Source organism: Pan troglodytes, chromosome 21 (genome assembly GCF_028858775.2).
Source record: "Pan troglodytes isolate AG18354 chromosome 21, NHGRI_mPanTro3-v2.0_pri, whole genome shotgun sequence".
Classification (NCBI taxonomy): domain Eukaryota; kingdom Metazoa; phylum Chordata; class Mammalia; order Primates; family Hominidae; genus Pan; species Pan troglodytes.
Window position 1 is genome coordinate 32,522,954 of NC_072419.2, and position 144,179 is coordinate 32,667,132.

A 144,179-nucleotide genomic window follows, 5' to 3' on the forward strand; every position below is an offset into this window, starting at 1 on the left:
AATAATGCAACTGCCCAAATTTTTGCCAAACAAATAATTTCTCTACTCTACTTCTACATTCACCCTATAAAAGCCTTCCCAACAAACGCCTCCAGTAGATCCTCCAACCACTTTCAGTTTGGAGCTGGCTGATCCATGAATCTCTGTTTGCTTAAGAAACTCTTTAAAATGTTAATATGCTTAAGTTTATCTATTTTTTTCTCATTTTTAAAAATTGAGATGAGATCTTCCTATGTTGTCCAGGCTGATCTTAAACTCCTGAACTCAAGGGATCCTCCTGCCTCAGCCTCCTGAGTAGCTGGAACTACAGACGTGTGCCTCCACAGCCAGCTTACATTTATCTTTAAACAAGGGTTTGACCCCTTTCTGAAATGTATTTGTGTTAAGACCTGTACCCTAAGTGATATGGCAGGCTCATTTTAGACCATTGGACACTTTTGTCTCTGGACCACAATTTGCCCTTTGTGACCTGTTCTCCTAAGAAATTCAAGTGTAATTCAAGTTAGTTTACCCTCTGCTGATCAGGGGAGATTGCTCTGGGTGCAAATTCAAGACAGGCACTCACACCTTCATTCATACCCCAAATCTCAGCATCACATAATACACCGATGTAATAAACTTGCACAGGTACCCTCCAGAATCTAAAATGAAAGTTGAAATTTCCTAAAATTTTAATCTCATCTTACTAAAAAAAAAGATAAATTTACTTCTTTCCAATGTTGATATACATTATACTGACATACACACTATATTCTATGGTGAATAATATTGATTGAATTTCACATTTTAAACTAACACTGAGGTACTGTGAACAACCCTATTGTGTGATAATGTATTATGTTTTTAATATATTTTAATACAATTTGCAAATATTCTGTTTTAAAATTACATCTTTGTTCCATAAATAAACATGTAGAAAATAAGAAATGTTTATATTATTCAAGTGAAGATTATAGTGATCTTTTTGAATATCTACTTAACCTCAGCTAGCTTTAAATTCAGAAATAGCAACTCCATAAAAATTCAACTTATTTCTACCTTATTACTCATACTTGTCTCCTTGAAGAAACTTTATTGCTATCATCCAGTTTAGACTGGGAAGTCACAGATCTCTAGACTGAGTAGTATAATACTCACTATTCAAATAAAATCAAATTATTATAATGTTATGACACCTCCAAATACAAAAACGAAGCCCATGGATGTTAGGTTAAGGTATAGAGACAAGTATTCCTACTTACTATCTTTTAGGGCAGACATATATCCCAGCTAAGGTGATTGCAAAATGAAATGGATACCATATTGTGGAAGGGGACTTGAGACTCAGATTGGATTTTCTTTTTTGTTCTTTTTTTTATTATTATACTTTAAGTTTTAGGGTACATGTTCACAATGTGCAGGTTAGTTACATAAGTAGACATGTGCCATGCTGGTGCACTGCACCCACTAACTCGTCATCTAGCATTAGGTATATCTCCCAAAGCTATCCCACCCCCCTCCCCCCACACCACAACAGTCCCCAGAGTGTGATGTTCCCCTTCCTGTGTCCACATATTCTCATTGTTCAATTCCCACCTATGAGTGAAAATATGCGGTGTTTGGTTTTTTGTTCTTGCGATAGTTTACTGTATTCTCAGATTGGATTTTCATTCCAACTCTTACATACACAAGCTGCATGACTCTGGGTAAATTGCATATTCTCTTAGAGTTTCAATTTCTTCATCTGTACAATGGAGGTTAATGCCTATGGGCTATGGCTGATGTAGGGATAAAAGAACCAACATGGATGCATGGGCAGGGCCTGGTCCACAGAGCAGCTGGCATCAACAAATGGAAGCCCCCTTCCCATCTTGTCTTTGCGTGCACCACAAAATCCAGAATATGTGGGTATAGAAAGTACTCTTACAAGAGACAGAATTGGAAACTTTTGCAAAAAGAGATTGGAAAGGTGTCACATCTTGTGGCATGAGGAGTTGTGGGCATACACTTGAACTTTGTGCTGTGAGATATCCACAGAACTTCAGTAGCTTAAGAGAACAGTTTAGATGTCATCTTATTCATCTAACATAGAACGTCCTCTTCTTTTCTGAGATTTCTAGACAGTAACTTTTACAGCTCTAATAATGCAGTTCTCTCCCAATTGTTTCGACTATTCTAATAGACACAAAGCAGTATTTCACCAGCAGATGCTACTGCAGTTCATATGGTGATTTCAAACTAAGAATCCCTTTAAAGTTATGCAATACATGTTTTTTGGAAATAGGGTGAAAGTACTTTAAGATTAAAATCCTATGAAATAAGTTTACAGTAAATAATTATTTGTTGCAATGTCTATCCTAATATCTTATATTCACACATGTATCGGTGTCCTAATAAATATATGTGGTGAGTGAAAGTTACTTGAGGGCAGAGACTGTGCCATATGTTCCCTGCACCACTGATGCCTATCTCAGCACGTGATATACTGTAGATGCTCAGTAAATACTTTAACATAAAAAATGCACTAAGAATAAATCTTAGAAGACATCAAAATACATATGAGTACAATCTGGGGACATGGTCAGGGGCTCAAAATTCACTTATTTATTTATTTATTTATTTATTTATTTAGAGACAGAGTCTCACTCTGTCACCCAGGTTGGAGTGGGGTGGCATGATCTCGGCTTACTGCAACCTTCCTCTCCTGGGTTCAAGCGATTCTCCTGCCTCAGCCTCCAGAGTAGCTGGGATTACAGGTGCACAATAACACGCCCAGCTATTTTTTTTTTTTTTTTGTATTTTTAGTAGACACAGGGTTTCACCATGTTGGCCAGGCTGGTCTCAAACTCCTGAGCTCAGGCAATCTGCCCACTTTGGTCTCCCAAAATGCTGGGATTATAGGCATCAGCCACCGCGCACAACCACAGAATATTTTAATGTAGCTTCAAAACCCCTTTGCAAATAAGTGTATTCATAACAAGATTCAAACAAGAAAACATTGAGCTTCATATAATAGAGGGGTTCTGCCTGGATTTGCATGTGGCCCCATCATTTGTTTGCTGTTGGGCCACGGTCAGGTTACTTAGCTGCTCTCTGCCTCCACATAGGCTTTATGCCTGTGCATCCCTCATCTACAAAATGGGAATAATAAGAATATCTAACAGTTAGAAGTGGAGAAATATATGTAAAGTCCTTTGAAAAGAGGTTGTAAAAGCTCAATTGTCCTCAATAATTGCTCTCAATAATTGTCAGCTATTATTCAATAACAATCATAATCATGAAAATGTATGACTCAAAGAAAGATTCCTACTTCATATCCAGCTTGCCAAAAGAATATCAGACATTGGACCTGTGAAAGGAATGACATTGAGATTTATTTTCACATCGCTAAGTTGGTTTTTTCTTTGCCATTCAATTTCTGCAGTCCCTACTCTAAGTCCAGGGTCCACCATTTTATTTTTCCTCCTAAGATGTCTTCCCTTCTTGTAATGTTTTCTTTGCATTAAGAAGGGCCCTTTTCATCCACCCACTCTTTTACCCTTCCCAGAGGTTGGTTAATGGGCACAAAAATACAGTTAGATGGAAGGAACAGAAGAAGTTCTAGTGTTCAATAGTACAGTAGGGTGATGATCATTAACAATAACTTATTATACATTTCAAAATGGCTAGAGGAAAGATGTGGAATTTTCCTAACACAAATAAATGATAATTTTTTGAGGTGATGGAAATGCAAATTATCTTGATTTGATCAGTACACATTTTATGCATGTATCAGAATATCACATGTACCCTAGAAATAATTATAATTGTCATGTATCAATAAAAACAAAAAGGGCTTATTTCTCTTTCCTTCCTCCCAGCATTCCCTCCTATCCCAGATACGTGTTGCTCCTGGGGCTCTCCTGCCCCATGTTCAGTCAGCACTGAGCCAGCAGGAAGGATCTCTCAGGTCATAACCTGAGATCAACTCTCCACTCCTTCAGGTAATGATCCTCCTGCTCTTAGTCATTTATGTCCTTTGGTTCATAGATATTTTGAGTCAAGTGCCATCTAACCGCTGAGCTACATAATATCCCTTGGTTTTTAAAGATAATACAAAGTGGATTTTAGTAACAATCTTGAGTCATCATAGAAGCTAATGAAGTTGGGGATTCCATGAAGCCATCCAACACATAAAGCCCATTTCCTGGGTCCCTTTTCCTTAGCTCAAGGCCACAAAAATCAGAACATGAATTCCAGCCCACATTTGCATTATGTCTAAATAATTATGAATTATAAATGAAGCTAAAAAATAGCTAAATACGTTCTATTCTTCTACTTCAATAAATATACTGCCATAATAACCCACAAGGTGGAAGTCCAGTGTAGAATTCTCTGATTTCTTGGTGCTCTGCACGGGAATGTGGTAGTAAAGGGAGAGCTGATCCTCAACCCCAGGCTAAGCTTTTTTCTTTCATCATAGCTATCCCTTTCCTTACTTGAGAAGCCTTGCATACCCCTGTGTGGGGAACTCCCTAGGCCTCATGCAAGCTCCATACACAATTCTCACCCCTTCAGACAGCAGAGCCTTGGGCACCGTTTGGACAAACACAGTTTGCACTTTGAAATGGACCCAGGAAAGAGGCCATGCAGGGTCAGGCACATTTGGCCAGGGGCCTGAGTGCCCAGCCAGAGAGGCACCTTCTCAAGCGCAGGATTCAGGGCGGTGGTCCTCTTGCCAAGATTGATGGCTACGATTCCTCCGTGCAATGACGACTGCGTCATGTCTTCTCAGCACACCTTTCATTGAGTCTCAGCCACCGTGGGGAGTTCCACTGAAGCACAGGCTTCCTTTGTGCTGCCAGCAAACTCAAGCTACACTTTCCACCCCGGGACGTCTCCACTATTGTAGGATTTTGCCTGAGCACAAATACAGCCCAGAAACACTTGCAGGTTAACAGCCTCAGGGGAAGACCTCAACCAGTGTGGGACAGGTGGGCAAATGCTCGAGGCTCATGTTTCAGGTGGACAGTCCTGGATAACTTTCCAGAGCCTCTCGGAAAGTCCTGCAGAAAAAAAGTGCATGAGAGCAGCCTCAGTAGCATGCCATTATTTTGGCTTTATTTTCTTGCCTGGTTCACTCTTCCCACATCTCACTCTTGCTTCTTGGAATCACTTCCCAAATAAACTATCCACACCCAAATCTTTTCTCCAGCTCTGCTTTCAGGGGTACAGGTACACCTTGGAGATATTGGAGGTTTGGTTCTAGGTCACCACAATAAGGTGAATATCACAATAGAGCAAGTCACATGAAATTTTTTGCAAGTCACAAGAAATTCTTTGCTTTCTGGTGCATATAAAAGTTATGTTGCCAGGCATGGTGGCTCACACCTGTAATCCCAGCACATTGAGAGGCTGAGGCGGGTGGATCACCAGAGGTCAGAAGTTCGAGACCATCCTGGTCAACATGGGAAAACCCTGTGAAAATACAAAAATGGTGGTAAGCACCTGTATTCCTAGCTACTCAAGAGGGTGAGGCAGGAGAATTGTTTGAACCTGGGGGGCAGAGTTGGCAGTGAGACAAGATCACACCACTGCACTCCAACCTGGGCAACAGAGTGAGACTCCATCTCAAACAAAAAGTTATGTTTAAACTACTGTAGTCAATTAAGTGTGCAATAGCATTATGTCTGAAATATAATGTATATACCTTATTTTGAAAATACTTGATTGCCAAAAAATGCTAACCATCATCTGGGCCTTCAGCAAGTCATCATCATTTTGCTGGTGGATGGTCTTGACTCAGTGTTGATAGCTACCGACTGATCAGGGTGATGGTTGCTGAGGGCTGGAGAGGGTGTGGGAATATCTTAAAATAACATGACAATGCAGCTTGCGGCATTGACTGACTCTTGCTTTCACAAAAGATTTCACGGTAGCATGCTGTACAGTTTGGTAGCATTTTACCCACAGTAGAATTTATAACAAAACTGGAACCAATCCTCTCAAACCCTGCCACTCCTCTGTCAACTAAGTATATGGGATATTCTAAGTCCTTTGTTGTTCTTTCCACAATGTTCACGGCATCTTCTCCAGGAGTAGATTCCATCCCAAGAAACCACTTTCTTTGCTCATTCATAATAAGCAACTCTTCATCCATTAAGATTGCAGGAATTTGGCCAGGTGCGGTGGCTCATGCCTGTAATCCCACCACTTTTGTAGGCTGAGGTGAGTAGATCATCTGACGTTGGGAGTTCGAGACCAGCCTGACCAACATGGTGAAACTCCGTCTCTACTAAAAATACAAAATTAGCCAGGTGTTGTGGCACATGCCTACAATACTAGCTACTCGGGAGGCTGAGGCAGGAGAATCACTTGAAACCAGGAGGTGGAGGTTGCAGTGAGCTGAGATTGCACCATTGCACTCCAGCCTGGGCAACAAGAGCAAAAATCCATCTCAAAAAAAAATATATATATATATTGCTGCAGTTCACTCACATCTTCAGGCTCCACTTGTAATACTAGTTCTCTTGCTATCTTCACCACATCTGTGGTTACTTCCTCTGCTAAAGTCTTGAACCCCTCAAAGTCATTTATGAGGGTTGGAATGAACTTCTTCCAAACTCCTATTAATGCTGTTATTTTTACCTCCTCTGGTGAATCATGAATGTTCTTAGTGGCATCTACAATAGTGAATCCATTTATAGAGCACAGGTAGAGTAGATTTGGCATAATTCTTACAAGGTGCCCTAGGATTTATGGAATGGCAAATGAGCATTGGCTTGTAATAAGAGATTCAGTCTGTCCTATAAATCTTTTTTTTCTCTTGAGATAAGGTCTCACTCTGTTGCCCAGGCTGGATTGCAGTGGCGTGATCTTGGCCCACTTCAGACTTGACCTCCTTGACTCAAGCAATCCTCCCACCTCAGCCTCCTGAGTAGCTGGACTAGTAGCATGCACCACCATACATGGCTTATTTTTTTTTTTATTCATTTATTTTTGGTTAGAGACAGGGTTTCACCATGTTGCCCAGGCTGGTCTCAAACTCCTAAGCTCAATCCATTCTCCCACTTCAACCTCCCAGAGTGCTGGGATTACAGACATGGGCCAACCTGCCTGGCCTCTAAATTCATGTTATGTAGACTGATTTTCATGGTTAAAATGTCCTGAATTGACTGTGGCCTGTTGGGAGGTGGGATGGAGAAAACTACTTACGGAAAATGAAGAAGAAAGGGAAGCACACCAGAAGCAAGAAAGTGTCATCGATTTTTATATCAAGGACTCCATGATAAAGAGAAAGAACAGGTAGCCTGTTTTTGTGGCTGACCACTGGACTGCAGACTGCACCTGCATCTACCATGTTCTTCTGGATAGTCCCAGTATTAAATTTTTGACCTGATATTCATGAACACAGTGCTACTGGTCAGACCCTTGTCCAGGTTTAAGCTTCAGAAAATAAGGTCTTCATGCAGTGGGAGGCCTGGTTAGGGTTATGATTCTTTCCTGGGGCATCTGCCCCTTCTGACCTGGAGGTAAACTTGGCACCTACAATTTACCTCCACACTTGAACAGCCAAGGATGGGCTGAGCACAAAGGCTCACATCTGTAACTCTAACACTTTGGGAGGCCAAGGAAGGAGGATCGCTTAAGGCCTGGAGTTCAAGACCAGCCTGGGCAATATAGTGAGACCTTGTCCTGTAAAAACAAACAAATGAATAAACAAAACCAAGGATGGATGGGTGGCAGGGAGCAGTTCATCATGGGAAACCATTAATCTGAGAGCTGGAAGGACCCTTAGACCAGCCCCCTATTAACAGATGAGACTCTGCCCTGGGATTATAGCTTAAGGTAATGCATTGAACTTTTCTAGACATATGAAAATAATCAATTCTAAAACCCCCAAGCATACTGCTACTGTTTGCCATTGAATAATGTTTTCCAGTCCAGGTGTGGTGGTTCATGCCTGTAATCCCAACACTTTAGAAGGTTGAGGCAAGTGGATCACCTGAGGTCAGGAGTTCGAGACCAACCTGGCCAACATGGTGAAACCCTGTCTCTACTAAAAATACAAAAAATTAGCAGGCCATCATGGTGCATGCCTGTAATCCCAGCTGCTTGGGAGGCTGAGGCAGGAGAATACTTTGATCCTGGGAGGCAGAGGTTGCACTCCAGCCTGGGCTACAAGACTCAAATTCTGTCTCGAAAATACTAATGATAATAATAATGTTTTCTACAAGCAAGGGGTTACTTTGTACTGGGAACTGGTGTGAAGGGATCCACCATGTGTCAGTTTTTGGATTGATGACAGTTATTTCCAGATCATGGAGGTGGGAATGCTTGTTGATCATCTTCTATGTTCTTTGTTATATTGATTGATTTTCTTAAAAAGCTAGCATTTTTATCACAATAAAGTCATAAAAATAAGTAACTAAAATAAAGTAAAATAATCTAAAAAGGCCAAGCATGGTGGCTCACACCTGTAATCCCAGCACTTTGGGAGGCCGAGGTGGGTGGATCACGTGAGGTCAGGAGTTCAAGACCAGCCTGGCCAACATGGTGAAACCCCATCTCTACTGAAAATACAAAAATTAGCCAGGCATGGTGGCAGGCACCTGTAATCCCAGCTACTCAGGAGGTTGAGGCAAGAGAATTTCTTGAACCCGGGAGAAGGTGGTTGCAGTGAGCTGAGATTGTGCCATTGCATTCCAGCCTGGGTGACAAGAGCTAAACTCCATCTCAAAACAAAACAAAACAAAAATCTAAATGTAATTGAGTTGAATATTTAAACTTTTAATTCACATTTCAAATTAGATTCCAATTCCATTTAAAAGAGCATATCATAGAAGCAAACGTACTCATTTATGTTAAATCTGTGGTTTCATTTAAGCAATTTGTTTTGTGAAGGGACACAAATCCAATCAGATTTTAACAGTATATAAATATATATTTATTAATTTAATTACAATGACAATACTCTCAACTCCTCATTTGAATAAAGGAGAGCATCGAATCTGTGTTCTGGGACAGTGTGTACTGTAGGTGTGTGGAAATGCCGATGCCCTCAGCTGTGTGGCAGGCTCAGTGGGACCTGGAGTGCAGGAGCCCCTGGGCCATTCACCTCTGGCCACAAAAGTCATTGCTCATTTACCCCCAACTGCTATAGAAATATTATTTTCAGTGGTTCTTATGATGCAAAAGAAAAGGAGCAGGGAGATTTATTAAAACTTTACATATAAGTTATGTTAGTAAATAAAGTCTACTTTCTTCTGGCTTAACTAAAAATCTATACTAGTATTTATGCCTTTTGGAAATTAGAGGTGCCAATTTAAATATTATGAAGCAAAGCAACTGAGTATTAGGTAAGACAGCCAAGTACAACTGCAGAATTGTAGAGGTTATGTGTTACATGTATAAGAATATTTCATAGCAATAATCTTTTAAGACTCTGTGAAGACACTCCACAGTGAAGCAGAAATTAGAACAGAATTAATAATACTGTGTATGCTCTCAGTTCACCAATTTATCAAAACTAGCTTTATGATTCAGGAGGGTTTCTGCTCTTTTGCAATTTGAAGAAAAGAAAGAATATTTTACTTTTTGACTCTTTAGATTTTCTTCACTAACAGTATTTCCAAGGCTAAGTAAGGGGGTTGAAAGTATCACCAAGAGAAAAAAGCAGTCTTGAGTAGCTTTTTAAAAATGGTCTTAAAATATGGAAAATGAAGTCAGGTGTGGTGGCTCACTCTTGTGATCCCAGCAGTTTGGGAGCCTGAGGTGGGAGGATTGCTTGAGGTCAAAAGTTTGAGACCAGCCTGGGCAGCATAGCAAGATCCCCATCATTGCAAAATATAATAATTTTTTAAAAAATTAGCTGGATGTGGTGGTGCATGCCTTAGAGTCCCAGTTACTTGGGAAGCTGAGGTAGGAGGAGCTCTTGAGTCCAGGAATTCAAGTCTGAAGTGAGCTGTGATTGCACCACTGTCCTCAAGCCTGGGCAACAAAGTGATACCTCTCTCTCTCTCTCTAATTATATATATATATATATATATATGGAAAAAATGTATATATATGGAAAAGGGAAGGGCCAAGAATATCAAAGACATTGAGGAAGAGGAAAGATTTGTGCTGGCAAATATCAGAACGTTTATAAAGCTACAGCAATTAAGACAGTGTGGTCCTCACTGATAAACTGACTAATGAAACAGAATAGAGAGCTCCCAAGCAAATCTCCACAAATTTAATCTTTGATATGTGATGTAGGTGACATGGCAGATCAGCAAGCAAAGAAAGGACTTTTCAATAAATAGAATAGAAAAATAATGGTTATTGATATAAGAAACAAAATGAAATTATATTCCTGCCTCACTCTATATACAAACATTAAATTCCAGATGGACAAAGACTTACATGTCAGAAACAAAACTTTAAAACTTTTAGTAGAAAATGTAAGTGAATGAGCCACAAAAAGCCATTTAACCATTAAAAAAGATTAGACATTTTGACTATCACAAAATTAAGAACTTTTTACATCAAAAAGTGGAAAGATAGGCTGGGCACAGTGTCTCAAGCCTGTAATCCCAATAGTACATCACCTGAGGTCAGGAGTTTGAGACCAGGCTGGCCAACATGGTGAAACCCCATCTCTATTAAATACAAGAAATTAGCCAGGCATTAGTGGCAGACACCTGTAATCCCAGCTACTTGGGAAGCTGAGGCACAAGAATGGTCTGAACCCGGGAGGTGGAGGTTGCAGTGAGCCACTGCACTCCAGCCTGAATGACAGAGCCAGACTCTGTCTCAAAAACAAAAAAAAAAAGAAATTAAAAAATAAAAGTAAAAAGTCAAAATATAAACTATAAATTAGAGAAGATATTTGCAGTATCTAAAACCTACGAAAGATTAATATCATATCAAATAAGTATAAGGAGCTCCTATGAATTAATTTTAAAAATAGCAACCCAACAGAAAATTGGGAAAAGACATTAATAGGGATTTCACAAAAGGGAAAGCCTGCAAAACATAAAAATTTTCTCAACCTCATTACTAATCAGGGAAATGCACAAGATACTACACATCTATTCTCTCCACAAATATTAAGAAGTTTGACAATACGAAGTGTATTAGTCTATATTCACACTGCTGATAAAGACATACCCGAGACAGGGAAGAAAAAGTGGCTTAATTGGATTAAGATTCCACATGGCTGAGGAGGCCTCAGAGTTATGGCGGTGGATGAACAGCACTTCTTACATGGCAGTGGCAAGAGAATATGAGAAGGAGGCAAAAGAAGCCAAAGATGAAACCACTAACCCATCAGATCTTGTGAGATTTATTCACTATCACAAGAATAGCATGGGAAAGACCAGCCCCAAAGATTCAACTACCTCCCCCTGGTTCCCTCCCCGAACACATGGGAATCCTGAGCAATACAATTCAAGTTGAGATGTGGGTAGGGACATAGACAAACCATATTATTCTGCTCCTGGCCCCTCCAAATCTCATGTCCTCACACTTCAAATATGATAATGCCTTCCCAACAGTCCCCCAAAATCTTAACTCATTTCAGCATTAACCCAAATATCCACTGTCCAAAGTCTCATCTGAGACAAGGCAAGTCTCTTCTGCCTATGACCCTGTAAAATCCAAGTCAAGCTAGTTACTTCCTAGATACAATGGGGGTACAGATAATTGAGTAAACACAGCTGTTCCAAATGGGAGCAATTGGCCAAAAGAAAGGGGTTACAGACCCCATGCAAGTCCAAAATCCAGCAAGATAGTCAAATTTTAAAGCTCCAAAATGATCTCCTTTGACTCCATGTTTCACATCAAGGTCATGCTGATGCAAGAGGTCGGCTCCCACAGCCTTGGGTAGTTCTGCCCCTGTGGCTTTGCAGGGTATAGCCCACCTCGTGGCTGTTTACATGGGCTGATGTCAAGTGCCCACAGCTTTTCCAGGCTCATGGTGCAAGCTGTCAGTGAATCTACCATTCTGGGGTCTGGAGGAGAGTGGCCCTCTCCTCACAGCTCCACTAGGAAGTGCCCCAGTAGGGACTCTGTGTAGGGGCTCCGACCCCACATTTCCCTACTGCACAGCCCTAGCAGAGGTTTTCCATCAGAGCACCACCCCTGCAGCAAACTTCTGCTTGGATATCCAGGTGTTTTCAATCATCCTCTGAAATGTAGGTGGAGGTTTCCAAACCTCAATTCTTGACTTCTATGCATGTGCAGGCTGAAAACAATGTGGAAGCTGCCAAGGCTTGCACTCTCAAGGCCATGGCCTGAGTTCTATGTTGTCCCCTTTCAGCCATGGCTGGAGGGGCTGAAATGCAGAGAAACAAGGCCCTAGGCTTCGCACAGCACAGTGAACCTTGCCCAGCCCAGAAATCCATTTTATCCTCCTAGGCCCTGGGTTTGTGATGGGAGGGGCTGCTGTGATGACCTATGACATGTCCTGTAGACATTTTTCCCCATTGTTTTTGGGATTAACATTCAGCTTCTTGTTACTTATGCAAATTTCTGCAAACACCTTGAATTTATCCTCAGAAAATGGGATTTTCTTCTCTATCACATTGTCAGGCTGCAAATTTTCCAAAACGGTATGCTCTGCTTCCTTTATAAAACCAAAGGCCTTTAACATCACCCAAGTCACCTCTTGAATGCTTTACTGCTTCGAAATTTCTTCCAGCAGATAACCTAAATCATCTCTCTCAAGTTCAAAGTTCCACAAATCTCTAGGACAGGGGCAAAATGCTGCCATTCTCTTTGCTAAAACATAACGAGAGTTACCTTTGCTCCAGTTCACAACAAGTTCCTCATCTCCATCTGAGACCACCTCAGCCTGGACCTTATTGTTCAAAACACTATCAGCATTTTTGTCAAAGCCATTCAACAAGTCTCTAGGAGGTTCCAAATTTTCCCACATTTCCCAGTGTTCTACTGAGCCCTCCAAGCTGTTCCAACCTCTGCCTGTTACCAAGTTTCAAAGTCACTTGCACATTTTTGGGTATCTTTTCTGCAGCACCCCACACCACGGGTATCAATTTACTGTATTAGTCTGTTTTCACACTGCTGAAAAAGACATACTCAAGTCTGAGAAGAAAAAGAGATGTAAAGAAAAAGAATTGTAATTGGATTTACAGTGCCACATGGTAGGGGAGGCCTCAGAGTCATGGCAGGAGGTAAAAGGCACTTCTTACATGGCAGCAGCAAGAGAAAATGAGGAGGAAGACAAAGCAGAAACTCCTGATAAACCCATCAGATCTCATGAGACTTATTCACTATCATGAGAATAGCACAGGGAAGACTGGCCTCTGTGATTCAATTACCTCACCCTGGGTCCCTCCCATAACATGTGGGAATTCTGGGAGATAGAATTCAAGCTGGGATTTGGGTGTGGACACAGCCAAACCATATCACCAAATATGGAGAGACTGTGGATCAACAAGATCATCTCAAACTAATACAGGAGGTGAGAGTTTAAATTAGAACAACTGCTTTGGAAAGCAATTTGGATTATCTTATAAGTTTGAGCATTCTCATATGTTATGGAAAAGTAATACCTCTACAATAGGCCCTGAAGAAACTCTTGCCCATATGTACCAGAGGTAGTAAAAAAAAAAAAAAAATGCTCATGTAATGCCATTCATAATAGCAAAAATCTGGAAATAAGCCAAATGTTCATTAATAGGAGAATGGGTAAATTAATAGGAGAATGGGTAAATAAATTATATCCTTAAAAACTAAATAATATGTCATTTAGGGTAATCATATGTATGCCATAAAACAAGTTTTTTTTTTAAAGGAAGAGAATCCTAAACATAAATTCAGGGTAGTAGTTACCCTCGGGCTGAAGGGTGAAAATCAGGAAAAAGGACAGAGGAAGAGCAGATATTAGGGTCAGAACCCTAGTTCTTTGGTTGTGTTGTAAGTTCACAAGTGATTACCATATTATTCAAATACATTTACACAGACGTCCACGCACAAACAAGGATGAAATAGGAGCCAAGGTATGCTATGAGCCAAGGATTATGATTAATCCAATTTTGTGCACTTTAAGCCATTTGAAAAACACAAAAGCAAAACAACAAAATAATTTTTAAGAAATTGAATATAGGGTGCTATGTTCTGAATGTGCCCCCCTAAAATTAATCACTAATGTCATAGGATTAGGAAGAAGGGCTTTTAGGTAGTGATTCAGTCATGAAGGGAGAGTCTTCACGAAAGAGTTTAGGTCCTTACACAAGGACTGGAGGGAGTGGGCTTCCCCTGTTTTGCCCTTCTGCCTTCTGCCATGTGAGGACACTGCATCTCTTCCTGAAGACACAGTGCACAAGATACCATCTTGGAGGCAGAGACCAGGCCCTCACCAGACACCAATCCTGCTGGCACCTTGATCTTGGACTTCTGCCCTGTGGAACTGTGAGAAATACATTTCTGTTCTTCAGAAATTACCCAGCCTAGTGTATTTTCTTATATAGTAGGACAAACTCATTAAGGCACAATGCCTGTTGTCATTTACTTCTACAATTTTCTTTGTTGCCTCTTTAGCACTGGGTCATTTCGTATTTGATCCTTCATAATATCTCTTACTTTCGGTTTTTCATATTTCTGTTCCAAGTGTATTCTTAGATACACATTTTCCACTATTTGTTAGCCTCAGGGGTTGCCTGGGAGTGTGTGTTTCTGTGCCACCGCTGTAGGACTGTGTGTGTGTGTGTCTCCCATTCTCTCTTCTCTGTCTCTCACCCTCTGTGTGTTTCTTTCCCTCTCTCTGTCGGTCTCTGTGTGTGTGTGTGTGTTTCTGTGTGTATGCCCATGTGCGCGTGTGTCTTTGGACGACTGTGCTCTGTTCGCCAAAATGCGATTTTTTGAACGTCGGCCAGTCTTTGGTGAGCCTCTTTCTGCATCTCTGCCTGGGTCCTGTGGCCGGTTGTCCATCGTTTTCAAGGCGGTTCCACTTTGGGTTTGCGAAGGCCTCGATCACGTGAGGAGATGCGTCGATCCCGGAGCAATCGACGTCTCATCTGCATCCTGAGCGGCCTCTTTTCTAGGATCAAGGGGACCACACTCCAGCCCAGGACAAAATGCCACAGTAGCTCATTGTCCAGGAGGAGAGGAGAAGACCCACCTCCAAGAAGATGGTTGTACCCTTGCACGGCTCTTCTCTGAGCAATGAAGCCACACCACGATACAATTCTGAAGAGGAAGCCGGGAATTGGAGATGGCGACAATCACTGTCCCTGGAAGACTGGCCTCTCTGGATAAGTCATGCGTTTTGCACCCCTCACCTTATGCCCGTGGCGGTGGCAAGGTTCTGTAACCTGCCTGGGCTCTGGCCTCTGCTCTGTCCTCCCTCTTGCCCTGTCTTCCCTGTTTCTGAGGGGCCCAGTTGCCTCTTGGTCTGGCTGAATAACTTCTACGAAGATCACTTCCAAGTCCATCAGGGAGAAACTTCCTGGAGATCCTTGTCATAACTCTTTCTCTCTCCAAACCTGTTTCTGCTGGATTGGGCAGGTCTGATGAGCCTGGAACACTTGGCTTCCATACTTGTCTCAGACAGGGAAGCTTCCTTGGCCTCCTTGTTTCACCTCGTGGGTGGGTGGATTGCCTAGAATGAGCGCTAGGCGATCATGACTGGCCTTGTCTTCCAGGACAGATGGTGTCCCCTTACCTCTGCACGTCCTGTCTCACAAATGAGGGACGTCCTCTCCTCTGCACATAGGTAGACTGACTTCCTTAATCTTTTGGCTGTAATGAATGTCGGGAAACCAAGGGAACTGCACTGGGCCTGGATGGGGTTGGGGCTGGGTGCAGGGGAGGTTGCATCAGGGCTACCTGGGCGGTGGAGGCTTTGGGGTGGAGTGAATGTTGTAGAAATCTCTTTGCTCCTCTGGTAGGCATTTCAAAATGTGGCTTGCACTGAGGCACAGGACTCCTCCTTGTTCCCAGGTGTTCTTTGATTTTCCTTGGCACTAAGGGAAAGGCCACTTGTTCCGCCTTTCCACCGGGCACATGCCTGGAACCATTGTTGGTTTCACCATCGCAAAATATCCCTCCGGTGACACAAATTCACACCGTCTACTGAGGGATACGCCAGTGCCACGCGTGATCGCATTGTCTCCACCTCGGATTCGCACCGACCCTGTTTGCACCTGTCCTGGAAAGCGGTGTCCTCTTGCAGGAGCCCCAGGGCTTTTAGAAGCGGGGCACGCCACTGCTCTTTCAACGGAGGAGGGAGGCAGAGGGCTCACGGATAAGTGAACTTTCAGCTGACGTCACTCCTTGAGGGCCATGGGATCATTCTGTGCTGCAGCGAGGCCCTACCTGCGTCACCAGATGTGCTGAGCCCATCCTTTCTCACCCGGAGGGGTCCAAACTCAGATCTGAAGAGGAGCCTGAGAACCCAGCAGTCGTTCTGAAGCTCCCCCTCCCTCAGTGGAAGTCGGGTAAAGGACTTCCTGAAGACTGGACTCCTGCAGGTTTGGCCTTCGGACAGTATAGTTAAGGCCCCCTCTCCCATGCCGCCCCAAACTGGACCACGGATCCAGCCGCCGCCGCAGCTGCAGCAGGAGCCCCGCCGTCACTGAGCAGCCGTGGCATTATTTAAAGGGGACGCAGCCTGACTACCAGGAGCAGAGCGCGAGTAGGCCCAGCCAATGCGCATGCGCGAGGCGCGAGCTTCTTCTCCCATCACAGTGGTTCCCACCGTTGTCTTAGAAACCAGTCCCCGAGGCTTGGCAAAGCAGGAGCCCTCCTTGGCAGTGCTTGGGTGTCAGGGCTCTGAGGCTCCGGCCTGACCTCTTCACGGGGTCGACGGGATCGTCTCCGGATGCCAGGAGTCCCAAAGGGCCGACCAGGATGAGGAAACCCCAGGCGGAGTCCGGGGGAAGCAGCACGGCATCCCAGCCTCAGGGCTGCCCGGACGGTGTTGGTTGGGGTGAGTCTCGCCAAAAGTCGTGCCGCCGTGATCTCGAGGACAGGTCGGCCTGCGTGTCCCTGGGCTGCTCTCTCACCCGAGGGTCGTTCTCGTCGAGAGCAGAACCCCGAAGCCTCAGGGGTTGCGTGGGGGTGTGTGTTTCAATGCCTCTGCTGTATGACTCTGTGTGTGTCTCCCATTCTGTCTTCTCTCTCTACCTCTCAGTCTCTGTGTGTTTCTTTCCCTCTCTCTGTGGGTTTGTGTGTGTGTGACCGAGTGCGTGTGTGTCTTTAGCCGAATGTGCCCTGTGCACCACAAAGCGGTTTCTCGCATGGCGGCCTGTCTTTGGTGAGCCTCTTTCTGCATCTCTGCCTGGGTCATGAGGCCGGTTGTCAATCGTTTTCGCGGCCGCGGATCCGCTTTGGGTGTGTGAAGGCCTGGCCCACGTGAGGAGAAGCGTCGGTCCCGGAGCAATTGAAATCTCATCCCCATCCTGAGCGGCCTCTTTCCTAGGACCAAGATGATCACACTGCAGCCGAGGACAAAGCCCCACAGGAGCTCTTTGTCCCGCAGGAGAGCAGAGGTCCCACGTCAGAGAAGATGCTTGTATCTTTTCACGGCTCTTCTCTGAGAAATGAAGCCACACCACGCTACGGTCTGCAAGAGGAAGCCGGGAATGGGAGATGACAACAATCCCTGTCACTGGAACGCTGGCCTCTCTGGACAAGCCACGCTTTTGGAACCCCTCCCCTTATGCCCGTGGAGGTGGCACGGTGCTGTACCCTGCCTGGGCTCCGGCCTCTGCTCTCTCCTCCCTCTCGCTCTGCCTCCCCTGTTTCTCAGGGGCCTGGATGCCTCTCGCTCTTGCCAAACGTATTCAGCAAAGATGACTTCCCAGTACGTCAGGGAGACACTACCTGGAGATCCGTGTCATGACTGTTTCTCTCTCCAAACGTGTTTCTGCTGGATTGGGCAGGTCTCATGACCCTGGAGCTCTTGACTTCCATACGTGTCTCAGGCAGGGAAGCTTCCTTCTTCTCCACGTTTCCCCTCATAGGTGGGTGGATTGCCTAGAAAGAGCGCTAGGCGACTGTGACTGGCCTTGTCTTCCACGACAGGTGGTGTCGCATTTCCTCTGCGCTTCCTGTCTCATTCTTGAGGGGCATCCTCTTCTCTGCTCCTGGGTGGACTGACTCCCATGACCTTCTGTCCGAAACGAATGTCAGGGAACCAAAGGGACTGGGCTGGGGCTGGGGCTGGGGCTGGGTGTAGCCCAAGTTCCGTCAGGGCTACCAGGGCGGTGGAGGGTTAGAGGTTGGGCGAATTTTGCAGAAACCTCTTTGCTCCTCTGCTAGGCATTTGAAAACGTGGCTTGGGTCAGGCACACGCCCCCTGCCACCCCCCAGGTCCCAGGTGTTCTTCGATTTTCTTTGGCATTGTGGGAAAGTTCACTCGTTGCACCCTTCCACCGGCACATGCCTGGACACCACCGTTTCTTTCGCTGTCGCTCCGTATGCCTCCGGTGACACACATTCACACCATCTGCTGTGGGATACGCCAGTGCCACGCGTGGTCACATGGTCTCCACATCAGATTTGCCCTGGTTCCTGCCTGCAGGTGTCCTGTAAAGCGCGGTGGGCTTTCCGGAGCACCAGGGCTTTTAGAAGCGGGGCAGGTCACTGCTCTTTCAAAGGAGGAGGTAGGCAGAGGGCTGATGGATCAGTGAATTTGCAGCTGACACTAGGCCTTGAGACCTATGGGATCATTCTGTGCTGCAGCGAGGCCCTGCCTGCCTCACCAGATGTGGCGAGCCCATCCTATCTCACTCGGAGTGGGCCAAAATGGGATCTGAAGGGGAGTCCCAAGAACACAGCAGGCGTCCTGAAGCTTCCCCTTCCTCCCAAGGTGGAAGTCAGCTCAAGGAGGTCCTGAGGACAGGACTCCTGGGGGTTGGCCCTGGGACAGGACAAGACACCCGCGGTCGCCTCTCCCACTCCGCCCCAAACTGGAGCCCGGATCCAGCCGCCGCGCAGCGGAGGCATTATTTAAAGAGGACGCAGCCTGCCTGCCAGGAGCGGAGAGCGAGTTGGCCGAGCCAATGCGCATGCGTGAGGCACAAGCGGCTTCTCCCATCACAGTGCTTCCCACAGCTGTCTTAGAAACCAGTCTCTGAGGCTCGGCTAAGCAGGAGCCCTCCGTGCCAGTGCTTGTGTGTCGGAGCTCTGAGGCTCCGGCCTGACCTCTCCACGGGGTCGACGGGAAGGTTTCCGGATGCCAGGAGTCGCAAAGGGCCGACCAGGATGAGGAAACCCCAGGCGGAGTCTGGGGGAAGCAGCACGGCATCCCAGCCTCAGGCCTGCCGGGACGGTGTTGGTTGGGGTGAGTCTCCCCAAAAGTCGTGCCGCCATCAGAGATCTCGAAGACAGGTCGGAATGCGTGCCCCTGGGGTGCTCTCTCACCAGAGGGTCGACAGCAGAACCCCACAGCCTCAGGGGTTGCCTGGGGGTGTGTGTTTTCATGCCTCTGCTGCATGACTCTGTGTGTGTGTCTGTGTGTGTGTGTGTGTCTCTGTGTGTCTGTGTGTGTGTCTCCCATTCTCTCTTCTCTCTCTGTCTCTCAATCTCTGTGAGTTTCTTTCCCTCTCTCTGTGGGTTTGTGTGTGTGTGCCCGTGTCCATGTGTGTCTTTGGCCGAATGTGCCCTGTGCACCACAAAGCGGTTTCTCGCATGGCGGCCTGTCTTTGGTGAGCCTCTTTCTGCATCTCTGCCTGGGTCATGAGGCCGGTTGTCAATCGTTTTCGCCGCCGCGGATCCGCTTTGGGTGTGTGAAGTCCTGGCCCACGTGAGGAGATGCATCGGTCCTGGAGCAATTGAAATCTCATCCTCATCCTGAGCAGGCTTTTTTCTAGCAGGAAGATGAAAACACTGCAGCAGAGGACAAGAGCCCCACAGGAGCTCTTTGTCCCACAGGAGAGCAGCGGACCCACGTCAGAGAAGATGCTTGTATCTTTTCACGGCTCTTCTCTGAGAAATGAAGCCATAGCATGATACAGTCTGCAAGAGGAAGCCGGGAATGGGAGATGGCAACAATCCCTGTCACTGGATCGCTGGTTTCTCTGGACGAGCCACCCTTTTGGATCCCCTCCCCTTATGCCCGTGGCGGTGGCACCGTGCTGTTTCCTGCGTGGGCTCCGGCCTCTGCTCTCTCCTTCTTCTTGCTCTGTCCTCCCTCTACTCTGTCCTCCCTCTTGCTCCTTCTGCTCTGTCCTCCCTCTTGCTCTGTCTCCCCTCTCCCAGATGCCTCTCTCTCTGGCCACATGTCTTCCCTGTCCATCAGGGATTTCCCAGTCCGTGACTTCCCAGTCTGTCAGGGAGACATTTCCTGGAGATCCCTGTTATGATTGTTTCTCTCTCCAAACCTGTTTCTGCTTGATTGGGCAGATCTCGTGACCGTGGAGCTCTTTGCTCCCATAAGTGTCTCAGACAGGAAAGCTTGCTTGTTCTCCATGTTTCCCTTCATGGGTGCGTGGATTACCTAGAAGGAGTGCTAGGCGACCGTGACTGGCCTTGTCTTCAAGAACAGGTAGTGTCCCATTTCCGCTGCAATTCCTGTCTCCTTGTTGAGGGACACCTCTCCTCTGCTTCTGGGTGGACTGTCTCCCTGGATCTTTTGCCCGTAACGAAAGTCAGGGAACCAAGGTGACTGGGCTGGGTCTGGGGCTGGGACTGGGGCTGTTGCTGGTGCTGGGGCTGGGGCTTGGTGCAGGGGAGGTAGCGTGAGGGCTACCTGGGCGGTGGAGCTTTGGCCTTGGGGTGAATTTTGCAGAAACCTATTTGTTGCTCTGGCAGGAATTTCAAATTTTGGATCCGGTCAGTCACAAGCTGCCTCGTGTTTCCCAAGTGTTCTTTAATCTTTCATTGCTGTGATGGAAATGTCACTTGACCCTCCCTTCCACCGGGGACATGCCTAGACAGCATCGTTTGTTTTGCCGTCGCCCCACATTCCTCTGGTTACACACATTCAAGCCATCTGCAGTGGGATTGGTCAGTGACACATGTCAACGCATGGTCTCCACCTGGGATTCGCCCCTGTTCCTGTTTGCACGTGTCCTGTAAACTGTGATTGGCTTCCAGAGCCCCAGGTCTTTTAGAAGCCGGGCAGGCCAGTGTTCTTTCAAAGGAGAAGGGAGGCAGAGGGCTGATGGATCTTTGAAATTTCAGCTGACAGCATGCCTTGAGACCCATGGGATCATTGTGTGCTGCAGCGAGGCCCTGCCTGCCTCACCAGATGTGGCGAGCCCATGCTATCTCACTCGGTGGGGGTCAAAATCAGACCTGAAGGGGAGTCCTGAGACCACAGCAGGCATCCTGAAGCTCACCCTACTTCCCTCGGTGGAAGTCGGCTCAAGGAGGTCATGAGGACAGGACTCCTGGGGGTTTGGCCCTGGGTCAGGACAAGACACCCGCGGTCCCCTATACAACGACGCCCCAAACTGGAGCCCGGATCCAGCCGCCGCCGTGGCTGCAGCAGGAGCCTCGCTACCGCCTCGCTGGAGTGGCGTAATTTAAAGGGGACCCAGCCTGACTGCCAGGAGCAGACCGCGAGTCAGGCCAGCCAATGCGCATGTCCGAGGCGCCAGCGAGTTCTTCCGTCACAGTGGTTCCCACGGTTGTCTTAGAAACCAGTCGCCGAAGCTTGGCAAAGCAGGAGCCCTCCGTGGCAGTGCTTGTGTGTCGGGGCTCTGAGGCTCCGGCCTGACCTCTCCTCGGGGTCGACGGGAACGTCTCCGGATGGTAGGAGTCGCAAAGGGCCGACCAGAATGAGGAAATCCCAGGCGGAGTCGCGGGGAGGCAGCACGGCATCCCAGCCTCAGGGCTGCCCGGACGGTGTTGCTTGGGGTGAGTCTCGCCAAAAGTCGTGCCGCCGTGATCTCGAGGACAGGTCGGCCTGAGTACCCCGGCGGTGCTCCCTCACTCGGGGGTCGATCTCATCAAGAGCAGAACCCCGAAGCCTCAGGGGATGCCTAGGGGTGTGTTTCAATGCCTCTGCTCAAGGACTCTGTGTGTGTGTCTGTGTGTGTGCTTGTGTGTCTGTCTGTGAGTGTGTGAGTGTGTGTGTCCCCGTCTCTCTTCTCTCTATGTCTCTCAGTCTCTGCGTGCTTCTTTCCTCTCTGTCGGTTTGTGTGTGAGTGCCCGGGTGCGTGTGTGTCTTTGGCGGAATGTGCCCTGTGCGCCACAAAGCGGTTTCTGGCACGGCGGCCTGTCTCCTTCTTGAGGGACATCCTCTCCTCTGCTCCTGGGTAGAAAGACTCCCTTGATGTTCTGTCCCAAACGAATGTCAGGGTCCCACAGGGACTGGGCTGGGGCTGGGGCTCTGGCTGGGCCTGGGGCTGGGTGCAGCCGAAGTTGCCTCAGGGCTACCAGCACGGTGGAGGGTTGGGGTTGGGGAGAATTTTGCAGAAAGCTCTTTGCTCCTCTGGTAGGCATTTGAAAATGTGGCTTGGTCAGGCACAGGCGCCCTCACCCGCCGGGTCCCAGGTGTTCTTCGATTTTCCTTGGCATTGATGGATAGGGCAGTCATACCCCCTTGCACCGGCACATGCCTGGACACCACCGTTTCTTTCGCCGTCGCCCCGTATGCCTCCGGTGACACACGTTCACACCATCTGCTGTGGGATACGCCAGTGCCATTCGGGTTCACATGGTCTCCACCTCGAATTCGCCCATGTTCTTGTTTGCACGAGTCCTGTAAAGCCCGGTCGGCTTTCCAGAGCCCCAGGGCTTTTAGAAGCAGGGTAGGCCACTACTCTTTCAAAGGAGGAGGGAGGCAGACGGTTGAAGGATCAGTGAATTTGCAGCTGACACTTGGCCTCGAGACCTATGGGATCATTCTTGGCTGCAGCGAGGCCCTGACTGCCTCAGCACATGTGGCGAGCCCATCCTATCTCACTCGGTGGGGGCCGAAATGGGATCTGAAGGGGTGACCTGAGAACACAGCAGGCGTCCTGAAGCTCCCCCTCCCTCCCTCAGTGGAAGTCAGCTCAAGGAGTTCCTGAGGACAGGACTCCTGGGGGTTGGCCCTGGGACAGGACAAGACACCCGCGGTCCCGTCTCCCACGCCGCCACAAACTGGAGCACGGATCCAGCCGCCGCCGCGGCTGCAGCAGGAGCCTCGCTGCCACCGCGCTGCGGTGGCGTTATTTAAAAGGGATGCAGCCTGACTGCCAGGAGCGGAGCGCGAGTCGGGCGGGCCAGTGCGCATGCGCGAGGCGCCAGCGCCTTCTCCCGTCACAGTGGTTCCCACGGTTGTCTTAGAAACCAGTCCCCGAGGCTTGGCAAAGCAGGAGCCCTCCGTGGCAGTGCTTGTGTGTCGGGGCTCTGAGGCTCCGGCCTGACCTCTCCTCGGGGTCGACGGGAACGTCTCCGGATGGCAGGAGTCTCAAAGGGCCGACCAGAATGAGGAAATCCCAGGCCGAGTCCGGGGGAGGCAGCACGGCATCCCAGCCTCAGGGCTGCCCGGACGGTGTTGCTTGGGGTGAGTCTCGCCAAAAGTCGTGCCGCCGTGATCTCGAGGACAGGTCGGCCTGAGTACCCCTGCGGTGCTCCCTCACCCGAGGGTCGATCTCGTCAAGAGCAGAACCCGGAAGCCTCAGGGGTTGCCTAGGGGTGTGTGTTTCAATGCCTCTGCTCAAGGACTCTGTGTGTCTGTGTGTGTGTGTGTTTGTGTGTGCGTCTGTGAGTGTGTGTGTGTCTCCCATTCTCCCTTCTCTCTCTGTCTCTCAGTCTCTGTGTGTTTCTTTCCCCTCTGTCGGTTTGTGTGTGAGTGCCCGTGTGCGTGTGTGTCTTTGGCCCAATGAGCCCTGTGTGCCACAAAGCGGTTTCTCGCTCGGCGGCCTGTCTCCTTCTTGAGGGTCATCCTCTCCTCTGCTCCTGGGTGGAAAGACTCCCTTGATCTTCTGTCTCAAACGAATGTCAGGGACCCAAAGGGACTGGGCTGGGGCTGGGGCTGGGGCTGGGGCTGGGGCTGGGTGCAGCCGAAGTTGCCTCGGGGCTACCAGCGCGGTGGAGTGTTGGGGGTGGGGAGAATGCAGAAACCTCTTTGCTCCTCTGGTAGGCATTTGGAAACGTGGCTTGGGTCAGGCACAGGTGCCCCAACCCGCCGGGTCCCAGGTGTTCTTCGATTTTCCTTGGCATTGATGGATAGGTCACTCGATCCCCCCTTGCACCGGCACATGCCTGGACACCACCGTTTCTTTCGCCGTCGCCCCGTTTGCCTCCGGTGACACAAGTTCACACCATCTGCTGTGGGATACGCCAGTGCCGTTCGTGATCACATGGTCTCCACCTCGCATTCGCCCCTGTTCTTGTTTGCACGAGTCCTGTAAAGCGCGGTCGGCTTTCCTGAGCCCCAGGGCTTTTAGAAGAGGGGTAGGCCACTGCTCTTTCAAAGGATGAGGGAGGCAGAGGGTTGAAGGATCAGTGAATTTGCAGCTGACACTTGGCCTCGAGACCTATGGGATCATTCTTGGCTGCAGCGAGGCCCTGCCTGCCTCAGCACATGTGGCAAGCCCATCCTATCTCCCTCGGTGGGGGCCGAAATGGGATCTGAAGGGGTGTCCTGAGAACACAGCAGGCGTCCTGAAGCTCTCCCTCCCTCCCTCGGTGGACGTCAGCTCAAGGAGTTCCGGAGGACAGGACTCCTGGGGGTTGGCCCTGGGACAGGACAAGACACCCGCGGTCCCGTCTCCCACGCCGCCACAAACTGGAGCACGGATCCAGCTGCCGCCGCAGCTGCAGCAGGAGCCTTGCTGCCGCCGCGCTGCGGTGGCGTTATTTAAAGGGGACACAGCCTGACTGCCAGGAGCGGAGCGCGAGCCGGGCGGGCCAGTGCGCATGCGCGAGGCACCAGCGCCTTCTCCCGTCACAGTGGTTCCCACGGTTGTCTTAGAAACCAGTCCCCGAGGTTTGGCAAAGCAGGAGCCCTCCGTGGCAGTGCTTGTCCGGCCTGACCTCTCCTCGGGGTCGACGGGAACGTCCCCGGATGCCAGGAGTCGCAAAGGGCCCACCAGAGTGAGGAAATCCCAGGCGGAGTCCGGGAGAGGCAGCACGGCATCCCAGCCTCAGGGCTGCCCGGACGGTGTTGCTTGGGGTGAGTCTCGTCAAAAGTCGTGCCGCCGTGATGTCGAGGACAGGTCGGCCTGAGTACCCCTGCGGTGCTCCCTCAGCCGAGGGTCGATCTCGTCAAGAGCAGAACCCCGAAGCCTCAGGGGTTGCCTAGGGGTGTGTGTTTCAATGCCTCTGCTCAAGGACTCTGTGTGTGTGTCTGTGTGTGAGTGTGTGTGTGTGTGTTTGTGTGTCCGTCTGTGAGGGTGTGTGTGTGTGTCTCCCATTCTCCCTTCTCTCTCTGTCTCTCTGTCTCTGTGTGTTTCTTTCCCCTCTGTCGGTTTGTGTGTGAGTGCCCATGTGCGTGTGTGTCTTTGGCCCAATGTGCCCTGTGCGCCACAAAGCGGTTACTCGCTCGGCGGCCTGTCTCCTTCTTGAGGGTCATCCTCTCCTCTGCTCCTGGGTGGAAAGACTCCCTTGATCTTCTGTCTCAAACGAATGTCAGGGACCCAAAGGGACTGGGCTGGGGCTGGGGCTGGGGCTGGGGCTGGGGCTGGGTGCCTCAGGGATACCAGCGCAGTGGAGGGTTGGGGGTGGGGAGAATTTTGCAGAAACCTCTTTGCTCCTCTGGTAGGCATTTGAAAACGTGGCTTGGGTCAGGCACAGGCGCCCTCACCCGCCGGTTCCCAGGTGTTCTTCGATTTTCCTTGGCATTGATGGATAGGTCTCTCGATCCCCCCTTGCACCGGCACATGCCTGGACACCACCGTTTCTTTTGCCGTTGCCCCGTTTGCCTCCGGTGACACACGTTCACACCATCTGCTGTGGGATACGCCAGTGCCGTTCGTGTTCACATGGTCTCCACCTCGCATTCGCCCCTGTTCTTGTTTGCACGAGTCCTGTAAAGCGTGGTCGGCTTTCCTGAGCCCCAGGGCTTTTAGAAGAGGGGTAGGCCACTGCTCTTTCAAAGGATGAGGGAGGCAGAGGGTTGAAGGTTCAGTGAATTTGCAGCTGACACTTGGCCTCGAGACCTATGGCCTCGAGACCCTGGCTGCAGCGAGGCCCTGCCTGCCTCAGCACATGTGGCGAGCCCATCCTATCTACCTCGGTGGGGGCCGAAATGGGATCTGAAGGGGTGTCCTGAGAACACAGCAGGCGTCCTGAAGCTCCCCTCCCTCCCTCGGTGGAAGTCAGCTCAAGGAGTTCCCGAGGACAGGACTCCTGGGGGTTGGCCCGGGGACAGGACAAGACACGCGCCGTCCCGTCTCCCACGCCGCCACAAACTGGAGCAGGGATCCAGCCGCCGCCACATACTGGAGCAGGGATCAAGCCGCCGCCGCGGCTGCAGCAGGAGCCTCGCTGCCGCCGCTCTGTGGTGGCGTTATTTAAAGGGGACGCAGCCTGACTGCCAGGAGCGGAGCGCGAGCCGGGCGGGCCAGTGCGCATGCGTGAGGCGCCAGCGCCTTCTCCCGTCACAGTGGTTCCCACTGTTGTCTTAGAAACCAGTCCCCGAGGCTTGGCAAAGCAGGAGCCCTCCGTGGCAGTGCTTGTGTGTCGGGGCTCTGAGGCTCCGGCCTGACCTCTCCTCAGGGTCGACGGAAACGTCTCCGGATGGTAGGAGTCGCAAAGGGCCGACCAGAATGAGGAAATCCCAGGCGGAGTCGCGGGGAGGCAGCACGGCATCCCAGCCTCAGGGCTGCCCGGACGGTGTTGCTTGGGGTGAGTCTCACCAAAAGTCGTGCCGCCGTGATCTCGAGGACAGGTCGGCCTGAGTACCCCTGCGGTGCACCCTCACCCGAGGGTCGATCTCGTCAAGAGCAGAACCCCGAAGCCTCAGGGGTTGCCTAGGGGTGTGTGTTTCAATGCCTGTGCTCAAGGACACTGTGTGTGTGTCTGTGTGTGTGTGTGTGTTTGTGTGTGCGTCTGTGTGTGTGTGTGTCTCCCATTCTCCCTTCTCTCTCTGTCTCTCAGTCTCTGTGTGTTTCTTTCCCCTCTGTCGGTTTGTGTGTGAGTGCCCGTGTGCGTGTGTGTCTTTGGCCCAATGAGCCCTGTGTGCCACAAAGCGGTTTCTCGCTTGGCGGCCTGTCTCCTTCTTGAGGTACATCCTCTCCTCTGCTCCTGGGTGGAAAGACTCCCTTGATCTTCTGTCTCAAACGAATGTCAGGGACCCAGAGGGACTGGGCTGGGGCTGGGGCTGGGGCTGGGTGCAGCCGAAGTTGCCTCGGGGCTACCAGCGCGGTGGAGTGTTGGGGGTGGGGAGAATTTTGCAGAAACCTCTTTGCTCCTCTGGTAGGCATTTGGAAACGTGGCTTGGGTCAGGCACAGGCGCCCCACCCGCTGGGTCCCAGGTGTTCTTCGATTTTCCTTGGCATTGATGGATAGGTCACTCGATCCCCCCTTGCACCGGCACATGCCTGGACACCACCGTTTCTTTCGCCCTCGCCCCGTTTGCCTCCGGTGACACAAGTTCACACCATCTGCTGTGGGATACGCCAGTGCCGTTCGTGTTCACATGGTCTCCACCTCGCATTCGCCCCTGTTCTTGTTTGCACGAGTCCTGTAAAGCGCGGTCGGCTTTCCTGAGCCCCAGGGCTTTTAGAAGAGGGGTAGGCCACTGCTCTTTCAAAGGATGAGGGAGGCAGAGGGTTGAAGGATCAGTGAATTTGCAGCTGACACTTGGCCTGGAGACCTATGGGATCATTCTTGGCTGCAGCGAGGCCCTGCCTGCCTCAGCACATGTGGCGAGCCCATCCTATCTACCTCGGTGGGGGCCGAAATGGGATCTGAAGGGGTGTCCTGAGAACACAGCAGGCGTCCTGAAGCTCCCCTCCCTCCCTCGGTGGAAGTCAGCTCAAGGAGTTCCCGAGGACAGGACTCCTGGGGGTTGGCCCTGGGACAGGACAAGACACCCGCGGTCCCGTCTCCCACGCCGCCACAAACTGGAGCACGGATCCAGCCGCCGCCGCGGCTTCAGCAGGAGCCTCGCTGCCACCGCGCTGCGGTGGTGTTATTTAAAGGGGACGCAGCCTGACTGCCAGGAGCGGAGCGCGAGCCGGGCGGGCCAGTGCGCATGCGCGAGGCGCCAGCGCCTTCTCCGGTCACAGTGGTTCCCACCGTTGTCTTAGAAACCAGTCCCTGAGGCTTGGCAAAGCAGGAGCCCTCCGTGGCAGTGCTTGTGTGTCGGGGCTCTGAGGCTCCGGCCTGACCTCTCCTCGGGGTCGACGGGAACGTCTCCGGATGGCAGGAGTCTCAAAGGGCCGACCAGAATGAGGAAATCCCAGGCGGAGTCGCGGGGAGGCAGGATGGCATCCCAGCCTCAGGGCTGCCCGGACGGTGTTGCTTGGGGTGAGTCTCGTCAAAAGTCGTGCCGCCGTGATGTCGAGGACAGGTCGGCCTGAGTACCCTTGCGGTGCTCCCTCACCCGAGGGTCGATCTCGTCAAGAGCAGAACCCCGAAGCCTCAGGGGTTGCCTAGGGGTGTGTGTTTCAATGCCTCTTCTCAAGGACTCTGTGTGTGTGTCTGTGTGTGTGTCTGTGTGTGTGTTTGTGTGTCCGTCTGTGAGTGTGTGTGTGTGTGTCTCCTATTCTCCCTTCTCTCTCTGTCTCTCAGTCTCTGTGTGTTTCTTTCCCCTCTGTCGGTTTGTGTGTGAGTGCCCGTGTGCGTGAGTGTCTTTGGCCCAATGTGCCGTGTGCCAGAAAGGGGTTTCTCGCTTGGCGGCCTGTCTCCTTCTTGAGGGACATCCTCTCCTCTGCTCCTGGGTGGAAAGACTCCCTTGATCTTCTGTCTCAAACGAATGTCAGGGACCCAGAGGGCCTGGGCTGTGGCTGGGGCAGTGGCTGGGGCTGGGGCTGGGCTGGGTGCAGCCGAAGTTGCCTGAGGGCTACCAGCGCGGTGGAGTGTTGGGGGTGGGGAGAATTTTGCAGAAACCTCTTTGCTCCTCTGGTAGGCATTTGAAAACGTGGCTTGGGTCAGGCACAGGCGCCCCCACCCGCCGGCTCCCAGGTGTTCTTCGATTTTCCTTGGCATTGATGCAGGGCTCACTCCTTCCCCCCTTCCGCTGGCACATGCCTGGATACCACCATTTGTTTTGCCGTCGCCCCGTATGTCTCCGGTGACACACATTCTCACCTTCTGCTGTGGGATACGCCAGTGCCACGCTTGGTCGCATTGTCTACACCTCAGATTCGCCCTTGTTCCTGTTTTCAGGTGTCCTGTAAAGGGCGGTCGGCTTTCCGGATCCCCAGGTCTTTTAGAAGCAGGTCAGGCCCCTGCTCTTTCAAAGGAGGAGGGGGGCAGAGGCCTGAGGTATCAATGAATTTGCAGCTGACACTAGGTCTTGAGACCTATGCGATCATTCTGTGCTGCAGCGAGGCGCTGCTTGCCTCACCAGATGTGGTGAGCCCATCCTATCTCACTCCGAGGGGGCCAAAATCGGATCTGAAGGAGAGTCCTGAGAACACAGCAGGCGTCCTGATGTCCCCCTCCCTGGGTGGAATTCAGCTCAAGGTGGTCCTGAGGACAGGATTCCTCAGGGTTTGGCCCTGGGACAGGACAAGACACCCGCGGCCCTCTCTCTCACGCCGCCCAAACTGGACCCCGGATCCAGCCACCGCGGAGGATGCAGCAGGAGCCTCGCTGCCCTGGCGCAGCGGCGGCGTTATTTAAAGGGGACGCAGCCTGCCTGTGAGGAGCATAGCGCGAGTCGGCCCAGACAATGCGCATACTTATTTAAAGGGGACGCAGCCTGCCTGTGAGGAGCGTAGCGCGAGTCGGCCCAGACAATGCGCATGCGCGATGCCCAAGCTTCTTTTCCCCTCGCAGTGGTTCCCACGGTTTTCTTAGAAACCACTCCCTGAGGCTTGACAGAGCAGGAGCCCTCCGTGGCAGTACTTGTGTGTTGGGGCTCTGAAGCTCTGGCCTGACCTCTCCACGGGGTCGACGGGAACGTCTCCAGATGCCAGGAGTCTCAAAGGGCCGACCAGGATGAGGAAACCCCAGGCGGAGTCCGGAGATAGCAGCACTGCATCCCAGCGTCAGGCCTGCCATGACGGTGTGGGTTGTGGTGAGTCTCCCCAAAAGTCGTGCCGCCCTCCGTGATCTCGACGACAGGTCGGCCTGCCTGCCCCTGGGGTGCTCTCTCACACTAGGGTCGTTCTCGTCGAGAGCCGATCCCCGCAGACTCAGGGTTTGCCTGGGTGTGTGCGTTTCAATGCCTCTCCTGAATGATACTTTTTGTGTGTCTGTGTCTGTGTGTGTGTGTGTGTCTGTGTGTGTTTGTGTGTGTTTCTCCCATTCTCTCTTCTCTCTCTGTCTCTCAGTCTCTGTGTGTTTCTTTCCCTCTCTCAGTGGGTTGTGTGTGTGTGCCTGTGTGCGTGTGTGTCTTTGGCAGAATGTGCCCTTTGTGCCACAAAGCGGTTTCTCGCATGGCGGCCTGTCTTTGGTGACCCTCTTTCTGTGTCTCTGCCTTGGTCATGAGGCCGGTTGTCAATCGTTTTCGCCGCCCCGGATCCGCTTTGGGTGTGTGAAGTCCTGGCCTACGTGAAGAGATGCATAGGTCCCGGAGCAATTGAAATCTCATCCCTATCCTGAGCGGCCTCTCTCCTAAGATCAAAATGATCACACTGCAGCCGAGGACAAGAGCCCCACAGGAGCTCTTTGTCCCGCAGGAGAGCAGCGGACCCACGTCAGAGAAGATGCTTGTATCTTTTCGTGGCTCTTCTCTGAGAAATGAAGCCATACCATGATACAGTCTGCAAGAGGAAGCCGGGAATGAGAGATGGCAACAATCCCTGTCACTGGAATGTTGACCTCGCTGGACAAGCCACCCTTTTGGAACCCCTCCCCTTATGCCTGTGGCGGTGGCATGGTGCTGTATCCGGCCTGGGCTCCGGCCTCTGCTCTCTCCTCCCTCTTGCTCTGTCCTCCCTCTGCTCTGTTCTCCCTCTTGCTCCTTCTGCTCTGTCCTCCCTCTTGCTCCTTCTGCTCTGTCCTCCCTCTTGCTCTGCCTCCCCTGTCCTAGATGCCTCTCGCTCTGGCCACATGTCTTCCCTGTCTGTTAGGGACTTCCCAGTCCTTGACTTCCCAGTCTGTCAGGGAGACATTTCCTGGAGATCCCTGTTATGATTGTTTCTCTCTCCAAACCTCTTTCTGCTTGATTGGGCAGATCTCGTGACCATGGAGCTCTTTGCTCCCATAAGTGTCTCAGACAGGAAAGCTTGCTTGTTCTCCATGTTTCCCTTCATGGGTGGGTGGATTGCCTAGAATGAGCGCTAGGAGACCGGGACTGGCCTTGTCTTCTAGCACAGGTGGTGTCGCATTTCCTCTGCACTTCCTGTCTCATTCTTGAGGGACATCCTCTCCTCTTCTCCTGGGTGGACTGTCTCCCTGGATCTTTTGGCCTTAACGAATGTCAGGGAACCAAGGGGACTGGACTGGGTCTTGGGCTGGGGCTGGGGCTGGTGTTGGGGCTGGGGCTTGGTGCACGGCTACATGGGCGATGGAGCTTTGGCATTGGGGTGAAATTTGCAGAACCCTCTTTGCTCCTCTGGCAGGAATTTCAAATTTTGTATCCGGTCAGTCACAAGCCCCCTGCTGGTTCCCGGGTGTTCTTTAATTTTTCATTGCTGTGATGGAAATGTCACTTGTCCCCCCCTTCCACCGGGCACATGCTTAGACACCACCGTTTGTTTTGCCGTCGCCACACATTCCTCTGGTTACACACATCCACACCATCTGCTGTGGGATGGGCCAGTGCCACACGTCATTGCATGGTCTCCACCTGGGATTCGCCCTTGTTCCTGTTTGCACGTGTCCTGTAAATTGCAGTTGGCTTCCGGAGCCCCATGGCTTTTAGAAGCCGGGCAGGCCAGTGTTCTTTCAAAGGAGAAGGGAGGCAGAGGGCTGATGGATCAGTGAATTTTCAGCTGACACCACGCCTTGAGACCCATGGGATCATTCTGTGCTGCAGCGATGCCCTGCCTGCCTCAAAAGATGTGGTGAGCCCATCCTATCTCACTCGGAGGGGGCCAAAATCGGATCTGAAGGGGAGTCCCGAGAACCCAGCAGGCATCCTGTAGCTCTCCCTCCCTTGGTGGGAGTCGGCTCAAGGACGTACTGAGGACAGGACTTCTGGGGGTTTCGCCCTGGGACAGGACACCGGCCACACCCTCTACCAGGCCGCTGCAAACTTTACCCCGGATCCAGTCGCTGCCGAGGCTGCAACAGGAGCCCATCTGCTACTGCGCAGTAGCCATTGTTTAAAGGGGCAGCTGCCTGCCTTCCAGCACCAGAGCTTTAGTCGGCCCAGCCAGTGTGCCTCCGCGTGGCTCTAGCTGATTGTCTCGTCACAGTGATTTCCACTGTTGTCTTCGTATCCAGTCCCTGAATTTTGGCATAGCAGGAGTTCTCCATGGCTGTGCTTCGGTGAAGGGGCTGCGTGCCTCCGGCCTGTCTTGCAGGAGTTTTAATATCCTTCCCATCCTGTGCTGCCTCCTTGCTAGGATCAAGACGACTGCACCCCAGCCAAGGACAAAGGCCTCAGAGGTGCTCATTGTCCACCTGCAGGAGTGTGCCCACAGAGCTTCAAGAAGATGGTTCTCACTCCTCTCGCCCTTTGCCCTCATTGAGAAATCTACCCACAGCTATACACTGGGACGGAGAAGGAAGCTGGCTACAAGATGGGGCAAGCATCTCTGTCACTCAAACGCTGGCCTTCCTGGCCAAGTCACCCATTTGGCACATTCTCCCGGATGCCCGTGATAGTGGCATTGTGCTGTGGCATTGGCCTCTGCTCTGTCCTCCCTCTTGTTCTGTCTGCCCAGTTCCTGTGAAGCCTAGAGGCTTCTTAGTCTGGCTCAATGTCTTCAACAAAGAACACTTCCCAGTCCATTAGGAAGAAATTTCGTTGGGGTCCCTTTTATGATTGCTTCCCTCTCCAAACCTATTTCTGGATGATAGGGTGTCATGATCCTGGAGTTCTGGGCTTCCATACCTGTCTTGGACAGGGAAGCTCCCTTTGTCTGCATGTCCCAAGTGATGGCTTAGTGGTCCATCCAGGAAGAGCGGGAGGCAACCCCACTGTGGCTGACCTTTGCCTTCTAGAAAAGTTAGTGTTGAATCCCACCTGCCCTTCCTCTCTCATTCCTGAGGGCCATCCCGTTCCTCTGCTCCTGGGGAAAGTGCCTCTAAGCACTGAATCTTTTGGCTGCCATGGATGTCAGGGAGCCAAAGGGACTGGGTTTTGCTGGGTGCAGGGGAGGTGGCGTCAGGGGTACCTACCGGTGGCGGGATGTCGGTGTGGTGTCGTTTGTCAAAACCTCTTGGCACCTCTGGCAGCCATCCCTGAATGTGGCTTGGACTCAGGCACAGGCCCTGTCTCACAGGTTTTCTAGTGTGCTTGGCTTTTCCTTGGCTTTGTGTGGGAGGTCCCAGTGACCCACCTGCGCACATCTGGACGTCACTATCCGTCTCAGCATCACCCCATATGGCCTCAAAGACCCACCCTGACTCCATCTGCTCTTGGGGAACATTAGTGCCACGTGTGGTCACATTGGCTCCATCTCGGACTCACCTCTGTCTCTCCTTGCACATGCTGCGGAAAGCAGTGTCGGGATGCCAGAGCCCCGAACCTTGGAGATGAAGTCAGGCCACTGCTCCACCTAGGAAGGAGGGAGGCAGTGGGCTCATGGGTCAGTGCATTTTCAGCTGACAGTTCGCTTTGCAGCCCTTAGGATCTTTCTGTGCCCCAGCGAGACCCTTCCCGCCTCACTGCATTGTAACCCCATTCCTGATCACCCCGTGGGATCCATAGTCAGGTCGAAGAGGAGTCCAGAGAGCCCAGACGCACCCTGAAGCTCGTCCTCCACCGGTAACCGAAGCAGAAGACCGATCAAGAAGGTCCTGATGACAGGTTGTACTCTATGGGTACAACCCTTGGGTCTCCCGCAGGACCCTATCGTAGTCCTCTTTCCACCCGCCGCCCCGGACTGCGCTGCCGCCGCCACCGCTGCCCCAGTCCCCTCAGCCGCACGTCGGCGCCATTTTTTAAAGGATCCGCCGCCGGACTCTGCGGAGCAAGCGGGGAGTCGGTCTCGCCAGTGCGCATGCGCAAGGCCTGAGCCTCCCCTTTGGTCATACTGATTGCCACTGTTGCCCGTGAATGGGTCCCTGAGACTTTGCGAAGTAGGAGCCCTGTGTGATAGTGAATCAGAGTCGGGTCTGAGAGCAGTCCTGGCCAGGGCATTAACAGGATGGTCTCCGGAACCTGGGATTCTCGGAGGGTTGACCACCAGGAAGAAACCTCAGAAGGAAGAAACCTCAGAAGGTAGAAACCTCAGGCGGATCGCCGGGGCGGCAGCGCGAGATCCCAGCCTCAGGCCCGGATTCGGGGAGGGTCGACGAAGCCCTTTTCCCAATCTTCACTTCACCCGCCGCCACCCCAGTCCCCGCAGCCGCCGCTCCGTGGTCATTTTTCTTTTCTATCTTTTTTTTTTTTTTTTTAATAGTCGGAATCTCACTCTGTCACTCAGTCGAGTGCAGTGGCGGGATCTCAGCTGACTGCAAACTCTGCCGCCCAGGTTCAAGTGATTCTCTTGCCTCCGCCTCCCGAGTACCTGGTACTAGAGGGATTAGTCAGTGTCGGGGCTAAGACCAGTCCTGCCCAGGGCATCAACAGGATAGTCTCTGGAGGCCGGGATTCACGGAGGGTCGTCCAGGAGGAAGAAACTGCAGGTGGAGGGCCGGGCAAGCAGCGCGGGATCCCAGGTTCAGGCCTGCACGGACGGTGTGCCAGTGAGTCTCTTCAAAAAAGGAGAGGTTTGCTTGTGTGCCCGTGGGCTGCTCTCTCACTAGTGGGTTGTAGTCGTGGAGAGCAGAACCCTGAAAATTCAGGGGCTGCCTGGGTGTAGGTGTTACCGTGCCACTGCTGTATGTCTGTGCGTTTGTGTGTGTGCGTATGTCTCTCTCTTGTTTCTCTCTCTCCCTTTTCTCACTCTTTTGCTCTGTGTCCCTGTGTGCGTGTGAGTGTGTGTGTTGGGACATATGTGCCCTGTGCGCCAGAGGACGGTATCTTCTACGTCCGCCTTTCTTGTGGTCAGCCTCTCCCCGCGTCTCTGCCTGGCTTGTGTGGCCCGTTGTCAGTCATTTTTCTGGCGGTTCCAGTTTAGGTTTGTGAAGGTCCAGATGAGGTGGGGAGCTGCGTCTCTCTCATAAGAATTTAAATCACCTCCCCACCCTGAGAGGCCTCTTTTCCAGGATAAAGGCCTCCACCCCCAAGCCAAGGATAATAGCCTCACTGGAGAGGTCATTGTCTACCTGCAGGAGCAGTGCAGAGCGACCTGAAAGAAGGTGGTTCTCATTCGTCTCTCTCTTTCATCTCCTTGAGAAATCTAGCCACAGGGTAACACAGGTTTTGAAGGATGGGAACGGGACGTGGCAAGGATCTGTGAGCGTGCAGGCTGTGTTTCACATATCATTAAACATAGTCTAGTGAGGGTTCTGCAGATAACTGGCGTTTAAGTTTGTTTTATTGAATCAAGGAAAAAGAAAAAATACTGAGAAAAAAATGACGCAACTTGCCTGCCAACCCATCTGACTGTTACAAATTTAATAGTAATTTTAATTTATCATCTCATGTAAAGGTCCTTGGCAGTGATACCTAATTTCCTAAGATAGCCTTGCTTTATATTGTGTGATTAAGATGTCATGCATATCAGAGTATCTGGAAATTCTTCCCAACGTCCTTTACATACGTGATTAATCACATTTCCAAAATAACATACCAAAACGAATAACAGAAAATCATTTTAAGTTGTGGTTCCTTCATGCACAAAACATTTCATGTGAGTCTGGCCCTCTTCCGGCCACAGATTTCATCTTAACCTAAGTATTGAAATGCTTGTGCCCTTTGATTAATTTTTCTGTGTAAATACTTTGATAATAAGCTACATTGAGGCCGGGTGCAGTGGCTCACACCTCTAATCCCAGTTCTTTGGGAGGCTGAGGCCAGCGGATCACAAAGTCAGGAGATCAAGACCATCCTGTCCAACACAGTGAAACCCTGTCTCTTCAAATATACAAAGAATTAGCCAGGTGAGGCCAGGCTCTGGCTCATGCCTGTAATTCCACACTTTGGGAGGCTGAGGAGGGTGGATCACCTAAGGTCAGGAGTTCGAGACCAGTCTGCCCAACATGGTGAAACCCTGTTTCTACTAAAAATACAAAAAATTAGCTGGGTGTGGTGTCAGGCGACTGTAATCCCAGCTACTCGGGAGGTTGAGGCAGAAGAATCACTTGAACCCAGGAGGCGGAGGTTACATTGAGCTGAGATCATGCCACTGCACCATCTGGCCTGGGGGACAAGAGTGAAACTCTGTCAAAAAAAAAAAAAAAAAAAAACCTGATCTATACTAAAAATACAAAAATTAGACCCTGAAGGTCACGTCCAAATGAGAAAGACATTGTTTGGCTCAAATTGTCTGACACTAAGGAATAGTGCAGACTGGACAAGTGAGGTGGCTGACACCTGGAATCCCAGCACTTTGGGAGGCCGAGGCTGGTAGATCACCTGAGGTCAAGAGTTGGAGACCAGCCTGACCAACATCATGAAACTCCATCTCTACTAAAAAAAAGTACATGAAAATTAGCTGGCTATGGTGGTGCATGCCTGTAAATCCCAGCTACTCAGGAGTCTGAGGCAGGAGATTTACTTGAAACTGGGTGGCGGAGGTTGTGGGGAGTGGAGATCACACCACTGCACTCCAGCCTGGGCAACAAGAGTGGAACTCTGTCTCAGAAAACAGAATAGTGCAGAGTAAGAGCAGATTTATATATGTATGTATGTACGTATGTATGTATGTATGTATTTTCAGAGAAGCAGGGAATCTGGAATTTTGGGTGAAATGTCTGTTTCCAGAAGCTGAAAATGCTCTCAAATGGAAAATTCAGGTTAGCCTATATCAAGCTTCTCCTTGTTCTATGTGTGAAGACCATGGGACAGAGGGAGCAGCTTGAGCCAAGTCAGGATGGTAGGATGGGACAGGTGGCCAGGGCTGCTGCACTGGGGACCCTGGTGGAGGATTTCACTGGAAACACAGGTGGGACCAAACCATGAAGAGTCTCAAACACAGACCTGAGGACTCTGACCTTTATCCTGGGGGCAGCAAGAAGCCATGTTAGGTGAAGGAACAAGGCTGTTTCTCCCTCAGCACTAGTGCAAGGAAAGGCCAGGGAGGCCCTCAGTGGAAGCTTGCTGCTGGATTTGTTGATGTGCCTTTTCTCCTGCCTGCACTAGGGTCAGAATGGCCTGGGGTACTGCACACTTCCTACCAGGAACAGAAGGCCCCACAGCTATAGCACCTCTCTTCCCTTTAGTTCTTTGGAAGGATGAGCAAATTATTCACCCTCTCTGAGCCTTAGTTTTCTCATCCATAAAATGATGACAGTTCACCAACCTGGCAGGTCACAAGGATGTTATGAAATCAGGTGAGCACAGCATAGCAGGTGTATTTTTGGGTCCTATTATTACATGTGAACTAACTTGCCGTGTAGAAAAGGCACAGGCTCAGGGGACCTGTGTTTCAATCCCACTATGCCCCTGTAATGCCCACCTCTCAGGGATGATGGAAAGATTAAGTTCACGGAGATGATGCTTGTGCAGCATCTGATACCCAGCAGATACCTAAGAACCTAACCTACCACCCACCTGAGCAAGCACAACAGTCCTGCTCCTCCTGCAAGCACTGGGGATGCTGCCTCCCAACTGCCTTAGAACACTGCTCCTCCTCCCTCTCTGCAGGGGGCATTTTGTAGGCCTCAGTCGCTGGGCTTGCTGTCCTCTCACCTGCCTCTCAGCACGGGGCTCAGAGCACACATTCTTCACCTTTGCAAGAAGCTTCTCTACGCATCCTTGCCCCCAGGCTTGCTGAGTGCATTCACCTATTGTCTTATTTATAATCAGGACAGAGTTTCTCCCTACTGTGTAGATGAGGAAATGGAGACCTAGAAAGGGAAGGAACGACCAACACTTTGAGCACCTGCAATGTGCCTGAGGCAATGTACGCATTAGCTCTGCTTCACAGCAGCCCAAGAGGGAGGTATTATTCTCCCCCTGTGTAAATGTGGGTGTTGAGGCTCAGAGAAGGGCAGTGACTTGTCCAAGGTCACATAGCAAGCAACCGTCAGTGGCTGACGGCTAACCCAGGTCTTTCTGACTTCAGAGTGTGGGATTTAGAACAAACATTTGCAACATGAGATTGACAGATCCATCCCCCAGTGCTATTCCAAAGACCAGATGGGGTCATAAGTGTGTGAGTACCTGTCATGGTGCCCAAGGACTGGGAGTAGAAGCAGAATCCCATCCACCTCCACCTAATCATACAGAGAAAGGAGACAGGAGCTGAGGGAGGGCAGTGCTATGCCCAAGCTCTCAGGAAGCAGTAGGCAGAGCCCAGGCCCCTGCTTTCCCATGCCCACCCCTTCCCAGTTCAGGGCAAGGCCACCTCTCCAGGGCCTTTCCCTCCCCTAGAGAGGAAACTCCCCAAGTTCCTCTGACCAGACAGGAGAGTGAACGAGAGAAGAAAATTCCACTTCAGCACACACACCTGGATCCTGAGGCTGAAAGCTGGAATCCCAGACTTTGACACTCAAGAAGGCATCTCCACACTTTCTCAGCACCTCCACCTGGGACATTCATGAGCACCTTGCTTCCCTCCCAGGGGAGAGGGGTGTCCCAGAGACACTGGGGCCCTTAGAAGGCACTATGAGTTGGCAGTGACTGCAGCAGCGTGGTGGGATTGTGGATGGTGTAGGAAGCAGGGGAAGCAGATCACAGCACTCAGGATGGCCAGAGCTGAAGGCATCAGAGTCCCCTGTCCTTGTTCTGCAAAAAAAAAAAAAAAAAAACCCACGGCATATTCCCCTCCCACTCCACACCTCCCACGGTCAGCAGTAGGCCCCAGAGGAGGAGCAGTGAGGCCTCAGGAGGACGGCAGCCACTGCTGGCAAGACGTTGGTGTTCTCCTGTTGAACTGCACAGGTTGTCAGCATCAGACACGGTCGCTCTGTGACCATGATGGGTCAAGACAAAGCAAGGTCACTTGGTAGCTATCATGGCTCAGCTCATGCAAAACATGGACAAAAATGACCTCACACCCCCTCCCCTGTGTCTATGTCATGACCACTACCTCTTTGTCAATTGCAGCGTTAGCTTTGGTCTTGTCTTCCTTCCTTCTAGGTAAGATTGGGGAAGATGCCAGATGATAGAACCCACCCTGCCTCTGACAGCATCCAATCTGGAGCAAAGGCTTCTTTCAACCCTCCCCCAAGCTCCCAATACAAGCCCAAATTCTGGAACAAGTCCTTTCCAACACCTCCTTCAGAGAAGCTCCCTGGCTCCAGGCAGTGCTTGCTCCCCTCACTGCAGCAGGAAGCCTAACTTGCGAACTGCAGGTGTGCTCCAGGTGGTCACTGGATGCAAGGTATTGACAGATGGATCCCATCGATACCCCCACTGCATAACCATGTAAGCCTATCATCCCCCACTTGCACATGAGGAAACGGAAGTCCACAGGGTGGGGAAGGGAAGACATAATTTGTCCTTCAAATGCGATACCGGTGAGATGTGAGAGGCAGCATCCCTCATAACTCAGCAAGGCAGTGGGCACACTAGGACCCTCCCAGGCAGATCAGGTGCGTGGTCGCCCCCATTGCATAGCATGGGTGGGAGTTGGGGAGACCAGACATGGGTCTCACCACCTCTGCACTGGCCCGACATCCCTGCAGGCCCCCAGGACAGGGTTAGCATCTGCTTGCTGGCAGGCCTGGCCACCAGAGGCCTTTGCTTATGTCTAAGGTCCCTGTAGTTGTGGTTCACAGGATCGGGGCTGCTCCTGAGATTCAGCACCACACAGGCACTGCACAGCACTGTGCTATGGTGGTGGGCACTCGCTTTCCAGATAGGGCCCATGTTGCCAGCAGGCATGATGCATCATTTACCCTACCTTGAGTGCAATATGTGGTTTTATAGAAAAAAACTTGGGCCAGGTGCGGTGGCTCACACCTGTAATCCCAGCACTTTAGGAGGCCAAGGCAGGCAGATCACAAGGTCAGGAACTCAAGACCAGCCTGGCTCATATAGTGAAACCTTGTCTCTATGAAAAATACAAAAATTAGCCAGATGTGGTGGTGGGTGCCTTTAGTCCCAGCTACTCCAGAGGCTGAGGCAGGAGAATAGCTTGAACCTAGGAGGCGGAAGTTGTGGTGAGCCAAGATCATGCCACTGCACTCCAGCCTAGGCAACAGAGCAAAACTCCATCTCAAAAACAAAAAAGAAAGAAAAGGAAAAGTATTTGTAGATGAATGAAGGTGATTCCTTTGAATATTGAAAATGATTTTATTTTAGCCATTGGTCTGGCACTCATTCCGATGGGGTGACATGTGTCCCTGCCTTAGTCAGCAGAGCACAGGAGTATGCTACACCTCCCCTCATCTGAAGATTCAGCCCATGAGCAGGAACGCCTGTTTTTGTGTCATACCAACAGAGAGGATGTGTCTGGTTTCACCATTCACTGCAGGGGCAGAAATTACCCAGAAAGAAGAGACAGTCTGTTCCCAGGAGTGTGTCCTTTTGACCCAGCATGGGGGTCATCTCCCTTCCTTGGCCAGGACCCCCAACCTGAACACAGAGGTAGAGAACATGTGAAGGGCTCCCATTCCCAGGTGGTCCAGGGTGCAAGCTCTGAGCCTGTGGTCCTGGTCACTGCCCTTTTCTCCACAGCATGGCAGTCACCATCCTGGGCTGGGGCACAGAGGGGCTTTACAGAGATCAGCATAACAAAAGCATCACTGAGATGCTGCAACAGGAAACCGTGATACCTTCGTGGGCTGCCAAGGCATCCTAAGCTATTTGTTGCTGCACTCAGTGTCCCCAGACAGCTGTGTGGCTGTCACTGCCTCTGGTGTGTCCATTTTACTTCTCTTCTCCTGCCTCAGTTTCTGCTCTGAACTCTGTCTCTAACTTACAAGAAATCAAGCTCACTGGATTCTGAGCTCTTCGGGGTCAAGGACTGTGTCCGTAGCTCATGTCTCTTTCTAGAGATCACAGCTTAGTATCTGGCACAGAGCAGATACTCAGCCAATGCCAAATGATTCATTTGCCAGAAGGCTGAATTTCATCCATAATCCTAGTCAATGCAAATACATTGTGCCAGTGGGGTGTGTTTGTCCTCTGAAGGCGTTTTCCCAGGCTTTGTAAATACATACAGGCCATTTAGAAATTTGAATGTCAAAGAGTAAAGGAGCTTAGAAAGTAAGCATTGGAGAAGTGTGGGAGGGTGGTATTATTTACAAAACATTCCTGGGTCCTTGTGAGTTCTATACACCCTTGATGAGCACTGATTCTGGGCCAGGCCAGACACCCAGCTGGACCCAGGAGATACTGAGGTGAGTAAAGCCAAAATGCCTCCATTCAGCAGGAGGCGGCAGTCACACCAAAGTGATAAAGGCACAAAACGCAGAGGCAGCAGGGGAGCAATGACTACCTTGTTCCAGGACTCTGTGACCTCAGGGAGAGCTTTCAGAGGAGGACATCTGTGCAGGGCTTGGAAGGATGAACACAGATTTGCCTAGCAGAAAAGGGAGCCAAGCAAATCCTGATGGAGAACAGCTTGGGTGCGAGTGTGAGCCACAGGATTGAGGGGCGCAGGCATGGAACTGGAGGAGCAGAAAGAATGAGGGGAGATAAAGTTGGGAGGTCAGCAGAGGTCAGTCACAGGAGGTTTTGAATCCTGGTGAGGGAGCAATGGGTGCTGCACAAGGGACATGGGCCTGGAGGAGATGCAGTTAGCTCTGAGTGAAGATGGAGCATGCCATCCACCAGGGAACCACAAGATGCAATAGAAATAAGAACCCTGAGAAGCCTGCACAAAGAATGAGGGGCCCAGGGGTAGCACCAAGAAGGTCCCTGTCAGAGGCCAGCTTTGAACGGAGACAGAAAAGACTCTTGAGGGCCTCAGCTGCTAAAAAACCTCCTCAATAAATCATATTTGACCTTCAAATATTTGCTAAAGAATACTAACTATTGGAAGAGCAATGGCCCATTGATAATAATTATTCCCTCAATGAACATTTTTTACAATTCTCAAAATGCTCTCGGTCCAGTCTCTCATTGGAACCCCCATAAAATCCCATTTTACAAATAGGGAAATGAGGCCCTGTGATGTCACACCGAGGTTTGCAGGAGTTCCAGGATAGAAAATAGGGAGCACTTTCATCTCAGCCCTGGGTATAAGTCTCAAAATTCCTTTTCGGGGAGGGGGTCCTTGAGGCCATCCAGCAGCCCATAGTCCAAGTCTTCTTCCTCCTTGGGCTTCTCCACACCTGTGTCCAAAGCCTCCTTCTCCTCCTTTGTTCTCAGGTACCACTACCAGTTGTTGGGCAGGGAGACCTCCTGCTGCTGCCCCTCCTAGGCTGCATCCTCCAACATGGGTGCACTGTGGTTCAGCCAGCACCTACACCACCTGCAGCCCAGGGCTCCTGTGGTGGGCCTGAGGTTCCTCCCTATCAAATGGAGATATGCTGGGGTTGCTGCCTTTGCTGAAGCCCATGTCCAGGTCATCTTGGGGGTGGCCAAGGTTACAGGGTCCTGGGGACAGGCCAGAGGGCTGCAGGAGCAAAAACCAAGAGGATGAGGGGATCTCTTGAGTCAGACCGCCTGGATCCACATCCCAGAGACTAGCTGCAAGGCCTGGGGAAGACTAGTTCACCTCTCTGGGCATCAGTTTCCTCCCCTGTAAAGTGGGATTTATAACAGGTTCATTCCTACAGTTGTCTCTGAGCTTTATGGCAGGTAATGTGTGGAAAGTACTTCGCACAAGGCCTGGCACATGGTAGGTGATAAATAATAAACAGGGTTACTATGATATCATCATCTGAGCTAGGTCACTCATGCACTTCTCCAATGCTTCAGGGTGCCCCTCCATCCCTCACAGGGTAGCAGCAAGTGAAAGGGATGCCCCTGGCCTTGAGGAGCTCACATCTACTTATTTCCCAGGGGTCTCTGTCCATTGCCCACCCATGCCTGGCATGCAGTAGGTGCCTCATCCACATCTGGTGAAAGAGTGGAAAGCAGGTCATTATCATGTATTGTTTGGCACAGAATCTGCAGTAGGGGACAGAGAAGTGAGTGACTGTAGTTGTGCCCACCAGTTCCTGTCCCTGAACTTTCAGGGATCAAGAGGCCTTAGCAAGTCTAGTACCAGGGAATGGGCACTGTGTGGTGGAGCAGGAGGCAGGTCCTAAGAAAGACAGTGGGGTGAGGAGAGGAGCTCTGCCTTTGAGGTCTGGGAGATCCTCCACCAGGACCTCAACAAAGGCCCCGGACAGGTCATCCCTCCTCCCAGAATCTCTCTATGCTCTTCTATATAATGGGGCTAGCCTGGAAGAGATACTTGCACAACCATGTTCAGAGCAGCAGCATCCACAATAACCAAAAGGTGGAAGCAACTCAAGTGTCCATGGATGGATGGACGCATCAACAAAATGCTGTCTATGCATAGAGTGGAATAGTGTTCAGCCTTGAAAAGGAAGGAGATTCTGACACCTGCAGTGTCAAGAACGAACCTTGAGGACATTAGGCTGAGCAAAATAAGCCAGACCAAAAAGACAAATGCTGTATTATTCCACTTTTCCAAGGCATCTAGAGTAGTCAAATCCATAGAGACAGACTGGAGAATGGTGGCTACCAGGTCCTGGGGAGGGTGGTGATTGGGGAGTTGTTTTTAAATGAGTTACAGAATTGTAGTTTTACAAGATGAGAAGCATTCTGGAAATCGGTTGGACAACATTGCGAATGTATTTAATGCCACTGAAATGTACATTTAAACATAGTTAGACAGTAAATTTTAGTTTATTTTACCACAATTTTTATAATGGGGTAGTTATGCCTGTCTCCTTGTGTTGCTGTAGGATTTCATGAGATAACATATAAGGAACCACCCAGCATGTTGCCTGGTACATAGTAACTGCTCAATAAATCACAACTGGATGCTATTGAAGATAAAGTTACCTGACTTCTCTGAGGCTTCCTCTCTTCAGCTGAAAATTCTCCCAAAATTTATTAGATGAGACCCTACTGTATTATACTGAGTTCATAAATAGCACTCCCCCTTTTCCCTTCCCACAGAGTGCAGTGAATAGAAGACACTTCTCTGCACCCCAAAAGCTCCATGCTGATTGAGAGAAGGAAATGCTGGATGGAGGGGTTCCTGGAACTACTGTGAGGGGTGAGCTTTCCCCAGATGTCTAGAAATGAGGCAGGGGCCCTACATCTTCCACCCCCACTAAGGTTACCTTGCATTTCCCAGCTGGCTCTATACTTCCTGGAAACTGCCACTTTTCTGCCTCCATTACCTCATAGCCCAGTCAGCACCATTATCATCATCACCATGATTGCCATCACCATCTTACAATCACCAACACTATCATCATCGCCATCACCATTCTTACCCTCGCCATTCTCACCATCATTATCATTACCATCACTATCATCGTCACTATCACCATTCTCACCATCATCATCCTCATCATCATCACCATTATCCTTACCATAACTACCACTATTATCATCACCACCTTCGCCATCACCATCCTTATCATCACCATCACAATCACCACCATCACCATTCTCACCATCACCTTGTTCACCTTTACCATTCTCACCATCATCATCACCTTCATCATCCTCAACATAACTATCACTTCATTATCACCACCTCCACCTTCACCATCACCATCCTCACCATCATTATCACCACCATCACAAGGATCCTTGCTACATGAAACCATGCATTCTGGGTAGGAGGGCTCTTGGGTCAGGGCTTCTAACACATCTTGTAGGATAGAAACCCAGCCCCTCAGGGTCTCACAGTTGGTGAAGTAACTGATTCTTGTGAGGTCATATTCCTCTGGGTGATGTGGGTTGTCACAAGACCAATAAATATGGGCTGAAGCCCATCGCATCACTTCTTTTCTTGTAAAATAAGCTCCATCATTAGTAGTAATTGTATGATAGCAGAGAATTAGAACTCAGCAAATGTAAATAATTTGATGCTATGAGAAGCATATGAAGTGGAGTCCATATTCTGATATGCATCTATTCCAGTGAGGGCAATTCTTTACCACTTCCATGAAGGAAGGGAAAAATATTACCACATTACCAGAATTCTGTCTGGTCTAGGCAAGACAGTTCCTCTTTCCAGGGTCTCAGCATTGCTCATTGTCGGCAGTCAGGGCACTCAGCTGGGCAGTAGGCAGCACTGCTGCAGGGAAGTTCATGTTATTGGAAACATGTAGCATCTTCTCCTGCTACCATCGCCACATTGTCCATGAACCCACTGGGCAAATGATGAGGAATGTGGGAAAAGTTCTCATAACCAGAATATAATCATCCACATCAGGATATCAGCATTCACCCAACACTACTGTCCAATCAACAGATGCTATAATCTCATCCAAATTTTCTCAGTTGTGCCCTAAATACATTTTTTTTTGAACTTTGTAATCCAGGATCCAATCCAGGATTTCCCATTGCATTAATTGTCGTCTCTTAAGCTCTTTCAACTTCAAAGAGTTCCTCTGTTTTTCCCTATTTTTCATAACCTTAAGAGTTTTAAGAGCATAAGCATTTATGACGGATGTGTTCACCTTTTCCATCTGATCTATTTCCACATCCAGACTTAGGTCACGTATCTTTCACAAGAAAACCACAGAAATAATGCTGTGGTCTTCCTAGGACATCCCAGCAGGAGGCACATGATCAAGTTTGTGCCAGATTTCTCCACCACAAAGTCATCATTCTTCCAATTGTAATTGAGAAGTATTTCATATGAAGATATTAATTACACATACACATGAATGCATATTTATATGTAAAATACATACAAAATATTATTTCAATGTCTAACCAATATAAAAGTTATTAATTAGATATGTTTAATTTTATTTCCTGCTAAGTCTTCAAAATCTGGTGTATGTTTTACCCTGACAGCACATCTCAGTCCAGCCTAGCCACATTTCAAGTGTTCAATATTCACATGGCTATGGCTACTATATTTGTCAGGACAGCACTAAAGCACTAAAGAACTTCTTCCTTGGAGAAGTTCTAAGCTTTAAAAATGTTTGGCAAATACATTTTATAAAATTCTTCAGAATCCATAAATAGGCAATTACACATTTAGTAAGCCATAGAATCCAACATGACATTAAAAATGAATCCCTCGACAAAAAAGAAGGTAGGCAACATTTTCTTCAGACCAAATGGACAAATCAATTATGATTATCTCACATGCCCATTATTATTTATTAACATCTTTCATTAATACCCCCAAACCCCATCAACAGGTAAATGAATAAATGCATTGAGGCCTATCTGAGCAATGTCCCAATTCCTTACCATTCTTACTTCTTTTGCAAGCAGAAAAGACTCAGTATTAGCAAAGACTATTCAGATAGTTTGTTCTTATGCCAGTAGTTGTAATTTCCTGGAGGTCTATGTGATATCAATTATGTACTTCAATACCTCTCACAAGTACTTTTCCTGTTTGGCCATTTTCTGCAGTATATCCATGCTCCTATTTTCTCTATTCTTTTATTTCTATCCTAGACTTTTCTTTTATCCTATAATTCTTTATCCTAAAAATATTAATTTAAGGATAACGTCAAAAAATATTATATTTCTTCAGATGATACTCCAAATTGATACTTAATATACAGAAATGACTATCATGGACATAACCCACAACATGTGAAATGTATGGCTCATTCTACTGACATTATAAAGGAAAGTTAATGACAACTGAATTTCTAGTCATTTTCCACCCAACCAGTTGCTTATAAAATGTCAAGGAATTGTAGGTATGTACACAGTGGCTATTTTTGGGTGGGGTGTTCAGCAACTCTCCTCTTGAGAGCCCCCCTTTTCTTTGAGGACCATTTCAATGAGAACCAACTAAGCCTGACCCAACCTACCAGCCCCAGCCCTAGAGGTGATCATAAAAAAAACCAACTGGAATACAGGATAGCTCTGTCCTATAGCAACCTAGAACACCACCTCCCTTGATGTGCATATAGAAAATCTATGTCTTGTGGCCGGGCATGGTAGCTCATGCCTGTAATCGCAGTACCTTGGGAGGCCAAGGTGGGTGGATCACAAGGTCAGGAGATCAAGACCATCCTAGCTAACACAGTGAAACCGTGTAAGACTCCACCCTTGGATCATAGCAACTGTTTCAGTACTTTTTTTTGGAATCATGAGGAAGGACTCTTGCTTTTTCTACCACTGTGGTCTGCGAGGACAAAGTAAGTGTGTTATTTGTAGCACTATCTCTTGCTACAGAGAGAGAAGAGAGTCATCTTCAGAAGGAAAAAATGAGGCTAAAACAAAAGGAAAAGTGTCAAGAGAAAGAAGGAGAACATTTCTTGATGATTTTATATAAGCCCCTGGGTCCAGCTATGCATGACAGCGACTTGGGTTAAAGCTCTGTCGCTTATGGGACCATTGACTTAAATATAAAATAAAGTATTAAAAGCTATGAACTTTTAGATGAAAATACAGGAAAAAAATCTTTGTAATATTCAGTTAATCAAAAATGTCTTAGATGAAGCCCCAAAAACCAAATGCACAAGAACAATTAATAAATTGGACCCCATCAAAATTAAAAGCATCTGCTATTTGAAAGTTAGTGTTATGAGAACAAAAAAGAAAACTCAAGGGGAAAATACTGGCAAGTCTCATATCTAATAAGGGATTTGAATCCAGAGTATATAAAGAAACTATTAAAATTTAATAATGAGAAAATAAGCAAAGAAAAAAACAAAAAAGAAAGAAGCAAAATAAACGTGAACATACACTTTACCAAATATATACAGATGGCATGTAAGTACATAGATACTAAATATTATTAGGCATTATGGAACCACAATAAAATACTATTGTACAAACATGAAAATGTCTAAAATTTTAAAAGAAGGCCCATACAAAATGTTGGCAAGAGTGTGGAATTCTTATATACTGCTGATAAAAATATTAAATGGTACAACCATTTTGGCAAACATTTTGACAGTCTCTTAAAACTAAACCTAAACCTATTAATTATTACACTCCTAATATTTACTCAAAGTTAGAAGAACTTATATACATGAATGTTCATTGCAAATGTATTTGCATAAGTCCAAAACCAGAAGCAATGCAAAAACCCATCAACAGGCAAATGGATATATAAGTTGTGACCGATCTGCACAATAGGATACTACTCAGTCATAAAATTAATGGCCTATTTATGCCTGCCATATAGCTGAATCTCAAAATAATTATGCTGTGTGAAAGATGCCAGACCCCTCCTAAAATGGGTCTATAGTACACTTCATTTGTATAAATGTCTAGACAAGGCAAACTATTTTATAGTGACAGATTGGTGATTGCCAGGGAGAGTGGTAAGGTAGGAAGATACAAAAAGTTTGGGATTATAAAAGGGCAAGGGGAAACTTTTATGAGTGCTGGATATGTTCATTATTTTTATTTTGGTGATGGATTTGCAAGTATACATAAAAAATAACACGCAATGGAAGTAGAAACAGTAATTTTGTTTCTTTCTTAAAAAAGCACAATTTACTTACTAATGGGATGTGTGTGCCTGTTGGGCACACAGCACAACTTTTCAAATCTTAAAATCGGACTGGATCTCAACCACTGGACCTTATTCCTATTCCACACTGACTTTAGCACAATACTTGCTTTTATCGCGGTAATTAACAACACCCACCTTAAAGGTAAAGAAATGCACTTCTAACTAACTACTTTTGAAACTCTGAACTGCCTCAGGCTAGTAGTTCTTAAGGTCTCCAGCAAATGTTGCTTTGTTTCTCTCAAAAATATACAGCCTGGGCAACCTGGCAAAACCCCATCTCTACTACAATTAGAAAACTTAGCCAGGCATAGTGGTGCATGCCTGTTGTCCCAGCTACTCAGGGAGGCAGAGGCCGCAGTGAGCCTAGACCTCACCACTCCACTCCAGCCTGGGGGACAGAGTGAGATCCCCATCTCAAATACAGACACACACATACGCAGACTCACATGCTATCCACTGGTGCCCCTGTCAGTTAAACACAGCATCTCAGGGCACCTTAGCACACAGTGTGAGAGCCGTGGTCCTAAACACTTCAATTAAAAGTGAAACATCTCTGGCTGGATTTTTAGAATATTTACTTTTTAATGCTTTGTATTTATTTTTATGTTTTAATTAATTTATCTGAATACAAGAATCCAGACATTTGGAAGTAAAACAATGGAAAACATGCCTGCAAACACTAATCAGCACAAAGCTTATGTTGCTATGTTATTATTGACAGTTTAGACTTAAGCCAAGAAATATTGCTAAGATAAAGATTTTACGATGTCAGTCACTAGAAAAGTATGCCAATTTTAAATATGTATAAATATAAAATATCCCTTCAAGTTATTTAATACAGAAACTGATATAACTAAAAGAAAAATGGACTAATCTACAATATAGATTTTAACATACCTTTCAATTACCGATGGAGCCAAGAGAAAAAAATCCGTAAGAGAAAGGGAGATTGGATGAACACAATGAACAAACTTGACATAAACTGACATATACAGAACGTGACACTCAACAACTACTGAATACACATCCTTTTCCAGTGCACGTATCATATTTACCAACATACATTATATGTCGGAATTTAAAGGGACTCATCAGAGTATTCAGTCATGGGATTTTGCCTAAACTTGTCTGGCCTTTAACAGGGTTCAAATACGGTTAAATTCTTATTTCATCTAAAGAGTCCTATCCTTTTTTTTGGAAATTTTACCGCAACAATCTAAATTTGCACAACAACTGAACCCAGCCCTTGGAACTTGAAGTTTATTCTAGCCAAAGGCAGATTAAACTAAGTAGTAATGTCCTTCAAATTGTTGTCCCCTGCTCCAGTAATGGAGTATAGCTCCAAGAAGCTAACAGACTGTTTGTACTTCATACTATACATTCTATGTAACATCAAAACACGGTATAAAGCCTTGAAATCAGCAGCAGAGAGAAAATGAGATCAACAACCATCTAGCTGTGACCTCACTACTTAGTAATTACGCTTTTAGCTGACTCCTTTACTTGATTCCTAACTGCTTATTTCTGGCAGGGTAGCACTAATCCCTGACCAAGCTGACCTTTTAAGAAGTGAGCAGAACGAAAAGGCTGATCACCAGTGATCAGTTTAACAAGCTGCAACACTAGTCACTGGCTGCAACTCTAGTCACTGGCTGCAACTCTAGTCACTGGCTGCAACTCATATTGCGGGCTTTAAGAGCTCAGAATTAACATGGAAATACTATTGACTCCAAAAGAAACTCAGAAATCTCTGGGAATCCAGCAAAGATAGAAAGGGTCCTCTCAATAGTCACCACTCACACTTTGCTTTGTTTTGGTAACTATTTTTATTACATACGGAGAATATCAAAAAAGTATGCCTTTTCCTCATTGTGAATGCTAACCCTAAAATGGTAAGGCTCTTGTAGGTTGAAACCCCCAGGCTCTCACTGGTCCTTCAACAGAAGGCAGTGAAGTCACCTGCAAGAATGATCACCCAAAAGCTTCCAGGCTGGACGATTGGGACTCAGTTCCTGCAGTTCCCAAATTCACAGTTCTCTTGGGACACGGTTATTTATGGAGCTCCTGAAGATGAGAAATTCCACCCAGGAAATTCTGTTTATAAAAATTATTCACATCTAATTATCTCAGGAGACATTAACACAGCAATGTTGAAAATTTCCCATTAATTGTTAATCCATGGAGAAAAACTGGACAATTATTTTTTAAAATATGAAAACCTTCATATAATACAAATTATACTCCCACATGTGATTCAATTTCTATTTATTAATGCCAGAGAAGTTAATAATTGCGAATTGCCAGTGGTTAAAAAAAATAAATCATTAATCATTGGAGAAGTGCAGAAGGTTTAAAAGAGGTAAGAGTTAGTTTTTGGCTTTGGGGCGTTTTACGCTTTCCAAAAGGTTTTGCTCTTTTTTTTGCTCATGGCTTTCTCTCTCTCTCTCTCTCTCTTTCTGATTTCAGTTTCTTTTGATTTCTCCTGCTTAGAAATGGTGAGAGAACTTTGGATGTGGAACGTGGAGAGGAGGAACACGAAGTGGGGATCTGCACTTGGGGTGGTCAGCACTGCGGATGCCCAGCAAAATCACTGCCTGGTCCACATCCCGAAGGGGTCTCTGCGCCTCAGTCGGCATCGCAGCTGATGGTGAAACTTTTGGTGTGGCAGAGGAGTGTCCACAAACTTCAGAAGGTATCCGCTACATCCTCCATAGCCGTGTATCCCTGCCCAGGGCAATCTTCTGGGGGAGCGGAAAGTCCTGCTCATGGGCCAGGGCTGGCTGGCTGGAGCCATTTGCGCGGCGCAGCCCTGGCGGAGATTCAGGCGGCCCCGGTGTCGCAAGCGGCTCTGAGTGATGCCTCCTTGGGGCCGGAGTGGTCCCAGGAAGGCTGCAGACCAGGGCTGACCAGCAGGCAGCATGGTGGCTGCGATGGAAGTTGACGGGGTTCGCAGCGCCAGGGGACCCAGCAGAGCCCGAGCCCGGGCATCCCGCATCTCCAGCAGCATCGCAGGTAGGCCTGGTGCTGGTGAAGTGGCGGCCAGTGCACAAGGCCTACGACCCAGTCCCAGAGGCCAGCCCATCGTCAGCTAACTTCAGGAACCCCGGGCCAGCTGAGGCCCCGGGCCCCATGGGCAAGACAAAGGGCAGAGGGTCCGCAGGCGGGGCCGAGAGCAGGCAGTGCAGGCCTGGCTCCACCGCCGCGGAGCTCACAGGGCTCAGCAGGCACCGGGCAGAGACCAGGGCTTCCAGAGGAGGCTGTGCACCCCTGCAAAGGCTCCTGCCCTGCGTCCAGCCTATCCGCGGGGACTCCACGTGCACCCGCTCCTCATTGTCCTTGTCTAGGGCCGCGGCAAGGTCCTCGCTCCCATGGCGTGACTCCGGGGTGCAGGAGCCTGGGCTGAGCAGGTGGAGTAGGGTGAGCACCGCCAAGAACCCAGCGAGAGTGGCGCCCCAGGGCGGCACAGGAGGCCGCATTTAACATGTCAATCATCTGAAAGATTTTATGGCATCTTTTTTTTGACATCTTATAAAATCTATAATTTATTATATCTTGTGATATAATTATTAACACCACTTCATTGTGATTATTATGATTATTTTTATACCAACACATCTTCAATTATTAATCTTCCCAGTTGCTAGAGAAAAATGAAAACGACTAGTTTTGAAAGCCTCACTTCTGCCAATGGAAGCACATTACAGCATGTCGCCAACGCAATCCACTTTCCACCACTTTCACAAAAAACGTTACTGCACAATTATACTATCCTACCCTTATATACTTTTTGTGTGTGTGTGTACTTGTATGTATGTATGTTACATAGGTCATATATATATATATATGCCAGAGATGAACAAGGATTAGAAAATTAAATGCACACAGGTCATGTCAGTGCTATGTATAATGTGGTGTACTAAGTATAGATGTTCAACAGTGTGGGATCTAGGCTGGAACAAGACTCCTAGTCTTAAGCAATTCTTTCTAGGTTCAGTCTCTGGAAATAATGCCTTGAATCAAATGTGCGAGAAAGTTAATGGCTTTTAAAGACTATTCTATGTCAACTATAACATTTCATTTGGGGATTTCTGTCCCTTATAATATCTACCTCATTTTGGATGGAATCCTTGAGGCCTGGTTTATTTTTCTTTTCCTTTCTACACATCGCTGCTCAGAGTGATGAATGGAGTTGTGTTTTGAATAAAATATCTACGCATCCTTTTGTGAGCAAGGAGCATGATGGTACTTAGACCTACCATTTCTCGTTATGGTGGTTGCGGTTACAGTGGGGCTGGGGTGTTTACCTGGAGCCTGGACGTCCACTGGGACATGATACCCACTGGGAATTTTTTGTGTCAACCTGGTCTCTGATGTCCACCTGGGGATTGGGTATCCACCTAAGGCCTGATGTTTACCTGGAGCCAGATGTGCACCTGAGACGTGATGTCTATCTGTGGCCTTATGTTCACCTGGGGACTGATGCACACCTGAAGGATAGGTATTCACCTGGGGCCTGATACCCACCAGTAGTATGGGTGTCAACCTTGGGGCTAATGTTTAGCTGGTGTCCACTGTCTACTTGGGGCCTGGTGTACACATGGGGCCTGGGCATCCACCTGAGACTTGATGTTTAATATGGTCTGGAGTTCTTTTGGGGCCTGTTGTACCCTGGAGCCTGGGTGTACACCTGGAGCCTGATGTCCCAGGTGGACACCCGGGTCCCAGGTGATCTTCAGGCCCTAGGTGAAAACTCCAGGCTCTAAGTGGACAACCAGGCCCCAGGCTGATATTTACTGGGGCCAGATGTCTATCAGGCCCCAGGTGAAAACTCCAGGCTCCAAATGGACAACATGGCCCCAGGTTCCAGGTAGACATTGGAATCCAAATCAACACCAGGCCCCAGATGGACACCCAGGCCTGTGGTGGACATCAGACTCCAGAAGGTCATCTGGCTCGAGGTGGACATCAAGCCCCCAGGTGGATACCTAGTCCCCAGGTGGATATCAGGCCCCACTTTGACACCAGTCCTTGGGTAGATACCTAGGCCTCAGGTGGATATCCAGTCTCTAGCTAAGCATCAGGCTCCAGGTGGACCCAGGCCCTAGCTGACTGGGGACTAGTGTTCATATGGGGTCACATGTCCATCTGGGCCCGAGGTGTCAACTTGTAGCCTGATGTCAACCTGGGAGCTGGTGATCACCAGAGAGGACTAAAGTCCTCCTGGTGCCTGATGTCCAACTTGGGACTTTGTGTCCACCTGGAGACCGATGTCCATTTGGGAGCAGATGTCCAACTGGAGCAAGATGTCCACCTGTAGCCTAGAACTTCACCTAAGGCCTGATGTTCCCCAGGGCCTACAGAGCCTATGTATCTACCTAGGGACTTGTGTCCAGGTGGGGCCTGAGTTCCATCTGGGGCCTGGAATTAACCTGGGACCTGATGTCCACCTGAGGCCTGGGTGTTCCTCTGGAGTCTGATATCTATCTGGGGCCCGGGTGTCCTCCTGTGGTCTGATGTCCACTTGTAGGCTGGTGTCCACCTGGGGCCTGGGTGTCCACCTAGGAACCTGAGGTATACCTGAAGTCCAGTGTCTACGTGGGTACTGATGTCTACCAGGAAAGTGATATAAACCTGGGGCCTGATAGCCACCTGGGCCCTGAGTGTCCACATATGTTCTGATTTCTGCTTTTGGCCTGAGTGTAGGGCCTGAGTGCCACCTGGGTACTGATGTTCACCAGGAACCTAGATATTCACTTGGGGCTTGATGTTCACCTGGGGCCTAATGTCCATGTGAGGCCTGGTATTCACCTAGAGCCTGGGCATCCACCTGTGGCCTGATGTTCAGTTGGTGACTAGGAATTCCACTAAAGCTTGATGTCCACCTGGGGCATAGGTAACCACTTGTGGCCTAGTGTTGCCCTGAAGCCTAGGTGTCAACCCAGGGCATAATGTCTCCTTGGGGCCTGCTGTCCACCTGCAGACTGGTGTCTACATAGGGCCTGGTATCCACCTGGGGTCTGGTGTCTGCCTGGGGCCTAGTGTCCACCTGAAGACTGAGTATAGATCTCAGATCTGATGTATGCCTGGGGCCTATTTATCCACCTGGGGACTAGCATTCATCTGGGGCCTCATGTCCACTTAAGCCCTGGGTGTCAACCTGGTGCCTAATGGCCACCAGGGATCTATGTACTCACTTGGGGCCTGGTGCTCCCACAGGGCCTAGGTATACACCTGGGGAATGATGTGCAGGTGGCGGTGGATGTCTTCCTGGGTGCTGGTGTTCACCTGGGGACAAGGGTCTCCCTGAGGACCGGTGTTTATCGGGAGCCTCATATGCACCTTGAACCTGCTGTCTACCTAGGGCCCGATGTCCATGTTAAGGCTGGGTGTCCACCTGGGACCTGGTTGTCCACTTGGGGCCTAATGTCCACCTAAGACCTAGTGTTCACCTAGGGCCTGGGTGTCCACCTGGAGCCTGATGTTCAGCTGGAGATGCATCCACCCAAGACCTAGGTATCCACCCAGGGTCTGGTGTCGAGCTGGGGTCTTATGTCCACCTGGGGACTAGATATCTACCTGAGGCTTGATGTCCACCTGGAGCCCGATATCCACCTCAGAGCTGGGTGTCCACCCAGGTTCTGGTATCCACCCGGAGCCTGGTGTTCATCTGGGGCCCAGTGCCCACCTGGAACCTGGGTATCACCATGGGGCCTGGATGTCCACTTGGAACGTGATGTGCACCTGGGACCTGAGTTTCCACCTAGGGCCTGATGACCACCGGAGACCCAGGTGTCCACCTGGGGTCTGATGTCTACCTGAAGCCTAGGTAACCACCTGTGCCTTGGTGTTACCTGTGCCTTGATTTCCACCTGAGCCTGATGTACACCTGGGGCCTGGGTGTCCATCTGAGGTCTGATGTACACCTCAAGTCCAGTGTCCACTTGTGGCCTGATGCCAACTTGGAAGCTGATATCCACCTGGGGACTGATGTTCTCCTGGGGTCTGATATCCAACTGGGATCAGATGTTCACCTAAGGCCTGGAGTTAATCTGGGGCCTGATGGTCACCAGGGTCCCAGGTGTCCACCTAGGGCCTAGTGTCCAACTAGGGCCTGATGTCCACCTGGAGTCTAGTGTCCACCTTGGCCCTGATGCTACTTGAGGCCTGGGTGTCTTCCTAGAACTTGAGTCCCCAACTGGGCCCTGATGTCCACCTGAGGCCTGGTGTCCTTATAGGGCCTGATATCTACCTAAGGCCTGGGTATCCTCCTGCAGCCTGATGCTCACCTGTAGGCTAGTGTCCATATGGGGCCTGGGTGTTCACCTGTGAGCCTGATGTACACCTGGAGTCCAGTGTCCCCTTGGTTACTAATACGTACCAGGAAAATGGTATATACATGGGGCCTGATATACACCTGGAGCCTGTGTGTCCACTTGAGCCCTGATGTCCACCTGGGGCCTGGTGTTTACCTGGGGCCTCTATCCACCCACTACCGAAAGTCAAGTTGGGAAAAGGGCCCAGGATAGATGAGGAGCACAGAACAGGGACCTCATTCATAAGAAATTCTGCTGTAGAATGGGTGCTCTAAGCTCTTAAAACAGCCTCTGCCTCAGGAAAGACTGTCCAGGGCATAGGAAGCCCACACACAGGGTGGGATTACAAGTTTGCATCTGGCATGGCTGGGAGCCCTGGGGGCCTCTGCCCTTTTGGCCGCGTTGTCCCCTGCGTCTTAGGGTGGTGGGATTCTGGGCTCTGATTGCAGCAGGTGGATTCACTTAGCTCTCCTCCCCTTTTAGCATTACTGTCTTCTGTAATAAACCTCTCACTTTGATCTGCCAGGCTGTCAAATGCTTTGATTGCCCTCTCTGTTTTGTTCCAATGGTTCATCAATCCAAATATCCACAATACAAGGACAGATTTTAGTCGCTTCATACAGTGGGATATTTCACAGCTATTAAAACAAATCAAATAAATGCTTCTGTATTGATATGCAAAGTTGTCCCGCATCAATAACTTTTAAACACATTTTATGATCCCACATCTATATCTATACATAATGTTTGCCACTGCCTAAACAAAACAAAATCTAAGCTTTAGACACCAAATGGAATTACAGGGGAGTCTTGATGTCTGTGTTCTGCAGTTCTGTCATGTTTGAAATTGTCAAATAAACATGGTGCCTTTCTGGTAGCCACACAGAATTCCTCCTCTCTGTCCACAAAGCATTGTCACCCTCCCTGTCCCATTTGCCCCAGCCCTGTGGAGCTCGCTGAGCTGGCACCATCATCTCTTGTAATAGACAAAGACATTGAGGACCAGAGAGGGGAAGCACCTTGTTGACATCCCACAGCTCTGAGTCAAAGTGGACTTGGACTCCATTACTAGATGTTTCCTAAAGTCCAGGGAGCCATGGAGGCCAAGGAATGTAAGGGCTGCAGCCTGGGGCTTTCTGTCCTGAGGTAGGGGAGGTGGGGCTACAGCTCACGGCTTGAGTGCATTTCCTCTCAAGTACAATAATGGCTGCTTTGTAAGATGAAAAATATAAATGGCTGCCTGCAAATTTGTCAGATAATGTGTTTGTCTCCCCTATGGGACTGTAAACTTGGTATAAGCAGGGACCTGTCTGAATCACCCTAGTGTCCCCAGCACCAGGCCAGAGCCTGACATATAAAATGACTGACTTCATTAAATACCAACACCTTCTAGGTGCCAGGTACTGCTCTAGATGCTGGAATCTGCAGTGAATAAGATACCCAGAATCCCTGCCCCTCACTGTAGTAGAGCAGAACAGATGATGAATAAGTAAGCATGCAGGGTGTGAGATGGGTGGGAGACCTGCATTGTGGAACCGGGCAGTGTGCAAAGCGGACACTCAGGAAAGAACCTGAGGGTTGAACTGTGGACATGATGTGGATGTGATGTGGATATGATGGAGAAAAGTCGCCCCTAACATGAGTGGAGACACTCCAGCTACAATAACAAGTGAAGGTGGAGAAGGAAGCACAGAGGCAAGCAGCTGGGGAGATGTGGGGGTGGGATCCAGGGAAGGTTCTCTCTTTATTGCATCTATTTTCAAATTGAAATAGGAAGCAAGGCAACAGGTGTAAGGAAAGCTGAGGAAGGTTTTAGAGGTTTAAGGAGGAAGGAGAAGGCAAGATACTGTTGCTTGGGGACAGGGCAGCACTTCCAGAGCTGGGTGCCTGGGCTCCAGGGCAAGTCACTTCATCTCTTCCTGTGCCAGCATCTCCTCAGCTGTGAAATAGTGATTATTATAGAACAGATTTATAGAGTTTGATGATAATTAAATCAGTTGGTATTCATAACATGCTTAGATTATATATATTTTTATTAAGATGACAAATAAAGAAGTCTGGCAGACTTATGGCATCAGGAAATGAGTGAGTTTGTAGGACATCATCCAGGGCCCACTGGACGTTTGGGCTTGATGATTAAATGAGAGCAAAAGGCATGTGTGTTTCTCTCTGGCTGTGCTCGGCCACCTGAGTGCAGGAGCAGAGGGAATGGATGCCTGGTTTTCAGCAGAGTGCAGTTTTCCCCTGGGAGTACAATTAATTGTGGGGCAAGAGAGTGGAGAGTGTTAGAGAGGGTGGATGACAGGCTGGGCCATATAGTCTCAGCTGGGAGGGGGGGAAATTTGCAAGAAAGTGAGTGAGACACAAAAGTGAAAATTTGGAGTCATTGAAGTGTGTTGGAGTTGGGAGGCAGCTGGAAAAAGGAAAGTGGTGGTCAAAAAAAGGGTGTTTGAAATTGAGTGTCTGGAGTAGCTACAGTTTCTGCAGTGACAAGGACAAGATTATACAGGTAGGAGTGGGTTACTCAGGGAGGGTGGAGACAAGGTCTCTAGGAGTGGAGGAACCAAGAGCCAGAACATGAGGAGGGCTCTCTATGTGCATGTTGACATCACCTCAGCAGGATAAAGTGCCCATGAACCGGGAGCCAAGTCTTCAATGCATAGGGATGTGGCCCTGGGTGCAATCTGAGGGCAAGAGCTTCAATATTGATTCCCTTCATGTGTCACCGTGTCCTTGGGTAATTTTTCTTTGTGCGAACACCAGAGTGTGTTTACACACACCTCAATATTGTATCTACCGTACACCTAGGCTCTATGGCACAGCCTACTGCTCTCAGGCTGCACACCTGGGCACAGGTTACTGCAGTGAATACTATTGGCAGTTGTAGCACAATGGTCAGTACTTGTGCATCTAAACGTATCATGAAAAGTACAGTAAAAACGTAGTATTGCACTATATAAAAATATAGTATGGTACTGGTCTAGGACACTTGTCATGAATGGAACGTGCAGGGCTGGAGGCTTCTCTGGGTGAGTCAGTGAGTGGTGAGTGAAGTTGAAGTCCTAGGACATGACTGCGCGCTACTGTAGATTTTATAAACACTGGACACTTAGGCTACACTATGAGATATATATTTCTTTTTCTATAGAATTATAAATCTTTTTTAATAAATATATTTTTAAAGTAACTGTGCCATAACGTTACAATTGTTATGTCACTGGGCTAGGCAGTAGGTGTCTTTCGGCTCCATTATAGTTTCATGGGTCCACCACTGCACATGAGGTCTGGGTTGACGGAAACATCATTTCGTGGCACATGAATGGATTTTTATGGGAGAGCAGGATGATGAGCTGAAAGAGGGAGGCAATGAGAAGCAAGGAGGACCTATCCTGCTCAGGCCCAGGGAAGGGCTGCAGCAGAGGACAGCAAGGCAGCAGTGTCCTCAGGGGATCGGGCCTCTTACTCACAGCAAGGAAGAAAAGGAAGAGTTCCCTGAGGCTGCTGAAACCCAGGGGGCTGCTGGTGCTGGAGCAGGATTTTGAGGACATGCAAAAGGGTTTCAGCAAGTGAGGGTGGGAGGAAGGAACTGGGGAGTGAGGGTCAGCCCAAGATGAAGGGGCCTCTCCCAGGAATCTTCTGGCCACTCAGAAGCAGTGGTCATGCCCAGTTGAGCCCACAAAGGGCACCCCTGCCCAGCGTGAGAACCTGGCCTGCCTATTGCCCAGCCCTGACACAGCCCAGCCATTGCTGGCACCTGCTGTAGCCCCTAAGATGGATCAGCCTGGCCCGGGCCTCAAAAGCCCTCACTGAGGCAGGTAAAAACACAGGCACCTGTGATAAGAGGCAGGCAGAGGCAAGTCACATAGTAGTGTCAGACCAGGTGCTGCAGGAGCCCAGTCAGATGGGCACCGAATCCAGGCAGGCTTTCTAGAGGCAGTGACTCAGGATTTGTGTTCCAGTTGTGATGGTGGCACATCCAGGAAGAAGCGCATGGTCCAGCTGGGCACATTGGGACTGGAGGCTGTTTTTTCGTTTTTGTTTTTGAGACGGAGTCTCACTCTGTCTCCAGGCTGGAGTGCAGTGGCATAATCTAAGCTCACTGGAGGAGGCTGGTTTTTAATGAGTCTTGAGGCCAAGGCAAGGGTCATGACCAGGGTCCAGCCTCAGTAATGCACTCACCCCTTCACCCTGGGGCACTGCTGCAGGCCCACCATCACCAGCCTACATTTGTTCCCCTCCTGCCCTCTCTTCCCAGGAAGCCCCTCACCTGTCACTTCATGAAGAATATGGAAGCCAAGGAGGTCTTCTTCAGGCATTCTTCTCCACCCATGCACTTCCTTCCTCCCTGCCAGCTTCAAAGGAATTGAGGTCCAGAGAGACCCTCCCCAGTTGCCCCACCTTTCTGTCAGCCTCTTCCAGGAACTGTCCTCTGACATCTCTCTGTCTAGGTCTCCCTGTCACTCTAGTGCACACAAAGACTGTTCTCCCTTTTCCTGTCAGCCACCGAGTCCACTCAGATATCTTCTGCTTCCCAAAATTAAAATTACAAACCAAAACAGAAACAGCTTCCATGTCCTTACACATTGTAGACACTTGGCTACAGCAGTGAATGACATAGACAAAGTCCCTTTCCTCATGTAGCCCTCATGCTAGTAGGGTGAAACAGATAATAAATAAACTAGTCAAATGTTCAGCATGTGAGTTGGTGATGAGAGCATGATGCTTCATGCCTGTAATCCTAGTACTTTGGGAGGCCGAGATGTGAGGATGGTTGAGGTCAGGAATTTGAGACCAGTCTGGGTAACATAGTGAGACCCTGTATCTACAAAAAATAAAATAAAGGAAAAGTGAAGGAGGATAGAATGTATCAGTGGGAAAGGGGGATGGGAGAGCCACATTTTAGACAGGGTGGTCCAGGAAGGTATAGCTCCAACCACTATTCCTCTGGCCCATTCCCCATCTATCCCCATCCCACCCCCTGCACAGTGCTTGGGTCAAAGCCTCTCAGTCCTGCTTGTATTTCTCCAAGAGTGATCCAGGGACCAACTGCATCAGAACTGTGGGGTGAGGTCACAGCCCCTGCCTGTGAGAAGTGTGGATTCCTCTGCCTGGACCAGAATCCCTGGGAACTGGACCCAGGAATTTCCCAAGATCTCTGGGGGACTCTGAGACAGCCCAAAGTATGGGAGCTGCAGATTTCCTCCTGAAAAGGGAGCACTGTCTTAAGGGGTCCAGGTCACCCAGCTCTATCTTATAGCCACCAGACCAGTCTGAGCCTTGGAGAATGCTGCTCCTTCCTCCTGGAATGCCCTTCCCAGCGTTCCTTGCCTGGTAGCTCTTACATATCCCTCAAGACCCAACTCAAGGTCTATCTCCTCCTGACGTCATTCCCTGAACTTTCTCCTGTGTTTCCACTCTCCTCTTCACCAAGTGATGTTGACATTTCTATGGGACCATCTCTCTCTCTAGACCAGAAACGCCTACAGTTGCGGCCCCCTGTAGTGCAATTTGTGTCAGTCTGGGGAGAGTGGATTTGTAGCCCAACCACCATTGAGGAAAATCTTTCTGATGGGCATGGTGGGTTCCAGCCCAGACGCAGGAGACAGCGAGGGGTGGTGTGACAGTGAGCACAGACCCTGGGTGGTGGTGACTGACAGTGGCTGTCATGGCGAGGAAAGGAATGGAAAAGGGACCTCATGGGAGCAGAAAGACAGGCCTTAGCTGCAGATGGGCCAGGACCCCACCAGGAATCCAGAACACGCATCCTAATCCCAGCTCCACTGTAAGTCCACAGCGGAACCCGGGCAACGACTTTCCCCTTTCTGAGCCTCATTTTACTCATCAGTAAAATGGTGACAATAACTCCAACTTCACCAAGGAGAAGCTAGGCTCCATGACATGATGGATCGGAAAATGCCTTATGTTTCATGGCACAAAGGAGAGGGATTCCTGACATGGGACAAGCACAGGGAGAGAGGAAGGAAGGGGTCTGTAAATGGCCAGGTGGCAGCCCCACCCCTCCACACACACAAACACCCATCGTGTCACCCACACTGGTGATTATCCCAGGAGGGCCCCCGGCCTGGAATTAGCACTGCCAGGTGGGCAGGGAGGACGGCAGTCCCATTACAGGGGTGAGGAAACAGGCTGCGGATGGTCCCACAGGGAATAAGGAGCAGGGTCTAACTCCCCACTGCAGGCAGGGAAGATTGAAGTTGCTCCCTGGGAAGAGGAAGGGAGGCATTGACTGGCACTCCGTGATTTAGATGAGAAGCCCAGGCTCGGCCCGGTGACTTGAGCTTCCTGATGTAGAAGGTGAAGGATGCAGAGGAGACAGAGGGCAGGAGGAAGAAGATAAGGAAGAGAGCAGCAAACTGGAGTCACTACAGGACACTAGCTGCTCCAGGCTGCTCTGTCCCATTCTAAGAGAAAAGGAAAAGTGGGAGAGGGGATCACAGATCATGTCCAGATTCCTCACTGGCATACATGCTGCTATGGAAACATCCCTGATGGTCCAGGTTTGTGGTGGGAGAGATTGCAACGCTCTGCTTCCTGGAAATCTGTGTTTACATCCAACACAGTTGCTGCCTGAGACAGCTCCACCTGAAGACCCCAGAGCTGCCCCAGCTTGCCAGGCTTCCCCTCCTCCTGTTATCACCCCATGCTGCTGAGAACCTGCCTGGCAGGCTTCCCAGCCAAGGCTGGGGCTTAATCTCAAGTGAAACTGACATGTCCTCATGAGGGCTGAGGAACATCCTCTCTCCCCACAGAGCCTCACTCAGGTTCTCGTCTACTTCCTTGGGGTTTGCCCCGCCTCCCTCAGGAGTTTGGAACCACATACTGTTCTGGAGGGGACCTCTCACTGCTGCAGAACCTGTCCTCCAGGACACCCACAAGTGTTCATCTTGGTCATGGCTAATTAACTTACCATATGGTAGTGAACTACATTCTGGGGCCCCAATATTTTGTTTATTTTTTAAAAATAAAATTAGTACCATTGTTTATTTTCTGAATGTTCAGAAATATTTGTCTGATTATTATTTACATGCCCTTTGGGAAAACTTTATAAAATAAAAAAAATGAAGGAGAATCCTACCACACAGTGATAATCACTTTAATTATTTTTCTATTCATATTTGCACATACAGGTATATATGGGATCATGCTCTGTATCTGTTGGGACTGAATTAATCTGAAAATTCAGTCACTTAAACAAAGACAGGTTCATTTTTCTTACATGGTTAGAGTGCCTATGGTTCCTGGCTATGGTTCACTGGTTCAACAATGTTAGGCCCAGTATCTTTGTGAGTCTATTGGAATTTAGCTCATGGCTGTAAGACGGCTACTGCAGCTCCAACCACTACATGAGTTTACAAGGGCAGCAAAAGCAGTCACTTCTGTATTCTTATTAGAAAAGCAGGAATTTCAGAGGTGACCCCCAGAGGATTTCTCTTTAGGTCTGGAAATCTGTTTAGATTGGCCAGAACCTGATCTCATGACCATCCCTAGCAGTAGAGAATAGCATTGTCATGATTGACTTTGGATCAATCATAATTTATTGACTGAGAGTGCGCATGTGGTCCCCCAAAGAAGGTCAAGAAAGGAGGGAATTTGCAGTCTGTACTACAGCATGCATGCTGTTTTATAATCTGCTCTTTCTCTTAATTGCATATTTCCAACATCTTTCCATACTAAGAAATATAGATTCAGTCATTCATTTAACAACAAATTATTGAGAGTGTACTGTGTTCCAGGAACTTAACTTGGCATGGAGGACACAATAATGAACATAGTATACTCCTTGCCTCCATGGAGCTTAGCATCTAATGAGGGATACAGAAATTCATCAAAGAGGTTCACAAAGAAATGTAAAATTACGATTGTAATTTGTGCTGAAAAGGAGGGAGGTGTGTGGTGTGTGAGAGCATTGACAGGAGATTTGACTCAATCAGGAGGGTCTGTGTTCTGAATGGCCATAAGCCAGCCCCTTGCCTAGCTGTAGCACAATTATTGCTGTATGCAGTCCAATCTCTTATTGCTGGACATTTACATTCTTCCCACATCTTACCTACTATCATCGATGCAACAATAAATACCCTTCTCTAAGTACCACTTGGCACACTTCTCTGATTATTTCCTCAGGATAAATTTCTAGGGTAAAGCCAGGCACCACGGTTCATGCCTGTAATCACAGCTACTCAGGAGGCCAAGGTGGGAGGATCACTCTGGCCAGTAGTTCATGGCCAGCCTGGGCAACATAGAGAAGTCTTGACTCAAAAGCAAAAATCCTAGAAGAAATGAACAATTCTTAGATGTCGAATTGCCAAATCAAGGGGTGCACCATCACCATCCCCATACTCACCATCACCATACTCATTATCATCATCAGTCTCACCCTCACCATTCTCACCAGCATCAGCGGCAGCATCCTCACCTTAACTATCAATATCTATCACCACCTTCACTATCACCATCCTCACCATCACCATCATCTTCATTATCACCATCACCATCCTGACCATCACCATCATTACCACCTCATCATCACCATCCTTACCATCACCATCACCACGCTCACCTTCACCTTTCTCACCATTCTCATCATCATCCTCAGCATAACTATCACTATCATTATCACCACCTTCACCATCACCTTCCTCATCATCACCATCATTATCACCTTAGCATCACCATCCTTATCATCACCATCACCATGCTCACCTTCACCATTCTCACCATCATCATCCTCAGCATAACTATCACTATCATTATCACCACCTTCACCATCACCCTCCTCATCAACACCAACATTATCACTATCACTATCCTCACCATCATCCTCAACATTACTATCACTATCATTATCACCACCTTCACCATCACCATCATTATCATCATCACAACCACAATTATGAAAATCTTGGAGGAAAAGAAGAGGAGGTAGCATATTAAAATACAGGTACTTTGATGGGAAGGAACAGACAGAGTTGAAGCTGGGGAGGGGATATCAAACAATGGAGACCCCCAGAACAGAAAACTAAGAAGCTCAGGCTTTGCCCGAATCAGAGGCATCCTTGGAGATTTATCAGCAGGAGAGTATGCAGTCAGATTTGTGTTTCGGCAGAACATTGAGCAATCTGACCAGGTCTACTTTCGAATTTTAATGAGATAATCTGGGTAGAAGTGCTGGTGCTCTGCCAGCCACAGCAGGTACTCCTCATATGGTAAACTGGAACTGTCTTCTCAGTTCCTACAGCCTTGGCTTCAAATTCTGCCTAATCCAGATGACCACTGTCTCTCACCTGAGCAAAGAAGCCTCCCATTGGTCTCGCTGCTCCAGACCTTCCTCTTTCCAGATATCAGCCTGGTAATCTTCTCAAACTGCAAACCTGGTCATGTCCCTCCCTTGTCCCTTTGACTAAAGGGTAAGATCCAAATCCCTTAGCATAACACCCAAGGCACTGAGGAGCTGAGACCCCTCCATTTCCACCTTGACTTTTTCCCCTCCCCCTCTAGTAGCATTGCTGACCCACTTGCCTTGTTCTTTCACCACATGGCTTTGATCCTGTTACTCTTCTGCCTGGAGCGTCTTCCTACATCTTCTCTGCCTGGTGAATTTCTACTTAACCTACAAAGCCAAGCTCATCTTCTCTGTGAATCCTACTTCCTCCCCATTATGCCGCAAATTGTCTCTCTCACTAGACCTCCAGCCCCTAAAAATCAGGGACAGCTTAAGGCATGTTGGAAATGGCTACTCCTCACTTAATTACCCTAATTAGCTAGTTATATTCCCTTATATTTGTGTTTCCCCATTTACTGAAGCTTTCCATGGGCCAGGCACTGAGATCCAGGGGAGGACCCGGAGGGTAGGACAAGCATGAGTACTGAAGGCTACAATGGCACAGGCACCAAGAGGCCATGTGGAGTGCAGGAAGCCTCATCTCTAGAGTGTCTTCCTGGTTTACCATGCGCTTTCTTCCCTTCCCTTATTGGAGTCACCTTGTGCTGGTTTTGATAGCCTGTGTCCCTGAAACATGCACTCCCACACACACAAAGAGACCCACACCTATCCACATGTACCTGCCCATACATAGAGAGACCTCTGTGTGTATCCCCCAGAGCTACAAACGCCAATCTTGAGAATGAAGATTTTGCAAGTGCTCTGTTCCAGGCATGATGCCAGGTCCCTGACAACACAAGACCCCTCTGGTCTCTCCCACTCAGCTGTGCAAGGTTCGGGGTTGAGGAGCTCCCCCTGCCAAGGTCACAGACGTGAAACATGAGGTAACAGCTATTTGAATGTAAGCCTGTAGGTCACCAAAACATATGCCATCTGCACCCCACCACAGTGCCTCCAAAGCACATGAAGACATGAGTCTATCAACTGTGACTCATTAGTACCCAGCAATATTTCCTCCTCCACTTCGTTTCCCACTGCCACTCCAATATCTCTGCCCACAGTCCCAGAGCCACCTCTGCTTAACGGGGAGGTCAGGACAGATGCTCCGTTCCACCTGATGCCATCTCCCAGGGTGCAGCCTCCTCACGGGGAAGAGGACTACCATGGCTAGTGGTGACATGGGTGGCTCTGGCCCCCAGGACTCCTCCCCGGACCTCTGCTCAGGACATAGCACAGACAGAGGTGAGGGTGCCATAAACTGCCTCGGAAATGACTACAAACCAGCTCAGACCATTTCAGCACCGAACACGCTGATATCCCAGGGTGGGCCCACAGAAGGGTAAGGGCTAGGGAGTCCAGGGCCGCAAGAGTCCCCCCTCCCTGAGCCCTTGAGCACAGCCACCCAGGTGTAAAGGACAATATGGGGGTTCTGGGGATTCCCAAGCCTGGGCCCTAGAGGTGAGTTCTAGCAGGGCCCCCAGATATCCTCCCCATCCATCCCCTCATCCTGTCTCACATATTCTAAAAACAAGGAAACAGGCCTAGAGAGGGAAGGGGCTTGAGCAGTCTCTCAGGCAGTTAGAGACAGAGCCCAAGTTAGAATCCATGTTTCTCTCCCTTTTTTCCCCTAGGTCTGTCTCTGACTAGCTACATGACCTTGGAAGAGTCACTCCACCTCTCTGGGCATTGAAGGTTTACACCTTCTGACATGTTCATTCCAGAGGGTTGTCAGGACCTGACAGCCCTTCACCTAAACAAAACACTCTACAGTCTACAAATATTCATATATCTCTTCTCTTCTCTGACCTCTGTAATACCTCTATGAGGCTGTGAAAATTGGTGCTTGTGTCCTATTATGCAGATGCAAATACTGGACTCAGAAAGACAAAGATCACACAGGAAGTTTGGGACAGGACTGGAACTAGAACCCAGGTCTCCCAAAGCAGGGTCCTTGCCATCACTAAGGCTAGGAATACAATAAAACTCCAAAATATGGAGAGTTCCTCAATGCATGCCACCCAGGTTAGAGCTGACCAACCCCAGAATGCTCAGCAGCTCTGGGACCCTGGAGTGGAGGACTCAAGGCAGAGGGTGACGCCTAAGTCACACACATCTGAGCTCCAATCCAAACTCCACTACATAGCTGTATGACCCCACTTTACGAGGCTCAGCCTTCTCTACTACAAAATGAAACTATAGAAGGTACCAAAAAGCTCAGGATGAGGGGAGAACTGCACCCTGAATGCAGGACTGCCAGGCAGGTGGTAAGCACTCATTAACTTTTGTTTCAAGCACACAAATCATATGTTGTTTTTCATCATGTCTCCCCACTGTGTTTGGTCTACGGCTCCAGAACCAGGAGGCTTCTGATCAATCTTTATGCCAAATGATGGACAGATAGATGGGTGGGTGGTTGGACAAATAAATGGATGCATGCATGGATTGATAGATTGATGCTGAGATGAATGGATGGATGAATAGATGGATGAATGGATAAATGAATGGATGGGTGCTCAGAAGAGAAGACAGAATAAAACAGTGAGTCAAAATGGAAAGAACAAGAAGATGATTGAAGGATGGGGCTGAAACATGGAATAGAGGTACAAGATCCAGCCCTTCTGGCTCCACTCAGCCCCACAACCACATACCTTGGGGCAGCGCTGGCACATGCTCCAGATTATACCCCTGGACACCATGATGCTGCCACAGAAGGTTTCATTGGACTGGGGACCATCATGGCTCAGGAGGAATGTACTGAGAGCCAGAAGACCCATACATTGAAGCTGAAGCAGAAGGTCTTCTCATCTGCCAAGGTCTCCTCACCTGCCATGGCTGCCAGCCATGTGCACCTGTGCACCCCTGTGCACCCCTGCCAGAAGGGGCCTGTGTCATCCAGCATAAACATCCAGACAGGCTCACAGGAAGATATGAAGCTCTTGGATCACTGCAAATCAAGGCTTAAAGGTAAAGGGAGGGCAAGACCCCTTCAGCTCCAGGCCCATTCCCTGGACCAACCAGTTCAGCAGGGCTGGAGGCAGCATGCTTTGGTGGACCAGTGAACCCAATCCCCACCCTCTCTCCTTCCCTTGGGGCCCAGAAGGCCTGGAGTGCATGTGTGAATCTGGGTGAGGGAGCAGGCAAGGGAGGGACAACGGGAGGTTACAGGGGCTGGGCCTCAGGCAAGCCTGTGACAAAACCTTCTTTGCCTACTTTGGGGCTGAACTGAGTAAGCAGCTGATCCCACACCTTCTAGCCCCGGGAAGCAGGGTACAATTCTGCAGCCAAAATATGTTAGAATGCTGCCAGAGGATTTCAGGATCCCAGTGCCAGGCATTTCAGGATCCTAGATTTTAGACCCTTCAGGGATATGTGTCCATCTGGGATTCAGGCATGATAGCCCATATGTACTGGATGGTGACGATGCGCATGGCACCATTCTAAGCATGTTACAGCTATTAACTCACTTAAGGGACTCCATGAGGCAGGTATTGCTATACCCACTATGCAGAGGACACTGAGCACAGGCAAGTAACTTGCCCGAGGTCACACAGCTGGAAATGGTAGAGAAGCTGGAACGTGAACCCAGAAGCTGTGCCCCTGGCCACAGGGCAATCCTGCTTAACGGCAGCACGAGGTTATGGGTGAGAGCTCTGATGGCAAGGCAGGCTGCCTGGGTTTAGATCCTGGCTCCTGTACTGCGCGGCAGCATGGTCTTGATCACATTACCTGCCTGTGTCTGTTTCCTCCTCTGTAAAATGGGGATAATAACGGTACCTCCCAGCATTAGCGCTATCTCCAGGCCTAGGTGTCCTGGATCCTTCTGCCCCCTTTACACTCTGTGCAGCATCCACAACTGCTTGTAATGAGCTCCTCTACTCCCCCACCAAAGCTCTGGTGAATTAATGTCCCTGTGGGATATAAGTGACTGACAGTAACTTCCTCAATCTCCTTGCAGCCTAATCTAAGAAGATGCCTTCTAAAGAATAGCATTCTAATGTGAAATTTTAGTCCTGTGAAAGGCTAATGGGAGAAATCAGATTCCAAGATTACAGAAAAAACAGGACAATGAGTATCTCTAAAAGGGAATGTTCACTTGTAGTATCGATGGGGTTAGGTGGCCGATACAGGATGAAAGGCTTTCATTTGGCTCCCTGACTTGCTGGGTTTGGGGATTTCCCTGGTCCTGGTCATTACCTCTTTCCTCCTGCCCAGCATGTGCTCACACCAGCCCCTCTGCCTCATAGTCCTTCCCACAGGCCCTTTTTCTTACATTTTTTTAGAGCAGGTAAGCTCAGAGGGACTTTTAATATGCCAATCGATGTTAATAAAATGCAAATCAAAGACACGTGCAAACATGCTTTCAACCAACATTAATGAGGAAACAAGACACAAATTCTTTTTCTTTTTATAATTTATTTTATTTTTGAGATGGAATCTCGCTCTGTCACCCAAGCTGGAGTGCAGTGGTGTGATCTCCACTCACCACAAGCTCCTCCTCCTGGGTTCACTCCATTCTCCTGCCTCAGACTCCTGAGTAGCTGGGACTACAGGCACCTACAACCACGCCCAGCAAATTTTTTGTATTATAGTAGAGATGGGGTTTCACTGTGTTAGCCAGGATGGTCTCGATCTCCTGACCTCGTGATATGCCCGCCTCAGCCTCCCAAAGTGCTGGGATTATAGGTTGAGCCACTGGGCCTGGCCCTGTTTGTTCTTTTACATTAACTTTACAATGTATTTGCCATGTTTTAAAAATAAATTTAATTGGAATTTTATTGAAATTGTATGAGACATGATTTAGTCAAAGATGAACACACAACATTATTATTACTGTTTCCATCTAGCTATGGCATATTTCTTTGTTTTCTCTAGTTGTCTTTTATATCACTCAATAAAATTTGTGGCTCTGGTACATTTCATAATAATCATACATTATATTTCATTATTTCTAATTATTATAATGGATCGCATGTACATTTACTATGTACCACATATTATGAGATAATGAATATATTCATTATCTCAATTCATAAAACAATCATGTGATTTAGTTGGTGTTATTACTAGATTATTACCATTGTACAAGTAAAGAAAATAAAGACAAAAAAAAAAAAAAGAAAAGAGACTCAGCAAAATCAAACCAATAAAGACTTAATTAGAATTGTTGGGCATATAATAAAAATTTAATACAACTCAATGAAAGCAAAAAAACATTTTAAAAAATGACCAGGCAGATTTGAGAAGGAGCCAAACAGAAATTCCAGAAATAAAAACATAATTGCTGAAATTGAAGACAGATTTGACAGCAGCTTACATATAATTGAAAAGGAAAATGTAAACTGGAAGACAGGCTGAAGAAATTGCTCAGAATGAAGCCCAAAGAAGTAAAAAGTAAGAAAGAAACAAAAGACATGGAAGACAAGAGTGATAAGATGTTACAACTAACAGGATTTCATAAGTAGAACAATAAACTGTTAGAAAGGTTTTGTAAAAAAGATAATGGCTTGGAATTTTCCCAAAGTGATGAAAAACTCCACCCTTCATATTCAGGAAGCTCAATTTAAAAGGGAAAAAAAAATCACCTAAATGTATCATCATAAAAATAATGGAACCCTGAAGAAAACAATATATTGAAAACAAACAGAGAGAAAATTCACATTATCCATGAAAGAATATGGATTTAGACCAAGAGCTAATGTCTTAAAAATGGAAGCAAGGAGACAATGTACTAAGAAAAAATAATCACATATGAAATTAATATATCTTTTACTAAACAGGCCAAATATAAGACAATATTTAAGTCATAAAAACCAAATAAATACTCAATTTGCTAACTAAAAGACCTTCACTAAAGGAAATTCTAAGAGATGTTCTTCATTAGAAGGGTGTTCCCCTAGATGGAAGACTTGAATTGCGAGAAGAAATGGTGAGTACGTAAGAAGACAAATATGTGAGTAAATATAAATGAACACTGACTATACAACATGTAGTTTCCAGTGGATTAAGAATCAGATGAGAAGCAAAACCATAAAACTTCTAAAGATAATATAGAAAGACTACCTTAATAGCCCCAGTGGGTTTTCATATAAAACCTAAACAAATTCTGTTCACCAAAAAAACACTATCAGGATCAAAGACCCAAATATAAGGGGTAAAACTATAAAATTTGTAGAAGAAAACATAGGTATAAATCTGTGACCGTGAATTAGGCAACGGGTCTTAGATACAACACCAAATGCGAGAGTGACAAAAGGAAAAAACAAACTGGACTTTAACAAAATTCAAAACTTTTGTACATCAAAGGATACCATCAGGAAAGTGAAAAGAACCCACAGAATGAGAGAAAATATCTATTAAGTCATACATCTGATGAGGAACTAATGTCCAGAATATATAAAGAATTCTTAGAATAACAAAAAGACAACCCAATTAAATGAGCAAACAGTCTAAATGAACATTTCTCTAAAAAGATATACAAATGGCCAATCAGCACACGCAAGGATGCTCAACATCATTAGTCATTAAGGATATGCAAGTGAAAACTACAACTAGATACAACTTCACATCTACAAGGATGGCTATATTTTTTTAAAAAACGAAAATAACAGATGTTGGCAAGGAGGTAGGAAAAAATGGAACCTCCATACACTGCTGGTAATAATATAAAATGGTACAGAGACTTCGGAAAACAGTTTTGAAGTTTTTCAAAAATTTAAACATAGATTTACCATATGCCCACTCCTAGATATATAAAGAAAATTGTAAAAATACGTCCGCACAAAAACGATTACATGAATCTCATCACAGTACATTAATAATCATAGTCAAAAAATGAACACAACTCAAATATCCATCAACTAATGAATGGATAAACAAAACATAGTATACTCATGCAATGGGATTCAGGCATATAAAGCAATGAAGTGCTGACACAAGATACAACATGGATGAATCAGGACAACATGCTAAATAAATGAAGCCAAACACAAAAGGTCACATATGATTCTGTTTTTTCTGATATTTGGCATATGCTAGTCCATAGAGACAGAGAATAGACTAGTGGTGGCCAGGGGCTGGGGAAAGGGGGAAATGGGGAGTAACTGCTAGTAAGTATGGAGTTTCTTTTTGAAATGATAAAGATGTGATGTTCTAGAGTTAGAGAGTGGTGATAGCTGTACAACTTAAGAATACATTAAAAGCACTTAAAGCGCCTGCAGTCCCAGCTACTCGGGAGGCTGTTGCAGGAGAATCGCTTGAACCTGGGAGACAGAGGTTGCAGTGAGCCAAGGTCACATCACTGCACTCCAGCCTGGGTGACACAGTGAGACTACAAATCTAGGAAAAAAAAATGCACTTAGTGTACGCTTAAGAGTGGATACTGGGCTAAAAGTGAAGTGACAGGCCTCAAACTAGGCAAATCTTCTATACACATATCTGACAAGGGACTTCAGGAAATCTTAAAAGTTTCAATGATGAAATAGGAGACTATAGACAAAAGACTTGAACAATGCATATAAGGAACCCAAATAACCCACAAATAAATGAAAATAAGCTCAGCCTCCTTTCAAACCACAGAAGACTATTTCATATTCAACTGAAAAAATGATATAAAGGCAAGAATGTGCACAAACCAGTACCCACATAAGCTGCCAGTGGGAATGTAAAAAGGTGTTACTTCTTAGCAAATTTGGTATCATCTATTAAATAGTTCACTGTGCGTAATCTTGGGCCAAGCACTGCCATTACTGGGCACATGCAACGGAAAATCTCTACATGTGAACCAAAAAACAGCACCATTGTTTGTATGGATTATTAAAAAAAATCAAAAATAGAATGGACAAACAAATTTCACTCTCTACAATCATATAATCAGACAGTGCAGCAAGGAAAATGAATGAATGTAAGAAAACCACAATGGTAGCAAAAAACAGCAAGTCAGAATATATAAGGAATGATTCCTTTTATGTAAAGTTTCAAAATATGGAAAACTCAAAAATATCTTCTGTAGGGAGAAAAACATACATTCTTAGAATATATTAGACGAAGACTTTTACTTGTTTCTTTTTCAGTTTAAGGATCTGCTGTTCTACTTTTGCAATTTCTCGATCTACACGATCCATAGACTCTATTAACTCTTCCTTTGAAAGTTTTGAAGGTGAAGCATTTTGATCATCTCCACACGGTTGCCTCAGAATTGGAGAGGATGGAGCTTCATGTTTGCCTCCAAATGCTGGATCCTTTAGAGAATAAAACCAAGAAAAACAATTCATTTCTCACTAATAGAGTCCAGATTGCCTTAAATGAAAAAGTCAGTTTTAAACCACAGCAGAGCCATGTGTACTATGTGTCTAATGAAACCTTTAGTAGTAACTTTCATATTTACATATATGCAAATTCTCACCTCACTTTTATAGTTTAGATATACCCTGTACTATTTTGAAGAGCCTAAAAGCTATACAAAGTCAGGTGAGTTAGTGTTGATCAGCCTCTAGTGTAACAATACTGAAATTATAGAGAATTTATAGGTAAATAATGCAATCATGACAAAGGAAGATACCAACTTCTCAGCCATTTCCTTGCAATGGCTCTTCAAATGGTCTGAACAACTAGCTGGGAAATAGTATTATTCCAGGTAAAACTTGTGTGTCCACCCAACTTAACAACTGTAACATGGCCAAGTGTTCCTATCAAAAGTTTTCAGGCTTTCCAAATCAAAAGTGAGGTACACAAGTCAGAGAAGTGACCTGGGAACTTCAGCTGCTACTATCTCTGGGCCTACTTTCATAAAGCCCATACTACAGCATACATAACATTTCCTTAGCCAAAAACATCCCATTGCACCTCCAAATCAGCAGAACTGTAGCAGAATGAAAGCCCCTTCACCCAAAATCCACTATCCTCCAACACACATCCACACACACCCTATTAATTTCCAGTCTGCTGTAAAGATATAAGCAATATTATGAAACAGATAAATTTTAGAGTACTAATTTTACTTAGACTATGAGAAACCTACAATGAGGGTGGTTCACAGGAGTACAGAACCCTAAAATGTATTAAACAATGATTAAGGAACTGTGAAAAGTCAATAGTTCTGAGCCAAGAATGCATACAGGAGATAACTGGACAGTTGCTTCAAAACACCTTAGTACAGATATTTCAGCTAGTATACATTGATGAAAAGCCTCATATTCTCTAATAGTATGCACTGAATCTAAGAGGCCTTCTGGGAAAATAAATTATGGCTATACCCTAAAACCTGAAAAATTCTATGAGGAAAGCACCAAAAAAAGCAATAACAATTCTAATAAACTTAATAGAGTTAAAGCTCCAGTATCCTTTGCATCTGGCATACAGTCAATCTTTGGCAGCTTTAAGCCCTACAGTTTATGTCCCTCTCTTAAGATGTAAATCCGTGAGGTCATTGGCTTCCAAAATAAACCAGTATGTTTCATCTAAATAAAATATCAGTGGCCGGGCATGGTGGCTCATGCATGTAATCCCAGCACTTCGGGATGCCAAGGCGGGCAGATCACAAGGTCAGGAGTTCAAGACCAGCCTGACCAACATGGTGAAACCCCGTCTCTACTAAAAATACAAAAATTAGCTGGGTGTGGTGGTGGGCACCTGTAGTCCCAGCTACTTGGGAGGCTGAGGCAGGAGAGTGGCTTGAACCCAGGAGGGAGAGGTTGCAGTGAGTTGAGATTGCACTACTGCACTCCAGCATGGGTGACAGAGCGAGACTCCGTCTCAAAAAAAAAAAAAAAGAAAAAAAAAAAGTCAGATTTGGCATATAACCATCTTTATCAACCTCTTTTTCTCCCCCTCCCTCCTTTATCAACATTAAAAAACATACAAGAAAATTTGTCTTCACATTGTCTTTTCAGTGCTCGAATCTTCACTAACACTATGAAAAGCACAACAGTTCCTAAATTCACTAAGCCAGTTACTACTTGCAGTAAATGAAAACTAAATGCAGAGTGTTCAAATATTTTTAAGTCTTCATGTGTTGTGAAGCCTTTTTCTTTCATTATGAGACAGCGTACTTCTGAGAACTTAGAAATGTTAATGCATAAAGAAAGATCTTTGGTGAACCACCAGGACTTTCATGATACATTAATTTCATTCTCCCACTATATGCATATGAGTAAATTTGTGTTACAGAAACATATATAATAGCAAAAGAAATTACATTTTGATTCAGCAGACTTCAAAAGTGCTCCTCAGGTGATTCTGATGCATGCCCAAAGAATTAATATTACAAATGAATATATTCCACTGAATTCCTTTCTAAATATTAAATATTTAATAAGAAACCAAATCCTCAAGTGCCTACTTATATAACAGGAATAGGGTGGTGGATCAAAACAGACAAGATATCTGCCTTCATGAAGCTTACAACCTTGGGTTGAAACAGCCAGATACCAATCCTGAAGAAAAAGAATTAGATTCTTACCTCATATCTTACCTAAAAAAAAGCCAAGTAACAGCAAACATTTATAAGAGGCTTATTAGCAAATCACAAAAAGCCTCAAGTTAAAAAAAAAAAAGAATACATTATCTTGGGTTCAGGAAGGCCAAAAGCAAAAGATATAAAAGACATTAGTTTTCAAAAATGAAAAATTGATGGATAAAATAAAAAACAGTCTTCTGCTCAGCACAATGGCTCACACCTGTAATCCCAGCATTTTGGGAGGCTGAGGCAGGCAGATCACTTGAGGTGAGGAGTTCGAGACCAGCCTGGCCAACATGGTAAAACCTCATCTCTACTAAAAATACAAAAATCAGCCAGGTGTGTTGGTGTGAGCCTGTAATCTCAGCTACTTGGGAGGCTGAGGCAGGAGAATGGCTTGAACCCGGGAGGTGGAGATTGCAGTGAGCACAGATGGCACCACTGCACTCCAACCTGGGTGACAGAGGAAGACTCCATCTCAAAAACAAAACAAAACAAAACAAAAAAACCCACACATGCAAAAACACAATCTTCTGCTTATCAAAACAGTAATAACAAATTAAAAAGGCAAATGATTAAATAGGAAAACCATTGCAAAACATGTACTCTAACAACTCAATATAAAACAAACCAACAGAAAAATGGGAAACATATATGAAAAAATAATTTACAAAACAGGAAAAATAACCAATAAACAAATAAAAAAATGTTAAATTTTACTAACAAATTATAAGTTAAAAACAATCATCAAATTAACAATCTTTTTGTTAAACAATAAGTGTGGTGTCAGCAAGGATACAGAAGGAGTGGGTACCTTTATTTATTTTTATTTTTTATTTTTTGAGACAAAGTCTCACTCTTGTCCCCGAGGCTGGAGTGCAATGGCGCAATCTCAGCTCACTGCAACCTCCACCTCCCGGGTTCAAGCAATTCTCTTGCTTCAGCCTCCTGAGAGTAGCTGGGATTACAGGCGCCTGCCACCATGCCCGGCTAATTTTTGTATTTTTAGTAGAGATGGGGTTTCACCATGTTGGCCAGGCTGGTCTCAAACTCCTGACCTCTGGTGATCTGCCTGCCTCAGCCTCCCAAAGTGCTGGGATTACAGGCATGAAATAAATAAATAAATAACTATATTTAAATAAAGTTATATAAATAACTTTAATCAGTGAACTTTATTTATTCATATGTGGAATTCTAAGTAGCCACTAACAATACAGTTGTAAACTTATTGGCACAAAAAGAAGCTAAGCACGTATTTAAGCAAAAGTAAAGTTAAACAGAATGTACAAAGTGAGCACATTAAAGTATTCATACGGGCTGACTCTGGACACACTGCCTAGGGGTTAGCCCTGTTCCACAAGGAGCAGCAGCAAAAAAAAAAAAAAAAAAAAAAAACCCATAAAATTCAATTCAATTCAATTTAAATTTAAATCATACACACACAAATAGGGAAGAATCAACATGAAAATGTTCATAACTTTTAAGTGGTAAAACTGTAGGTAATTTTTTTCTTTCAAGCTTATTTAACTCTTCTATAAATGATATACCTAGGTTTAACATTTAAAAAAAATCTAAAAATTTTTAGTTCTTTTTAAATCCTTACTTCTGGAGGTGGGCAGTTGGGAGAGAATGGGGAGAGGGAGATGGAAAGAGAAGTATTAGTTAGTAGTAGTAGTCATGGTTTACACTTTAGAGGAAAAAAAGCAGGACTAGAGTCAGGGGTCCTGGGTTAATTCCAACTCAGGAGGTACTAACTAGGTCAGTTAATTTTTCTGAACATCCAGTTTCTCAACTATAACATGGAAATGGATCACACTACAACACAACACGTCTCATTTTAATGAATGAGTTTTTAAGACACCTTTCTGCTAAAAAACAAAATTCTATAAATTACATTTGTGGTAATGTATTCAGCCATGGAAGATGACCTTTATTCACTATATTTTTAAATTTCTTTTTTTTTAATGCAGCAGAACATTTCTTATAAACCCCACAGACTACTGTATGATAAAAGATATTTCACATGATAAGGTGGGTCACAAAACACCTAGAAGCTTAGCTAATTTCTAGCTTACGGCAAAGAATTTTTCCCCATCCAACTTACTATTCCAAAAAATTTCAAATTCACTTAAAAGTTGAAGGAACAGTATAATGGACACTCATTTATCCTTCATCTGGATTCACCAGTAGTTAACATTTTAACATATTTGCTTTCTGTGTGTGTCTGTGTATGTGTCTAAAACTTCATTTTGGCTGAACTATTTGAAAATAAATTGTAGATACATTTATTATCTTTTAAATTACTCTTCATTGCATGAAAACTCAAAGAAAATGTGGGGGTACTTATTTATTTGATATCAGGGAAGAAAGGGCAATTAGGCATAAAGGTTAATAAACATTATAGAAAAAAGATTTGATGGCAGTAAAAACATTTTAAACTTCAGTATGCTTAAAAAAAAGAAAAATTGAAACAAAAAGACACTGGGAAAAATATTAGAATATGTTAGGCAGGCAGATCACTTGAGGCCAGGAATTCGAGACCAGCCTGGCCAACAGAGCGAAAACTTGTCCCTACTAAAAATCCAAAAAATTAGCTGAGGCCAGGCACAGTGGCTCACGCCTGTAATCCCAGCACTTTGGGAGGCTGAGGCGGATGGATCACCTGAGGTCAGGAGTTCGAGACCAGCCTGACCAACATGGAGAAACCCCGTCTCTACTAAAAATACAAAATTAGCCAGGCACGGTGGCGCATGTGTGCAATCCCAGCTACTTGGGAGGCTGAGGCGGGAGATTCAGTTGAACCCGAGAGGCGGAGGTTGTGGTGAGCCAAGATCACATCACTGCACTCCAGCCTGGGCAACAAGAGTGAAACTCCGTCTAAAAAAAAAAAAAATTAGCTGGGCATGGTAGTGCGTGCCTGCAGCCCCAGCTACTCAGGTGGATGAGGCATGAGAATTGCTTGAACCCAGGAGGTGGAGGTTGCAGCGGGCCGAGATTGTATCACTGCTCTCCAGCCTGAATGACAGAGAAAGAATGCCTCAAAAAAACAAGTAGCACAGGGGAGAAAATGTGTTTTATATATTAATGAAGAAAAATTAAGAATGACCACAGGCTTCTAGTCAGAAACCATACAAGCCAGAATACAATGATATGACATCTCTTAAAATACTGAAACTGTCAACCTAGAATTCTATATCTAGTGAAAATAGTCTTCAGAAATAAAAACTTTTTCAGGCAAATAAAAGCTGAGAGAATTAATTGCCAAAAGACCTAAACTGAGAGAAATGAAGTGCTTCAGGCAAAAACACAATAATATCAGAAGAAAACCTGAATACAAAAAAGAATGAAGGATGTCAGAAATGATATATACACAGGCAACTAGAGAAGGAAAAAAACAATAAAGAGTAGAAATCAGTGAATTAGAAAAATAGTGAAAATGATTGAAACCAAAGCTAGTTCTTCAAAAATCTATTAAACTGATAAACCCCTAGGCGGACTGATTAAAAAATAATAAAAAATTATCAACATGAGGAACAACATCGCAACATATCTCAAAGGCACTGAAATTATGAGGAAATATTGTGACAAATTGTGTCAATAAATCTGATACCTTAAACAACAAAATATACCCAAACTGACTCAAGAAAAAATTGAGTGTCTCAATTATAACTATTAAAGAAATTGAGTTCATAGTTAAATTCTTCCCACACAAAAAAATTCTGGGCCCAACAGTTTCACTGATGAATTCTATCAAATATCTAAGGATGAAAAAATATCAATCCCAGTCACACGTGGTGGGTTCACACCTGAACCCACTTTGGGAGGCTGAGGCTGGTAGATCACCTAAGGTCAGGAGTTCGAGACCAGCCTGGCCAACATGGCGAAACCCTACTAAAAATACAAAAAATTAGCCAGGCATGGTGGTGGGTGCTTGTAATCCCAGCTACTTGGGAGGCTGAAGCAGGAGAATTGCTTGAACCAGGAAGAGGAGGTTGCAGTGAGCCGAGATCACGCAATTTTCCACTCTAGCCTGGGTGACAGAGCGAGACTCAAAGAAAGAAAGAGGAGAAAGAGGAGAGAGAGAGAGAGAGAAAGAAAGGAAGAAAGAAAAAGAAAAACAAAGAAAGAAAGAGAAGAAAGAAAAAAAGAAGAAAGAAAGAAAGAAGGAAAGAAAGAAAGAGCAAGAAAGAGGCCAGGCGCAGTGGCTCATGCTTATAATCCCAACACTTTGGGAGGCTGAGGTGGGTGGATCACTTGAGTTCAGAAGTTCGAGACCAGCCTGGCCAACATGGTGAAACCCCATCTCTACCAAAAATACAAAAATTAGCCAGGTGTGGTGGCACGCATCTGTAATCCCAACTACTCAGGAGGCTGAGGCAGTAGAATCGCTTGAACCCGGGAGATGGAGGTTGCAGTGAGCTGAGATCGCACCACTGCACTCCAGCCTGGATGACAGAGCAAGACTCCATCTCAAAGAAAAGTACCAATCCTACACAAACCCCTTAAGAAAACACAGGAGTAAAGAGCACTCTCCAAGCTAACATCATTCTTAATGCAGAAAGACTGAAACTCAATGCTTACCACACCATATATAAAATTTTAATTCAAAATAGGTAATTTACCTAAATGAAAGCCCTATAATTATAAAACTTAGAGAAGAAAACATAAGCGAAAATTGGTCGGGCGCGATGGCTCACACCTGTACTCCCAGCACTTTGGGAGGCTGAGGCGGGTGGATCACGAGGTCAGGAGATTGAGACCACCCTGACTAACAGGGTGAAACCTCATCTCTACTAAAGATACAAAAAAAACTAGCTGGGCATGGTGGTGGGCCCCTGTAGTCCCAACTACTAGGGATGCTGAGGCAGGAGAATGGTGTGAACCCAGGAGGTGGAGCTTGCAGTGAGCTGAGATTGCACCACTACACTCCAGCCTGGGCAACAGAGTAAGACTTCATCTCAAAACAAAAACAAAAACAAAAACAAAACAAAAAAAAATAGAAAAAAAGAAAACGTAAGTGAAAATCTTAGTGACCTTGAATTTGGCAAAAACGTCTTAGGTTTGACACAAAAAGCACAAAAAATGAACAATAAAAATAGTACATTGGGGCTGGGTGCAGTGGCTCACACCTGTAATCCCAGCACTTTGGAAGGCCGAGGAGGGCGGATCACCTGAGGTCAGAAGTTCAAGACCAGCCTGGCCAACATGGTGAAACTCCATCTCTACTAAAAATACAAAAATTACCTGGGCATGGTGGCACATGCCTGTAATTCCAGCTACTCAGGAGGCTGAGGCAGGAGAGTTGCTTCAACCTGGGAGTCAGAGGTTGCAGTGAGCTGAGATGGCACCATAGCACTCCAGCCTGGGAAACAGAGCAAGACTCTGTCTCAAAAAAAAAGTACAATGGACTTGATAAAAATAAAAAATGTACGCTCTCCAAAGGATACTGTTAAGAAAATGAGGCAATACTTTTTTTTTCTGGGAAAAGTTGCTTAATTTCTTTTTTTTTTTTAACTTATTATTATTATACTTTAAGTTTTAGGGTACATGTGCACAATGTGCAGGTTAGTTACATATGTATACATGTGCCATGCTGGTGTGCTGCATCCACTAACTCATCATTTAGCATTAGGTATATCTCCCAATGCTATCCCTCCCCGCTCCCCACACACCACAACAGTCCCCAGAGTGTGATGTTCCCCTTCCTGTGTCCATGTGTTCTCATTGTTCAATTCCCACCTATGAGTGAGAATATGTGGTGTTTGGTTTTTTGTTCTTGTGATAGTTTACTGAGAATGATGATTTCCAATTTCATCCATGTCCCTACAAAGGACATGAACTCATCATTTTTTATGGCTGCATAGTATTCCATGGTGTATATGTGCCACATTTTCTTAATCCTGTCTATCATTGTTGGACGTTTGGGTTGATTCCAAGTCTTTGCTATTGTGAATAATGCCGCAATAAACATACATGTGCATGTGTCTTTATAGCAGCATGATTTATAGTCCTTTGGGTATATACCCAGTAATGGGATGGCTGGGTCAAATGGTATTTCAAGTTCTAGATCCCTGAGGAATCGCCACACTGACTTCCACAATGGTTGAACTAGTTTGCAGTCCCTCCAACAGTGTAAAAGTGTTCCTATTTCTCCACATCCTCTCCAGCACCTGTTGTTTCCTGACTTTTGAATGATTGCCATTCTAACTGGTGTGAGATGGTATCTCATTGTGGTTTTGATCTGCATTTCTCCTAATAATCTAGATACAACAAATATATAGATATATGTTTTCTAAGTAATTTTACCTATAATAATCAAAAACTGGAAAAGTTGACTGGATAAACCAATTGTGGTATACCCATACTCAACAATAAAAAGGAATGAACTGGGACATGCCAGACATGGATCGATAGCAGAAGTATTATGGGAAGCAAAAAAGGTCATAGACAAAAGAGTTCCCATGAAGCTCAGAACGTATACAATGTTTTATGATAGAAAGCAGATCAGTGGTTTCCTAGGAGCTGAGGTTAGTAGGAAGTGGGGGAGGAGGACTGACATGGGTGGGTGCCAAGGAGGATGGGGTGCCAAGGAATGTGCTGGAGTGTTAGAAATGTTGTTCATCTTCATTTTGGTGATGATTCTATGAGTTTATGAATTTGTCAAAATTTGTTACAATGTACACATATAATGAGTGCATTCTAATATAGATATATGTGTATATATATATAAACTAAACTGCAAAGTTAATTTTGTTTTTTTAAGATGGGGTTTCACTCTTGTTGCCCAGGCTGGAGTGCACTGGCACGATTTTGGCTCACTGCAACCTCTGCCTCCCGGGTTCAAGCGATTCTCCAGCCTCAGCCTCCCAAGTAGCTGGGATTACAGGTGTCTGCCATGATGCCTGGCTAATTTTTTTGTATTTTTAGTACAGATGGGGTTTCACTATGTTGGCCAGGCTGGTCTCAAACTCCTGACCTCAAGTGATCCACCTGCCTCAGCCTCCCAAAGTGCTGGGATTACAGGCATGAGCCACTGCGCCCAGCCTGATTTTATGAAAAAAACAGCAGCAACAATAATCCGGAAAATTGGTAATCAGATGAATAACACCAGGGTAGGGGGACAACACAAGCAAAAATCAACACCCAATCATGACAGAAATTCTCAAACTAGGTACAGAAAACAACCTCTTCAACCAAAAAAGGCATCAACAAAAGACTAAATGCCTCCCTACACAGGAACAACAAGAATGTCCATTCTAACTCTGTAATCATGACTACACTTCAAAGGAGTCCTCAGTAGGACCCCGTAGTACATTTTGATGACAAATCTGCTTTCTTAGTCTCTGAGATGACCGTTTTATCCCATCCTTTCCTATTTTTCTTTAAACCTCTTACACCCATATCCTTGGTCTACTCTGAGATGATTATTTCACCTCATACTTTATTTTTCACAAGGTAAATCAATCTCTTACAAACTCTTCCTATGATAAAGTCTTCCTTCCTATCTACCATCCCTTCCTTCCTACCTACTATGCAAATCTTCCTACCATCAATCTCTCAAGAAGACAGAGGTCTATCCTGGCCATCACTCAAGACATGCCAAGTTATCTGGCCAGCTTAAAACTCAACCACAACTTGGGAGTATAAATATAGGTCTTACCCTAGAAATTCTAGAGAATTGATAAGTTTTCCATTTATCATCAACTCCTTTCATCAAAAGCAAAGACAAGTTCAACTCCTGAAATTAGCATAAAGCCACAGTAGGAAGACAGAAATAATTAATTCCCAACCTTTGGTTCCTCATCTTTGTAAATAGCTCTTGCCACTTAAAAAAAGGTAAATTTGGTGGTTTCTACCAACATGTGTATTAAATAGGAAAAGTAAAGAAAAACACAAAAAACATGTGCAATTTGCATAGTATTTGTTCCTTACCTGCTGGTGGCAGGTGCTGGGAAACGTATACTTTACAGAGTGAGGAGGATAATGACTTTGTTCTGTGCTGAATGCTCCTTGGTTGGGAGGGTAACCTGAACTTGACATTATCATAAAGAAGTCCTCACCAGACTGTGAGATCAATGCCAATAAACAATCATGTTTCTAGGAAAACATCTAAGCCGGATGGGAAAAAAGTAGAATTAATAAGAACTAAAACACCAAGTGTACTTCTAATAAATTATAACTATAGCTACATAAATAAAACCACAATTACCAGTAAAAGCTTCCTCTCAAGTATTTACTTAATAAAAGTTACCAAGGTTTGAAAACATTAATGTGTGATTTCTTTTTATATTTAAAATAGGTTAATATGTGACAAATAATATAATTAGCTATATAAAGTAAAAACAGTATATAAAAACAGCATATAAAAACAGCATAATATCTGGCACATAGTAACTGCTCAGTAATTACCTTTCTATAAATGTCTGAGGAATATAAAGACAAAAATACATGGTTTTAAATTTGGGAGTTGATAAGTCAATTGCGAAAAGAATTCAAGAGTAGTTTTAAGGTAAGCATTTCTGCAGAGGAAGTATTGTCTTTATTAAATAATTCTGAAGCAAGGATGATAAAATACTAAGTTTTGTAATCACAGATGGTAGGTAGATGGACATTTGTTATGTTACTCTTTGCATGCTTCTATGGAACTGAAATAGCAAATAAAGAAAAAGAAGGCCAGAAGCGGTGGCTCCTCCTGTAATCCCAGCACTCTGGGAGCTGAGGCAGGCGGATCACTTGAGGTCAGGAGTTTGAGAGCAGCCTGGCCAACATGGTGAAACTTCTTTTCTACTAAAAATACAAAAATTAGCCAGGCATGGTGACATGCGCCTGTAATCCCAGCTACTTGGGAGGCTGAGGCAGGAGAATCGCTGGAGCCTGGGAGGCGGAGTTTGCCATGAGGCAAGACCACGCCATTTCACACCAGCCGGAGCAACAGAGTGAGACTCCATCTCAAAAAAAAAAAAAAAAAGAAAAAGAAACAAAGAAAAATAAAGCTATCTTCATTATAAAGTATATTCCTACTTGTCCACAATTCTAGATTAATTTGATTTGTCTGTCTTTTCTTGTGCCAATGCCACACTTTTCAAATTACTCTAGTATTACGAGGTTTCATATCCAGCAGGGCAAGTTTCACCTCACTGTGCTTTGTTGTTGCTGCTACTTTCACCACCTTCCCAGCTATTCTAGCACATTTCTTCTTACACACAAGCATCAGAGTCAGCTTGTCAGGTCCCAGACAAATTCTGGATGAGAACACATAAATATTGAATTCACAGACTGACTAATGGGAGAACAGGTACCCTTATACGCCTGAGTATTCCAATCTTAAAACATGATTATCTATGTTTATGTTTCAGGATAACACAAATATTTATGTTATACATAATTAATATGGGAGTATTTTACATACATGTGGTAGAGAATATTACATATATATAAAAATGTGTGCAATAATATATAATTTCTATCTTAATTATATATAAAACTCCCAAGACAAAAATTTTATATACACATATACACATGTGCATATGTGCACATACACTCTTACTTTAAGACCAGAGTTCTATTATTACCTAATTGGGTGGTTTTAAAAAAATAGAATTTAAATATAAGATGAAAATTATATAATTGTATACATAAAAATATAACAGATATAATTTTATTTATATAAAATCTCCACCCATTTAATACTTTATTAGTAAAGTTTTAATTTTCTTTCCATCATTTCAAGGTATTTGGGAAGAGGGCAAATTCAAAAAATAATTCAGTATGACAAATTGATCAATTTCCCAGTTTTTATCAATATTTTCTTTATCCAGTTAGGTTTAGAAAATAAAATTTTCTAAGGAATTGTCTTTCAATCTAACTTTAAAACAAAACTTATAGGCTGGCCACAGTGGCTCACACCTGTAATCCCAGCACTTTGGAAAGTCAAGATCGGAGGATCTCCTAAGGCCAGGTGTTCAAGACCAGCCTGGGCAATGAAGCCAGACCTATCTCTACAAGAAAATAAAAATAATAATAATAATAATAATTAGTTAGGCAGCCAGGTGCAGTGGCTCATGCCTGTAGTCCCAGCACTTTGGGAGGCCAAGGCGGGCGGATCGCGAGGTCAGGAGATCGAGACCATCCTGGCTAACACGGTGGAACCCCGTCTCTATTAAAAATACAAAAAAGTAGCCGGGCATCGTGGTGGGTGCCTGTAGTCCTTGCTACTCGGGAGACTGAGGCAGGAGAATGGCATGAACCCAGGAGGTGGAGCTTGCAGTGAGCCGAGATCGGGCCACTGCACTCCAGCCTGGGTGACAGAGTGAGACTCTGTCTCAAAAAAAAAAAAAAAAGAAAAGAAAAAAATAATTAGTCAGGCATGGCTGTACACACCCATGGTCCCAGCTACCTGGGAGGCTAAGGCAGGAGGATCACTTGAGCCCAGGAGGTCAAGACTGCAGTGAGCCGTGATTGTGCCACTGCACTCCAGCCTGGGTGATACAATGAAACTCTGACTCAAAAAATAAAAGAAAAAACGTACAGAAAGAACTTTAAGGCCAGGCTTGGTGGCTCACGCACTTTAGGAGGCCAATGCAGGCAGATCATGAGGTCAGGAGTTCAAGGCCAGCCTGGCCAACATGGTGAAACCCAGTCTCTACTAAAGATACAAAAAATTAGCCAGGCATGATGGCACACGCCTGTAAACCCAGCTACTCAGGAGGCTGAGTCAGGAGAATCACTTGAAGCTGGGAGGTGGAGGTTGCAGTGAGCTGAGATGGTGCCACTGCACTCCAGCCTGGGTGAGGGGTCCAGACTCCATCTCAAAAAACAAAAACAAAAACAAAAACAAAAACAAAAAAAAAACTTTAAAAACTGCATGTGGTACCATGAAACATTTAAATATTTTATTTTTTTCTTTTTTTTATTTATTAATTATTATTATACTTTAAGTTTTAGGGTACATGTGCACAATGTGCAGGTTAGTTACATATGTATACATGGGAGACTTTAACACCCCACTGTCAACATCAGACAGATCGACGAGACAGAAAGTCAACAAGGATACCCAGGAATTGAACTCAGCTCTGCACCAAGCAGACCTAATAGACATCTACAGAACTCTCCACCCAAAATCAACAGAATATACATTTTTTTTCTGCACCACACCACACCTATTCCAAAATTGACCACGTAGTTGGAAGTAAAGCTCTCCTCAGCAAATGTAAAAGAACAGAAATTATAACAAACTAACTCTCAGACCACAGTGCAATCAAACTAGAACTCAGGATTAAGAATCCCACTCAAAACCGCTCAACTACATGGAAACTGAACAACCTGCTCCTGAATGACTACTGGGTACATAACGAAATGAAGGCAGAAATAAAGATGTTCTTTGAAACCAACGAGAACAAAGACACAACATACCAGAATCTCTGGGACGCATTCAAAGCAGTGTGTAGAGGGAAATTTATAGCACTAAATGCCCACAAGGGAAAGCAGGAAAGATCCAAAATTGACACCCTAACATCACAATTAAAAGAACTAGAAAAGCAAGAGCAAACACATTCAAAAGCTAGCAGAAGGCAAGAAATAACTAAAATCAGAGCAGAACTGAAGGAAATAGAGACACAAAAACCCTTCAAAAAATTAATGAATCCGGGAGCTGGTTTTTTGAAAGGATCAACAAAATTGATAGACCGCTAGCAAGACTAATAAAGAAAAAAAGAGAGAAGAATCAAATAGACGCAATAAAAAATGATAAAGGGGATATCACCACCGATCCCAAAGAAATACAAACTACCATCAGAGAATACTACAAACACCTCTATGCAAATAAACTAGAAAATCTAGAAGAAATGGATAAATTCCTGGACACATACACTCTCCCAAGACTAAACCAGGAAGAAGTTGAATCTCTGAATAGACCAATAACAGGAGCTGAAATTGTGCCAATATTCAATAGCTTACCAACCAAAAAGAGTCCAGAACCAGATGGATTCACAGCCGAATTCTACCAGAGGTACAAGGAGGAACTGGTACCATTCCTTCTGAAACTATTCCAATCAACAGAAAAAGAGGGAATCCTCCCTAACTCATTTTATGAGGCCAGCACCATCCTGATACCAAAGCCGGGCAGAGACACAACCAAAAAAGAGAATTTTAGACCAATATCCTTGATGAACATTGATGCAAAAATCCTCAATAAAATACTGGCAAACCGAATCCAGCAGCACATCAAAAAGCTTATTCACCATGATCAAGTGGGCTTCATTCCTGGGATGCAAGGCTGGTTCAATATATGCAAATCAATAAATGTAATCCAGCATATAAACAGAACCAAAGACAAAAACCACATGATTATCTCAATTGATGCAGAAAAAGGCCTTTGACAAAATTCAACAACCCTTCATGCGAAAAACTCTCAATAAATCAGGTATTGATGGGACATATAAATATTTTAAATAAATATATCATCCTTTCTCCTGATGTCACGTTTCCTGCTGTTGTGAAAGCTGACCAGGAGAAGAGTCACAAGACTCACCAGCTGTCCCTCAGTCTGTTTTCTCCCTGCTCCCTTCCAAGGCCCGAGGCATGGAGGTCAGCAAATCTTAAGGATTGGAAGGCTGAGATTACCCAACTAACACTGATTTGACAGGTGAGAAACGTGATGATCAGAGAAAGTCAATAATTCCTCCAATATCATAAAATTGTCTGTGGCAAAATGGGAAAAACTAATGTTTTCTGCAATGCTTTGCAGCTTTCTCAGCAAGTAGTGAACTAGGAGTAGCTGAGATGTTCACTAAGACCACACATTAAAACCACCTGAGGAGCTGTCTCCTCATCTATACATCTGGAACTGCTCCAGGTTGAATGGGAAAAGCCAACATGTGGCATTGTGGGGAGGGTTGATCTTTTTGGAAATAAACATTATATGTGGGACTTAAGAGTTTTTAAAAGTACCACAGAATACAAAGTGAAAAATCTCCTCACCCTTCTCCAGCTGCTACCCAGTTACTCTCCCAGAAGGCAACCAAAGTTACTAGTTTCTAGAGTGTCCTTTAGAATTATCCTACACATACATACACTCACACTTTTTCCCCTATGTAAATAGTGGCATACTAGAAACACACTGTTCTGTATCTTGCTTTTATTACTTAATATATCTTGGTAGGCTGGGTGTGGTGGATCATGCCTGTAATCCCAGCACTTTGGGAGACTGAGGCAGGTGGATCACAAGGTCAGGAGATCAAGATCATCCTGGCTAACACGGTGAAACCCCGTCTCTACTAAAAATACAAAAAAGTTAGCTGGGCATGATGGTGGGCGCCTGTAGTCCCAGCTACTCAGGAGGTTGAGGTGGGAAGAACCCAGGAGGCAGAGCTTGCAGTGAGCCGAGATCACATCACCAACCTCCAGCCTGGGCGACAGAGCGAGACTCCATCCCCCCCAAAAAAATATATATATATCTTGGCAATTATTCTCATGCATCTATGGTTCTTTCTATTGCTAAAGAGTATTTCACCCTATGGGCCAGGCACGGTGGCTCATGCCTGTAATCCCAGCACTTTGGGAGGCTGAGGCAGGTGGATCACCTGAGGTCGAGAGTTCGAGACCAGCGTGACCAACATGCTGAAACCCCGTCTCTACTGAAAATACAAAAATTAGCCAGGCATGGTGGCACATGCCTGTAATCCCAGCTACTCGAGAGGCTGAGGAAGGAGAATCACTTGAACCTGGGAGGCAGAGGTTGCGGTCAGCTGAGATCATGCCGTTGCACTCCAGCCTGGGCAACAAGAATGAAACTCTGTCCAAAAACAAAAGAATATTTCACTATATGAACGTTCATGCATTTTATAAAAGTTGTCCAACTAATTCTGATCTGCTGTCCTAAAACATGCTTTAAGTGATCTATCTCTGCACTCTCCTCCCAACTCAGACATCCCAAATAAATAAAGCTATAGATGGAATGCAGAGGCAAAAAAAAAAAAGATTTTAACCCAGGGTCATCCCATTTTTTTCTAACAGTGGCCTAAATGATTAGAAACCCATGAGGTACAATTTTTTAATGCACATTGTTTAACTTTCAGCTATGGTGAGTCCTGAGTTCAACAATTACACTCAATGTCTCTCAAAGTCACAAGTTAAATGACTTCTCCATTTTTTCCCTCATCTCAGTAATCCTTCCTGTTTTCCTAGTTTTGTGGTATGACTTTAATGGAGTTTAACATTATTATCTCAAAAAACCCCCAAAAAAGTCAGTTTTATTTAAAAGTACTGTTCGCCCAATACAGAAGGAAAAAAAAAGTAAAAACACTAGCAAAATCAGGAAATTAGCCCCTACTGGCATACAAATTTACAGGTCAAAGCAAGCCCTTCCTGTCCTCTCATGAACTGCAGCCTGGAGACCACTACAACCTCCTTCCTCAAAACTTATCCACAAGATACATGGCAACAGTGCTCAGATATTGTTTTTTAACCAGAATGTTTTCCTCAAAAGTCTTAAATGAAAGCTAAATGTACAAAAGGTACAATGGGGAAACATTCTGATCTAGTGAGAATTGGAGACCTAGGATTCATCTTTTCAGTCTCCCCCTGCCCTTCCCCATCCCTCCCTCCACCCTTCACTCCAGTCCTGGCTCACTAAGATACCTCGGCAGAATACTTTACATTTGAAACCCACTGAAATGAAAGAATCTAAAGTTCAGACTGAAAGGGAAGGGAGCACCTTAAGTGGCAGTATCAAATTACGATTTCAGTTCTTAGCAACAAAATTCATTAACTCAGGGTAGTTACATGGTTGACTCATGAACTAAAAAAATTTTATGAATTATTTAAGAAATCTGATCAAGATTTTATGAGCAACTTCCTCATCTCTTACATATCAACACATAATGTTTTAGGATAAGAATAATATAGTAATAATTATATGTCACTGTCATAAAAGACAATAGCACTTCTAACTGAATTATACAGATAAACCCAGAACTAGCCTCTTATATATTGCAAACAGGTAATACAATATTGCAAAATGAAATTGAACTATTTAAGTTCCTTTTTAAATCTTCTCATATTAAATAAACACACACATATTTACTCAACAGGAAAATCTTGCAACAACAAAATTTCAAATACTATCCTGCCAAAAAACAAGCAATTTTTCCTCTCAGCAGGAACTCCTGGCTTTTGGCCCATAACCTTTGCATAACGAAAATATGTTATGCAAAGGTGTTCAAGGTGGCCTAAACTATCTTGGAAAAAAAGCTGAAAATGGCCGGGCACAGTGGCTCATGCCTGTTATCCCAGCACTTTGGGAGGCCAAGGCCAGTGGATCACAAGGTCAGGAAATCAAGACCATCCTGGCCAACTTGGTGAAACTCCATCTCTACTAAAATACAAAAAAAAAAAAAATTAGCCAGACATGGTGGCGCACACCTGTAGTCCCAGCTACTCGGGAGGCTGAGGCAGGGGAATCGCTTGAATCCGGGAAGTGGAGGTTGTAGTGAGCTGGCATCGTGCCACTGCACTCCAGATTGATGACAGAGCGAGACCCCATCTCAAAAAAAAAAAAAAGAAAAAAAAAGCTAAAAATGTACTTCACAGTGGCAGGACTGCAGATGCCACTTCAGATGAGCAAGAATGAATCCACCAAGCGTCACAATAGAGGTGAAGCCTACATTTCACCAAAGCAGAAAAAGGATCCTACAAAATATGCAATTTTTAACTGATAAAATAATAAAACCTCCTGATACAAAAGTATGGGATAGGGCAATGTCTCTATGACATTCAAATGCTAAAATATTAGTTATTAAACTGAAGCAAATTAGGTCACACCAGTTCCCACAAAGCTGTCCAGCTCTAGATCAATTCTAAAAGTATGTTAGGCAAGACAAGGCTAAGAAGGACCACCACCCTGGGCATCCCGACACCTAAAATCCTCCAACCTGGGGATAATTTAAAGAAAGCCGACCTCCTAAACTTATTACAGAGTCCAGCATCCAGGAGAGGAAAGACTAGAAATTATCTAAGTGAATTCTGTAATTTGTACAAAACCAGAGTGGTGCTGTATTGGAATGAATTTTCTCCTATAAAATAAACTAAAGCATTCTTCCCTTTTGGGGGGAAAAAAGCTACTGCTTCTCAGCCTTTTGGTTAAGATCTAATCTGGGGGAATGCCATTGACAAGGTATTTTATTTGCAGCCTCTTTTGACATCATGACATCTTACTTAAAGACAGAGAACAAATGGAAGCTAAAGAAAAAGCTTTTTAGTTAACCTATCCTACCTCTTATAAAGTATGATATTGAAAGAAAAATTTGAATAAGGATATAATTATTTGATAAATCTATGGGTACACATATTCAATAAGTAATTCTGGCCAGGCACAGTGGCTTATGCCTGTAATCCCAGCACTCTGGGAGGCCTAGGCAAGTGGATCACTAGAAGCCAGGAGTTTGAGACCAGCCTGGCCAAAAAGGCGAAACCCCATCTACACTAAAAATACAAAAACTAACTGGGTGTGGTGGCACATGTCTGTAATCCCAGCCACTCAGGAGGCTGAGCATGAGAATCACTTGAACTCAGGAGGTAGAGGTTGTAGTGAGACAAGATCGTGCCACTGCACTGCAGCCTGAACAACAGAACAAGACTCTATCTCAAAAAATAATAATAAATACATAATTCTTAAATGAAAGAAAAATGATGCTACTTTACCTCTACGTAAAGTGCTGTCCCAAGACAGCAGTACAATGTAATAATATCCAACTGAGAACTCTGTGGTATGTCGGCACTACATTGAACAATTTCTCTGAACTGAACAACACTCACTCACTCAACTTCTAAGAACAAATATATTTCAAAACCAGCCAAGCGCAGTGGCTCACGTCTCTAATCCCAGCACTTTGGGAAGCAGAAGAAGGTGGATCACTTGAGGTCAGGAGTTCAAGACCAGTCTGGCCAACCTGGTGAAACCTTGTCTCTACTAAAAATACAAAAAAAAATGGCTGGGCATGGTGGCTCACACCTGTCATCCCAGCACTTTAGGAGGCTGAGGCGGGAGGATCACGAGGTCAAGAGTTCAAGACCAGCCTGACCAACATGTGAAACCCCATCTCTACTAAAAATATAAAAATTAGCCAGGTGTAGTGGCATGTACCTGTAATCCCAGCTACTTGGGAGGCTGGGGCAGGAGATTCACTTGGACCCGGGAGGCAGAGGTTGCAGTGAGCAGAGATCACACCACTGCATTCCAGCCTGGGTGACAGGGTGAGACTCCATCTCAAAAAAAAAAAAAAAAAAAAAAAAAAAAATTAGCCAGGTGTGGTGGTGCACAACTGTAATCCCAGCTACTCAGGAAGCTGAGGCATGAGAATCACTTGAACCTGGGAGGCAGAGGTTGCAGTGAGCCAAAATCGCACCCCTGCACTCCAGGCTGGACGACAGAGCAAGATTTCATCTCAAAACAAACAAACAAACAAAAAAGAACAAATATATTTCAAAAGCAAAATGGATGACTACATGCCAATTCCCTCCCTGTTTAACACAAAAGAGCAAAGAAATTAAGATAAGAAAAATGTTAATGTAGATATTTGGCCTGGATTAATAGATGTAACAATATCTAAGTGGATATTACTAAAAGAGTTACCATTTATTGCGCTCTAGATAGTGTGCTCTAGGCAGTGTGCTAAGACTTGGTGTGTGCATGAGCTCACCTAAAAATCTGGTTCCACTATTAGCTCTAAGGCTGTAGGGAAGCTACATAACTTCCTCAAGCTATGTTTTTCTAACTCAGAGACAGATACCTTAAAGATCATCTGCTGCTGCCTCCCCTTTGACCTACTAACAGAGACTACAGGTTATTAAGCAATATAAAACAGGGTTATTAACAGACTGTTTTTTGCTGCACCCCCCTCAACACCGCCGAGCTCCATAAATCTTAAAGTCAAACGCTCTTAGCCTACTTTATTTTGGTACACACCTTAGAAACAAACAGAACTATCAAACACCTGTGAAGGCAAAGATCAGATCTGTTCTGCTCTACACGGCCTCTGCAGCAGCTAGCAGTACTTAGCTCTCAGTAGCACACACTCCAACAGCAAGTTGTTTAGCTGTTCCTTACACACACACACACACTCAGACTCTGAAGCTTCCCAGGCCTCTCCATCTAACTACCACCATCCTTACCTCTTGCTGCAAAAACTAACTGGTCTTCCCACTTCAATACTTTCTCAACTCAAAAGGCCAAATGTTCTTTTTAAACCTTAAATCAGAACATGTCACTCTCCTGCTTCAGATTCCCCAAGGATTTCCTACGCACTGCAAATAAAGTCTAAATTACTTACGATGACCCAAGGCCCTACTTGATTTGGCCTGCTTACTTTCCAGATTGCTCACTAGGACCCAGCAACATGAGTTTCCCTTCAGTTTCTTCAGGAGCCCTTCTCTGCCAGGTCCTTCCTAGCTAGGCCTTTGTCCTTCACTGTCTGCCAGGAATGCTGTTCCTGGCTCATTCAGGTGGCTAGCTCCTCCTCAAACTTAAGGTCTCAGTTCAAATGTCATCTCAGAAGAGTCTTTCCAACCACCCTGCATATAAGGTAAGCTCCCACTAGTTACTCTCATTCGCATCACCCTTTTGGTTCCTTTATAGGTTTATCATGATCTGAAATGGATTACGTACTTCATTTTATTTGAGTATATTCTGTCTTCTCTCACTAGAATAAAAACTACCTGTTTGATTCTCTATAATATTTGTTGAATAAAATAAACAAACTCCCATTCATGGATCTGATGTTTTTTAAAATAAACAAGAAATATACAAGACTTATTTGTACAGGACTTATTTGAAGCAAAGTTTGAAAATCTACTGAGAGACATAAAAATCTATTAGAACACAGGACAGAAAGTGCATAACGATGTCAATTTCCCCAAACTTCACCTACAATTTCAGTATTCACAATCAACATTCAGTATTCAATAAAAATCTCTATGATTTCTTTTTGAATGTCACAGAATGATTCTAAAGTTCATCTAGAAGAACACATAGACCAGAATTGTCAAAGTCTGAAAAAAAAGAGTAATGAAGAGGTAACTAACCCCATCTGCATTAAAATTATAAAATGATAGTAATTTAAAGTGTATGGTAATACACAAGAGACAAAAATAACAAGACCAATCAGAAATAGTCCCAAACACATTTAGTAAATGACAAAAGCTGCAATTCTAATAGTGGGGCAAAAAATGGATTGTTCGCTAAATGGTGCTGACACAACTAGCTAGTTGGGGTAGAATTCACACACAATTTTATCCCCCAAAATATGTCTCACTTCTTATACCAGAAATAAATTCCAGATGGATCAAACAATTAGAAGTTTTAAAAAGAGAAGGAAAAGGAAAAAAAGAAACCATTGAAGTATTAAATACAACCTGGGGACTTCTTTGTTTTAAAAATACAAAAAGGCATGCAGTTAAAAGTCTTCCTCTCACTCATTCTTCTTACTATGACAACCAATGTTTCCAAATATCATATATCCTGTGATATACAAGCAAAAATGTATACATTGTTTTTCATCTTTAAAGCAAAGACACATAGAGGCATATAATGCTCCTCACTTTGTTTTTCTAGTTTAGTAGATAGGTGAATATTTTACATTTTGGAGCAAGGAAAGTCTTAAGTAGAGCACAAAACACAAAAGTCACATAAATAAATTAATAACAGTCATAGCTAACATTTATTATTTACTTACTTTGTGCCAGCCACTATGCCTAATGCTATTTACATTATCTCCATTTTACAAATAAGGAAATTAAGGTGTACAGAGGTTAAATAATGTGCCCAAGTTCCCATAGCAGCACAGTGCTGGGTTTGGATTTATCTGACTACATAACATTACAAAAGAATAGCTGGGGGGATATGAGCACACGTACGAAAAAAGTGAATAAGGCCAGGCACGTTGGCTCACGCCTGTAATCCCAACACTTTGGGAGGCCCAGGCGGGTGGATCACCTGAAGTCAGGAGTTTCAGACCAGCCTGACCAACATGGAGAAACCCCATGTCTAGTAAAAATACAAAATTAGCCAGGCATGGTGGTGCAGGTCTGTAATCTCAGCTACTCAGGAGGCTGAGGCAGGAGAATCACTTGAACCCAGGAGGCGGAGGTTGAGGTGAGCTGAAATCACACCATTGCACTCCAACCTGGGCAACAAGAGCACAACTCTCCCTCAAAAAAAAAAAAAAAAAAAAAAAGAAAAGAAAAAGAAAGAAATAAAAAAGTGAATATGTAGAGAACTTTTAACCTGTTAAAAACCAGTAACCCCATCAGAAAATGAACAAAGAACAAAAGTAGGCAATTTATAAAAGACATATGGCCAGGCGCAGTGACGCACACCTGTAATCCCAGCACTTCGGGAGGCTGAGGTGGGCGGACCACCTGAGGTCAGGGGTACAAGACTAGCCTGACTAACATGGTGAAATCCTGTCTCTACTAAATACATAAATTAGCTGGGCATGGTGGCAGATGCCTGTAATCCCAGCTACTTGGGAGGCCGAGGCAGGAGAATCTCTTGAACATGGGAAGCAGAGGTTGCAGTGAGCCGAGATCGTGCCACTGCACTCCAGCCTGGGCAACAAGAGCGAGTCTCTGTCTAAAAAGAGAAAAAAAAAGGCCAGGTGTGGTGGCTCACGTCTGTAATCCCAGCACTTTGGGAGGCCAAGGTGGGTGGATCACCTGAGGTTGAGAGTTCAAGACCAGCCTGGCCAACATGGAGAAACCCCATCTCTACTAAAAATACAAAATTAGCCGGGAGTGGTGGTGCATGCCTATAATCCCAGCTACTAGGGAGGATGAGGCAGGAGAATTGCTTGAACCCAGGGTGCAGAGGTTGCAGTGAGCTGAGATCAAGCCATTGCACTCTATGCACTCTAGCCCGGGCAACAAGAGCAACACTCCGTCTCAAAAAAAAAAAAAAAAAAAAAAAAAAAAAAAAAAAAAAGAAAGAAAGAAAAGAAAGAATTACAACTCTCTTCATAATAAAAAATGTTCAGCCTCAATAGTGATTGACAAAAGGCCATCAGAATCACATTTTTTCAGTTCCTAAATTGCCAAAATGTTTTAAACTATAATATCTAGTATTGGCCAGGGCATGGGGCATACCTGAATACTATTGGTAGCTTTACAAATTGGTACAACAACCTTTTGGAAGGAAAATGTATAAATATCTATCCATATCTACATTATTCACATCTTTTGATTTCAGCAACTCCACTTCTAGGAATCTATCCTACAAAGGTGTTTGTACAAGTACACAAAATACATATACATACGTACATGTGCATAAATATTCATACACACACACACAATTGTTTATTGCTTTCTTTTTCTGGCAACAACAAAAAAAAATCCAGTGACCATATGTTGAATAAGCAAATTATGGTATTTTCTTTTTTTCTGTTTGAAACAGAGTCTCACTCTGTCGCCCAGGCTGGAGTCCAGTGGCATGGCTCACTGCAACCTCCACCTCCGAGTTTCAAGTGATTCTCCTGTCTCAGCCTCCCAAGTAGCTGGGATTACAGGCACATGCCACCATGCCTGGCTAATTTTTGAATTTTTAGTAGAGATAGGGTTTCACCATGTTGGCCAGGCTGGTCTTGACCTCCTGACCTCTGGTGATCCAGCCACCTCGGCCTCCCAAAATACTGGGAAAACAGGAGTGAGTCACCATGCCTGGCAAATTATGGTATTTTCATGTACTAGAAATGGGGTATTAAGTTGCTGTTAATGATTGATAACTCTGAAATAAATAGACAAACTGGAAACAGTAGTATACAAAAGAATAGTATATTATGATCCCATAATATAGAAAATTATGCAAACACAGAAAAAAAAAGGAAGAATATTCAACAGTCTCAGTAGATTACATCCAGGAAGTGGTTCTTTCAATTTCATTATATATAAAAAATAATGTATTACTTATAATTAGTGAAAGATAAGATTTTAAAACAGCATACCCTCCTTCATGCATTAAAATAATTTTGTGTGAATATGAAGTAACGTCTTTCTCCCCCCTCAACAGAATGTATATACTCCTACATCAGGTATATTTACGTTCTGCATATTTCAGGTTATAACTCCTAGATAGCACAAGTTTTGATTTCATTCCAAATACCTCCAAATACATAAAAGTTGTTGTAATTAAAAATGAATTTAAAAATCTTAAAAGTAATGCAAAGTTAAACATCTTTGAACAGAAACTCAAAGTCATGATGATGACTACTTAAACATTTTCAAAATTACATAAATCTCTATGTTATTGCCAAGGGAAATGAATTGCCTAAAACAAATTACTCTGAATGGGAACAGTATACGACAGTGATAATGGCAAGAAGAATATCTGTCAGTTCAACCAAGTATGGGGTAAAGGGGCAATCTATAAGCATAAAGGTGACTCTCATCATAAATCTGAGTCAAATTTTCCTAGAAAAATGTAACCTTCTCCAGGCGCGGTGGCTCACTCCTGTAATCCCAGCACTTTGGGAGGCTGAGGCAGACCGATCACGAGGTCAGGAGATCGAGACCATCCTGGCTAACATGGTGAAATCCTGTCTCTACTAAAAATAGAAAAAATTAGCCGGGCGTGGTGGCGGGCACCTGTAGTCCCAGCTACTCTGGAAGCTGAGGCAGAAGAATGGCGTGAACCTGGGAGGTGGAGCTTGCCGTGAGCCGAGACCATGTAACTGCACTCCAGCCTGGGTGAGAGCGAGACTCCGTCTCAAAAAACAAAAAAAAAGAAAGAAAGAAAGGAAAGAAAAATGTAACCTCAATATATTTGGTTTTGATATCAGTTTACTTGTGTATAACAAAGAATAAAAACAGCCAAACAGCCCAAATTTTGTTCCTTGAGTACGCTGTAATGGGGGAAAGAAATCCAAATAAGTTGGGAATCTTGACGTTTCCTTTACTCCTGACTAATCTACTTAAGAATTTAATTTTTTATATAAAACTAGTCGATACTATTCTTTCAAAGGGAGTCCTAAATTCTATTATAATCAACCAACTGTTCCATGTTTCTTTTCTTTTTTTTTTTTTTTTTTTGAGATGGAGTCTCGCTCTGTCACCAGGCTGGAGTGCAGTGGCACAATCTCGGTTCACTGCAACCTCTGCCTCCTGGGTTTAAGCGATTCTCCTGCCTCAGCCTCCTGATTAGCTGGGACTATAGGTGCGTGCCACCATGCACAGCTAGTTTTTTTTTTTTTTTTTTTTTTTTTTTGTATTTTTAGTAGAGACGGGGTTTCACCATGTTGGCCAGAATGGTCTCGCTCTCTTGACCTCGTGATCCGCCTGCCTCGGCCTCCCAAATTGCTGGGATTACAGGCATGAGCCACGGTGCCGGCCAATCTTCCCATATTTCTAATATCCAGTTTTTTCCTAGGATTGAAACTACTCCAAAATTCCCTGCATATATAAATTAAAACATTATTGCATTCTAATATTATCTAGAACCATGAGTGCTGTCTAGGATGAACCAATCCCATATTTACTTTCTCTTCCTCCCCCAAATCCCAATAAACAGAATTTTTTTTTCTTTTTTAAAGAAATGCTTTTAACTGGGCTCAGTGGCCTGCACCTATAATCCCAGCACTTCAGGAGGCCAAGGTGGGAGGATCACTTGAGCCCAGCAATTTGAGGTCAGCCTGGGCAACATAATGAGACCCTGTTTCTACAAAATAAAAGAAATTGACCAGGTGTGGTGGCACACACCTGTAGTCCCAGCTACTCGGGAGGACCGTGTGAGCCCAGGACTTGGAGGCTGTATTGAACAATGATCACACCACTACACTCCAGCCTGGGCAACAGAGAGAGACCCTCTCTGTAAAAAAGAAAAAAAAAAAGAAATATTTTGATAATTTACTAAATACAGCTATGTTAGTCACTGACATTGGTGAAATTTCTACCTGTTTTTTAATTTCCAAAAACTATTCAGCATCAAACTGCCATATGTGTATCAGACATCTTCTACAGCATCCACACTAACTCTAGCTGCTAAGCTCTTTTATGCATTCAACAAGTATCTACTACTCCTGGGCACAGGGTGTTATTCTGAGAGTGGGAAAAGAGGAAAAAAAAATTAAAAACTCAGATACAGACATGCCTACAAAGGGCTTATGGTCTAGAGGCAAAGGATCAAGAGTTTCCAGAGAAAAAAATACATTTTGGAGAAGAGGGAATAGGAGAGACACTTCCTGGATGATGTAATATGTGATCAAACCCTTGAAAAATAGGATAAATTTAGATGTAGTAGAGTCTGGAAGAGTAAGGGAGGAAAGGAGTATTCCAGAAGCAAGCATCGTAACAAGAAAAAACAAACAAAAAATTCTTCTTAATGCAACACAAAATAGCCCAAGTAGAATAAAGAAATATGCCATGCTTCAATATTTATGTAAAGCTTATCGGCTTAATAAAAATATGCCTTTTCCTTTACAATAAATTTTATAGGCTGGGCATGGTGGCTCATGCCTGTAATCCCAGCACTTTGGGAGGCCATGGTGGGAGGATTACTTCAGCCCAGAATTCAAGACCAGGCTGGGCAAAACAATCAGATCCCATCTTTATTTTTAAAAAAATAAAATAAAATAAAATAAATGTTATAGCATGAATACATACAGAAAATGAATACTACAAATGAGCTTTTTGATGTAAAAACATTCATAAAGAATACAGTCGGCCAAGTGTGATGGCTCATGCCGTAATCCCAACACTATGGGAAGCCAAGGCACAGATAACTTGAGGCCAGGAGTTCGAGATCAGCCTGGCCAACATGACGAAATTCTGTCTCTACTAAAAATACAAAAATTATCCAGGCATGGTGGCATATGCCTGTAATCCCAGCTACTTGGGAGGCTGAGCACGAGAATCACTTGAACCTGACAAGTGGAGGTTGCAGTGAGCTGAGATTGTGCCACTGCACTCCAGCCTGGGCAACAGAGCAAGACTCTGTCAAAAAAAAAATTCATGATTGTGCTATTTATCTAAGCTTTTATATTAATAAAACAATTGAAATCCTTCATACTTAAAAAAAAAATCCAGAAGTCTGAGAGTAGGCAAAACAAACAATAGATAATTTACAAAATAATTTAACTTATTTGTAGGCTGGGTGCGGTGGCTCACGCCTGTAATCCCAGCACTTTGGGAGGCCGAGGTGGGCGGATCACCTGAGGTCGGGAGTTCAAGACCAGCCTGACCAATACAGAGAAACCCTGTCTCTACTAAAAAATGATTTTAACACTGTCTTTATTTCCCAAAGATTACTGAAGTCATGTGAAATAAAAGGCATTAGAGATTCTATTTTTCTGACAAAATATTTAAGAGCCTTCCTTTTCTTCTAAGCCAAGTAATTAGGGCTCCTTTATATATCCATCACATACAGAACACTTCTAGACAGGAAAAGATCCAGCAGTTGTAAGTTTTTCTTTCTCATTTTATGAATCCTAACACAACTTCCACAGACCATCTATGGCATGAACTTTCTGACTTTTCCTGTATTTCCCTCTTTCATAATCAGTTATTCTACTTTAGAACAAAAATTTGCCATACAAGATCCTCTCATATAACATTTCTTTCCTTCATAACTTTTCTTACCATAAATGCATCTTCATATCCACAACTTTCTTTAGATCTCTCTCCCTGATTTCTGATGCCCACTGAAACCTAAAAGATCAGATAACGCAAAGCAAAACAGAGGAGAGCCTTAGATTTTGAGAGAGACCTGTCTGCCTGATGTTCTTGGGGTTCCATGAGGACAACAGAGGTTTCTCCTAAAATGGGGTTAGTAGCACCTTCTGTTTTTCTTTAAGGAGTCCCAGCCTGTCAGAAATTACCTTATGTCCTGTCATGTGGGCACTGATTGGCAACAAGACAGACTAGGGAACAGCTGGCAACAAGACAGACAACTGAGCAGAAAAAGAAAAACTTACTACAGTCCCCACTGTAAAGATGGATAAAGTGAGGCACCATGCAGTTTAAAAATTCATGTTACATAGAGTTGGGCTCCACAGCTCACTCTCTTAACCATACTGTAATTTTGCTGAATCTATGCCCAGTGACTGATGCACCTGTATGGTACCTTATGGCCCCCTTAGTGCTTAGAACCTGGGTTTCATTCCTGCTCTACAGCTATATAATTTAACAATTTTCCTCTGAATTTGTTGGATTCTAACCCCATATTTCTAAAATTTTATTAATATTACTGAATCTTAAAGGGAGCCGTGATGTCTTTAGTCTTTAGAAATATTAAGCCTATAAACAAAGGACTATATGAAGTTAAACTGTATTCAAATTTCTACATGATTTAAAACATTGAGGCAAAGTATTAAGAAAGACACCTAAGAAACTGCAACCAATCTACTCTGGACAAAAATTTAGATACTATCTCTTCAAAATAAGCTACCTAGTGGTATTTATACATATTCTTCCATATATCAACAGTATCTTACATGCTCATAGTCTTAAAAATAACTAAAAAGTGTCAGAATTATAGGCCTTACACCTTTCTGTTGGCTTGAAAAATGATACGAACTGCATAAACTTCTGGAGTGACCAGTTTAAAAAAAGAGTTCATACCAATGGTAGTAATACTAAGAATCAAAGAGGGCTAAACACTGCAGGTTCTTAAAGGAGAAAGTTAATAAAACCTTGTTTTTGGTTGTGAATCTTTGCCTTAACAACATTATACACATGATTCTCTCCTATTCTTTTTCTTCTTGCAAAGATGTGGTGATGAACCAGGTTTGCTCATGCACATGACAATACTCTTGAAAATAGGTGCAGAGAAAAATATGAAGGGAATATGGTTCACTTAATCATCTCATAAATTACAACTTATTACCCCTGTGACTCTTGCATAGCTCCAGAAAAAATGTGTGAGAGAGATGAAATGGCTGTTTGCTACCAATATTTTATGTGATGCTTCATTTTTTCATTCCTTGAATAACACAACGCATTAGCCTATTTATGCCAGAGGTTGCAATTTTTTGAATTTTTGCATAAGTGAAAAATCAGACCTTGTCGATGACATTTAGCAGTAGGATATAAGTAATTCCCACATGCTTAGCGTGGAACACTAGGCGTAAGTGCGTTAACACAATTATGAGAGCATAGCTTTCAAGTAACTAATTATACAACTGACTTTTTTTCCTCATCTCTAAAACATAGTAAGGGATCAGTTATTTAAAAAATACAACAGTGACAACTATTTTATTTTTAACTCAGTTTTGGTTTGTTAAGGCCCTTGCTTGGCATAAAAAAAAAACAGGAAGAGAAACAATAATACAAACATGAAATAGAAGCAATAGCAAAAGAAAATGAAGAGGAACAAGAAAATGAGAAGAAAATACACAATGGAAGAAAGGAAAAGGAACAGGCATGGGAATTAGAAGGCTCAGTATGATACTTTTTATCCCCTCCTCGATTCATAAAATTTGAGTAACTGCAAGAGTATTACAAGAGAAAACAAGCGAAAGTATACACAAATAGTCACCCCCTAAATTTTGTTAAGAATGAGAGAATGCTGCCACTCATGCCTAGCTCAGGCACCAGCAGGAGGGCACACTCCAGAGATTTCAGGAGAAGAGGGAGGACTCCTCTTTGCCCTAGGTGTACCACCACCACTGCCACCGAGACCTTTGTTACAGCATCCACAGGTTCCTCCCCATCCCAGAACGGGATGGGCCCTGCAGTGTTCCTACTCCCCCGTCCCAGCCCCCAGACTTCCTACTGCTACCACCACTAGCACCAATGCCAATACAACCAGTCACCCTCAATGTACGAGCCCACCCTACCAGGCTCCTACCACCTGGCCCCGTGGGTGCCCTCCTGTCGCTCCAGTCGAGCTGTGGTCTCCATCTCCACCACCAACTGCATGAGGCAAGCTGCAGAGCCACGTCATCTGCTCGACCCTACCACAGGCGACTCCTCCTTCTCCTCCTTCAGCCTGGCTTGGAGCAGCTGGGCAGGCAAAGCCAGAAGAGCCCAAAACAGGACTCAGGGAGTGGAACCGTTAGAGCCTCACCTTCTCATGCTGATGACTGGGTGTCAGGGATCAGTTTCATTGAAGGCACTCACACCCACCTTCCAAAGTCCAACCTCTTCTTCTGGCAAAAGCTGGCCAGGAACTGGGGCCTGGGATGGGAGTGAGTGCCTTCACTGAAACCGGCCCCTGGCCAAGTCCAGCTGGCCAACAATTGCTGGGCCCACCAAGGCTGCCCTCCTCGGAGAGCCTGAGTAGGAGAAACTCAGACCCAGCCAGCCCTCCCCACCCAAGGGCTGGTTCCCATTCCTGACACCTCCACCCACAGTGCCCTGTACCCCACTTCCCCCATCGTGCCCACTACTCCCTGCCTGGTAGTCCCAGGTGGTCTTCACAACACAGAGCATGAGCGTGGGGCAGGAAACCACAGTGGGTGTGGAGGCCCTGCTGTGCAATCTAGCTCACATGGGAGAAAATCGCCTTCTAGAGTCTGGAGTCCGAGAAGAGGAGAACCATCCCTTACTTGGAGGCTACCAGAAGAAGGAGGTCACTGCTGTCGCTGCCGCTGCCACCTCCTCAGCTCACCAATGCCGCTGGCAGTGTAGCCCCCATGGCACCCCTAATCTGCTCCCTGCCACTAGCAGTGTAGCCCATGGATAGCACATCCAACACACGCTACAGTTTCAGACAATGTAACCCCAATACCCCCCCCAAAGCACTCCCCCCACACCTCAGGGAGCATACCACCCAATAGTGCCCACAATCTGACCCAGCCACGGGCAGTTCAGCTCCTGATGGTGCACCCCCCAGTCACAGGCAGTGCAGCACCCAACAACGCCCCCAACTGCCAGCATTGTAGCCCCAGATAACTCCACCCAACCCACCCCCTGCCACAGGCAGTGCAGCAGAAGATAGCACCCCTAATCCTTCACCAGCCGCTGGCAATACACGCTAGTGTACACAATCTGCCTCCCCCCACCACCCCTGCCACCACGGGCAGTATAGCCCCAGATAGCCAGCCAACCTGCCCCACAGCCAGCAATGCAACACCAGAGAGTGCCCCCAACCAGAACACTGCCACAGGCAGGGTAGCCTCTAGCAGTGAGCCCCAATAGGACACCCAACCCTTGCCCCCAGAGGCATACAGGGCAGGCCCAGAAACTCACCTACCCCATCACATTTCTACCACTGTGGCTGAGCTGCAGTCTCCGACATCACTGACAATCACAGCGAGGCGAGCCATGATGGCACAGGTTCCAGCCCCCAGCATGTGGCAGTGCCTCTTCCTTCTAGTTCTCCAGCCCAGCAGAAGCTCCTGCTGCCCGCCGCCCTCCTACTGCTCTATCGCCACCACCAACCGTAGCGAGGTAGTGACCCAGGCTCCAGGCTCTAGGCTCCAACCATCCTCCAGCCTCCATCCATCTTCCAACCTCCAGCAGGTGGAAGGTTGCGGCCTCTTCCAGTCCTCTAAGCTGGGCACAGAGTAGCTCCTGCGCTCGACACAGAAGAGCCTGAAATGACCTGACGCGACCTCAGCATACGAGGTTATGTAAATGCAGTTCCTGGATTACATGTTCTGATTGGACAAGAAAAAAAAAACCTCTAGGCCTACTCTGATTGGACTTTATTTTCATGCTGTGATTGGTTGTGTTAAGACTCGCTCTTATCCAATCAGAACATGATCATAAAGTCCAATCAGAGCAAGCCTGGAGGTTTTTTTCTCATCCAATCAAAACATGCAGTCCAGGAACCTCCATAGGCATAACCGCAGTATATAAATGATGCTGAAGCATGATCACGTTTTTTCAGGTTCCTGTATCTTCCTGTCGAGTTGCTGGCTGCCCGATGTAGAGGACTAGGAATCAGGAGTCAGTGGCCGTATGCTGGAGGCTGGAGCCGAGGGAGCGTAGCTCCCCTCGCTGTGGTTGTTGGCAGCAACGGAGAGATAGCAGCGCGGCTGGAACGGTAGGAGAAGGAAAAAAGTTTTGGGATAGATGGAGGGGATTAAAGACGGTAATTAGTGCCAAAGCAAAAAAAGGATAGCTTAGCCGGAGAAGGCATTGCAAAAAGATGGCGGCAAAAAGATGGTGGGGAAAAAAGTTTTTGGTTAGATAGAGGTGTAAAAACAGGGTGGGAAGCGGGAGGGAAGGAAGATTTTGCAGAAAGACAGTGGGTAAAAAGTTTAAGGGTAGATGGAAGGGGTAAAGAGGGTGGCAAGTGGGAGGAGGAAAATGAGGGAGGTGATGGGGGAAAACGGGGCAAGCAGTAGGGAGAGAAGGTTTTGCGAAAAGACGGTGGGGCGAAAATACAGTGGGTGGGGGAAGTTTTTGGGTTGAGGAGCAAAAGAGGGTAGCAAGTGGGAGAAGGGAAAAGAGGGTAGCCAGCAGGAGGAAGATAAGGTTTTGTGAAAAGACAGTGGCAGAAAAGAAAGACGGTAGAGAAAGAAAAGACGGTGGGTAAAAAGTGTTTTGATAGATGGAGCAGGGAAAGAGGGTGACGAGGAGGAAGAAAGAGGGTGGCAAGAGGGAGCAGGGATAGGGGGTTGGGAAAACGACGGAAAAACAGTTTGGGGTAGGTGGAGTGCAAAAAAAGAGGGTGGCAAGCAGGATAGGGGAAAGAAGAGCACGAGCGGTAAAGGGGGGAGACTTTGAAAAGGGGGAAGTTTTGGGGTGTAGATGGAGGGGGAAAGAGGGAGGTGAATAGGAGTGGGGAGAAGGCTTTGTGAAAAGACGGGGGAAATGTTTTTGGGTAGATGGAGAAGGGAAAGAGAATGGCAAGGAGGAACAGGGGGAAAGACTATGAAGAAAACAGTTTTTGGGTGGATGAAGGGGGAAAAGAGGGTAGTGAGCAGCAGGAGTGGAGAGAAGGTTTTGGGAAAAGATGGGGGAAAATGTTTTTGCTTAGATAAAGGAGCAAAAGAAGGTGATGAGAGCAGGAGGGGGAAAAAGAGGGTGGCCAGGGATAAGGAGAAAAGACGGTGGGAAGAAACTGGGGAAAGGGTTTGGGTAGATGGATGGGGAAAAGGGTGTTGAGCAGGAGAGTAGAGAAGGCTTTGAGAAATCAGGGTGGGCAAAAAATGATGAAGTTTGGGGGGCAGATGGCGGAAGAAAAAGGGTGGTGAGAGGGAGGGGGCCAAAGGCGGTCGGGACAAGAAGGTAGGGAAATAATGGTGGGGGACAAAGGTTTCGGGTAGATTTTTTTAAATAAGATCATTTGTATTTTTGCTTTTGAGCAGTTTGAGTTCTTTATATATTTTGCGTATGAACCCCTTGCCTGATGCATAGTTTGCAAATACTTGTTTCCATTCTCTGGGTTGTTTCTTCATTTTTAAAAAATTTTAATTTAATTTAATTTTTTTTAGATGGAGTCTCTCTCTGTCACCCAGGTTGGAGTGCAGTGGCGCGATCTCTGCTCACTGCAAGCTCTGCCTCCTGGGTTCATGCCATTTTCCTGCCTTGGCCTCCTGAGTAGCTGGGACTACAGGCGCCTGCCACCACGCCTGGACATTTGTCTTTTTAATAGAGATGGGGTTTCACTGTGTTAGCCAGGATGGTCTCGATCTCCTGGCCTCGTGATTGGCGCGCCTCAGCTTCCCAAAGTGCTGGGTGTACAGGCGTGAGCCACCGCTCCTCGCCTGTTTCTTCATTCTACTGACTGCTTCCTCTGTTTTGCAGAAGCTTTTTTTTTTTTTTTTTTTTTTTTTTTGAGACGGAGTCTCGCTCTGTTGCCCAGGCTGGAATGCAGTGGCATGGTCTCAGCTCACTGCGAGCTCCGACTCCCGGGTTCACGCCATTCTCCAGCCTCAGCCTCCCGAGTAGCTGGGACTGCAGGCGCAGGTTACCAAGCCCAGCAAATTTTTTGTATTTTTAATAGAGTCAGGGTTTCACCGTGTTGGCCAGGATGGTCCCAATCTCCTGATCTCATGATCCGCCCGCCTCGGCCTCCCAAAGTGCTGGGATTACAGGTGTGGCCACTGCTCCCGGCCTGGAAACAACTTTATTTTCTAGTGTTGTATTTGTATATATACTTAAATAGCCTTTAGTTTTAATAAAGTTGCTTTTAAAATATGTATCTTATTTTTCAGAAATATACCCTAAGGCATGTGATTAGTTGGGTGGCATGTTCTTTAGTTTTTACAATTGAAGGATTGTCATTCCTTTATACAAAAAAAAAAAAAAAATTAAAGGTGAATTTTTATTATATACTAGAGGAAAGAAGGCAGATACTAAATAATAAATACTGTATGCTTCCATGTAAATAAAATTTGAAATTCCCAAGACAGAATGCATTAAACCCTTCTGGGGTTGAAGTGGGGAATTTCATTGGCAAAGGTCATACAATAAATGTGTAGGTGAAGGGAATATTCTATATTCAATTGTGTAGGTGATTATCTAGCTTTATAAATTTGTAAAACTGAACTGGACTAAAATATGTGCCTTATACGCAAATTATTCTATAAAATTGATTAAAACTAGTTAGGAGAGAATCAGTCAGGGGGAAAAGAAAGAAAAAGCACGTGAAAAAATAATGCCAATGCATAATTCTAGTGCATAGAATTATCTTTGATGACATGAAATATAGCCTGGCCTTCTCTTAATTCTTTTAAAAATTTATGTAGATTTCTCAATCCTTTGATACTTTTTTCTCAACACACCTTATATTCTCGTATATGTTGATGTATGGCTACATAAGAGAGGACTCTCTTACAGTTGGACTGGAACAGCTTGATATTTATATCTAGAGATGCATTGGAAGCATAACACTGACCATGAGCAAGATGTAAATGGCATATGCTAGTTAGTGATTCATAATATGTTGCTTTAAGTTTCGTGCCAACTGGTTTACATCGTTGAGAATGTTTAGTTTGATGGTTTACACAACGTGGCTTAGGAAGTATATGACCAACAATGTATGAGGGAGCCTGCTATAAAGACTTTTCTGCACTTCCCTTAAATTATTATAGTAAGCTCAAATCTTGAAGGTTCATAATATACAGATAAAATGTGTCCGTGAGACTGAGTAAGGATCCTGAAAGACAGACTTTCAATGATTTCCTGCATTTTATTTCTGTTGTACTTTATCTTTACCTTTATTAAACACTAATAAGGTTCTTCTTATAGGGCCTCACAGGCCTTTTTAGTTTTCCAACCTATTCATACTTGGTGCAAACCTAGTAATTTTTTGCATGATAGTATTGGGATTTTACTCTGAGGTTAGGTTTCAAAACTGTAAAAACAGCTTTCTGGAATTGTATCATTTTCAGTCTTTCCATGTGTTCCATTGTCCCAGCCACACACACACCAGATAACAAAACGAAAAGCAACCTCAAAAGGTAACACACCTATAGTAGATGTTTTTACCTCTTGTAAAATCTAAGGAAAATATACTAAAAATGAAGGCATCAGTAAAATAGTATCATTTTAGGTTGACCTCGAGTATTTCAACATCAGTCTAGCTTCAGAACAATACATTTGCAAGGGGAAATGGGGTACTTTTGTGGTTTTTTACACCTGTTATTTCAATTGAAATAGAAAAAAAAAGAACTAAGTTGAACTAACTATAACCATAAAAAGAAGGTTTTATCAGTATTGAAATAAAATAACAGAAAATGCATTTGTGGGTCTGACCTCAGGACAGATTTTAAATAGTCAATGCTACCTCTCTCATTCCCTCTTCTCTGAGCATCAGCTTTATTCTTATTCCATCTTACTTAATTTGGCATGACAGATACAGACTCATTCTTACAACATACACCATCAGAAGTGAAACCTTCACTCCAACTCTTGAAAAATCTGAGATGCACTTTGACTATTCTCAGATCATGGATCTATTACTTGGATCAAAAAGTACTGCACAGGGAAGTAGATACTATAATCTCTGACATTACAGTTTCAAGGTTGGAGTGACAAAGGGATAGCTCCCATAACGAGGGAGTATCATAGAAATGATATTTTCATGGTCATACTTTTGTGAACTAGGCAGACATCCCTTCATGTCAACTACATCTCTACTTTGAACAGATAAATATCCATGCATATACAAAATTATACAGTAATATAAGCATGCTTTTCGTTAAAATTTTAACCCAAACAGTCTATTTAGGAGAATAAATACCGATACAGGAGATAGTTCTGCTTGAATGATCTTTACCCTTGGGGAGACATAAATAAAATAATGTCATACTTTATTATGAAATGACTATGCAGCATATTTATGAATAAACTTTCATAATAAATTTCTTTATTGTCTAAAATAAGCACAAAAGCCCTTTAAGTTAATTAATATCCCTTTTTAATATACAGAATAAATATAAGAAAAGAGCACAAATGGTATTATGCCAGCACACAGAAACAATTTCAGTTAAAAGTCAATCCTGTATTTTGAGAACTTGACAAAATCATAATTGAAAATAGTGTATTATCTTACATGCAGATGTTGTGTAATCAGGGACATCCAAATCGACTTACATCCAAATATTTCACAATTAATCTTTGACATATTCTGTGAAGTATTGTAAAACCATGCCCTCAGGAATATAAAAGCACAAAGGGAGGCAGGAATCCATATAGCCATTTATTCATTTCCTAAGGTTAGATACAATGAGGACTGCATCTTCAACATTATCAGGGCCATACAGACATTGGAGCTTAAGGATAATATCCAATTTCATAGCAATCTGTTAAAGTATAAGCCAGTCTTATGACCCAAATGTGCACCATAATAATTACCATCTTGAGTGATGATGCTACGAATACAAAGGAACACTGCATCTCTAAAATAAACTACGTTTATATGACATGAGAACAATTTGATGAAAAGAAGGCAAACTGTGAATGGTAACTTTGTTTTTTTAATTGTTTTCATTGTGTGTACTCATATCTGAAAATATAATACCATGTAATTAGAAAAGTTAAATAAAATAAGACTGGAAGCCTTAACTTTTTATATCAAATGTTCTGCACACAAATATAGCCTTTTACTGATGATCTATGGCTCCAAAATATTGGTAGCTATAATTATGCTTTATAAAACAGAAGCTATGAATGTCTTACTACAGAAAGACACAAAGAATCATTTCCTTACTCACTCACTGCTAGTAGACCCTGAGGCACAGCATTTCCTGCCCAGATACCTGATTATTAATCCAGTTTTTGTTAGGGGTATACTAACATTAACTAACGGAGATCGGTGCTTAAACCAGTTAATGTAAAGAAATGCTGTAGGAACTGAAATATTCCCTTTAAATTAACAAAAGTGTTCTTTCTAGATAGACAAAGTTACATGAGGACCCAAATGTATACCAGAAAATCATTTGATGAATATGGAATTAATAAAAGAATGTTTTGTTATATGGTTTTAGTACTTCGTTGGTGCCAGGTTACAGACATGTGGCCCTAGATAGGGTAACTCTACAGAAGAGAATTTAATTTGTTTACCTGCTTCACTAGAAATCCAACAATTAAGTCAGTGACTCTATTTTCCAATATTCATTTCCTCCATTTTCTCATCTCTTTTTGATTGATGGTATCATTTCCTTGTTTCATTTTCATTGACATGGAATTCATTTTGGCTAAAATGACTTTTTGACTATTTGTATATACATATATGATTTTAAAATCAATGAACAATATTGTTTCTCTATTTCCAAGGTTACCCCTCTATATTCTCTAAAGTCGATACTGTGAAACAGTCCAGATATGAGTCTAGGAATGGCAGTATGAAATACTGTAAAACTGGAAGCAACTTAGTAGGTAATCAATAGGGAAAAATGAAACTGAATATAATTGACTCTAGTTAATGTAATGATACATTTATTTTACATTTTTCTTGCATTCCTGAGATAAGTCCTGCCTGGTTATAGTATATTATGTATTTTATGTATTGCTGAATTTTGATCATTAGCATTTTGCTGAGGATTTTTTCCATCTACTTTTGTTAAAGTTATTGTTCTGTGTTTTTGTTTTTGTTTTGATGTTATTGTCTGGTTTTGCTATTAGGGTAATACTAGCTTCATAGAATAAACTGGGAAGTGTATTCTCTTTTTTTTCTTTTGCAAGAGTTTGTAAATAATTGTATTAATTCAACTTTGAACGTTTGGTAGAGGCATTCTTGGCTAGAAGATTTTGTTGCTGTTGTCATTGTTTCCTGAGGTGGTAGTTTTGATTACTAACTTAATCTTTTTACTTGATAAGATTTTATATATCTCCTTGACTCATTTTTGCTAATTTGAACCTTTCTTAGAATTTGTCCAGTTCTTAAAAAATATCTAAATTTTAGATATAATTGTTCATAGGTACTTTTACAATAATTTTTTATTTCTTTAAGTTTAGTGTCCTTTTAAAAATTTCATTAATACTTGAATAGCTTCTCTTTCTTGTTGGTTGGTCTATCTAAATTGTGGCCACTGTTGATGTGTTCAAAGAAACAATTTTTGGCTTTGTTGAGGTTCTCAATTGTTTTTCTATTTTGTATTTCACTAATTTGTATATCTCTAATACTTTCTTGTGGTTGCTGTAGTTTTAATTTGCTCTTCTTTTTTCAGTGCCTTATGGTGGCAGGTTAGAGAACGTTATTTTTGAGTATGAGAACTACTTTTATTGCATCACATAAGAGATACTATGCATTCTTAAAGTATTTTAACTTTTTTAAAGTATTTTCTAATTTATCTTATTATTTCTTCTTGGACCCATTGGTTATTTAATAGCATGTTGTTTAATTTCCACATAATTCTGAGTTTCCCAAATTTTCCTATTGCTGATTTATTATTTTACTCAATTATTGTCTGAAAATATACTTTGTATTATTCCAATGTTTAAATTCATTGAGGTCTATTTTATGGCCTGGGATATGGTATTCCTGGGTAATGTTGCATGTGCACTTGAGAATCTACTGTTGTTACAATGTTCCTTAAATATTTAATCAGTCTAGTTATTTTATAGTATTGTTCAAGTGTTCTATTTCTTTGCTGATCTTCTGCCTAGTCATTTGATCCACTTGTGAAAGTGAGTATTAAAGGCTGCAAGAAGTATGTTAAATTGTCTAATTAATCTTCATTTTTGGAGGTTTCTACGTCAATGGATTTTGAAGTCTTTTCATTACACATATATATGCTTATAATTGCTATTTATTTTTGAGATATTGGAGCTTTATTTTTATGAAATATCTCTCTTTACCTCTGTAATTACCCTTTTGTTTTAAAGTCTACTTTTTTCTGATATTAATGTAACAATTCCAGCTTTCTTGTGGTTACTGCCTGCATCATATAACTTTTCCATCCTTTTTTTTCTATGAATTTTCATTTTTGGATCTGAAGTGTGTCTTCTGCAGACAACATGTAGATGGATCTTGGTTATTTAATTTGTTTTTCCTCCAGTCTGACAATCTGTCTTTTATTGAATATTTAAATTCATTTTCACTTGAGGTTACTAGTATAGTTAGATTTACATCCATCATTTTACTTCAGTTTTCTGTATACCTTATGTCTTTTCATTCCTCTATTCCTCCTTTACTGCTTTCTTTTGAATTAGATATTTTTTATAAAACATTTAATTTAAATTTAATAATATTTTATCTATATTTTTTCAATGTTTCCCTGAATTGCTACTTTAGGGTTTACTGTAGACATCTTATCACAATCAATTTTAGATACACAACAATTCTAGTGACATATCTATATATAAATTTTACTTTTGTTCACTTTTGTATACTTTGGCTGTCCTTTTTGTGCTATTATGGCTGTACACATTACATCTGTATATGCTATATACCCAATAATTTATTGTTATAACTGTTACTTGATGATATGGTTTGTTGGTTTGTCCTCTCCAAACTTCATGTTGAAACTTAATTTCAATGTGACAGCGTTAAGAGCTGGAACCTTGAGGATATGATTAGGCTATTAGGGCTCTGTCCTCATGGATGGTATGAGTGTGTTATAGAAGGGCTGGAGGGAATTAGGACCCTTTGCCTTTTCATCCTTTTCACTGTATGAAAATACAGCATTCACCCCCTCTGGAGGATGCAGTATTCAAGGCACCTCAGCAGACACTAAACCTGCCAGCAAATTGATCTTAAAATTCCAGCCTGCAGAACTATGATAAATAAATTTCTTTACAAATTTCTCAGTCTCTGGTATATATATGTATCAGCATGAACAGACTAACACACTTGACATAATTTTATGTCTTAAAAAGATAAAAAGAAACGTACTATGTATTTACGGCTTTTGTTATATTAACAGTCTTATTTATTATTTCAGGTCTTTTCATTTGTTCAGCACTTGGAACTTCTTCCTGACAGCAGAAGGGCTCTTCTTAGCTGTCTTTTTCCTGGGTTTTTCCTGGTAAACTAGCTGACTTTTGTTTCAAAGCATATGTCTCTAATAAAGTGCCAGTCTCTCTTATTTGCTTTTTACCATCACTTCATTGTTTTTCGAAGTACCCTTACGGTTGAATTTCCCCAAACTCTTCTTTTGGGAAAAGCTTTAGTTTCTCTGCTGTATGTTGTGCCCCTTCCTTTGGGCAAACCTTCTGAGCTTTGGCTCTGGTGATTGCAGCAAAGAGAGCAGCATTCTCCTCTCGGAGTGACGGCCCTACTTTGAGACAGGGTCACTGGGATGAGAAGTAGCCGTTGGTAATCTCAGCTTGCCACTCCTGGAATGAGAACTTTGCCTTACAGCCAAACCAGAAGGAAGGCAATCAGGGCTCAGTGTTCTCAGTGCGTTGCACCCAAACAGTCCTCATTCCATGAATTAGAGCTGGTAGGAAGAAGTGACATTCTACTTCTTGGCCACATTCAACAAAAGCTTAACCTCAAGAACAGGTAGTGGCAGCAGGTGGGGGTTGAAATGAAAAATTCTGATGTACTGTTACTCCCAGAAAATTCTGATGTACTGTTACTCCCAGAAAGATACTATAGTCCCCCAATGGGGTCTAGTAAAAGTCCTGTGTTCTTGGCTACATTGCCTTGAGTAGAGTTTATATCAAGATAGGCTGTGAGAAAGAGAGGTAAGAATGGGTTGTGGATGAAATGCAAAAAACTCTCACTGTTCTTAGTGAGTTTCAGTAGATTTTCTTGAATAAATACTTCATCATTTTCTATGTACCATTATGACTTTTCAAGTGACATAGGTGATGGTTGTTTTATAATTTTCAACAATTTTATAAAAGATCCATGGAGCTCTTCACATTGCCATTCTAGAGGTGGAACTTCTGCATTTATTTCTTATGCAAGGAAATTAAGGTTTTCTTTAAGTTACTTTCTCTTGTTTCTTCTAAAATATGCTTTGGAATCTCACTCTTTACAGCAAATTGGGTGTCAGTGTATTTCTTTCTCCAAGAGAAGTCTGCTAGATACTCAAATAATTTTTGTTTGAGATTGTTATGTTTGTAAGGTTGTTTTGTTGTTAAACAAAAGACCATAGGAAGATCAACATGAAACCCTCACATTCATTGTATGTATATTATCTTTTCATTCAGAATGAGTTAAAATATATTTGAGTGCTCATAAAGCTTTAAAAAGAAGTGGATTAAGTAATCAATCTCCCTAGACAGATAAAAAAGCACATGATATTTTGGTATTTCCCAACTTTTATTATTTGACTTTCATGTTCTAGCAAATAACTTTCAACAATTTGTCAACTTATTTGCAGTCATTTATATTTTACATTATTAATTCCATTATTTATGCATGTGTTGAATAGACTTTAATATATAGAGTAGATGTTGACACACTCGATTTTGTAACAAAGTGAAAAGTTACTTTGATATGTATTTCTTTTTTTCTGACAAAATTCTGAAGTGCTTTTCCATCTCTTCCAAAACAACATATAGAAAACGTGTTTTTTTCTCATTATTAAATATATGACTCGGAATACAGCAAAACTAATTGGCTATAAAGCAAACCTTTAAAAGAGAAGAGTTTGATGAAAAATATAAGCATTCTTAGTTATACATAAGATCCCACAGAGCCAACTTTTTTCCAGATTTATGTCCCAATTTTAAACTTTAATTCCTACTGTCTAAGCATTGTGGCTAAAAGTATGAGATAATTAATTACTCCTGACATCCAACTTTTGTGATCATAGTAGGTGACATTCCTTTGAAAAAAATAACTTAAAAATTTTCTGGTAAATGTTACGTTTGTGTGTGGGTGCAGAGTTTAATTTTCATACCAAGCTCACGTATCAAAGTTAAGTGTTTTAATTATCTTTTAAGACTATGTCCTTGGATGCTATGCTATATGCCAATATTTATATATGTTGAATATACTTAACTTTCATTTAACTTACATAGCCATAATGCTTAACTTTAATCAGAGATTCCTTACTAATTCTGATGAATGTTGGTAGAAAATATGCTGAAAATAAAATATGTTAGAATAATTTTTAATAAAAGGATAAAAGGAAAGAAACTAGCAGAAGAGCCGGCACCACAGAAAGCAAAGTCACATTCTGGTTCCAAGCAAAGTTTTCATGAGCAAAGAACCAACAAATTGAATTCACGAGACAGGGAGCAGAAGCAAGAGAGAGAAGAGGAAGTAGACTTCTTTTTGTTTTTGTTTTTTATTTGTTTTCTCATGAGAAGAGTGTACTAGTAGTAGAAGTAAGTTCTATGAATGAGATCAGAAAGACATAGGTAGAATATCTGGACCCTCTGTATAGGATAGGTAGTTATTATATTGTGTGTTCTGGGGGTAAGATTTATATAAATTCAAGCCTACAATAGTATCAAGGCCTATTAAGCAAACATCCATTAGACAGCAAGAAAGACTAAGAGGCTTTCAAACTACAAGTGTCAATAGTTAAATGTGAAGCAAATATATAGCCATTTGATACTATGACAAAAATAATATGAGGTTTATCATAATTTAATATTTTCTTGTTTAGTAATTATATATAGCTACACACTAGTTTTTCAAAACTTAACTAATCCTCTTTAAATATATTTCTATGAAATTTCCTGCTATACTTGGGATACAGTTGAGTGTAACCTCATTCTGTAGGATTTTTTTTAAAAAATCATGAAACAACATAGTGATAAATTTAAATAGTTTTGCCAGTTGAATCATGTATGTGATAAAAAGGCTTTATATTTCTGATTCCTAAATCAGGGCATGGCAGTACAAATCATAAATCAAGTATTCTTATGTCCGTTGAATAATTATAGAAGAATAATGCCCAAACCTTTTTTGAATGAGGGTATGTCATGAGCATCAAAAGGGAAAAAAAAGTATGAAAATCCCTAAGAGTTTTACTCCAGAGAGTCATATAGATTGTGCGTTCTTTAGCTAACATTTTAAAACAAATATCTGAAATCACTTGCTTAACCCCTTTGAATAATATACTATTGTCCTTAAGAGAAATTCGGTAATCTACTAAAGGTTCTTTTCATATAGCCCTGACTTCTCTCTCCAGTCATGTGCCCTTACTGGTGTCTATGACCCAAACACACTAGTTGTCTCTCGATTTCACTAAGATGTTCTGCATTCTTTCTTCTCGCAGCTTTTATGTCTATTGCTGCTTCTTCAAGGCATACTTCTCTAATATTTACTAGCTACTGTCTATTATTTTGAATCAGTTTAATGGTTTATTTTTGAGGAGACAAGGGCAAATTTTGCTGCTCTATATTCCCATAGTATTGTGGTCTTCTCTTTATTAAAAACTCATTGGGCTAAAAATTGTTTGTGATTCCCATTTATTTACCTGCTAGATTCTAAATTCCATGAAGACTGGAAATGCAACCCTTTTATTTACCTGTGTATCTCAAACTTTGTATTCTTCCTGTGAGACAGTCTTGTATTTATAAAAATGAATGAAATTTTTGTGTCTATAGACTGCATTACCAATACCTCTTGCACTATGAAATTTTCCTTAATTTCAAAAAAGCCAAACATTATTTTTTTCTCATTTATATAGTTTGAAATTCTTCTCTGGCAATAATGTTTCACCTATAAAAAGACCTTTTTCAAAAAAGAAATACAGAATTTTTCAAAAAGAACTAAGATAATTGTCCACTAATCACCCATTAAATCTCTTCCTTAGTTCTACTTCCACAAAAGATATTACCATCTATGATTAATTTGGATTTCAGAGGAAGAAAATGTAGTTTGAGGAAAATGGATTGTGGAGCAATTTCAATGCTAACTACTATAAAATAGCTTATTACTTGAAAAATGAGGCTATTGTATGAATTTTCACTAGTCAATTGGTAGCAAAAACAAAATTTAAGTGATTGTAAACATGTCATATTTTAAACTATCTTGTAAAGATGTTATGTACAGAGATATATATGTTACTAGCATCTGGATTCAGAAAAATATCTAACTGGAACCAGGTTTAAGTTGGGTAATTGTAGTGTGTCTAATAATTTTAATACAAGGTAAAAACATTTTCTGTTGAAAATCAGTTTTAATATTAAGTTAGGGTTTATTTATATTTTGAAAATTTAAGGACTCTTGAATATCCTTAAGTAAATTGCAATTTAATGCAATTGTAGTTATACTCAGCAGTATAGTGACACTTGATTAAAGCCATTATAAAGGAAACATAATCCCATACTGATGATCTTCACATTTCTTTGGGTTAGAGATCAGTTTATTTCATTAAGATTACAGTTCAGGAGAAAGGTTATTGACTACATGTATCTATAGTGTTGTCTAAGCAACAGTTAGGAGTTTAGTTTGCATGTTTATTATTTTTGAGAGCACATCAATGTAATGAAATGTATTTAAAATTGTACCCATATATACATAATTATATATATTTATATATATATTTTTTACAACAGTGTTTTTCCTTGGAGATGGTTCAATCAAATTGCAGAAGAGACACTTCTAATTAGTTATTAGGAAGGACAAGCTAGGATTGTTTTCCTCAACTTTTGTGACTAGCAATGATGTCTTACAGACGTGGGGGTCTGGACACTTGGACCTTCAATTGGAAATGGTTAAAACATTGTTATCCAAAGAATGACAATGGTTTGTTTGCCAAGTCTTTTTGTTTTGTTTTGTTTTGTTCTTTTGAGATGGAATCTTGCTCTGTCACCCAGACTTGAGTGCAGTGGTGTGATCTCGGCTAACCGTAACCTCCGCCTCCCGGGTTCAAGCAATTATCCCACCTCAGCTTCCTGAGTAGCTGGGATTACAGGCAACCGCCATCATGCCCAGCTAATTTTGTATTTTTAGTAGAGATGGTGTTTCACTATGTTGGTCAGGCTAGTCTTGAACTCCTGACCTCAATGAATCCATCTGCCTCAGCCTCCCAAAGTGCTGGGATTACAGGCATGTGCCACTGCTTCCAGCTGCCAAGTCTTTTTGTGTTAATATTGCTGTTGAATATATCTGGTGTTTTCATTCAAGAAAACACTTAAAAGCCATTTTAGGGGCCGGGCGCAGTGGCTCACGCCTGTAACCCAGCACTTTGGGAGGCCGAGGCGGGCGGATCACGAGGTCAGGAGATCAGGACCATCCTGGCTAACACAGTGAAACTGCGTCTCTACTAAAAATATAAAAAAATTAGCCTGGCATAGTGGCGGGAGCCTGTTGTCCCAGCTACTCGGGAGGCTGAGTCAGGAGAATGGCGTGAAACCGGGAGGCAGAGCTTGCAGTCCAGCAGGGCGACAGAGCCAGACTCCATCTCAAAAAAATAAACAAAAACAAACAAGCCATTTTAGGATAAAAGAACGTTTCTCAGAACTATCACTGTACACATCTTCCTGTTTCACTGATTCCTCTTCTCTCCTTTAGTTTTAACCTTTTGCGATAGCTCTTTATGCATCTTCTTCTGGGGTCATTGAAGATGTGTTCTGTCTTACTGGTTTCTGTTACCACTAAGTACTTCTTATCTCTAAGCAGGTGGTTTGATTTTATGACCACTCAGACAACTCTAAGTAAGATGCAAGCATGTGCTACTTTTCCCTACTCTACACACATAAACTTCAAACAATTCCCTCTTCTGTCTGCATCTTTCAATAAGGATATAGACTTAGAACGTTTAAAATCGATGGATAACCACTCTTTACTGCAAGAGTGGAATACTATATTGGACCATGATTATGGGCAAGATCACCTAAACAGAATGGATAACTTTACACTGTGTGTAAGTACTCACTAGGCACTCTCCTAGTAGTGTTTCTACTTGATAGAGAAAAGTATTAGAAGAAAAATGAGCAACTTCATTCTCATGATTTCTAATATGTCATCATAAATATAAGGTCCTTCATTTCTGTTAAGTAGAAAACCAATGATGATACTGCTTACAGAAAACCATCTGTCCGTGTTCATCTATATCAACAAACTTCCAGGCAATTTGCATCGGCACAAGCTGTTATTTGTCTTTGCTAATGTTTAACAATGTCAGGTGATTCTACTTCTTCCCAGGCAGCATATTCTATAAAATTCTCAATGACAGTTGATACTCTGGAAAGATAGTATTTTTATTCTTCACAGGGTAGAATATGCATTACAAATTCTGTAATCAGTAAAATACGTGCAATGAAATGGTTTCAATTTCATGTATGAATAATTTTTATGATGGTTATCTAATAATCTAAAATATTTATATTTCAATTAGTGTTTTACTAATACCTTATTACTTCCTTTTAATCAATCAAAAAGGAGGTATTACCTGTCCAAAGGAAGCTTAGCTATGTATTATGCATTGGAGACTACATTAAGGAATTCACTAGGCAATGAGTTCTAGGTGTTAAAAGGGGTATTAATTTAAAAAAGAATATTAAAGATGTGAAATTTTAAACCCTCAAAGACATGTGAATAAAAGATTTAAAGAAGCAAATACTGTGTTGACTGAACAATATTTATTTTTTCCCAAATGTCTAAGCTTTCAAATCAGGGACTAATCATGAAAAACCACATGACTTATTTTTAAATTAAAAACCATATTGAAATATATTTTTCTGGTTGAAGAGAGTTTTATTCTAAAAAGAAAAAATGTCTCTGAAGCAAAAAAAAAAGAGAAAACATATGCTCTTATGTTTGCTCAAGCAGAATTTACCTCTGCAACTCATATAATTGGTGCTATAATTATGTACAGATATATTTTGATACTTCAAAGAATCTATAAAATTCCCTAATTGAAAATTACTTTAGATTAAACATGATATTAATGATCAAGACAGCGTTTTTTGTTTATAAGCAAGTTAGATTATATTGCTTATGAAAGTTTTTTTGTATTTTTATTCCATGGATCATGCAAAAAATCATGCTAGACAATGAAAGGATATCGTGTTTTCTCCTTTTTGCCTTATTACCATTTTTCTTCTGTGCTTAGTTCTGCCTTTGCTATATAGTGTGGAAATATAAAGAATTACAAGAAATGCTCAGATGTCTTTTTCAAACCTCCAGGTTGCCAATATATTCACTTCATCACTCTCATCTGATTCCCACACATTCCTCTATGATCCTACAGAGCAGTATGTTTGTTGTAAAATCTAACAGACCACCCAACTATGGTTTGCAACATCAAACCGTCATGTTTCTTGTACACAATATATTAGAAAATTGGGTTTTTACGTATCAGAGTAGAAATATATTTCATACATATTTGAGGCATACTGTTATATTCTTAAGGAAATAATATTTTATTTAATTGAACCCACATGATTTTTACTATGATGTAATTACTCACTGACCACCAGAATCTACAGCCAGCCTCTACCAGAATCAAGATACACATAGGTAAATTATTTTGAATATCTTTTGAAATCTGGGGTGCTCAATTTGATCCATGCATATTACCTTAATTAGTATACATCTATTGGTCATTGCCATACTTTTTAAAATGAGATATAAAATTATACAATTATCTGTAAGTTCTCTACAACATCTTTTCCTAGCAGCATTTTACAGCAGACAGAGGAGGCTGTCAGCAGGTAGACAAAACAAAAAATAGAAACACTTCTTCCTAAGCATACTTTTTTTCACGTCATAACGTGAATCTACTATCATTTTTTATTTTTACTTTTGTATTCTGAAAAAATGTTAAAATTGGTTATTACCACTGTCTCTCTGTTCTTTCCTAATAATGTCCTTTTCCTCTATTGTCAGCATTTTAAAAAACATTCTTGATCTCTAACACCTTTCTAGAAAATTCTGCTGACAAATTAAGTTGCAGCTAGAACAAGAGGAGATTTAAAGAATTATTGTTGATAATGAAAACAATGAAATACGTATTTGGCATGGGCATGTTGCATGTTGACAATATATCATTGCATAAATGTTTGAAATATTTTTCCTTTATGAAATAATTGTCATCAAGATCGAAGCTATTGAATATATTTGCTGTATAGCATTTTGTATAAAATAGATTTATATTGCTTTGAGCTGAACAGATATTTTCAATGAAATTGTCCTTGGCCAGAGACGTTATGTCCATCTAATACCTTATCTCTTTCCTCTTCTCTTTCCCCAACTCACATGCAACTGAAAGATGCTAGAAGTTAACAGTTCTGGTAAAGTAGTCTTCTAAAATCCTTTTTCATTTTTGTCTAGAGAAAAAAAGGTACCAAAATTCAGGACAGATTTTTCTTAAAGGTATCAAGAGTAGACCATATATATTTTTTCAATAAATTTATAAAGCTATATTTTAGAAATCAAAAAAGAAATATTTGCATTACAACCATTATTCCCTTAAATTTTTAGAGGATTCTGTTTGACTTTGGCGTGAATAAAGTCCATTCTCTTATTTGCAGTGCTATTAGATATGAGGAGTTTTAGCAGAGATCCTGGAACAACTGCTGCCTATCAGGGTGTGAAATCAATGAGATGGATTCTGGTAGAAACTATTTACTTTGCTATATCTCCTCAATATATGTATATACAAACAAGATCTTTGACGCTGGCTTGAAATCCACAGCAAGAGGTACACCAGGAAGCATCAAAAACTATTAAGTATATACAAAAATAGTTGAATGCATACCTCAGTTAGCAATGTTAACAGGGTTTGTGTCCCAGAACCATTAGATTTTGCTACCCACAATTATCAGACCAAATTAAAGTAATATGAGCACAACATCTCCACTCAAGGACAGTATCATTGCAAATTTCTGCTCATTTCAAAGCAATATAAATATGTTTTATACAAAATGGCACATAGTAAATGTATTTGATAGCTTAAATCTTGATGCCAATTACTTCATAAAGGAGCAAATATTGTCAAATATTTATGTAATGATGTATCATTAACATGCAGTTTGTGTTCCTTTAACATAGTAAATGCTTTCTTCTGAGAGAAAAGGGGCCTCGATTCTTCTATTTACTCATTCTTGCTGGAAAATTTTGCAAATATAGGAAGAAGAATGAATCTAGTAATTTTCTTTTCTTTTCTTTTCTTTCTTTTTTTTTTTTTGACGGAGTTTTGCTCTTCTTGCCCAGCCTGGAGTGCAATGGCACGATATTGGCTCACTGCAACCTCTGCCTCCTGGATTCAAGCGATTCTCCTGCCTTAGCCTCCCAAGTAGCTGGGATTATAGGTACGCGCCACCACTCCTGACCAATTTTGTATTTTTAGTAGAGACGGGGTTTCTCCGTGTTAGTCAGGCTAGTCTCAAGCTCCGGACCTCCGGTGATCAGCCAGCCTCGGCCTCCCAAAATGCTGGGATTACAGGCGGGAGCCACTGCACCTGGCCGAACCTAATAATTCTTTAGAACCTCTTTTGTGCAAGCCAGACATTGTCCTAAGCATTTTAGAGACCCAATCTCATGTATGTGTTTGAAAAAGTTATCCCTATGAAAGCTAATGTTTCTAAACTGTGAAAGATACCTCATTTGCTCCTTTAAATTCATGTGGCACTTTTTCCCATTACCTTTCTTAACATACATTACGTCTTCTGGGTCATCTGACTTCTAAATGGCCTCAGCTCATGGTGAACCCTTAACAGGAGCTGCGAAGGATGAAGAGTTAGACCAGCATACTAATTGATCTTGCTTCTTCCCTGTAAGTAGCTACATCTTTAACCACTGATTTGAACAAAGCACAGACTGTACAGGATGTTTTACTTCTGATTTTGAGTAATGCACCTTCTCCTTCAGATGTGCTTGTGATAAGGAAATGGCTGCTAGGAAGTGACAGGTTACTTCGCTATCCTTTCTGGTATCTCTACCCCAACCCTAATCCATCCACTTGTAAATTAACCCTTCAGGAATTATACTAGTCTCCGTGTTCTATGTGTACTGCTTATGAACTGACATCTGTATAAACTATTGAGAATTCGAGAAGCTTAACTCAAACATTGTTTGAACATCTTATGGAAATAGAGAGTGTGTCTCCACATTTCTCCACATGAATATTAAGAGTGTTGATTTTTACTCTGTTGATTTTTAGCTTCTGTAAAGGTAATTTTTATTTTTTATACTTATTTTTATTTATCAAATGACTATTAATTGCTCCCAGGTAATGTGGACTAAAAGGGCTTTCTTAGTTTACACACACTCATGCACACACATACACAAATATGTATGCACACACGTGAGACATTTGCAATTGTAAAACCTACTACGGAGTGAAAAGGAAAGGGCATAGGCAAAATGCCATGGCTTACCTACAACTACAATTTGGATATTAGATATTTATCTTTTGTTCTTTCTTCATAGAACTGCTTTGACTGCTCAGGATTTTAGGGGCTCTAAATGAATTTTAGAATAGTTTTTTTTTTTTTCTAATTCTGTGGAAAATGGTATGCATAGTTTCGTAGGGATAGCATTGCATGTGTAGATTGCTTTGGACAGTATGGTCATTTTAACAATATTGATTCTTCCAATTCATGAGCATGGAATAATTTTGCATTTGTGTCATCTATGAGTTCCTTTACCAGTGTTTTATAGTTTTCTTCTTAGAGATCTTTGCCTCCTTGGTTAGATGTATTTCTAGGTATTTTAATTTTTGTAACTATTTTAAATGAGATTATGTTATTGTTTTCAATCTTAGCTTGAACGTTATTGGGGTACACAAATGTGACTGATTTTTGTACACTGGATTTGTATCCTGAAGCTTTCCTGAAATAATTTATCAGTTCCAGGAGCCTTTCCTAGGAGTCTTTAGGTGTTGAATAATATCAAGTGAAGAGAGATAGTTTGACTTCTTTTTCTATTTGGATGTCCTTTTTTTTTTCTCTTGCTGATTCCTCTGGCTAGCACTTTCTGAACTATGTTGAATAGGAGCGGTGAGAGTGGCCATCCATATTTTGTTCCAGCTCTTAAGGGAATGCTTCCAGTTTTTGCCTGTTCAGTATGATGTCAGTCATGGGTTTGTCATAGATGGCTGTTATTAGGGAGCATGTTCCTTTAATATCTAGTGTCTCGAGAATTTTTATCATGAACAGATGTTGGATTTTGTTGAAATATTTTCTGCATCTCTTGAGATGGTCATATGTTTTTTTGTTTTAAATTCTGTTTATGTGGTAAATCACATTTATTAAATCCCACATGTTGAACCAAGCTTGCATCCCAGGAATGAAGCCTACTTGATCTTGGTGAATTAACTGATGTGCTATTGAATTTGGTTTCCTAGTAATTTGTTGAAGATTTTTGCATCTCTATTAATCAGAGTTATTGGCCTGTAGTTTTCTTCACTGTTGTGTCTTTGCCAGGCATTGGTATTAGGGTGATGCTGGCTTTGTAAAATGACTTGTGGGGGAGTCCTTTCTTCTTAATTTTTTGAAATAGTTTCAGTAGAATTTGTAACAACTCTTCTACATACATCTGGTAGAATTTGGCTGTGAATACAGTTGGTCCAGAGTTGTTTTGATTAGTAGTTTTTTTTTTTAATCACTGATTCAATTTCAGAACTCAATATTGGTCTGTTCAGTGTTTCAATATCTTTTCCATTCAATCTTGGAAGATTGCATGTTCTCAGGAATTTATTTCTTCTAGATTTTCTAGTTTGTGTGCATAGAGGTGTTTATAATAGTCTCTGAGGATCTTTTGTATTTCTGTGTGATTGGTTGTAATGTCACCTCTCATTTCTGTTTGTGCATAATTAGACCTTCCCTCTGTTCTGTTCATCTAGCTAGTGGTCTAACAATCCTGTTTATATTTTCAAAAAATAAACTTTTGGTTTTGTTAATTCTTTGTATGGGTTTTGGGGTCTCAATTTCATTCAACTCCACAATGATTTTAGTTACTACTTCTCTTCTGCTAGCTTTGGAGTTAGCTTGTTATTCTTTTTCTAGTTCCTCTAGATGTGATGTTAGATCATTAGTTTGCAATATTCCTAAATTTTTGAGGTAGGTGTTTAGCTATAAACTTTCCTCTTCACACTGCTTTCACCATATCCCAGAAATTTTAATATGTTTTGTCTCTCTTCACTTATTTCAAAGAATATTTTTCACTTCTGCCTATATTTTGTTGTTTGCCTGAAAGTTATTCAGGGGCAAGTTGTTTAATTTCCTTGCAACTTTGTGATTTTAAGGTATCTTCTTGGTATTGATTTATATTTTTTCCTCTGTGTTCCGAGAATGTGGTTGGTATGATTTCTATTTTTTTTTTTAGTTTATTGAGACTTGCTTTATGGCTGAGCATGTGGTCCACTTGAAATATGTTCTATATAGAGATGAGAAAAATGTGTATTTTGTCATTGATGAATGGAAAATTCTTTAGATGTCTATTAGGTCCAGCTACCAAATGTCAAGCTTAAGTCCAGAATTTCTTTGTTAATTTTCTGCCTTGATGATTTGTCTAATACTGTTGGTGAGTTGTTGAAGTTCCCCACAATTACTGTGTGGGCTGTCTAGGGCTCCTTGTAGATCTGGAAGTATGTGTTTTATGAATATGGGTGCTCCAATATTGGGTGCAAATATAATTAAGATAGCTTAGTCTTCTTGTTGAATTGAACCCTTTTTCATTATGTAATGCCTTTCTTTGCTCTTTTTTACTGTTATTGGTTTGAAGTCTGTTTTTTCTGATGTAGGATTAGTGACTCCTGCACTTTTATATTTTCCATGTGTGTGGTAGATCTTTCTCCAACCCTTTACTTAGAGCTTATGGATGCCATTACATGTGAGATGGATCTCTTGAAGACATCAGATAGATGGGTCTTGGTTTTTATTTTTTTAATGTTGATCATATTTTAGAAAGGTATTGAGAAAAGTTGTCTTTCTGATAAATGTCATACTTTAGTAAGTAACAACTTGAGATTCACATCACAGAATTTGCCTTAGAGGTTGAGCAATAATAGCTTTTTGTTGACTAGGCTTGTAGCTTCTCTAAAATTTCAGAATCTGGCCAGGCGTGATGACTCACGCCTGTAATCCCAGCATTTTGGGAGGGCGAGGCAGGTGGATCACGAGGTCAGGAGATTGAGACCATCCTGGCTAACTCGGTGAAACCCTGTCTCTACTAAAAACACACAAAAAAACTAGCCGGGCATGGTGGCGGGCGCCTGCAGTCCCAGCTACTCAGGAGGCTGGGGCAGGAGAATGGCGTGAACCTGAGAGGCGGAGCTTGCAGTGAGCCAAGACTGCACCACTGCACTCCAGCGTGGGCGACCGAGAAAGACTTCATCTCAGAAAAAAAAAAAAAAAAAAATTATCTCTCAAAAAAGTTGTATATGAAACTTTTTAAAATGTTTTACTAATATGAAGATGCATAGCATATAACAGACAAGTAATAAAATATTAGTTCCCTTTTCAGGGGGAGTTTTTGTTAATTTTTGCCAAACTCTTATATCCATAGATAACTGACTGCAATTAGCAAATAAATAGAGTTTCAATATGAATATTGGTTACTATTTTTATATACGTTAGTGGTAAAAGTGAAATTAAAACCTTTACTTGTTCACCAATGATACACTCTTCTGAGAATCATAATTTTTTAATACAAGGATAATATGTCTGTGTATGTTGGGGCAGTTCATAATGTAATGGTTACAGACATAATTTAAAAAATAATTTGCATTATTAACATACTTTTATTCATTATTTTTACTTTTATTAATTTTTTATTAATTATTTTTATTCTACACAATTAACAAAATACTAAATTGAACCCTGATATGCGGTGTTAATTTTCATGTTGTAAATACTCTCTTCATGACTGAATTACAAGCTACAACCTGAGGCCATTAATAGGAAGTTGGAGAGATGCACATTAGCTTGCCATTATATAGTGTTGCCATGATACAAACATCATCTATGTAAATATTTTTGGTAGCATAAATCACAGCAAAATATAGTAAAATACTTAGGAAATGATGAATTTAAGTAATTTGTTTTCCTTATTTTTAATATAATTTAATTATAAATTAAAAAGTTTATTTTTAATAATTGCTGTGTCTAAAAAGGATCTCAAAATATTTCTAAAAATTTAATAGTTGGATCTCATAAGTTGATATGAGATAGCTCTCAAACACAATTGTGTATAACTAAAAAGTCTAGAATTATAGCTAGTTTTAGAGTCAGGAAATAAAATGATGTGGTCAGAATTTTAATTCTCTCATCTAGGGAATAGCTAAGATTTAATTTTACATCTAGATTGGGTCACATGTTCATATCTGGACAAATTAATTACAACCATCCACTTAGAATATACTAGTCAGAACTGGGTCATGGACAACTTCTAGAATTTGCAGATTTATCAGGTTCACCTAAACCTCATTGATTCAAACTTAAAAACATTATTCCATCAAAGAAAACTGGCAAAAAGAACTGCTAAACATTTATTGCATACTCTTTCCAAAAATATACACCTACAGTATAAAATACTAACTAGGAATGAGAATATGTTTATTGAAGATTTACTATATTTCAAACACTGTGCTAAAAACTTTTACATATTATCTCATTAGATAAAATAAGACTATCATTAATATTATTTATCTTCATTTTAAATATGAGTAAGTCTCTAGTTATATTTTTCTATTTAAGATCATATATGGAAAGTATTAGGATGGTGCAAAAGCAATTGTGGTTTTGCCACTAAAAGCAATGGCAGATTACTTTTAGTTTATCATAGTAGATTGTAATATGTGTTAAAATCTGTATTCCAATCTTGACTCCAAAACTTACATTTTTACATATAGAATGCAACACACTTAGTGAACCCCACATTCTCATCATTAAGAGTCCGTTCACTTTTGTTCATGGCACTCTTGATCATAGTGTCATAGAATATTTTAGCTGCAGAAGAAAGCTACCCATTGCCTAGAACATGAAAATAAGTGAGAGGTACTATGAATCTAGGATAAAAACAGTAGAACATGGTTCTAATGTATGAAGAATGTCTTCTTTAGGAGATCAATAAATAGTAAGTTGATTAGACAAAAACATGTGATTGACTAAGTTTGAATAATGAAAAAAAGAGAAGACTAGAGTGGCAAGTAATAAGCCGAAGCTGGGGACACATGAAAAATTAGTAGAAAAAAACTTATCGAAAGAAAAAGTTGCAAATGCCTTTATTTTTGTTTATTTTAGGTCTATATGGCTTGATTAAGCTTTTCTTCCCAAATCCATATATTCCAGGTAGATACAGTGAACTTCATTAGATTTGCTTCCAATAGTTTGTAGTCATTGTTTAATTGGGGAATTTACTGCTACTCCAAATACCATATGGAATCCTGGTCATCTCTTAGTGTCTTTTTAAAAAATGAATTTGCCAATATTTTATAGGTAATACAAGGCCAGAATAGTAAAATTATCCAATAAAGGCAAGCTAACTAATCAATTAATCTGAAAATAAAATTGTCACCTGAAATTCTACTATGCAGGGGTCATTGCTGTTAAAACATTAGGGCCCTCCACTATTGTGGGGCCAATTTAGTTCTATACACTTTCTGATATTCTCAACTGTGTCACTATAACATGTATCCCTTGTCCCGAACACCAAGTCTTTTTCTTATTCTTCTACTCTCTCTAATTCTTAAAATTAGACCCAACATTGTCTGAAGGAAGAACTTCGGGCTGGGAATTAGGATCTTATCAATGAAAATGAAGTAATCTAAAGGTCACTGGATATCTTTAGATATTTATTAACATAGATGAAATATGGCTAGCAACATAGTTAGAAGCATAAGATATTGTGAACAGAAAATAAGAAGATGAAATTATCTCAAATAGGAAGTATAAAAAAAATCAAGGACATCAGAAGTGAGCCTGGGGGAGCAAAGTTTACTCTATCTTTTAAATAATAATTTTCTTTATTTCTTTTAATAATACATTCTTTAGAAATCATAAGGCTAGGTATTAAAACTTGTGATACCAGTGTGCTCAAATTATGTCTACCATTGGAGATTCTCACTTTTATCTTTTGAATTTATATTTTAGAAAAAATTACTTGTCCCTGTTTAAATGTATATTCATCCCAATATAAAATACATAAATAAAATGATATAGACTCAATACTTTAAAAAAAACTTAAATTCTAAGATTCTGTAGTTCTTCCACATCTCATTTGTAAAACAAGTAACTGATTTTTAAATTAATGCCCTATAAATAGGTTAAATTTATTTTTAAATTTGCCCTCCAGAGAAAAGGATTGTAGCATTTTATTTTTAACATACAAAATCAATCTAGATATTGAAAAAACCTTGTCATTGGCAGATACTCTAACAGATGATCTAACCACTGATTTTTGCCTATGATTTATAGCAATTTTTTATTTGAATCTGTAGGATGTAAATACTTTTTACGCTGAACAAGTCACCAAACAGTACAAGACTTTAAGCTAAAAGTAGCTAGGAAATACATAGGGAATCTTAAGGTGTTTGAAACAAAGATTTTACGAGGCTTATCGTCTGCTGAAAGAAAAAAAATCGTTTCTTCATTTCTGATAATGTCAGAATAGATAGGCCATTGTTGCACACATAACTGAGTCTGACTGTAAGAAGGAATTATCCCAAGTGAAATCCTCTAAATGCTTACTTAACGCTATAGGATGAAAAATTGCAAGCAAGAAAAGTTGAAAAGCAAGCCTTGGGGGAAGGAAGAGAGTATCAACATCACAATGAAATCTGCATTTGGCATTTTAAGTAGGATCCTGTAGCAGGATGTAGAGGAGCCTGCTGTGTTTAAAAATGATCTTTTGCCCTTGTGTGTATATGTTTCAGCATTGAAATAATCAGTCCTCTTTCAAATATAATTTGATAGCATAATTAAAGTACCCCACTAGCACAACTTTTGAAGCTAAACTTTTCCTTTTTCTTGTGCACTTAGAAATTTTTTCACTTGTATTTGATAGCCCAGACCAATCGACTTAGAATTCCCTGCTTGATATTGTAAAGAATTTACTTCTATTTATGTCTTTTAACACGTAAAATGTTCTAAACTGTCACCTCTAGTTATGGTAGCATGTAGGCAATGAAGCCTAACAGGACATCTGACTAAACTAGATGTGACATGTTAGTATCACAATACATCAAATTTGATATAATGCCCTTTTTTCACTTTACATTATAAAATACGATTTTGCTTTTTCGTATTTTTTGCTTTTCTTTTTAGATTCAGTAATATATAAAAATATCAAGTTTTAAAATTTAGTGAACCCAAGACCTAACGCCTTGAAGTAATTAACAAATAAGACACCATGTCTTTGCCTGTGCATATGCATTTAAACATATTTATTAATACAGTCATGTTGGAGGGCGTGATTTACACAGCATCTTTTAGATATTCAGAGGTTACTTTGGAGCAGCCTATACTTTTGACCTTTAGCAATGTTCTTGCAAACCAGTCATTCAATTCTACTGGAATGAGATTAAAACAATCCAAGTATGGCTGATATTCATATGCTTCTCCTTGTTTCCCTCTCCCCTCCCACCACTCCAAGGCTCTGGTAAAGACATTTTTGTTTTTGTTCTCCAGTCTCCTTATATAGGTCTAATCTATTACTCTTTATTCAACAATGTGTGTATATTGTAGTGACTAATTTCTTATTAATTCCTCTACCGAGACTCTTCTGCAAAATTCTTGAGAAAATGAATTCATTAATTCTTCTTAAATTCTGGTTGCCGTTTATGGTTGGCCCTTAGATTTTGGGATTCAAGTCTACCATTCACAGCCTAGAGAGACAAACATGATAGCAGTTGTTTTCTTTTGGATAAAGGAGTTAAGATTTCTTCCATATAAACAGTTGGGGAAAAAGCAGACATATTTATTAGGCCCTATTTAAGAGTTTATTCACTCTGTTTAAAAAAATCATTAAAAACTTCAAGAAAAAAAAAGCAAAGACAGTGTGGAAGTAACTTTCAATGCTGAACGTTGAACATTGAAACTTGAACATTAAAGCTTGAACATTGGCTTACAAACACACCAACAGAACAATTATTATATGTATGTAACTTTGACTGTATGAATTTACATGCCAACTTGTAGATTTCTTTGTAGAAAAGAAAACATGAAAGATTGACATATGGTTTTATAGACCGTTAACAAGAGCTGTATTTTATCTAGCAGTCTTATTTTAACATTTCTCCGCACATTATCTTTGTATGCCAGTTCCACAAAATGTATTTTAAACCAGTTTTACCTTCTTTTTGGTTCCCTCATTAATGAGTTGTATATAATCTTAAAATATGTTTATCCTAGGTTTGTGTGAGAATCATCTTTTTAGTATTAAACTTCTAACTTTTGGTTATGTCCCAGATAACAGAGGAAAAGAAATGATTATACTTGAAGCATTTTTTTATTCCAATTAATCTCCGTAGTAAATCTACTAAATTTAGCTCAGGTTACATTTGTGGAATGACTACTTATACAGGTAATATGATAGCACCTGAAAGGGGAAAGGTTTCCTTGTCCCTCTTGCAGGGCATGTGACAGGGGAAGTGGCTTGCTTCTTCAGTGCCCTGCTGCTCAAACCTCTCGAGGAGGATACAGATGGGCAGGCTGCAGGGCTCCGACCCCACAGCAGTGTCCGGGGTGAATGTTTACAGCTCCTGAAGCCCCAGTGGGTGAGTGTTTATAGGGTACTCTTTGAGTTTTGCCATCTATAGGCTTGTGTTAACCAACTCAATTACACCCCCTACCTTGCTGCAAGGACAGAGGGCTTTCTGTACCCCAGGTTCTTGCCTTGATGTACTGGAAGAATTGGCTCACACCTGGGCTTGGAGAATGAGTGCAAGGTTTTATTTAGTGGCAGTGTCTCTCAGCAGATGGGGGAGCCAGAAGGGAGATGGTTTTTCCCTGATGTGGGACCGTGGAGCTTCTCCAACTGCTCTGGCCAAATTCTGCATCATTCTACTGGCCGATGGCCTGCTGGCCTGCCGGTATCTTCCACCTGCGTGCTCCTCTTGACATCCTCTGGATGTCTATCCGCTTGTGTGTCTGCCTGCTAGGGTCTCAGAGATTTTTATACACACAGGATGGGGGCATAGCATTCAAGGGTGGTCTTAGGAAATGCAACATTTGGGCAGAAGGCAGGTGAAGCCCTAGCCAGGGACCATGCTCTCCTTTACCCAGCACTTCCCTTCCCCACTTCCGTATCATTTAAAGGGATCATGCCCTTCCCTTCCCAGCACTCCCATATCACAACTACTCATAAAAAGTGTCTACCATCTGGTCACTTCACTCCAAGAGATCCATGTAAGAAAATTTAAAAGAAGATATACAAGATAATAAATGATAAACATTTATAGATAGTTATAATAAAATGGATCATAAGAAAGGTGAAAGGCTGTAGAAACTGATTAAATAAAAATAACGTTATCTACAAATTCAGAGAATATACCCTTCTTACTAAAAATTAAGTACATATTCAACTTATGTTAACAATGACACTGTAACCACTCTTCTACTCTCAATGAATTCAACTTTTCTGTCAAATTTAAAGGATGATACTGTACAGCATTTCTCACTAACCATATTTTTTCAGCTTTTTTCTTTCTACTCTAACAGCCCTTTAATGTTCTCAAAATTCTTGGCCGATGCCTCTTACTTAATGCACCAAGCATTCAACAGTCAGCTACTTGGAATGTGACGGGTATGGTGGATATGGATGTTTCTTCAGCCATTAAGGACATCAATTGTAACTGAACAGTAACCACAGACAAAAAGGCTTATGAGATAATAACTAGTTCTCCACAATTTAACACTCTCAGTGAAAACCACCCATGACTTAATAATGTAACATTCTTTATTTTGGTAGAAATATGAAAAAAATCAGATTCATAATACATTTGTCTTGAATTTTTTTTACTCATAAAGAAGAATTTTATCAGGAACGCTCACGACTTCTACTGCCTCAGCTTTCTATTAGGCATGATTTTAGATGAAAAATGTTTCTTAAACAAGGTTTTATATTGATCTCCCATTATACTCAAGTAGTCCCTAACATAAAAAACTCACAAGTACATAGTAAGTTTGAAGATAACAGATTTGTAATTTTGATTTTCAATAGAAAGTACTTTATCCTAATTTACTTAGAAGAGAATAGCATATTTAGAAATGAAAAATAGTTTTCACTTCTTAATGCAACTAGTTAAAAATAGTTAACTGACTCTCATAAGGGGAAGGTATTTTGTAGTACTTAAGACAAAAATGATATACTTGTAAATATTACAGATACATTTTAAAGTTGACAGAGTATTCTCAGCCATTTTAAGTTATAATCTGTCAACGACAAAATTATGCCACTACAGAGGATCCAAGATTATAGGTCTGATCTGTCAGTCATGAAGGTTTATAACAAATAGTATAGATTGAAGCAGATCAAGCATGAAGTCCAAGAAAATCGTCTAATGCTCTGTTGTATTGGCAAATTCCGAAGGTGTGGAGACTATAAAATTAGAAAGTGGCAAGTGAATAGTTTGAGAGACTGTGGGCTCATCAATGGAGACATGACATAAACAACAGAATTACTTTACAAAAGGAAAATGGACATTTTCCAGAGACTATCAGCCCACCTCTAATTGCTTTAACTAGTGCACAAATGACTTCCTAAGATGACAAGTATCAATCTTTCATCAACCTTTCTCTGCAGTGATGCATAAAACAGATGATGTTAAGATATCCAATGGAAGTGTCAGGGTCAATAACATAGGACATAATAATATAAAATCACCGCAATACTTATTCCACTGTTAGAAAAAAAGATAACAAAAAATAACATACCAGATTACTGGCGTTGAGGTTGAGCATGACTTTGCAGGAATGACCAGGGCCTAAAATATCCCTCTCATTTATTTCAGTGGGTATTTATGAAGCCAAAACTCTCTTCATATATTAGACAAGGTGTTGGAGAAAAAAGAAAGAAAAAGAGACGTGTGGTCCCTCCCTGCTGTTACAAAGTTTACTCAAGTAACATGTACTCAAGCAAGGAAGCAGCATAGCATATTGCAATAGTGTTTCAATAGGAAAATACAAGTTAACTGCAGCAGCATATTTAGGAGAAAACAATTTTCCAGGAAGGATTTTTGGAGACATAGTTATTACAGGAGTAATTACTCATCATACTTAATACATACATACATTTATAATAGGTTGTACTTTTGCATACTACAATTCAAATGTGCCAATTTATTTAGTCTATAAGAGTTTATTTTCTTTAGTCTATATGACTTTATCTTGCCCCATTACTCCTATTATTTAAAAAAAGAGAAGAAAAATACATACATATATATGCATATACACATCTATATGTATATGATAACTCAGTCTCTACTGATTTAAAAATAGTTAATACTAATCAATTCAAATATTCTCTCAAAGTCAACCAAAATTAATAGCCCCTGCTCAGAAATCATACATAAATCTAAAGTCTTCACACTTATGCTGTACCTTCATGAATTTTTGTTTATGTAAATCAATATTTTATGCCAAAAATAGAATGCTTCTTAGAAAATAATTGAAAGAAGGAAATTCATTGTATAACAGAAGAGTAGCAGTTGATTGAGACAAAGAGATTGTTATATGCATGAGTTAAAATGCTTAATTGTGTTGGATCCTATATCAGAACTAATTTACTCTCTTTTTAGGTTAGCATTGAGGTGAATCCCTTGATGATAAAGCCATATCATCACCTGTTTTACTCTAAACAAAGACATTTATAAAAATGGTAAACCTGATTATATTTCATAGTATTCAGAAAGATTCTTGTGTAAGAATATTAATTTTTACAATGCTCCTATTGTCAGCTGAGGTAAAATTAATTAGAACAACCGTATCCTAGGAAAATAGAGTCAATGAGCAAAGATTATCACATATTTAAAGGAAATAAGAGCAGATGAAAGGTGTTCCTGAGGAATGAAGTAAAGAGAGTTTGAGACAGTGGAAGATGGAACAGGAAGAAAAAAAAAAGATAAAATGGTGACATCTCTTAAAATTGTTTTGGAAGGGTCATTTACACACTATGGATGAATAGCAACTTATTCCTAGAAAATGCTTGTTGCCTAGGTTGTGCAAATTCTCAGTTATGGATAGATTTAGTTATTGATCAATCATACTGCTTTCGAGAATTTTAATCTGTTTAGATTTCTGAAAAAGTTCCCATGTATATAAACAAAGTCCATTTACTTGATGGCATTATATTAGCCTTAGGATATTTGGAGGACTTGCATACTTGGAGACAAGGGCATTCCAGATGTCAGATGTTTTCAGGACAACCCTCTCACCCAGTGAGACAGATTGTATGTTTTTTCCACTGTGACTTGCTCCTATTTATAATTCCTTCAGCCCAGAAAGGATTATTGTAATATATCAAGTTCATCAGCATTTTTTAAATTCTTACATTAATCTATTTAAATTGAGGTTCTATTTTACCTCAAAGATATCTATTACCTGTATTTATCTATCCAATCGAGTTCTTGCCACATATATATACTTTTTTAATTCTGCAATTCCTCTGAAGTTTTTAAGAGATCTTTGCTTGCTGGTTAGAATAATCCTCAAGTTTTTCTAATCATAGCACTTTTATTTTCTCATTCTTCTGATTAAAATTCTATCCTCTTCATTTGCAAAGGTGAATATATTTGGAACTGTCATCTCCAATGAATGAAAAGCAATTAGAAACCCTAGAAAAGATATTTGAAATAATTATTACAAACCATTTTATAATTTGTTAATTTTTCCAGATTTCTATAAAAAGCAAATGCAAATAGGAAAGAAACAAGAACTGGGCTTTCATATATTTTCCAATCTGAGCTGACTTCAAGACATGAAGATTAACTAGTGGTAAACAAGAGAAAATAAATTTAAAATAAGGAGGACAAATGTAGAAGTTATCAAAGATTACAATTTTTTAAAATCTCAAAGCTTTTGTTGAAAGAGATTCCCATCAAAGGAATTTGTATCAAAAAGAAAATGAATAAAGCTGAAATGTAATTAGAATCAATGAGAAAATATCAGAGCTGGAAGGACATTAATAAATCCTTAGTAAAAATAGCATTATACAGATGAAAAAAAAGTCAGGGGTCAAGAAACTTAATTGATTTGTCTAAGGTCATGTTATTTGTCAATTTATTTCCAAGACCAGTGTTTCTCCAAATAGAGATTAATGAAAAGAAGAAAGAAAAAAGAAGAAAAAGCAGTTCTCCACATTTTTTTTTTTCTGCCTGGAGGTCCTGATTCATTCGGTGTGGAATGGAGCATTCACATTTCCTGTTTCCTTGGCTAACAGCAGAAAACTATTAAATGGAAGAAAATAAGATGTGAACTGAAGTGGTAGAAAAAAGTAAATGAAAAAAAAACAGAACTGGAGACTTTGTTTTCGGCAGTTTTTTAATTATACATATATCTCCCTCAGCAGCCACATGAGGAGGGCCGGCTGGGTCTTTCTCCATTCTTTGGGCGAGTATATTTCAAAATATGTTTAAGAGACTATCACATCCAAATCACCAGAGGGGAGATCGTAGCTAGTCCCAGGCTTTTTTCCACGTAACTTAGTAAAAATCTCTGTGAATAGTTCCCCAAATTCTGCATTTTTAACAAGCTCCCCGCTTATGGAGCTGTCCCCTTGAGTGCAGGAAGGACAGGCTGTTTTACTTTATAACTGGGACAGCAAGTACAGATCCTGGTTCGTAGGAGGTGCCTAGAAAATACATGATAGGTAATTAGTTAAATTGAATTAATAACTATAATAAGTAGTAAAACTTAATAAATGCTAGTATTTTTTTAATTGTATATATCTACTACTAGATACAAACTTTGAGTGGTGGTGTTCTTCATTTACCAAAGTTTTGGTTTTTACACTTTTCCAAAAAATGTCAATTGCTATTCTGTACTCTATACAATCAGAAGGAAGTCAGTTTGAGCACATAAAAATGACATAATATTCTGCAGTATCAAGAATACACAGCTTGATACTTCAGATTTATTTTTATCTTTGAAAGATATTAATAAAATAAGTAATTTATAAAAACAAAGAGATTTTAATAACTGAAACAAAAATACTAATTATGATAAGACTAAACATGTAATGTAGCTGTAGGTTGAAATAAACTTGAAACACTCTAGTGTCTGCATACCTTTTGCTTTCCCCAAGAACTATTTCTGCAAAATATTCACTAGCCTGCAGAGATAACCCACATAGACTATGTTATTAATATGCAATCTTCCTTCCTGAAACAGTTTACATATGCAGTATATAGCATCTAGACCTTGTAATTGAATTTTCAAAGTTTGCTGTGGTTTGGGAGCTGCATATGGGTCAGTAATCATTATCCAGACACCATCATTTATAGTACACATACAATTAATCAACTCATTAATTATGGAAAGAGTCTCAGGGAAGGCTAGTACACCTATTTCTTAAACAAATATGTTACCCTTGAGCTGTAAAAGTAGCATTTCCATCAGCCATTGCCTTAGATTATTGTTAGATATTTGTTCTGGGATCTTTTAAAACAAGGCCCATAAGAAGAGTCAATATAAAAATCTTTCAGACATAAGGCCTGTCATATATGTTCACTGAATTTAATCACTTTCTGGTGAACTCACTGTTCAAGTCAGCTTTGGATCTTTATCTTCTGAAGCTAATGTCAATAACACCTTATTTTTAATTTAACTAAATTCAGCCAAACGTAGGAGAAACAAATCATGCTTCTTTTTATTACTAGTTTTAGTAGATTTTTTGCCAGGGCAAAATTGGTAATTAGGGACAGTAAAGTATTCTTCAAATATTTTTTTCTTGTTATACATTTGTAAGCCCAGGAGGTTGTTAAATGGAGACACTTTATGGATGCAGAAAGGAAAAAAAAATCAGTAAATATATCTTTTCACATTCTTGGCTCATTAGCTAACCAGACGAATTTCCTTTCCTCTTCGTCAGTCCCACTCTTTTGCTATTTTTTCCCTACTCCGAGCAATTTATCTTCATGTTGCACTGACTCATATTATGACCTACAAAACTCCTTGTAAAAAGACACACAACAGAAAAAGAGGCTAATTGTGTAAGATAAATGCCAACCTAAAATAATGATAAAATATAATTTGATTTCAGCTTAAGGAAGAGAGAGGAAGGGCTAGTTATTTAATAGAGTTTTTGTTAAATATACGGTGAGCTTAAGGAAGAGGAACAGCTGTTTTCCATCTTCATTGAAGTCAGATGTAGCTTAGACTTAATATAAGAGACATGAAGAAGAGATTTTTGTCTGTAGATTTCTAATGGGAATTTTAGTCAGAGGACCATGCAACCATAGAATTTTATTTCTTGTAAGATGTAGAGACATACGAGATAATTTATGAGCCATTCAACTTAAAGGTAGGAGGAAAGATCAATTGGTATTTTAAGGGTTCCTCTTTTCTGATACCACATTGTCCTGACTTCTTTGAGCCTCAGTTTTCCATCTCTGAGCTCTTTTGATTTGAAGTTATAAAATACCACAAGAGTTCAAGGCTTACACTTTTAGCTGTTTGGGACAATGTCTGGTAGAGCATGAGCAATGACCAAGAGTAAGCTGAGATCCTGAAGTTTTAGAGTAGTCTCTTTTGTCTCAAAATTTAACCCTTTCAAGTGCTTTTAGTGGAGGATTGTGCATGAAAGAGACACCTGCTTCTTATTACCTAGACCTTGTCTCTATCAATTAGATACATTTCTATCTCACCGAGGTACACTCCCAAATACTAAATTTGCCCCAGTTCTCCCTGTGCCATTGTTTCATGGCCAGTTGTGAAATTTTGTTCTCCATACTGCTAAGAAAATAAATGTACAGTGTGATAAGTGGTGTTACGTAAAATGTGGGAGTGGTAGACTGAAGAAAGCCTCTGGGCAAAGAAAACATAAAAAAGTCAACAAAATGCTTCAAGATTGTTTTAAATTGTTATAAAGAGGAAACAGAACATAAAAATATGGTATGTGAAGGTAAAGAATTTCGTGGAGGTTTCCAACTACACTTTAGTTATGGATATCTTTTTTTTTTTTTAGAAAGAAAGCTTTTGAGCTACTTTAACATGGACCTTAGATAAGAACTGAAGTTCAATTGGCGAAACAGTAGGAAATTTGAAGCTTCTACTATACCTCAGGGAATGTGGAAATAGTTTCAGGGACCATGCATTTCTGCTCACATAACCAGTTTTAAAACCATAGCCCTCAATGTTACAGTCAAGATTTGATGTAGCAAAAGGGCATAATTATATTTACATTGATACCTTTAATATATAGCATCATATTATTTCTTCAAACAACATAAATGTAGACCATTAGTATTCCCTTTATGTCTTTTGCCTTAAACCAGCTATCATCAAAACACAATGTAATGCCAGTAAGGCCATGAGAAAAGAAGGGAAGTAGTATTCTGGCCGCCTAATTCGGAGCAGGAGGGAGGGAACTACCACCTATCACTCCATTTATATGCAGGGCTGATTAAACCATGCAAGAATTTCTAAAATGAATAAGTAGCTAACAACATCCTGTTTCTTCTATTTAAATTAATGAAAAAAAGTTTTGAGATTTATTTTAGGGTTTATTACCCTTTTCTTCTTAAAATATCGATTTCTACCATCTCTGGAGATATACTGTCTTACTTATCCCTCAAGTCTCTGCTTTTATTAGTCAATGTTCATAATTGGAAATATCTTTCCACCTCTGTCCCTCCTTCAAGATTAAACATTCTATGAAGAACAGGGCTCATGATTGGTAAATATTCATATATCTATGTCAGCTTTTATGGGACAACGTATTAGTTGTTAAAATATGAATGTATCATAAAAGACTTCTTGATATTGGAGGCTTCACCCATGACTCCAGACAAAGACACACCTATTATACAACTTACAGTTTCATAACTAATGGCCCATGTCTAAAAATGTAAACTTGAAGTATATCTTTAATAATTTTGTTTTTGAATAATTAGTTATATTTTCAGGTGTTTTTGGAGTCTGTTTTGTTTTCATCTTTTTTATTCCATCAAAAAGCTCACAGATTTTAGGAATTTGGATGTGTGCTATACCAGTCTAGATAATAAATGCTGATTACAATTAAAATACTAGGTCAAGTGAAAACTGGAATCAAGTTTAAAATTATTTTTATATCTCTTCATACTTAGCCAGCAAAATACCCATGCTAGATGAGATTATTGTTCAAAATTATTGCTGTCTTCATCAAAGCAGCTCATATATTCCTTGCTAATATCATGTAACACCCACTGCTTCTCTGTGGGAGGAATATACTTCACACCACTACTGTCAGGGTTGAGGATGTGACTTTGTTGGTGCCTTTGTCAGCTAGTGCTGTAATAAGAAACTACTGTAGACTAGGAGGCTAAAACAACATTGATTTCTCACAGTTCTGGAAGTTGGAAGCCTGGGATCAAAGTGCCTTTAGGGTTGTTTTCTCCCAAGGCCTATCTCCTTGGCTTGCAGATGGTTACCTTCTTTTTGTGTCCTTGCATGGCCTTTTTTCTGGGTGCACACATCCCTGGTATCTCTTGCTTTCTTCTTAAAAGGACACTAGCCCTGGCCAGGTGCAGTGGTTGATGCCTGTAATCCCAGCACTTTGGGAGGCCGAGGCGGGTGGATCACGAGGTCAGGAGATCAAGACCAGGGAGAAACCGCATCTCTACTAAAAATACAAAAAATTTGCCAGGCGTGGTGGCGGGTGTCTGTAGTCCCAGCTGCTCAGGAGGCTGAGGCAGGAGAATGGCTTGAACCTGGGAGGTGGATCTTGCAGTGAGCTGAGATTGCGACATTGCACTCCAGCCTGGGGTGACAGAGTCAGACTCTGTCTCAAAAATGAAAAAAAAAACAACAAACAAACAAACAAAAAAACAAAGAACACTAGTACTATTGGATTAGGGCCCCACCTTTATGACCACTTTTAACCTAAATTGCCTCCTTAAAGGGCTGTATCTTTTAATACACTCAAATGGGCTGTTGTATGCTTCAGCATGTGAATTTTGGGGGGACAAAATTTAGTCCATAACACCTGGGCTAATGGAACATGATTTAAAGTTTTTGCAAATTCTGAGTAAAAGATGAAAGATCCATTTAATGGTTGCTACAGTTCTCTTCCCTCTGCCATGAGGCCACCAGGTACTCAAACAACGCTACCTCTTTACCCTGGGCTCTGGATTAAACAGGACATTGAACAGAGCGGTAGTCTACTTGTTAGTACCATGTAAGAAGAAAATCAAGTAAATCTTTTTGTTTTCACCATTATGATTTTGAGATTTTCATGACTCTTGATACCACAACTTAGCCCAGCAAGAGCTAAGTAATAAAGTAATCATTACTTATAAATAGAAAGCTTTTATTAAATTATGCGGCTTTGGTTTTGGAGTCAGGCCTCAGGCAGCAAGGGATTTATTATTAAAGGTTGAATAAAATGCAGTAACAAACCACTTGGTAAAACTATTAGCTGCAAGTACCTAAAAGGCAATTGATTAAGCAAACAGGCTCCTGGTGATGTTACTAGCATATCACTCTCTCCCCCAACCACTAGTTAGCTACATTTACTAGAGCTACAAAAAGTGCTTGCTACAAGAAAAAGATGAGCTCAGAAAAACACTGGCCAGTTTAGAAGAATTAAAAGAAAGAAAGACAGAAATTATCGGACTTGCAGGATTAAGAGTAAGTATTTTTCATATCCAACTTGTAAAAGATAAATTAAGAAATGTTTTCAGTGATAAGTCCAATTAGGACTCAGTCTTTGATTTAGACAAAATCCAGAGAATAGCTTTCATATCCTCGTTGAAACCAACTAATTAAGCAACATGCCATAATTCCTTTCAGTTGGACAAAAGGGCTCCATGAAAAGAGACTAAGGATGGACTTTTACATGAAAGTCTGAAAATTTAATAAAACTATATTTTAATTTAGAGATAGGCTTGCATATGCAAAATATCATGGATGTAACTACAGGTATGCTAAGATGACTATAAGACAAACAATTTTAAAAATTCCATTGCAGTTTCAGAGAATGGTTCTGCCAAGAGGGCCACAGTATTAGATTCAAATGGACTATGGCAATTTAAGATTTAAAATGACTTTGGAACATCTAATATTCTACAGACAGAATAAAGGTTAGAAAATGTATTCCAATCTCCCTTGCTCCCCCAGAAGGAGGACATATTTTCTAGAGTCCTCTTCAGATTTTTTAATAGAAGATAAAGGAAAAGGAATAATCTCTCAAATGTTATAGTCAAGAGTTTTGGAGAATAAGAGATAGGGGAACTACTGCTGGGGAGCATAATTAGGGACTTTGATGAAACATTAAGACTTCAGGTAAGATTTCAGAATGGCCTGGTCTTCTCTGAGCATTCTAGTCTACCTTTTGAGAATGAAAGCTTGTGAGTATGTGTGTATAATTGTATGTGTGTATGTATATGTGAATGCATGAGAGAAAGAGAGACTCAGAATAGTTATTATAAAACACTCATATTTTTTCACAATTTCACAATATAGTATATACTATTACAGTTTTTGCATTATTTGAATTTTACCTGTGTCAGTGTAGACTTTGTTAAAATTATTCTTGAATTTTTCTCTTATCTCACTCTCTTTCAATTCATCTCTCTCTCTTTCTCTCTGTCATATAACACACACACACACACACACACACACACACACAGATGGCTTTTTGTAATAAAGAAGGAAACACAACTTTGAGCTAAGCAGCTAAATTAATAGGTTGGCTGAGTTGACAATGACCTTCATAGAGAAATCTAAAGGAGAGGGAAGGTAGCATTCTCTGTCGAAAGAGTGAAACCTTTGTCAATTATTTTATGGTATGTCATTTTTTTCCTTCTTTTTTTTTTTGAATGTTTGATATCTATTTGACTGTCAGTTGTACCAACTGATATTCACATGGCCTTGTAAAAAAATAAGATTTTTATTATAACTTTGAATCTGTTAGGTCCTGAGTTCAAGACTCTTCAGGAACGGAATGGAGGATAGTATGTGGGTGTAGAGTCTAATATTCTCAAAGAAAAACGGAAGACGAGACAGAATGGGGGATGTTGGTAGACATCTTCAAGCTCATATTT

General features: G+C 42.8%; 1 protein-coding gene and 1 long non-coding RNA gene across 14 annotated transcripts; one reads left to right on the plus strand and one right to left on the minus strand.

Moving 5' to 3' along the window:
* The first annotated feature begins 16,612 nt into the window (after positions 1-16,612).
* On the plus strand, positions 16,613-52,898 carry LOC129138214 (protein FAM182B-like). 13 transcript variants are annotated; one of them, XM_054674783.2, is made up of 5 exons: positions 16,613-16,894; positions 39,206-39,449; positions 44,153-44,252; positions 46,710-46,881; positions 51,144-52,898. In XM_054674783.2, exons 4-5 carry the CDS (start codon positions 46,865-46,867, stop codon positions 51,592-51,594), a joined length of 468 nt encoding a protein of 155 aa, XP_054530758.1. In that variant the 5' UTR covers positions 16,613-16,894; positions 39,206-39,449; positions 44,153-44,252; positions 46,710-46,864; the 3' UTR covers positions 51,595-52,898. The 13 variants fall into 13 exon arrangements, 12 of the variants coding, with proteins under 12 accessions (XP_054530758.1, XP_054530760.1, XP_054530763.1 ...); XR_010154313.1 differs by lacking the exons at positions 16,613-16,894; positions 46,710-46,881 and adding an exon at positions 18,984-19,252 and having other exon boundaries at positions 51,120-51,345; positions 52,291-52,432; XM_054674781.2 differs by lacking the exon at positions 16,613-16,894 and adding an exon at positions 21,512-21,771.
* A 17,205-nt stretch (positions 52,899-70,103) lies between these two features.
* Positions 70,104-105,377, minus strand: LOC134809200 (uncharacterized). Its single transcript, XR_010154314.1, has 2 exons — positions 104,989-105,377; positions 70,104-73,603 (listed from the first exon to the last, which is right to left on the minus strand). It is a non-coding gene; the product is annotated as an uncharacterized LOC134809200 (long non-coding RNA).
* Positions 105,378-144,179: the final 38,802 nt, after the last annotated feature.